General features: G+C 37.9%; 6 protein-coding genes and 1 long non-coding RNA gene across 14 annotated transcripts in view; 4 read left to right on the top strand and 3 right to left on the bottom strand.

Annotated features, from left to right (window-relative positions):
* The window catches only part of LOC129352624 (uncharacterized), a 25,512-nt gene extending 445 nt beyond the window's left edge, over positions 1–25,067 (bottom strand). The window contains exons 1-3 of the long non-coding RNA XR_008604901.1: positions 24,710–25,067; positions 14,830–14,947; positions 2,104–2,230 (exon numbers count right to left, since the gene is read on the bottom strand). This is a non-coding gene — a long non-coding RNA (uncharacterized LOC129352624). The remainder of the gene's footprint in view (positions 1–2,103; positions 2,231–14,829; positions 14,948–24,709) is intronic.
* Positions 1–28,446, top strand: part of blnk (B cell linker) — a 28,952-nt gene extending 506 nt beyond the window's left edge. Inside the window, exons 3-24 of one of the 2 annotated variants that reach the window (XM_055021702.1) lie at positions 11,739–11,785; positions 18,347–18,412; positions 20,698–20,744; positions 21,189–21,226; positions 21,309–21,417; positions 21,983–22,086; positions 22,162–22,231; positions 22,358–22,426; positions 23,776–23,801; positions 23,915–23,940; positions 24,179–24,232; positions 25,131–25,155; positions 25,236–25,287; positions 25,411–25,459; positions 25,534–25,561; positions 26,065–26,095; positions 26,210–26,285; positions 26,410–26,438; positions 26,521–26,576; positions 26,652–26,735; positions 26,816–26,971; positions 27,516–28,446. In XM_055021702.1, coding sequence (XP_054877677.1) covers positions 11,739–11,785; positions 18,347–18,412; positions 20,698–20,744; positions 21,189–21,226; positions 21,309–21,417; positions 21,983–22,086; positions 22,162–22,231; positions 22,358–22,426; positions 23,776–23,801; positions 23,915–23,940; positions 24,179–24,232; positions 25,131–25,155; positions 25,236–25,287; positions 25,411–25,459; positions 25,534–25,561; positions 26,065–26,095; positions 26,210–26,285; positions 26,410–26,438; positions 26,521–26,576; positions 26,652–26,735; positions 26,816–26,971; positions 27,516–27,632 — 1,359 coding nt within the window. In that variant the 3' untranslated portion in view covers positions 27,633–28,446. Of the gene's footprint in view, positions 1–11,738; positions 11,786–18,037; positions 18,171–18,346; positions 18,413–20,697; positions 20,745–21,188; positions 21,227–21,308; positions 21,418–21,982; positions 22,087–22,161; positions 22,232–22,357; positions 22,427–23,775; positions 23,802–23,914; positions 23,941–24,178; positions 24,233–25,130; positions 25,156–25,235; positions 25,288–25,410; positions 25,460–25,533; positions 25,562–26,064; positions 26,096–26,209; positions 26,286–26,409; positions 26,439–26,520; positions 26,577–26,651; positions 26,736–26,815; positions 26,972–27,515 lie in introns of those variants that run through there. The other variant, XM_055021703.1, reaches the window with a different exon arrangement.
* Positions 28,447–30,276: 1,830 nt separating this feature from the next.
* Positions 30,277–36,035, bottom strand: LOC129352622 (zinc finger protein 518A-like). Its single transcript, XM_055021700.1, has 3 exons — positions 35,938–36,035; positions 33,309–35,183; positions 30,277–32,495 (listed from the first exon to the last, which is right to left on the bottom strand). Exons 2-3 carry the CDS (start codon positions 35,167–35,169, stop codon positions 31,831–31,833), a joined length of 2,526 nt encoding a protein of 841 aa, XP_054877675.1. The 5' UTR covers positions 35,170–35,183; positions 35,938–36,035; the 3' UTR covers positions 30,277–31,830.
* Positions 36,036–39,397: 3,362 nt separating this feature from the next.
* Positions 39,398–47,463, top strand: ccnj (cyclin J). Of its 2 annotated transcripts, none has more exons than XM_055021699.1 (7): positions 39,398–39,523; positions 41,092–41,221; positions 41,417–41,508; positions 43,559–43,769; positions 44,390–44,689; positions 45,420–45,579; positions 46,612–47,463. In XM_055021699.1, exons 3-7 carry the CDS (start codon positions 41,440–41,442, stop codon positions 46,952–46,954), a joined length of 1,083 nt encoding a protein of 360 aa, XP_054877674.1. In that variant the 5' UTR covers positions 39,398–39,523; positions 41,092–41,221; positions 41,417–41,439; the 3' UTR covers positions 46,955–47,463. The 2 variants fall into 2 exon arrangements, with proteins under 2 accessions (XP_054877674.1, XP_054877673.1); XM_055021698.1 differs by having other exon boundaries at positions 41,013–41,221.
* A 5,023-nt stretch (positions 47,464–52,486) lies between these two features.
* btaf1 (BTAF1 RNA polymerase II, B-TFIID transcription factor-associated) lies at positions 52,487–79,222 on the top strand. Its single transcript, XM_055021697.1, has 38 exons — positions 52,487–52,881; positions 54,179–54,302; positions 55,570–55,684; positions 56,465–56,608; positions 57,816–58,015; positions 59,212–59,345; positions 59,435–59,564; positions 59,643–59,711; positions 60,105–60,194; positions 60,285–60,380; positions 61,214–61,390; positions 61,496–61,636; positions 63,080–63,204; positions 63,321–63,441; positions 64,067–64,171; positions 64,817–64,966; positions 65,659–65,801; positions 65,884–66,058; positions 66,891–67,094; positions 68,078–68,498; positions 68,909–69,093; positions 69,174–69,330; positions 69,549–69,658; positions 70,540–70,741; positions 71,469–71,617; positions 71,701–71,853; positions 72,406–72,527; positions 72,765–72,932; positions 73,064–73,141; positions 73,943–74,072; positions 74,140–74,281; positions 74,814–74,944; positions 75,208–75,330; positions 76,037–76,189; positions 76,267–76,478; positions 77,007–77,166; positions 77,733–77,903; positions 78,424–79,222. Exons 1-38 carry the CDS (start codon positions 52,862–52,864, stop codon positions 78,571–78,573), a joined length of 5,580 nt encoding a protein of 1,859 aa, XP_054877672.1. The 5' UTR covers positions 52,487–52,861; the 3' UTR covers positions 78,574–79,222.
* Positions 79,223–80,790: 1,568 nt separating this feature from the next.
* On the bottom strand, positions 80,791–125,441 carry cpeb3 (cytoplasmic polyadenylation element binding protein 3). Of its 6 annotated transcripts, none has more exons than XM_055021740.1 (11): positions 125,260–125,441; positions 123,094–123,902; positions 116,794–116,947; positions 110,024–110,080; positions 104,717–104,743; positions 102,831–102,998; positions 101,741–101,830; positions 89,101–89,219; positions 88,267–88,381; positions 87,141–87,322; positions 80,791–86,268 (listed from the first exon to the last, which is right to left on the bottom strand). In XM_055021740.1, the coding sequence occupies exons 2-11, from the start codon at positions 123,889–123,891 to the stop codon at positions 86,041–86,043; spliced, it is 1,938 nt and encodes a 645-aa protein (XP_054877715.1). In that variant the 5' UTR covers positions 123,892–123,902; positions 125,260–125,441; the 3' UTR covers positions 80,791–86,040. The 6 variants fall into 6 exon arrangements, with proteins under 6 accessions (XP_054877715.1, XP_054877718.1, XP_054877717.1 ...); XM_055021743.1 differs by having other exon boundaries at positions 104,717–104,740; XM_055021742.1 differs by lacking the exon at positions 125,260–125,441 and adding an exon at positions 124,944–125,125.
* A 1,902-nt stretch (positions 125,442–127,343) lies between these two features.
* Positions 127,344–141,685, top strand: marchf5 (membrane-associated ring finger (C3HC4) 5). Its single transcript, XM_055021747.1, has 7 exons — positions 127,344–127,509; positions 127,671–127,729; positions 133,100–133,302; positions 139,510–139,640; positions 139,809–139,992; positions 140,075–140,241; positions 141,320–141,685. The coding sequence occupies exons 2-7, from the start codon at positions 127,686–127,688 to the stop codon at positions 141,434–141,436; spliced, it is 846 nt and encodes a 281-aa protein (XP_054877722.1). The 5' UTR covers positions 127,344–127,509; positions 127,671–127,685; the 3' UTR covers positions 141,437–141,685.
* The last annotated feature ends 1,103 nt before the right edge of the window (positions 141,686–142,788 follow it).

Genomic DNA, 142,788 nt, shown 5'->3' with positions numbered 1-142,788 from the left:
TTCTTTTTGTTTTTTTTTGTTTTTGTTTTATTTTAACATTAAAATAGACAAATCCTTAATATGAGGCCCTTTAAACTGTGGAGATAAATCGAACCTTCCAGGCAACAGTAATGTGGTTAAATCATCTTTTATTAATCAAATCAGAGGTTTTTATCTGTTTACCTGTCAAATTACATTAATCAATATGTCTAATTTCAATGTGAAAATGTGAAATTAATGCAAAATCAATCAATTGTATAATTTTTTTTACCTTTGTGTATAAATGAGCATTGAAAATTTTCCAGAAAAATGGTCAGGAACATTAGTTTGAAGTGATGCCAACTCCCACCAGAAGGTGGCAGTATATTTTATTTCTACATTTGTGCCTCGGCTTAATTATTTCAAGTTCTAGCCTGTGATTAATTATTTGTGAGAAATAAAAAGTCACAATTATCATCTTACCTAAGTGCAAATATTTCAACATTTCTTGCAAATATTTCTAAATTGGCGTCAGAAAAGTTTTGATTTTCACTGAAAACAAATTTTTTAAAATCACGAAAGAAAATTTTTATTTTCAGATTTTTAGAGCAAAAACTAAATTAATCACATAAAAATTCTGGAGGGACTGACCGATGTGAAAAGATGCTCAATACTATTTATTTTTTTATTTTATAAATAATTCCAGTTTTGGTTTATTGATACTTTCTGGCCCTTTAAGAACATTCATGATCTCAATGTGGCCCAAACTGAAATTGAAAATGTTTGACTCCCCAACTGCAAATTATTAAAATGAGGATTTCAGTATTAAATCACTAAAAATAAACAGCTAAACTTTTATGTTTATTTTTCTATTTCTGCAAACGTGTGGGACAACAGACGGGGCCGTGCGCGACTTGAACCATGACGGAGCACAGTTGCTTGCATTACTTCCCATAATTTGCCCTTCCTCTTATAGCAGTCAGTAAATCTGTTGCAACTTCTGCTTTGAGAGTCACTTTCATCGCTTTGGCTGCGTTTGTCTTCGCCGTAGGTTTGAGTTGTTTCCCAGAAATGATTTCAGTTGAAACAACTGAAACAAATTAAATTTGACATCAACTAACTGTGATGTTCTAGTTTTCCACGGTTGAAAATGTGTATTTCTGATAACTGTTAGCATTAATCAAAGAGCTATCGATAGACTACCACAATGTTTTTTAAATAGAAAATCTATAAAGTGTGGCATGCTTTCATTTTCAGAACCTTTCTTTACAATTCAGACTGAAAGTCTTTTTGTGGGGTTTCTATTGACTTTACTTAATTGCAAAATAGCTCAAGCTCAGTGAGATGAATACATTTTTAAGTCTTGACACAGATTCTCATTTGGAATTAGGTCTGCACTTGGACTAGGTCATCCTAACCCATGAATATGCTTTCATCTAAACCGCTAGATTGTATCTCTGGTTGTAGGTTTACTGCCATCTGAAGTCTTTTTTGGCTTCCCATCAAATTTGAACAGACTTCCCTTGTTAAAGAGAAACATTTCCAAAGCATAATGCTGCCACTACCATGTTTTATATTGAAAATAGGGTAAGTTAGATTCCAGCTTTCTCCTGCCACATATATCCCAGCATGATATTAATTGTATTATATATATTAATTGTATTATTTATACTTTTCCACTAGGCATTTTTTACTTTTTTTCTTTTTTACCTTTTAGAAAGGTAAAAAAGAAAACTTAGTTTTATTCAAGTCATATTTGACTTGAATAAAACTAAGTTAAACTGAGACCTCCAAGCAGCCTTGCAATGCTACGTGTTATATAATCTATTTTAAAAATGTCCATTGGTTCACATAACTGGCATGATCACTTTCAAGTGGGCTTAATTTACAGATAAAATACTTTTGAAGTTTGTTAGTGTCACTGAATTTGATTTAGGAGTATCAGAATAAAAGGGGAGGATGGTCAAAGGACACCATTTTCTCCCGAAATGATTGTTTATTTCTCCCAGAAAATTTGAAAGAAATACACTGATCTTTATGGTTCTGACCTTATAAAATGAACAAGTTCAGGGTAATGTATACATCCTACCTGTCATGTTCTACATGACAGCAATAATGCATTATTTTTTCATATTATTTACTCACCTTGAGCTCCGTCTTGTGTCTCACAGGCTTATTTCCCCTAAAGGAGACTCCACAGGAAATATGATCAGTCAAAAAATGATGAATTTTTCAGAGCAGAGGCTTTGATGAGCAAGGTGCCAGAGCAGAGCTGAAGAATACATAAACATAGAGATATTGACTGATAGATCCCACAGAGAGAGGGAGATTCAGCCCTATTAGGCTAGCAAACACTGCACTGCGATTCAGTCTACCAAGTACTTCATCAGTGCACCGTTGGCACTCTAATGCTGCTGCATTCACACCGAAAAGCTTTTCTGGCCCTAAAAACAGGTCCAACACTTCCAGTTCAAAGCATTTGCACTTTGAAATAAGATGCTTGACATTTTGCTCTAGATAAGCGTAAATCACATCAAAATCACATCAAAATCTCTGGTCTCTTTGTACAATGGTGAATTAATTTAATTAATTTAAATGTAATTCATTTCTATTGTTTATTTATTTAGGGTACTTAAAATGTCTTCCAGTTCCAGAGCTAAATGTTCATTAGAATTCCATGTTTATTGATCTTTGAGAATGTATTTTTTGCATTAATATCATGCCTTTACCATTTTATTACTTGAAAATGGTCTCAAATGACAATGTCATAGTATATCGCAATAACTTCTGGGACAATTTATTGTTCAGCAAAATTTGTTATTATGACAGGCCTAATGCTTTAAAACATTTGCTTTTAACACCCCTTTTTCTTCACATAACAAATTTACTTTGATTAGAATCTGAATTTATAAATGAAATTATACAAATGAAATGAAAGATTCCTGTATTTTAATACTTTTAACAACAAGAAGGACCAATAAATGTGAAGTGCCACTATATCAGCCTGTCTGAACAACACAGACAGACAATAATAATATAATTTACTAAATTACCTACCCAAATAACTGTAATGATCTCCTGCTTTGATTAAACATCTCCGGAGAAACAATGTCCCCGCTGATATTTAGCAACATGGAGGTGCCGTTTACTCTGTGGTGACACCAACATGTTGATTTTGGCATGAAACCCAAACCACTGCTGTGCTGGAGCGCAGCTTGACAGAATATGCAATGTGACAATGTTGTGTATATTTGCTGATACCTCATGCAATCAGCCTAGAGTAAAGGAGAGATCCACCAAACCATCTCAATTTACCTTTAAATGAAAAGGGATTTGATATAACAAATTATATGCTTATTGCAAATCAGTGTTTATTAAGTTGTCCCTCAGTGTTATGCATTTAAATTTATTTTAATGTAATTCTAAACACTTCCCATTTGCATTTTGTTCATTTATAAATAAAACAATCCAACCTGAAAACAAAAAAGGTGACCAAGTTATTTACAGATTCTGGAAGTGTGGATTTCAAGCTTTCCATTGTTGTCAAACACGTGAAAATTAAAAAAGGTTTGTTCTTTTTTAGTAAGTGTTGTGTATGTTAATAACATTTAGGACTATTTGTCATTTGGAAGCACAATGAAAGAAAAATAGATACTCTTCTGCACCATTAAGTGTTAAATCATCCACTAATTCCTATCAACTGTATTTATTATCTTTTATGACTTGACTTCTTCTGATCAGATAAGTAATGATCCTATCCTTGTTTTCTTCCCGTTGGTATCTTCAGTTTTTCTTTTGCGTGACCTGATGTCAAGACATTTATCCACTCTTATTTATTTAACCGCAGGCCTTTGCTCAACTCGCTGTGGCGTCACACTTTGAGCTGACGTCACTGCAAATAAACGGTCGTTTATATGCAGTACCAGGTGGATCACTCGAGGCGCCGGGGACCTCCGGTGGTCCAGGGACGACAGTTTGGGAAAGACTTTTAAAAAAAAACTGTTAAACTGACCTGCCAAATAATTTATAACTGATTGTTTCACTCTGCTACAAATCACATATTATTTAACAATTTATAAATATTGCAGTAAAATTTAAAAGCTACATTGTTGTAACAGACACTTGGTTTCAAGGCACATAGTTCTTTTTCTAAGTTGGATCAGCGACTTGAATTTTCGTCTGGCAGTCAAATGTCTCTTGCTTTATTTTGCAAAATCATTCTGGCAGGATTCTGTGTTACATTTGTGAAAATCTAACAACGACCCAGAATTTATGTGTGATGTAGAAAAATCCTGAGACATTCCAACTTCATGTTTTGTTTGAGGAAGAGAATATTTCTACATGTTTCCACAGACATGTTTTATTTAATTTCCAGTATCAGAAAGCTCCAATCATGCATAATTAGGAAGGCTTCAGTTTTAACCAATGTAAAGCAGCAGTGTGCTCAGCGAGAGGAGATTTCAGGAGAAAAGCAAAAAGAAACATTTATTAGTTTTGTTGGATTAATTAGGAAATTAGGTGATTTTAAAAATGTAACGTCAAAGATGTAAAAACATGAATTTGATGCCCTGCAGTTTTAAATTTATCATAGTTTTTCACTGATCCAACCACAAGTAAGAATCACTAAGTTTCACTAACTCAACACCTTTAAAAGGCATAAATAAGATGGAGTTCAGTAAATCTAATTGGTTTCCTGATTTTAACCTAGTTTTTCAGCGTAGTCCATACAAATACTATTCCAGTATCAGATTTAATGTCTGTTTTGCATCATTGTCCTATTGCAGCACTCATTTGTTTCCCAGTTTCAACCATCTGACCCAAACAGTCTGCAACATCAGCACCTTCATGCTTAATTGAGGCTGTCCATATGGACAAGACAAACACCTGGAGAAATGTTTTATAATCAGATGAGTAGCATGTTTAGGGAAATTCGATTAAACTGAAGGATTTCATCTTAATTGTAAGGTTTTGTTCTGCACTTTAAGTCTTTTTGTGTTGGCTTAGGTTCTGTTTTAAGCGACGCTTTTGTTTTTTAGTTTAGTAAACAGTGAGTTTTATTTACATTCTGTTTTTCATTTAACATCTGTTCCTGAGCTCTTTTGTCATTATTGATGTTGCATCTCTTGATATTTTGGCTTGATACTCATGTTGTCTTTATTTTTTGCCATTTCAAGCTATGCTTCCATTCAGATATAATATATTCAATTAATCAATCTCACTTCCTCTTCTCAACATTCTTTGCTGAACTCTGCTGTTAAATTTGGCATTACCGTTCATTAAATCATTTCTGGTATAGGCCTGTCTGCTCCCTTGTCCCCTAAAACCAACATTCAAGATACATAGTTAAACCTCAGCCGCAGTTTGGTTGAAGTGAACTCTGGCGCAGTTTCCAAAAGCAGAAAGCGGACTACAGCACAGGGCATAAATACACCCAAAACAAACGTGCTAGCCTAGCACTTGTGCAAGAAATTGGTCATGGTCTTTTAGCAAAGATTTTTTTTTTAAATCAAACGCTTCTTCATTTTTGTTTACATCTTGTGAAGAAGGAACTTGAGCTCAATTACTTCTTCATGGGTTTTTGTGTCATTTCCTTCGGTGGTCATTGATGCAGCGCCACCACAGGCGAAGAGGAGAGCAGGATTTTCAAAATGTTGTGGTTTGTTTGACACAGTGCGGTGTGAAACCAAAACATTTAGCCACTTTGGTCCCCAATCAAACCGTGTCTACCAGACTAACACAGTTAGTATGGTGGTGGTAGCTTCATAATGAGGTTCTGTGTTTTTGGTTCTCTGCAAAATGTGTGAAATATGAAGCATTTCTCCTCCCCTCACATTAAAACATACACAAGGTTTAAGGTTGGCACAGTTGAATGGTTGCTGAGTGGACGAAGTAGGTCAACATTAAGCGTGTGGCCAAGAACTGAACCTTATTTAAAATTTATGGACTATCCTTAATAGTCCTGTCTTTCTAAGGAAACCAGCTAGTTTCACTCTCCTGTTACTTCTGTTCTACTATTTGTGCCAAGAAGAGTGCATAAGGGATGACCGTGGCTCAGTGGGGAGAGTTGTTGTTGTCGATGTGCCCCTGGTAGCTAGCGCCTGCAGCTGTTCGCACTATGCATATCTTCAGATTTTCTTTTAAGTTTAAACAAATTAAAAGAATAATTGTTGGATTTTATTTCATCATCTAACCCTCTTTATTATTAACAAAACTCTGGAGAAAAAATAAATTTTTTGTCAAAACATTTTGTTTGTAGCCTTGTACACCTTGTCCGTCTTGAAACTAAATGTTTTTGCTGAGCTTCCTTTTGTTTACTTGGCAGCTTGGCTCTCTTTTTGTAAGCTAAACATTAAAAAGCGCATTTCCAAGAGGGGTGAGTGGACCCCACCTAAGCTTTTTACCACGTACGCAGTTCTGGGGGGTGGAGGTCGGCTTTCTTTTGTGGCTTTGCAAACTGAAGAGCTAACTTTTCACCCGGTTGGCCGACCATAACATCTGCCACGCTTTTATTGACCATTGCACTAAAACTGTGGGAGAGTTTAACAGGGAGAATGCGAGCAGCAGCGTTCTGATCAGCTACAAACTTAGGTTTCTCTAACATGCACATGATGCGTGATAGAGATGTGGTTGTGCGCTTTGCTTTCAATGCGTTAACTTTTACGGTAACCGTAAAAGTGCCATATAATTTCAGTTCTTTCATCTACATACACCATAATCTTTTTGAGTTCCACCTTGAAAAAATAAATTGTTCCAATAAGTGATAAAATGTCCAAAATTATTTCAAAATTGCTAAGATTATTGTATACAAACACCTGAAAAACACAGCAGCTTATGATGACAGCTGGCTCTGCCAAGGAAAATATTCAGCCTCTTACTTTCCCTGTCAGTTTATCAGATAGAATGAAAGGTGTGAAAAATACAGTCTAATTCAGAGTACTACAGCAGGGCTGAGGACGACAGCCAGTCAGCACAGTGAAGATAAAGGTAATCTCTCTTTTTGAAGTCAGATTTGCTCACACAGGTAGACAAGGTAAGAAGAAAATACATGTAGCAGATCAAAGAAGTGTCACGCTGTATCTCTGGGACGTTGCCTGTTTGGCAGCTTTGTAAGGAAGTTACTTTTAGCTTTTGTGTATCACAGCAACACTACAAACAAAGGCCAGTCATAGAGGACAGCCCATCAATGGCAGAACATTAAATAAACGCATTACAGCACTCAGGTCAAGAGATGGGCTTCACATTAGATGTTTTCAAAATGTAAACCGTAGATCCGTTAAAAGACAGAACAACTTTTATGGATTAGATGTGTCCAAAGTGTGGGTCAGGGGCCATTTGTGGGCCTTGGACTGATTTTTCTGAGGCCTTTGACTGCACTAAAAAAAATGATACAAATTTGGTCCATAGAATCCAATGGAGACTTTTAATTTGGAATCAGGTTGAAAATTGTAACTAATATAATTTTCTTACTAATATGAAGTACAACACAAAGTATTCATCTTTTTAGAACCAAGTTTGTATTCTTTCTGAAACTTGAATAAATATAGTAAGATAAATTTATTCAATCGAACCCAAAGTAAACTGAAAACTAGATGTATTTCTTTTAATACAGAAAACATGCAAAATTGTAGTAGTAGTAGTAAGTAGTACTTTTCTATCACAGAAAACTTTGAGTAATCAGAATTTTTCTTTAAAGATTTTATTTTAGATTTTCATCAGAGAATTTCTACAATAAAGTAGAAAATTTCTGAATTTCAGATGTAACATTTTTTTTTAGAAATTTTATAGAAAAAATTTCTAAAGTTTTGTAGAAAATTGCTGAGATTAATCACAAAGCATCTGAATTTTTGGTGGAAATTTACTCCTTTTATTCTATCTACAACAGATCAAAAAACAAAAACGCTTCCAAATTTTGTATCTACAATAAATGTCAAACTACTTTCTTTGCTACATTTGGAATTTTTTAGCCCTTGTGGCAAAAAGTTTTGACACTCCTGGATTAGATGTTGCTAGAATTTTATTTTAATTTTGGTTCGAAATATGATGGAAAAACGGCAAATATGGACTGAATGTTTTGGGTCATGAAGGAAGGACAAATAAAACACTTCTCCCTGGAATTAACTTGTCACATTGGTGATTCTAGAGTGTTTAAAGCCGCCCTGTGAACATGCTGGGAGTCCGGAGACATCATGCAGTGGTGGTAATATCGTGAGCATGTAGCTGTGAAATCGTTCTGTCTGCTGCAAAATTAAACAAATTTTTACCAAAAACAAACAAACAAAAACAAAACAGTTTGAACAAATCTGTGAACAGCTGGGTTGACGTTTCACTAGCAAATCACATGAACAGAAACAATGGCCACATTCCTCATGCCTGCTTTTGGTTGAAACCGAGACTTTACTCTTACAAAAGTGTTTTCTTTTCCTTAAACTTATGGTCAGTTTTAATCAGAAGAGAAACAGAAATGATTTAAATTCCTCCTTGGAAACTATCACTACTAGCCATCCAGGTTTTCATTGTTTTAATTCGCCATTTAAGCTGCATAATACCAGCTGAGGTGTTTGTATTTGGAAATGTTGGGTTGTTAGCTGATCAATCAAAATTTGCTTTATTGGACAAGAAATTGAATTACAGACATCACCTACAACTATTACACCAATAGAGGAAATAAAAACATAAAAAACATCCATCTGTTGTCTTCTGCTTATCTAAGATTGGGTCAAAAGAGGAAATAATTTATTATAGCAGTTATTGCCACCTTTGAGATGGCAGCCATGTTGGATTGTGAAGCCTCTGAGTTTCCTGAAGGGGAGCTTGCAGCTGAGTTTTCCAAATTGGAAATGTTAAATTTTGAAACTTGACAGCAAATATAAAATATTTCTGTTGGAAATCTTTCCCTTCAAGTTATAAATGCAGTTTGTGTTTAAAGTTAGGATTTGTGATTTGTGTGGTTTTCCCTTATTAACATTCCTAGATGGCTATTAGTCTGACCAGAACCCTGAGGCAAGGTTGTCGTTCCAGAAACCTTGAAGTAAATCAAGAAGGCGTTCTTCAACAATATCCAAGAATTCAAGCTGTGAAGGGCCACATAGACATGTTTTCTGGTCACGTTCTGGACTGGATATAACCTGAAAAAGCACTTGGAGAATAAAAATGAAGCTGAACGTGAAGACTCCAGGTCTGGAGAGCAAAAGAAAAAACAATTGTGGCTGCTGTGTCTCATTTAAAACAAGCACAGACACTCCTATAAATAATTCACGCTAGGAGTAGTACCTGAGTATCCACTGGGATAGACTATTTGATATTTTATTCTGTGTCAAAAGGCTAAGTCTGATTTTATACAGATGCTTTTTGCTCTGCTGTGAGCCAGAATGATGATTAAGTGTTTCTCTGAGGCCAAGGTTCAGTTCTTTGAAGGAGGTAAAGCCTTTCGTATTAAGTGATCTCTCTCTCTGATTTACAAATGATTAAATCACAAGCTTTGCCTAAAGGCCTCCCAGCTATGCTATGGGCGTATTCCTAGAGGTAGTACAGCCCAGGGTTGCCAGATCTGAAGGACTGTTTCCAGCCTAAAAACAATGTAAAAAATAAACATTTTAATGTAACTTTAATGTATATTTAATTATATAAAATCTTGTGTCCCATACATCAGACTTGTGACAATTCACATTTATTGTATTCTGACTGGAACCAGATACAATTGGGACTGCAAAGGACTTGACTTGTTAAACACAACAGGCGCTTTTCCACTGGCAAGTTGCGCCCGAACCGATTAATTTACGATTCAGTTCTACACCAGGTATAGAGCTTTTCCATTATCCGATCTCCTCCTCGCTATTGTGGGCAGGACCTGAGCAGCAGCAGCTGTGGTCAGCACTCCGCTGACGTTTGCAGCAACACTCAGCAATGGAGAGAGTTCTGGTTCTGATGGACTAAAATAAAACCCAGATATTTCATTTTGTCTTATAGAAATTCATAGGTGGCTCAGACATTATGATAAAGGTTCAGATCAGATGATTATTTCACTATAATACATTCTGGCACTTCATTTTTTTTAAAAATGCATCCTTTTGGATTCAGGTAATGCAGAAAAAGGATGTAAATCAATAGCCACAATTAAACTTTATTATTTTTTAATCCAAACAAAAAATAAAATTAACATCACAATTTAATACTATGTAGTTCCAGAGTTTCACACAGTTGGCACAAAAGAGCAGCTCCATCAGAAAGCTGACCACAGCTGCACCATTTCTCTCTTTATTACAGTTTCAGAGCAGCTAGCTGCTAGCATCACTGCTAATTCACGGTCATTCTGCTGCACAAGTTACCGCATGCGTTCATATGTTCCTGCTGCTGTTCTTGATTAAACTGTTAAGTTGCAGTGATATAAATCACGAGCCAATCAACGAATGCTGTCAGCTGTCAAAGAAAATAAAAAGATCGTGTACAATAAAGAAAATAGCGCCCCCTTCATTTCCGGAGTGGCGTTCCCGCCCTTCACTGCTCGTTCATTTAATGCTCACATACTCGGCTCATATTGGCCAGTTTCTACATCATTGATACGTATTTTGTATTTAATTTGTATCTTAGCATAACAATACGAAGACAAACTTTTCTTTCGTTCCTCATCCCTCAGACTTCAATGCGAAGGCTTTCAGAAATCTGCTGTCATGGGTCTTCATCACATTACAGCAATTTTGGAAACTGAAGCGACTTAGAGCGAATAACGACCTGGAGCCATGAATTATGAATGAAGAGGGGAATACATAATTTAGCAGGGTTTGTTGCATATTTTATCCTAATCATTTTTCCTTTCATTTAGGAGTGACAATTATCTTGCTGCAACAACACACATGTTGAAAAATGACAAAATAAAATACAGTGTAACAGAAAGGCACATTAATTCTTCAATGTTTGATCATTTTGGTTAAGTTTTTATTTTAACATTTAATGTCATTAATTGAAATCGAAATCCAAACACATTTTTTGCATGTTTTCATTTATTTGTTTGGAATTTTGGCCTTATTGTGGTGAGTTTTTAGCCATTTCAGCTTCCAGTTTGTGTAAATCTTGTCCACAAAAGAATAATACGATTGTTTAAAATGTAATATATTAACACAATGTTTGCAAGTGTCTCTAATCTGCAGGCTTCACAATTCAAATGAACTTTCAATAAGTGCATTAAATGTCTAACTGAGCACTGTTTGTGAATAGCCTTCAGAGATATGCTGCCATCTGCTGTTATTAAGTAGATATTGCATTCACTGTTCACCTGCTTAAATTAGTTTAAGTTCTAATGTAAAGATCAATAAATAAGAATATCTACAAAATTATAAATATTCCTTTATTTTGATTCAAAAAGTGAGTAAAATCCATAAAGAGTCATCATGAAAGAAGCTGGATCCTCAAAGATTGTTGTATCCAAGAATATCAGTGGAAAGGTGAGTGGAAGGAAAAAGTTTAGTAGCAATTGGGATGAAAGAGTATTGTGGAACAAACCCATTTAGGGGTTTTCTTGTGTTAAACTGTTCCTTAAGCAGGGATGTCAGAAACATTACTTGGGCTAATGAGGAAAGTTTTTGTTTAAATTGAAAATTGAGATCCCAGAGCCTGAAAGAAGAGCAGAGAAGCTTTTTTATCAAGTCCAAAGTCCCTCCAACCATCTACCAGAAAATCTTAGAGCTCTATCAGAGATCATTTACTGAAATGAATTCCCTTTATGATCATTTCTAATTGAGATTCACCTGTAAATTCTATTTTCTTTTCATTTCATGTTTTGACAGAATCTCACAGAGTACGACATCAGAAAGTTCAGCCTCCTTCAGCAGCCGTAAGTAACCCCCAACTTACTTTTTTATTTATGCAGAAAATAAATTTATGAAAATTATTGAGAACTACAGAATCATAAACAAGCTGAGGCTCTGCTGAGACACACTTTTAAAATGACCTTATAATATTTGAATAATATTATTTGGGATTGGCCATCAATTTCTACCTTTTTAAGGTGAAAAAGGTAGAACCCACAACTTAATCGATTCAGAGTAGTCCAGCTCTTATGAGATATTTTTAGTATTTTCATTTGCATACACAAAACAAACTGCTCTATGAGTGAGTCGTTTCATTTTCATGACCACTACGTTCTCTAATTTTTACTGCCAAAATAAAAGATTGCATTTTTTACTGCCAGTAAAACTGAGAGTGTAAAAATGTCTAAGTCAAACTTCTTCAAGTGAAACTTATAAAGAGTCTAAGTGTGTAAACTTTTCTAGCTTTTTGTCGCACTGTAAAACCTTTGAAAGTGGTTAACTTGAAAATGAAAGTCCACCTGCTTGAAAATGCAACTTACCCACATTATCAAGTTAAAATAACAATTTAGTTTCACTTTAAAATAATTTACATTTTTGTTTCAAATTGCATAAATAAAATAACACAATATAACACACTTCCATCTCAGGATACAAAAACATGCAGCTAAGCAATCTGGGAACTAATTCCCACTCCTGTCTTTTTCCTCTTTCCGTTTTTTTTTTTTTTAACTCTTGGAGGTTCGACAAAATTAATAAAACGTTAACACAATTTACTGTTGTCAGTTTCTCTTTCACAAACTCACATTTTGATTCGAAATCTAGAACTTGCTGAACAGAAGATAGTAAACACAGCTCAGTATCACTGAGAAAAAGTGTTGAAATTTCTGATAATTTCTTATGAAATGAACCAAAAATAAATGCTGCTAAAAGACATGAAGTCACATACTTGCTGTGATTCTCAGAGAACTTTAAGTTAAAAACTTGGCCCATCCCACTAAAGCTACAAAATGTCTGAGTTCTCTGGAAATATTGTGGGAAGAGAAAATGCTGTGTTTACAGCTGTGTGCAGCAGCTGGTTTTGATATATAGATAAAAAGAGAGACAGGAGAGATTTGGTTATGTCTGACTGCAAATTCATTTTACTCTGAAATGTCCGTTTCCTCTTTATTTATGGGTTATGTAACCTTTTGTCAACCTGAAACAAATTCCCCTTTTTGCGGTGCCAGCTTTGCTGAATATGAATTTCTGTTCAGATTATTAGGAAAGATTTAAATATGTTGTTTTTGAAGTTCTTGAATTATTAGATTTAAATTTAAATAACAAAAGTAATAGAAATGCACTTCCTTATTTTGTTAATTTATTGTAAAAGTTGCAGTTTTAGAAGAATATGTAATTTCATATGGAAGTTTTTAGTGCTTTAATGGTTAGTTGAACATGTTGGCCTAAATATGTTGTAATTTGTCTATTACCTTAAAAATGCTGTTTGTGATATGTCAAAATAGAATTACTTCAAAACATTTAGACCATTTGTTATATTTTTCACCTGCTGAGTTGATGACAGTAATTTTAAATAAGGCCACAAGGTGTCACTGTTAAAAAAATGTTAGGTGAATCTGCATCAACTTAAGAAGAACCTGTTTGTGCTCTCAACATTTCTCTCCAGAAGCCGTTGAGTCATTTGTTTGAGCAAAACTGATGAAGGCTCCAACAGATGGTTGTTACCTTAACGACAAAAAAATAAATGTAGTTTTTATCCACAGAGCACTGAAAGCCCGCTGCAAAAAACGCTAAGAGAAACATCAGACAGGTAGTACTGGAAGCTGTTTTAGATGCTAATGCAGTTAAATGCTACTACGAATGGAACTAATTACTACTACCCATATAGATTTATGGGTGGCAAAATTAACTGGTGGCGGCAGCTGGGAAAGACAGATGTTTGTGTGGGCGTGGCTTTTTATGACCCCTTTACCGAACCAGGAAGTAAACAATGTGATAAGCTTAAAATCTACAAATGTTTGCAAAAATACAATCTGATTCCATAAGACACCCATTAAGATCTCAGGAATAACTAATTAGAAAGACTTTTATTGGTCTAACATGGTATGTTGCCTTTTTTTTTTTTTACATTACTCTGCAAGATCACCAAAACATGTAAATTAAACAGAACGTGTCCTGATTTATGTGTTGCTTCAGATATTGAAACTCGTCAAAGGAAGATCGAAATAGCTCTCAAGATGTAATGAACAGATCTCAAAGCAAAGATTAATCCCTGAAAGCTGACATAAATGTTGAAGAGCCATGGGATTAAAAACAAAATGTTTAAAAAGATCGACTGGCTATGTTCTTTTTTCACATTTCTCTCATATTGTATAATATTTCAATTAGATATCCACAGAAACAATAGCAAAATCTGTTTCAATACAGTTTTTGTAACATGTCATAGCATATATTGCATCAGCTGTTTCTATAAATAAGGAAGTTTTTTCCTTTATAAAGAGTTCAACTCAACCACATAAGAACCACATTGTGGAAAAATTACTTGCAAAAGAACGTCATCCAGACCACGTCACTGTCTGTTTTTAAATTGCTTCTTTAAACTTTTTCCAGAGACAAAAACAACTTAAGAACCTGTTTGTGCTCTCAGCATTTCTCTCCAGAAGACTTTGAGTCATCAACATCTCACCATGTGAGATGTTTTTAGATGGAGCTTTTTTGTTTTAGTTACCTATTACCTTTTTTTCTTTTTGCATTGCAAGCTACGAGTTATTTTAAAGTACTTTGTATTTTGCAATGTAATGTCATTTATAATTTCTTATGTGTTTTTCTGTATTAGGATGTTCCACAGACAGTAAACTTTATCAATATGCATGCAGGAATGCTTGCAAAGCATTTAGAGATGGGGAACCATGATCAGAACATTAGTGAACGCAAAGCATCATGAAGACCAAACAAAGCAGACAGGCCAGGGTGAAAGTTCAGGAGAGATTTAAAGGGGCAGTATCATGTAAATTTACCCTTTTTTAGGTTTACTTCATGTTATAAAGTTATTCCCTCATAAAAAACATACCTGGAGATTTGCCTTGATTCTTTCGTGCATGGTTGAGGAATCCTTGAACCTCCCATTGTAACCATTCAGCTGTTGAGATGACTTCCTGAAGGTGGAGTTTCAGAGAAAACAGGAGTTTCTTAAAGAAACAGAAGCCCAATTTCAAAGTGTTAAATTATAAAGTCAAATTTCTTTCCATTTCTTTCTATAACAACTAGACATAACATAGTTACTTGATTGTGCTAGAAAATACATAAGACCATCTCTTTAAAGCATTTCGAGGTGATAAATTGTCAAAAATGTGAAGAGTAAGGTAAAAATGCAAGCCGACCAAGAATTGTTACAGTCAAAGAGACAGTTAGCATGCCACAATTTGGGCTTTTGTGGAAAGGTAGCAAGAAGAAAACCATTTTTAAAAGAAGAACTCCCATTTGGAGTTGCACAAGCTTTTTGGGGCACAGAGCAAATATTTTTTGAAGGTTCTCTGGTAAGATGAGCCATAAATTGATATTTTTCGTCCACAAGTAAAATGATTTCTGCAGAGAAAAAGGCAACACTCCACATCAGCCTGCCTTTAACATGCAAGGTTAAGGTTTTCAAGGATACAGTGGATTTATAGAATCTTCCTTGCAACTACAAATTGTTATTCTGACCAACCACTTAACATTTCCATTTTCAGTATTATTGTGGAAATTAAGCTTTAAAGCAACATAACATGTCATGACTTGTCTTTTTATTGTGTTAAACATAACCACTCAAATTATTCCTCTGATCCTGCAGTACCTGCGAATGGAACATGTTCCATTGGCGTAAATATATCAGAATCTTCTTTGTAATTACTATTATCTCATGTAAAATCCAATTCCAATCCAAATAAATAATCTCTTTGCAATTATATTTGCACAATGCAACACAATAACTGCAGCTGAGCATGTGTTGCCTGTTGGTTAAAAAAAGTTTTCTTTAAAGTAAACATCCTGTGTAGACATCTGGTGACACTGGAGAGGAACCACTCCCTTCAAACAGGAAGAAACCTCCAGCAGAACCAGGCTGAGTATGACCATCTGCCGCAATCAACAGGAGGTTTGCAGGACAGGAAGTTGACAAAAAAAAAAAACAAGCCACAAACCATGTGCATGTTTGACAAACAAGGAGAGCACAGGTATTGGCAGAAATAGTGCTAATAATTGCTGTCAGGGAAGAAAGAGTGAGAATAGAGTATGTATTCCTGAACCAGGAATACTTTCCAATACACATGTGCATAAAACCTTGTGAAGACTCTGTTAATTTAGAAAAAAAAATGAATTTTGCAATTAAAAGTTAATTTAAATTCATGCTTATTCATGCAATAATTAATTAAAAAAAAACATGCAACGCCATGATCCACGAACTACTTCCTGTTATCATCTTCTTTGTGGTTTCCGCCAGTGGCAACATCCTGTTACAAACTCCTGTTGTTGTGTGAAAACATTTTTTCATAGCAATTTTGCAAAATAAATTAATTTTGACACAGCAAAAAATAAAAAAAAACTTCATCCCAACACCAAAACTTTTTGTCCAAAACCTTGAGGGTTTTTTTTTTTTTTCAAAATTGCCATGTTTCCATGAAGCCAAATTATTTTCGAAATGTTAAATCATACAGTCAATGGAAACAATATAGGAAAGAGATTCAGCTAAACATGGATTCTAGTTTTTATTTTAACCTGTAAACAAAAATGGTGACATATATGTTTCAGGCGCACACTAAATAAAGTTTATTATCATTATTATTAGACATGAAAAACAAAAAACAGATTTAGCTGCAGCATTAGTGCGCTCACTTTGTTCATGGAGGAATCACGAGAAAACATAGAAAACATAAACATTCTGGCCAAGGTGTATTAATCAGATTAATTAAATGCACTGTCCAGGAAATAACCTCATCCAAACACAAAATACAAGCAAATAAAGCATAAATGGAGAGAGAGAAAAAAACTACACTTACGGCAAGACAATATAATAAAAAAAGTAAAGTTCTAATCTTACATGTAATATGTTATGATTCTTCCAGATAACATTTTTTTTAAAGTTTGTTCCACAGAACCAGATGTCTAAAAACTCCACCACGCTTTCTGTTTTTCTCATTCAGTTAATCTGCAGTCTGAACATTGAGAGCTTCACACATACAAAGTGAGAATTTAAAATTACACTCTGGATTTAAAAATAAAGCTAATTTTACATGTGGACTTCATTACGCTGAGGACATGAAGTCACAGGATGTCAAAATTTACTCACTTCACAGAAAAAAACCACGTGAAGTTTCATGTTCTTTTTTACATCTAAACTCTATTTTTCTCTCATGATTCAAAGTCTTAAACATCCAGAAGCCTTGTCAGTGAATAATGTGGACGTTTCGCAAAAACTGCTTCCTGTTTTTGTGATCATGTGCTGTCCCAGCAATTATTTTGGCAAATTAAAATAAGTGTCAAAAAAAAAAATTATCATGGCAACCGCACATGTGGTAATTTTCTTCCCAGGAAAGGCTGCAGACTCATTTTTTTAAAGGAACTATGAATAGCACAAACTTGGGATTGCGACACGGTGTTTTCCATGACATGATCACACTTTAAATTAGATAAAGTTACAGCTTTATCACTCTACTGAATGCTCTAATATTTTCAAAGAATCAATACATTTGAATGGATTGTTATTTGATACATTGTTTTGTAATTGCTACACTGCAAAAACAAAACCTCACCAAGTTTCTAGTGCAAATATCCTAGTACACTTGTTAAAAGTAACTTTAGCATGATATAGATACATTTCATTTTTAGAAAAATATATTTTCATTTTATAACTTAATTTAAGTTAACAAGGAAGCAAAAAGTATTAAGGAATTATTTATTTAAAACAAGCTCACACAGCATGCGAAAAAGATACTTTTAAGTGAGTTTGTCTTATTTCAAGTGTAGAAACTAGACCAAAAATACTCGGTAAGATTTTGTGTTTTTACAGTGTTCAATACATTTCTATCAAAAATGTCGTTTTATTACATATTGTCCTGCAAAGGTGTTAAAATGGCAACTTCTGGTGCTGGAAAAAGGGCGACATTGAAGAAAATCACAAAGCATCATGTGATGCAAGAAAGTGTGGTCAAAAACAAGAAGTGATTTTTTTCAGACTCAGGCAACTGGAACAAAACCACTCCCCTTTTTCTCAAGACTGACAGTCAGACAGAGCGTTCGTTTGCAAACCTGCTAACAACACGGCAGCATCGTCCATACCTATGATAAGAATAAAATTCGGAAAATGTCAACTCTTGGGTTAAATGTAAATATGGATACGTTGAATAAACTCACGGCGCCTGCAACAGCAAAAATTCGGTAAGAACTTGATTTTAAATTTAATATTTGTTGTTAAATAAGCTCTGAGTACAAATTTATCTGGTTTCTCAAATAGATAATTTAAGGTTTTTCTAACTAAATGAGAGTGGGGGGGAAAAGAAGAAGAATTAATGTGATGAGGTCATTTTTCTGAATGGCAGTGTTGTGTCTTTCAGGCAACTTCAGAAAATGGTTCAAGACATCAAGAAAAATGATGGCAGTTTGCTGAATAAAATCAAAAGGTCAGTGTCTAAAATATCCTGTCGTCTTGGTAATAAAGCTGCTTTATAGCATCTTCCATTTGTGACTTGGTCAAGGCAATTTCATTTGTATAGCACACTGTCAGCAGAAAGGCAATTCAAAGTGCTTTAAAAGATTAGACAGAAAATAAATCAACAAGCAAACAAAAAAAGAAAACAATCAATTACAGGGGCAGAGTGAGCAAAAAAATAATGACTGACTGATCACTTTATGATGTTACAATTGTTATTAATCACAGGCAGCATATCTGAACAAATTCACTTATAATCTAGATTTAAGGGAACTCAGTGTTTCAGCAGTTTTACAGTTTTCTGGAAGTTTGCTCCAGAGCAAAGGAACTTAAAAACCAGAAAACCTGAGTCGCCTGATAAGTTCATACCACAACAGATTCTTATTATGTATGTTGGTGCTAAATCATTCAGTGACACCAAGTTGTCTAAACATTTTCTTTTTGTCCATTAATCTTTGATTGTGAGTTTTTACTTAATGCTGCAATTTAAACCAATAATTATTTCACCAAATGCAAGAAAAAAACTGCCGTCACCTAGTTAAAGAGCATTTCTGTATTATTTCCATGCATTGTCAAGTTAAAATGACTATTTATTTTACTTTAAAATAATTTTAATTTTTGTTTTGAACTGCATGAAAAAAAATTCTTATCTGATCATAAATTTTATTAAACATCACTATGAATTTTGCTCAAGAACATTTAGTGAGAACAGGACATGAAAATTAACATTTGCCTTAATAACACCAGAGTCAGATCAATATAACGCACTTCTATCTCAGGATACAAAATCATGCTGCTAAGCATTCTGGGAAATAGTTTCCATTCCTTTATTTTTCTTCTTTCAGATTTTTAAGTCCTAATCTAAAAACTCTTGGAGGTCTGACAAAATTTTAAAAAAGTTAACACAACTTACTACTGTAAGTTTATCTTTCACAAAGTCACAATTAGACTCGAAATGTAAAACTGGTTGAATTTACTTTAAAAAGTAGAAGATAGTAGGCACAATTAAATGTGACTCAAATGTTTTACAGTGGAGCAACATCTTCACTAAAACTAAATCAGCAACAACTCTTTTGTTCACTTCTTTTGTCAGTTGCATTGTTTTAAAAGTGCCTGTAGCTACAAGAAATGATTGAAACATTTCTGTCTACTTGTCTATTTTATGTAGGAGGATTTTTATTTTGTCTCGAAGTTGGCTGATCTAAAAGTTCTCAGTGCGGTTTGCGTACAGTGCACGCTTCACTGGACAACGCCAATTCCTCTTTCACAAACGTTGGAAAGAGAGCGGCACACGGACCAAAAATACCTAAAACAGATGGCCGTTCTCTCACTTTCCTTTCCTAAAATGAGTCTGTTTGTTCTCACCTTGCTTTGCAAATATTTGATTAATTTTAGTAATTCGGTTTAAAAAGTAAGACTCTAGTTTTATTACACACAGAATGGTTATTTTAAGCTTTTGTTTCTGATAAATGCAATGATTAGCAGTCGATCTCGAAAACAACAAACAGAAAACAATGTCTGATGAGAGTGGACTCCATACAATATTTATAATAATTAATTCAAAAGGAGCTTCAACCAAGTGCAGCTTTCATCCACTCTCAAATAAACGAACACATTGTTTAGTATGCGGACATATTTTTATTGGTCTTCTGCAAGGCTGGGCGGTATGGCTGAAAAACTTTTAATAGTGTAAGCTTTTCATGTCCGTCAATACCAATAATTATTGATTTGTTTTTGTTTTAAATGTCTGAAATACAGCCAAACTGGTGGGTGAGTGAGCGAGTTCCACCAGGCTAACGTCTTTCCTCTGCTTACATTTCCCAGAATGTTGTGCAGAGTTCAATGAATATTCTACATTTATAATATTGGATATTCTAGTTGACATATTATCTATTGATGTTGATTCATGTCTATCACAAGATATTTGTTGTCCATTTATTGTCCATTCACTGTCTTCACTGTTAAGTTATTAACAGTGAAGACGCTGTTATTTAATAAGACTGTTATTGCCCTTGTCTGATGTAATATTCATTGTAGGCCATAATCAACATTAATAGACATAAACATTATGGAAAACAGAAAATGAGCTTTTAGAATTATATTTTTTCTTTCTGAGTGGTTCTTGTCTATGTTTGGTTCTTGTAAAGTCTCACAGCCAAGACTTTATAAAGAAAAACTCTTCACAGATGTGGCAGAGCTCAAAAAATTGATAATCATAAATAATTATTCCTTTTCTTATTGTTTTATTTATTACAGACTGAAAACCAAACCTCGTCCAAAAGTTCCTGCCAGAGACTACAGAGGTAAGAATTCAGCGATAACAGCTCAATATATGTCCAAAATAATATTAATAACAAAAAATAATGATGCTGTATAACTGCATTAATCAAATATAACAAATATTCAACACAGCTTTCAATTAAGACAATCAAGATGTTCTTATCAGGACTTGTATTCACAGACATTTTGAATGACTGCAGTTTCACCTCCTGAGTGAATTTATGAGCTAAATTATTGCAGTTTCTGTTTAAATGCATCATAAATCTGTTTGGATGCAGTTCGGGAAGTGAGGCGACACACTCCGCTAACCCCTACAACAGGAAGGTGCACTCAAAGCCCAGCCATCTTTCTAAAAATAGACAAAGTGCTCCAACACCTGCACATGACTGTTTGGGGGTTTTCTAGATATACTGCGAATTTAAAAAGTTTCAGTTTCCATTTATGATTAAATTAATTTCTGTTTGCAGGTTTCAGAGACAGTGATCAATGCTCTGATCCAGAATACGTAAGTCATTTTACATGAATTCAAAACCAGTAGTTTTGCTTTCAGATATTCCTTTGAAGAGTTACAAATGTGTTGTTTCCAGAATGAGCCATGCGATGACCCGCCTGATGATGACAGCTACGAGCCTCCTCCAGTCCACAGAGAGTTCACCAGAAGTCCCTTCCCTTCCTTACCAAAGGGGGAGTATCTCGGTCAGTACTGCAACCAGAAAATATCTGATACATTGACTAATTTCTTCCAAAATATGAGTCATTTTCAAGTGGTTTTGTTTTCCAGTAAATCATAAAATAATTAGAAAAACATTTTCATAATAGGTTTTCACACAAGCATCTTACACTAGCCCTAATTCCTAGCTAATTGGATTAGCTTCACTTTCAGCAACTTAGCTTTTAGCCACTAGCATTAGTTTTGACAAAAATGCTGCAGGACTAATTGTCCAATTGTCTTAAGTTGGGCCTGTTTGAAATTCATTAGCAAATGTTAGCATGCTAAAATTGAATGCTACACAGATTAACAAATAAATGTCAGCGTTCACACATGGTAACATTTGAGCATGTTAGCATTTACAATTTAGCATTTATAGCTAGCGACCATCACAAATAAGTCTTGCTGCTTATCAGTAAAATAATTTATCCTGAAAAAGAAATGTTTACATTGCACTGAACTAAATACTTGAACAAAGAATTAAACTTTTATTTTAGCTATTTTTTACAAATACTTTGATATTTTGTTTCTTGTCTTTCTTCTTCTTTCCAGACAGCTGTCATGCCCGACCAAGCCGACCTCCCAAGCCCATCCGTCCTGTTAAAGCATCCAAACAACTTCCTCCTGAACCACCACATCCATGGAACGACAAAGAAGTGAAGCAGCTTTCTTTACCTCATTTTAACCTTTATTAAATGCCTTCCTTTATTAAAACTTTATTTATTTTGCAGGAAGACTACATAGACCCAGATGCTAATGGTGAAGATGATTATATAGAACCCACAGAGAATTCATCTCCAAGTAAGTATTTCTTAAAACATACAAAAAGGAACATCTGGTTACAATTGGCAGAAAATGTGAATTTTTATATGAAATGTTAATAATTTGTCAAGTGTTTTTCTTGCCTTTCCTCACGCTCCACATTAGAAGGTGGAAACAGAGGTGACTATCCCATTTTGCCTCCAGCTTTACCAGATCGTCCATCCAGTCCTGAAGGTGAGTTTATTTAATATGCTGATCAAATGAAACCTTACTTTTAACATTGCTAAGTAAATCTTAAATCAATTATTTACACTTTGTCAACTTAGAGTGTTTCCTAGAAGACTTAGATCAATTGAGAACCAAAATTGCACCATTTGGTGCATTTACAGCTTCTGCAGTTTGTTTTCATGCTACACTGAGTCAAATGATCCAAACTAATTGAAAAAGCTGCTCCCCTCTTTCCCTGTGTCGGTGCTGCACCAAGAACCACTGAACAAATGACATGAAAGCCTGTGAAGAAGACATTTAGCCCGATTTCCTTCTTCATAAAATGTATTTTAAAAATGGAGTAGTGTCAGATTTTATTTCTCTATTGTTGTAAAAGACTATGAATCATTTCTCCCGCTACTGTTAGACTCTCTCGTTTGAGTTGGTTGTATTTACTCAGATTGCCCTGTGCTCTAATGAACTTTCTGTTACTCGACATAAGCATTCAAACCTCACCACAGTTCACTTCACCAAACCGAGACTGAAGTTTCGGCGGACCAGAATTCACATCAGAAACAAACCGGGCTTTCGAGGCAAACAAATAAAGTTTTATAAAAGCAGATTAAACAAGACTGGTGTGAATGCATTCTTAAATGCAACTACTTGTATGTAGTGCTTCAAAAAAGACAACAAATATATATAACAATGTAATGGAAAAGTTGCACAAATTGTAGCAGCACTTTTTAAAAACAGTGTGAAGTGCAACAAGAAGAAGAAGAAAAAAAAGATTTCTTCTACTGCAGCATTACTAGCTGACATGACTTACACAAGCAACAAATAACTTAAAGACATGCAGCACAAAGTTCCCAAGAAATTCAAATGTGAATATGGACTGTAGGAGGCAGAGAAAAGTTAGTTTTTAACCAAAAAATAACTAACTCACAACTAATACCGCAACTTTCTGCTGCACTTTCTGCAAATAACAGATTAGATGTACAGTAGCTTGTGAAGAAGAATATTTTTAAAATAGTAATATCACAAGGAATAATTTGCCATGTTGAGCATTTTATTGGCCATGCACAACGTGGTGATATCAGAATATAAGAACATTTTGGTTTTAACTCGCATCATTTCATAGAAAAATATATTCCTTTCTAAATAGTAGTCAACAAGCAGGATGCTAATGCTAAAAGCTAAAAGCAAAGCTGCTAAAGATGAAACTAAGACAATTAGCTGAGGAATAGTGCTAGTGAAACATGTTGTTAGGTGCTATATATGTGTGAAATAGAAATGAAAATGTCAGATAGTTGATTTAGTTGCAAAGGTGACTTTTTTGCTACATGACTGATTTGTCCTTTGTTTTATTTTTTTAACAGATTTATATGAAGAACCTGAGAAAGAGGCAAGTTGCTGTAACTTCACTACTTTTCTATGAACAATAATTACCTAATAGGAACAATAATACTGTATGTGGAACAGGGTGTAGTTCACTTTTAATTTTTGTCATTTTTACAGGGACAGTGTACGGCTCCAGAGAGAAGGTCAGTTTTAGGCTTTATTACAGTACATTTCTACATGAATTGTTACTTTTATACTTTATGTGTAATCCTAAAGTTGACAGAAAATTGTATACAATTGAGTATGTCCATAAAGATCCATTTTCAATGTTACACATTCATAGTTGGATTTAAATAGGAAACCGTTTTATTTAACCAATGTCTGGATGTTATGTCAACATTTAAGGATCTGTACATCCAACATCTTTTTTTCTCTTTATAGATTTGGTCTACCTCCTTTCAAACCGGGTCCTGGTTTACCAAAACCAACACCCAGGTAGGAATGGACCCTCAGCAATAAATCATTTGAGTCGCCATGACGGGACGGGAGTATTATTCAGAGCAACTGGAACAGTTTTTGCCAGTTTATTAATGGCTTCTACTTGTTGGAGTCAAGCTAATTTGTCTATGAAGGTAACACACCTGATTGGAGTTCAGATTTACAAAATAGCTGAAATACCTAGCTTAGAAACCGACCCACACCGCCTCCCTCCTGACATTTTGATCAAATTACCGACTTTGCCTGAATTCAAACCACATGATTTACATCATTATGCCATAAACAGTGTTTGCCTTCACACCTGAGCAGCGTTAAAAAGGTACAACAGACGAGATGCTAACCAGTTTTTTGGGTGTTGGTTTTGGCTACTTGACGGTGCGGCACTGTCTCCATGGTTACCAACGATCACACGCGTACCTTTTACAGAATGCGATATTTGAGATCTTTCTAGTATATAAAAGTTAATCTTCTTACCTTTACAAAGCTTTCTTTTCATCCTTGTCTGATTGTTAAGCCGACCGCGCAGCATACTACGAGCATTTTAAAGTGAATTCAACTAAATAGAAGCGATATTTGGTCTTTTTTTTTCTTCTTCTTCTATTTTATGGTGGTTGACGAGCAAGCTATTGAGGTGCATTACCGCCATCTAGTGGAGAGTAGTGGTGTGTTGACCGGAATGTTACACTGTGTATATTACCCCACATACAAAACAAAACAAATAAACTAAAAAAAAAGAAGAAAAAAAAGGTCACAGATGTTTGACTAGCTTTAAAGGAGAGCATTGGTTGTTTTGACGTCTGTCATGGCGGAGTGGGAGTGACGTCACGTGCAAAGGGACAATAGATCAAACCAAAGCTATTATTTTGCTAACACTTATGCCAATCTGTTTTTACAGGCTGAATAAATGGGGACCCACTCCTGTAAGTGTCATCAGATGTTGAACCGTTGGTTTAAAATGGTTGACTCAGCTGAACTTGGACATAAACTGCATATTTTTCAGATCCAGCAACCCACAGATGGTGATGAATATGAACTTTGTGATCAAGATAATAGTGAGTATTAGTTCAAAAGAGAAGGAAAGAGTCAAAAGTGTGGTTTTTTTGTAAACAATATGCAACTTGAGTAAATTAGAACAGAAAATGATATTTTAAGTTGCACTGTTTGCCCACTCACAGGTTCCAGTCATGAACCTCCAGGCGGTCCTCCTCCTCGTGTGCAGAGAGAGTAAGCACTACTCACTCTGGAAACACATCATTTACTTGATGACAAGGTTAAAACTGTATCTCATCTGTTTACAGGAGGTCACCAAAGCCGCCTCTACTGCCGGTAAGAATATGCTGATAAATTAATAACAATAAAGTCTTGTAGACCAGTGGTGTCCAAACCTTTTGGTATTAGGACCAATATGTCAAGATGAGAGGACTTAAGACATTTATTGTTTTTATCTCTTGAATAATATACTAAATTCACAAGCAAAGTAGTTCAAATTTTGGAGATCATTGTCAAACACAGTCTTGGAGAGTTGCTGTTTCAAATGAGAGGTAAATATTTTTATAACTTTTCTGGGGATTTATTGTCCTCAATATCTACAAAAAAATAAAGACATCCTTTATATTGTTTTAAGATTTTATTTCTCTGTGAAATTCTCAAATTAATCTCAAATTTGCTACGTTCTTAAATTATGGACAGAGAGCCCAAATCAAATCCTCCAGAGGGCCGCAAATGGCCCCGGAGCCACAGTTTGGACATCCTGTTGCAGAAAATGCTTTTTCCTTTTGACTTGATTTTCACCTTATGATGCCAAACACTAATAATGTGTCTTATTGCAGAGACAAGACATGAAACCAAGACAATTTGAAAGTAAGTGAATTCAATTGAAAGATTCTTAGTGCTATGTTTATTTTTTTGAAAGCGTCATTACACTAATAACTAAGTAGAAAAGCAGCTAATTGCAGGATGTCTGCATTTTCAAAGGCGCCTCCCTGCCTGTGATGCACACAGAACAGAAACCGTCTCCTAAAGCTTTCTCGCTGGATCTAAAACGACCAAAGTAAGGCGCTCGACACTCAAATTTTACATTTTATGCTTCACTGATAATGAATTGTCTTTCATCACAGCTTCTGACTGTGTATTTACTGCATTTTGCTGATTTTTCATTTTTTACTTCCCTGCAGAATCCCCCTGCCACAGTTAACACCACCCAGTAAGTTCTGATCCGTACGTTCGCAACCATTCACACTAAGTTTATGTTTTTCCAAATCAACTGATGCAAGTTATTGTCCCAGAACCAGCTGAGCGGGGATACATCGCTGCTGAAAACGGGTCAACCGACCAGGACAAGGTGTGCTTTTACACCTACTTTTACATAAAGAGTGTTGATTTAAATGTTTCAGCTCTGTAACTGCTTTAATTTCAGGATGCAGATGTTTATCACAAACCCTGGTTTGCCAACGGATGTGACCGCAAAACAGCAGATGATGCTTTACTGCGATCAAATAAGGTTTGAGTGGATGAGAGCGCGTATGAAAGTATTTGCCCAAGGAAGCCGTAGGGATTGATGGGGAGTGTTTTCTGTTTCAGGACGGTGCGTTCATGGTGAGAAAGAGCTCGGGTCAGGATGTGCAGCAGCCTTACACGTTAGTGGTGTTTTACAGAGGCAGAGTCTACAACATCCCGATCCGCTTCGTGCCAAGCACCAAGCAGTACGCGCTGGGGAGAGAGAAGAAGGGAGAGGAGGTATAGCGCCTTCATTTGGGCTGGAAAATGAGCCTTTTCAAAAACGTCATAAATTTGCAAGCACTGCCTGTTACCTAGCAACTCCAGTAAAGCTCAGCCCATTACATAGCAACCCAAGCTGAACTCCAGTACATTTGGTCAGCTGGTCTTACTGCTGTATGTGCAGTACAATGGCTGCTGGAGGAAACAAATGTTTAGTTGTTGGCTTTCCATCCACAATACACTTGGTGTATTCTTGTTGGTTGTGCAGGAGGCTCTAATTCTGCTTTTCAAAGGTGTATAGATGGAACAAAGAAAATTCAAATTCAAAATGACTCAAACTTGTCCACTTATTTTCTTGCTTTTACAATTCATTAAAATGTGTTGAACGCTTCAACAATAAATGTGTTGAATAAATTAAACATAACCTTATGCAGATGACAAGTGTGTATTTAATCAGATATATGTATATATATTATTGTCACTAGAGATCACAGCATTCAGGCTTTTGCATTTCTGTGTCAAACTAATAAACCGGTTGTTTTTCTGTGTTTTTACCCTGCAGTTCTTCAGCAGTGTCTCTAGCATCATAGAGAACCACCAGAAGAACCTGCTGGTTCTGATCGACAGCCAGAGCAACACCAAAGACGCCACCAAGTTGTTTTTTCCTGTAAAGCCGTAGATGACCCTGTCAGTTCTTTCACTTTGCATCTTTACGGCCCATTTTCAACGTGTTTCCAAGTACAACACAGAGCTGCAGGTGACGGTAAACCGACTAAAGAACTGCTTAAGAGCTTCCTGCAGGATTCCACTGCAGTCCTGGTTCTTCCACATGGAGACATTTACAGAAACTAAATTAACAGGAAGGTTTTAAAGTAATATCCTGGATGAAACTTTTTCTTCTTCTTGTGGCTTTATGTGGAGTTTTAGTTCTTCAAAATTACATTCTCCTTGCTTCCAGCTGTCCTTTCCCACATTGTGACCATTATCTTGCTGTACAATGCAACTTGCATGCTTCACTGAGGGAGTTTTACATTTGCAGCACATCCTGATCTCTCTGTGATCATGCTTGATGAGTTTTTGCTCATAGTTTTTGTTTCTTTTTAAGCAACAGGTTATTGTTGTTCACTCTTCCAGTAAAAATCATTCTTGTAAAGTGTACAGTTTATTGCATTTCTTACCGCCACCTGTTTTATTATTACCAGTTTCCATAGTTTTCTAAATGAAAAACAGTTACAAAGTATGAGACTGCCGCAATTCTTCCTGCGTATTAGAGCGTTTTGGAGGTAATTATAGTTTTTGCGTTTTTACCATCAAGTTTTCTTTAGACAGAAACTTTACTTAAAAATAATGTTCATTCTTCCATTACAGATCATTTTTGTAAAATGTATTAAGTTCTGTTTAGTAGAAATACTCAGTAAGACATTTTGCCCAAAGGTTTGTTCTGGTGCTGTTTTTTTTTTCTCATATTGTAATAAATGCTCCTGTTCGTTTTCTGGCGCTATAGAGTGAGTTTTTGTTTTATTCCGATAATGATTTATATGTTTTTCTTGTGTTAAGCTCTCAAATGTTTGCATATTTTCTGAAGTTCATATTGTTTTGGACATCCAGGTACAAAATATTTACTCTGAAAATACTTGGGAGGTAGCAGGGTTTATGATTCAGAAATCATTAACCAACACAAACGCTAAAGTTTGATTCTGAATCAGTAACATTTTGAAGGGCTGAGATTGACTTGATTAAGACATACAGAGGATAGAAGAGGACCCAAAAACTTTATATTTCAGCATTTGTTTACTCAAGTAAAAGTAAAAAGTAGCACTTAAAGAAATTGCTTGAGTAAGAGTAAAAAATAATTTAATATTTACAAGTTGCATCATCAGATGAACTAAAATGTAAAGTTGAGTGGAAATTTTGGTATTTTAAGGAGAAAATTACAATAATTCATGTAAGTAACAAACAATAACAAAAGCGGGCAAAAGAAAATGTTTCCTAATTAGTTTATTTCAATAAAAAACTGATGAAACTGACAAAAACTGCAGGTGTCTATTTGTAGCTGGTGAAGTTTTGGTTAAAAGATGTTTTTCATTCAGTGGGAAGAAAATTCAGACATTTTACATTAAATATAAACAAATACTTCATAATAAAATAACTCAAGTGAAAGTAAAAAATACAGCATAGTAAAAATACTCCTAAAAGTATATTTTTTCAATAAAGTTACTCAAGTCAATGTAACTTTTTACTACCCAACTCTGGATATTTAACAGATTTTTAAACCTCCGATCTTCAAAGCACATTGATATCTGTAATATTGCAATTTGTAACAAACGATGAAAAAGAAATGGCAGCATCATGCTGTGGGGATGCGCAGCAGAAACTCTTATTCAATAAATTAGAATATGCATTCAGTACTTTATGAAAATTGACAACCTTTAAGCAGATATTTAATATACTTTTCATTAACGCTACATTTATGTATTTAAAATGTCATGTGAAGTCAAGTTTATTTATCACATCTCAGCAGCAAGTTTCATAAAAATATCAATCACCAATTATGAAACAAGCAATAAACTTGACATTTTGTCAAACATCCTCAAAATCATTGTCAAATATATTGATCAATGTTCCAGTTTCTATTAATCAAAACTCAAAAGCAGATCTGAACAGGTGGGCTTTTCGTCTTAGTTTTGGCTGTTTTTCTGTTTTCTTAAAGTTTGTGGTGCACAGAAGCTGAATTCTGCTGCTTCATGTTTGGTTCTGGTTCTGGGGATGCAGAGCAGACCAGAACCAGAACCAGAAGAAATGAGTAGTTTGATACAATATTATGTAATAATTTTGAATATCTTTTAGCTGTAGGTGGAAAATCATCACAATTAACAAAAAATAAAGGTTTTCAAACATCCATCTCTTTGTAATTAGTCAAAATGAGAACTTTTAATAACATTCTAATTTATTGGATTAGAATATTACACAGGAAATAATATCTATAGCTTTCAACCATGCATTGTTTCCTCTACAATTTTCGTGGTAATGATAAGAATATTCATGGTGTCTAAACACTTTTAGAGGCTCTGCGTGTTTAACTCTGATCTTAATCTGGTTTCTATATGCGACAGTTGTTGCAGTGTTGTCTCTTTAAACAACCCAAATGACTCAACGTGTGAAGCCAGCAACGATATGCAGTTAGAAATGTGTTGCTGCAGGTGCGCTACAACTAGGAGGAAGTAAGAAAAGTTTACAACCCGTACCCAAACGTCAGCTGTCTCGTCATTTCATACTTCCCAAAAGCTAGCGTGTAGAACCAAAGCAGCAGACGGACTCAGAGGGATTTTTAACTTGTGTTTTATTAGGATTTTTCATGCTCAGTCAGGAAACAATCCACTGAAATCAATGAGGAATGAGACAGTGTTGCTGCAGCAAAAGGGAGCTGGACTTCTTACTTCAAGAGTTACTGTAAAAATTTAAATAAAAATGTTTCGACTCATATCATCGCCACTCAAAAACAGCAAATTTCATTCGTAATGCTATCACACCCATGCAGTTTTATTGCATAGTCATAATTTCCAGGCACTTGGTGAATATTCTCAGGTTATTTATTTTTACAGTACCTATTGCGGATTATATACAAAGCTAATATATATAAATTTAAAAAGAAATCATTGAAAACAGGGATTTTTGCACACATTTCCCATTTAAATAAGGGACAGTGGCTACATTAGGGAAACAAAGAGCCACAGCAGGATTGTCAAAGGATAAGGCCTAAAAAAGTGAGGTAAAGGGTGGGAAAATACATTTTATAGTGCAATTCAATAATTAGCATCATTTCAAGTCCTCAAACCTCAAATCTTCAAGAGATAAAACAAAAATCTAATCTGTTAAATCTTTTTTATTCTCTTTTCTAAATCAATTTTGAAGAAAATAATTAAAAATTGTGACCAGGGATATCAACACCCACATGCATACATGCATGAAAAATAGAGCTCTCACAGTAAATAATATACTTTCTGAACATGATTCAAAGTTTATACAAAAGAATTTAGAAATACACAGATTCCTTAGAAATAATGCATAAAAGAAGCATTAAAAGACTAAATCTAAGCAGGATAAATAAATGTTGAATAAGACAGCTTATTGTACTTTTTTTGTTATTTTTATACACACATTTGGTATATTTGAGTAACTTACAGCATTCTGCCTCCAATAACATAAATATGACAGCTACCACACTGCGTAGTCTACCCGTACATAATCTGCTTCCAAAAACAGACGGTATGGCAAATTAACAGATTACAGTGTTTTTATAAAATCCACATGACAGTGTACCTAAATCACTTTAAATAAAACCTTTTTGGAGGCAAAAAGAGACACAAAAATAAACTAAACTCTCTGTATTGAGCTTTACTGGAAGAGAAACAAAAGGTAAATGTTTACCCTGAGAATGTGAACCTTCCAGGAAGCATCATCAATTTATTTATAAAATAAAAATAAAAATAATCACAAGACAGACCTAAAACAATAATTTCACTACAAAAAACAAAATCTTACAGAGTATTTTTGCTCTGGTTTCTTGTACAAATGTCTTAATGGTCTTGAAATAAGACAAAACTAACTTACAACTGACTTTTTAGCAAAATATAGAGGCTTGTTTAAAGTACATAATATCTTAATATAGTGCAAATGAAACTAGCACTTTTTTTTATCAACTTTAAGGAATTACTGACTCAAACTAACTGTTAGTTAGTTCTGTCTTGTTTAAAGTATAGTACAATATTTAAAAAAAGAAACTAAACCAAAAATATTTGGTGAGATTTTGCGTTTTTGCAGTGTTTTTTTCCAGATTTAATTTTTCTTCTCCCCACCCAATCCAGTGTGTGTGACATTTAAGACTTTTCACAGTTTGGCTTCCTCCAGTCCATCAGGTGGCGCTGCCGGTGGAGCATCATCTCTTCCTGGCTTGCAAACACCCGGCCGCAGAACCAGCAGGAGATCCTCGACGAGGCGTCCCGGCCCGGCGACGCCACGCCCACAATTTCGTACTTTTTCCTGCTCACCCTGCGGAACTTCAGCCTCAGGGTGAACCTCTCCTGCACCGAGTTCTTGCCCTGATCGTCCATCAGATTGTTCGTCATCGCTGCAGCCCCGCCACCGCTCAGAACCGATAGAGCCCTGAGAGTGTGCCGGGAGAGCAGGACTCTCCGCACCTGCCTGTACTTGTTGACGACCTCCATGATGCGTGCCACCTGGGGGATGTCGGCGTCTGGGTGGTTCAGTACAACGACGGGCTGGTCTCCCGCCGGACGTTTGACTGGCTGGGACTGATTTACGGCGACTAACCTCAGCGTTCTCGGCTGATGTTTCGGAACCAGGTGCCACTGAGGCCTAGCCGCCACCGCCGCTGACGGCTCCCGCTGACTCGCTTCAGCTCCAGGTGACTGGACGCCGCTCAGGAGATGCTGGCTGAAATCTGTGGACGCCTCTTCGCATTTTGACCCTTGATCACTTTGCTCTGCAGGACGTTCAAGGCTCAAGTCCAAATTTGCCTTCCCTGTAAAAAAATTAAGATTAATAAAGGAAAATTTTACAGTAAAGCAATATTATTCAACATGGTCTGTCACAATTAGCAGTAAATCAATAAATAGCATGACAAATTAAAATAGGCTTGATAATTTCCAATCATTAAAAAGGTTCTCATTTGATATCATTATAAAGCAGTCGCTTTGCTTTTGTTTAAAGAGATGTCATTTCATTTGTTATCTTTGTTGTTTTGTTTATTTTGGATATTTTAAATGTCTTCCAGGTCCAATATAAAATGTTGATTAGATTTTAGATTAGCTGTAAAACAGCTAAAACACTGACTTCCTTTAAATCTCAAATAAAAACGCACCTGTTTAGAATTGTATTTGAAACATAATCAATTAAAAATGTAGTGATGGAAGTTGACTTAATGTATTGTTTATTCTATGTTGCATGACTTTGTGCTTTTGTGTTTATGATGTAAAGCACTTTGAAATATATTGCTGCTGAAATGTGCTATACAAATACATTTTTATTGATTTTTGATTGATTGCTATCAGATTATCTCAAAGAACAAAGTTGTTTATCACAATTTATCTGGGACAAAAAGTTTGTTATTCTGACACTGTGTTGTGATTGTCAGGAAATTAAATATCTTCTATTTCTGAACAAATTTTGTATTGTGCTTTTTCAGCTTAGTGTGTTTTTTTTTTTTTTGCTTTTTGACTCAACTGAAGATAAAGTAACAGAAAATATCGCGATAAAGTCTGAACTCTACGCAGAAAGTGGTTTTCCGGTACTCATTTCATGCCTGCAGAGTTTGAACAACAAATTACCGTCTTACCATGCGGTGAAGAAGCCGCAGGACTTCTCTTCTCCTCCGTCTCCTCGTTGGATTTTTGTAGCGCTGGCTCTTCGTGCGGCGTCCTCACGTTGGTCACTGATGCAGCTACGGAATTCGTCTCGCTTGTTCCCTCAGCAGATCCGCGTCTGTCTGAGAAATCCTGCGACTCCTCTAGATCATCTCGATGTTCATTTTCCATCCTCGTATCTTTAGCCTCTGTTGGCTGTACAGAGTCACAGATTGCAGTTCGTCTAGAAGGATCAGGAAGGCCCGCCGGGGAACCTTTGATGGCGTTTTGCTGAGGAATCGGCGGCTCCACATGACCATCAATCTCAACATGTTTTGGAGATGAAGAGCTTTGAGACACCCACTGCTTCCCCTTCACCAGATTCTTCTTTATGACAATCTTTAAAACCTTTCCTTCTGGTTTTCTTTGCACTTTTTTAAATCTAGCTTTTCTTCTCCACCGTGGTCTTTTCATCTTCCCCTCACTCTCATTCGGCAACTTTAAATCACTCGACTTGCCCACGTCGTCTATGGGCTCTTCCAGTTTTTCACTGTTTTCCTGGATCTCTGAATCAGTCTTTAATTTGCGGTTCTCACGGTTTTCCTGTGTTCCAGCACCAGACGACGAGAAGTCACTGCGCGGTTTGTTTTCAGTCAAACAAAGCGCCTGGTTTTTCAGATTTGGACTAAATCCTTTCTGGTCACTTGCACACAAGGAGTCGCTATCGGCGCTTTGGGGACAGGTAGGCTCCTTATCTGCGGAGGCCATTTTCAACCTTTTCGCGTAAGCAGCACCGTTCTGAGCTAACGTTATTTTGTTCTTGACCGTGAGGACGGCGAGATCTGACGTGTTGGGCACGATGCCATTTTCTGAGTTTTTCTGAGGGACGTTTGACAGAACGGATTTGAGAGCCTTGGTCCACTTCTGGTCATCGGTTTCCCCTGCGACAGATTGCATCAAAAACTGCTGAGTCTCTTCTAACGTTGTCTGTGGGTCAGAAAGATGGCAGTATTTATCCAGAAACTCCTTCCCGGGTAGCGACAGACAGTCCTGCGTCAACCAGCAGGTGTCCCTGACAGTGCTTCTCGTTAACCTCGTCTTCACTCTGGGGATCCGCTCACTTGGTGTCATTGCTATGGAATGAATTCGCCTCCCATCTTTCCTCTGGTTGCCATTCTGGCAAACATGAGCAGTTTTAACGCTCTTATTGATCAACCATTTCTCCGGCGCCTCGCCGCCGCAGAACTGACCACCAACTTCTTTATCTTCAACGGTTAAATTATGCTTATATATGTGGTCGAGAAACACCCGAAAGTCACATGTTGAGAATTTCTTACACGTTTCGCATGAATACTTCCCGTCCGAGCAGTGGTACATGCTCAGGTGTGCACTAAACTCAGGCCAGGTGCGTTGAATGTTGTCGTTGCACATGCTGCAGGTAGAAAAAGTGTCTTTGTGGCTTAGCAGGTGAACCTGAAGGTAGGAAAATTCATGGGCGCTAAAAGTGCACATATGGCAGGAAAAAACGGGCAGACTGCCTCCGTGCATTTCCATGAAGTGCCTCACCAGGTCTTTGGGGGCATAATCCGAGTTGTCCCCGCATTGAGAGCAGGGGAACCTGAGCGTACTGCCGCCGTCGTTTGTGACGCGGGCTTCCCGGGGAGGCTCCTTAGGCCACACGCTGGTCTGCTCCCACTTCTTCGCTATCTTCTTTGGCCCATTCTTATCTTGGCTTTGCATAGCTGGGGGCTGAACGACAGTTTTCCTGAGGTGGAGCCGTCTGTGCCAGCTTCTATTCTTCTTGCTGACGCGCAGTTTTCTGTGGCCCGTTGAGGTGGCTGTGCAAACATCCATGTTTCTTCTAGTTTCTGGTGCACAAAATATGCAGCGGTTAATAAAAACAGCATTGTTTAGAAGTTTTTAAAAAATGACATTTTGAACAGGAGATGTAATTTTACTTGAATATAATTAAATGTAAGCCCCTAAAACAAGATTGTAGTTCTTAAACAGGTCCACCTGTTGCTTGGCCAAGGTCCAAAATACCTCACTGTGGGCATTAGTGTGTCACAAACAACAAACATGTATATTCACCAACATGCAGAAAATTACAATAGCTTCACCTGCAAGATCCATAACCAGATTTTAAAAGAAACACACGAAATAAATTTAGAAGCATCACTTTTTACGACTTGTTAGAAAGAAAACCAAAACAAGAAACGCACTAAAACTTAAAACGACCGAGTACAAACAGCCAGGGGGGGTCGTTGGTCCATTGTTTAGTTAAAGTTAACCACAACAAAGCGATGAAGACTCGCTTTGCAGCGCGCAGAGAAGACATAGAAACACAAGTTATAGGAAAAGAGAGGCGCTGCGCCTCTCTGTTTATGTCTAAACACGCATTTCGTGGCGTTAACTGCGGTTTGAATTGACGCGACGCTTAAGAAGAGGAGCTTACAAAGACGAAATAACTTACAGAGCACAAAGCGCTACGATAAAGTTCCCGCACAGCACCGCGTTTTCACGCCGACTCGACTCATTACCGCAGACCAAGCTGTCGGGTGGGATAAATTCATAGTAAACGTGGAGTTGTCCCGGGTGTTGGGGGTATTTTTTCCTCTTTACCTTTTTCTTTTGTGGAGAGCTTGACAGCTCATCGAGTGGCGGCCATGATGGTTTCATCCGGGGACTCCAGCCCGTGAGCAGCGTTAGCCGTTAGCTTCCTGCTGTCCCAGGCCTGCAGCTCTGCACAAACACCCCGCTGTTCCTCCAATGCTTTCCCTCCGTTTCTGTTGAGCTTCTACAGTTTATAGCCCAAAATATAGAGTATTTAACCAATATTAAATGTGGAATGAACAACCGTGACATTAAAGGGTTTAGCTGTTTTCTGTTGTTTTGTTTTTTTGCAACTACTAAACTGAAAGGCGGGGCATTCATCTGCCTCTTTTACTCTCACAATAAACAGATAAAGTTAATCAGAAGTTACTGAATTGGTAAATAGGGTCCACTTGTTTGTAGTTTAAACTCATACTAGTCATGTTTTTGGGTAAAGTACCCAAACAGTGAACTCCAGAAAAAGTAGCACTATTTTTATTCAAGTAAAAGTAAAAAGTAGCTGTCCAAAAAATTACTCAAGTAAGAGTAAAAGGTCTGCTCAAACACTGAGGAACTGGTCAAATTATCAATCATTTAATATTTTAAAATTACGTGACCTAATATATATAAAGTTAAGTGGAAATGTTTGTATTTTAACTTACATAAGTACAAAAAAACCCTCACAAAATAACATTTCCCAAAGAGTTTCTTTCAATAAAAAACTTTAAAAAACATTAACAGAATCTGCAGGTGTGTCTCTGTGTCTGGTGAATTTTTGGTTAAAACATGTTTATTTTTTATTCAGTGGGTAGAAAATCCAGAAATTTTACTCCAGAGAAGAGATACTTCATAATTAAATTACTCAAGTAAAAGTAAAAGGTACAACATAGTAAAAATACTCCTAAAAATCACTTTTTTCTCAAGTAAATGTAATTAGTTACAACCCAACTGGTTTGTTAGATTTTGTTTGAAAATAACTTTTTTTTAAATACTTTTGATTATAATATCAAATATGATTTCATCAGCAAAAACAATAAAAAATAAAGGAGAGACCTGACAACATCAGGTGATTAATCTATACGATGTGTTTTACTTAGTTACTGGAATAATTAAACTTCTTAACTGAATTGTTTTGTTTTCACACCAAGTATCAGAAATCAATGATCAATGAGCCATTTCTGCTCTGTGGTGATATTTTATTCGCAGAAAAAAGAAGTCCAGCGTGCAAAAGCTATAAGGTTGCATTTTATGGTTTATTTATCCACCAAGGCAAGCAATAAATGCAGATTTATCTTTCTACTGTTTCCTTCTTCTCCCCCTGCTATGGTTAAAAAAAACAGAAACATAAGCCCACCCCGGTGCATGCTGGTCCTGTTTCTGTACTTATGGAAAATGGCTTCACAGTTCTTCCTGTATAACTTACAAAGGCAAAACAAAACAAAAAAAAAAATAACAAATTAACCCCTAGAAATAAAGTAAACCAAGAACAAATTTCAACAAAATGAATAAACATAAAAAATAGATATCTCCAACAGGATAATTCATATTAATGAATGTATAATTTTGTTATAAATACACAGTATTGAGTGAGACGCTAATTTCCAAAGTGTGTCTTTTAAAACGTTTACGGAATTATATTTGTCATAAAATAGTAACTGAAACATAACGTTCCTAATAAAGTAAAAGGGTTGCTGTATGTTGAGTCCTAAAGGTGGAGCTTTATTGAAATTATTGAATGTATTTATCGATCATCTCAGAGGTTTGCTTGAGAATGTTAGAAACACTGCCAAGAGGTCAGGGGTCAATCAGGGGTTCTTTTTAACTATGAAGTCCGATAACCCAAGTTTCTAAAATAAAATAAAAAATAAATATCCTTTATTGATATTGGGGAAATTTAGCAGCAAGTCAAAGGAAAATGTAAGATGCCTGTTCAGCCAAGGTAAACACATAAAAACCTGTATAATCTTCACGAAGGAAGACAACCCTGTACTATCCAGGTGAGTGTATGTTCATCAAAGAAGTGAGACTTGACATCAAGTGAAGCTGAGGCTGAGGCAGCAGTAACTTAAACTCAATGTTTTTGGCCAATTTTGAGAGAAATTTTGCAGTAAAATCAGAATAAAATGTGAAGATCTGTTGATTTTTTTGTGAGTTTTGCAAATTTGTGAAAAACTGGAGGGACTTATTGATGTAATTTGGAGTCTAAAGGGCCAGATTTGGCGCCCGACCTTGAGTTTGACTTATGTGCATTAAACGCTCAGCGGTTGCCATGGTTAACTTGTTCAATCTTGCTCTTTTAACACTAGCTAGCATGTTGTCAGCATACTACAACTGCGTCATAAAATAAATTATGCTACAATATTGAATGAGATGCGTCTTAATGACCCATTACATGCAGACGAGTCAATAAATGATGAGAGAAAACGTCAAATATTATTAATTAGCAAATAGTTTCCTCACAGTAAGATCATCAGCTCTCAATGATTGGAATTTCAGAGACATGATGTCAGTAGTTCACAGAATAAAAGAACAATGTTCATTTTACTCAAATATATACATATAAAGAGTGAAATCACAGAAACTGATAATTTTGCAGTGGTTGCTTAATCTTTTCCAGACCTGTATATGTAATATACACAAGGCACACATGCCATGTTGCTGCAATACAGATAAACTTAACTTGAGTTCTTATAAATATAAAGTTTATTCAAAGAAAAAAACACAAAATATGCAACATTTTCTAGAGATGGATACCAAAGCTCCTCCTCTTCACTCAAATGTATTTACTAACAATCTCCCCACCAGTTAGCAAGTCTGAAATGTTCTCTAGATGGTTACAATGTCATTCACTGCCATATGTTTTTTGTACAAGACACTTTCTATAATACTAACCTGGAAGATTGCAGGCATAGTCACTGCACCTGCAGCCAATCCCTCCTCTGTCCAGTCCCCAGGGTCTGGCGTCTTCTGGGCATCATCCTGGCCAGCAGCACCAAAATGCTTTTTGGTTCGAATGAAAACAGACACAGGAACTTGTGAGCTTCTCCCTAAATGTGGGAAATATGTTGAGACACTTCACAGTTAGGACACATTTTTGTTCATGATATTTTAAAAAATGTTGAACCCTGTGATCTTCCCTTTACCCCAATCCGATATCTTCCACTGGTTGATGTGCCGGGGCAAAGTGCTGGCTGCAGCTCCCATGGATGATTTGAAAACTTGGTCTCTCATCTCTCTTGATTGCTCTCACCTAACAGGCAAGTATTTTTGGGTACACAGGAAAATTATGGAAACTCAAATATGATTTTTGTTTGTTGCTGCTGAGAAAGATGGACACAACAAAACAAAACAAGAAATTATGAATCATATCAGAATAATGCAAAGGTTTTAATATTTACAGCAGTATTCTAAGCAACAGTGTTGGAAGATGTCCGTGATTTTACATTAATATAGGAAGTAAACCTTTGAACTTTGCAGGACTGACATTTTTTTAGCTACATGTGGCTAAAGCTGCTGCTAGCTAGCTGAATTTAAAATTGTAGGTTGTTTCCCTTACACACTTTAAGGAAATTGTAAATTAACAATGACGGATAACATTGACGTGACGAACTAACAGGTAAATATTATTTTTATTAACGTTGATAGAAAAAGTAAGCCTTTTAACATTACAGCACTGACTGTATTTTAGCTACATTTGGCTAAAGCTACTGCTAGCAGGAATACCGTCTATTCAGATGCTGTTTCCTTTATAAACTGCACGAAAATGGTAAATTAACAATAATGGATAACGTTGTCATGGCTAATTAACACGTAGATGTTGTTTTATTAACCTCACCTTTCGCTATTCCTTGAATATGATGAGTTTACGTGAATTTTCCAGACAGGTTTTTTGCGGCAAAAGGCTGGAAGTACAGATAGAATGGAAGTAATTTTACGTAATTGTGAAAATAGCCTGAATGTTTCTGACATTGCGAGTCACAATGCAAGAAATGTATCAAGTTTCTTTGTCTAGCTGATTAAGATTATAGATATGGAATCTCTTTGTATGTATATCTTGATCATAAATTTCTGTTTTTGTGGTGAAAATATACGTGGGACGAAACAGTTGAGTTGTGCAGAAGAAACAGCACCCCCTACAGTCAAAGAATAGAATCAAGTAACACCTATTGAAAAGTTAATGGCAATAACTTTGATTATTTAGCCTATCATAAAAGAACAAAAATATATAAATGTAACAGTTTCTAACTAAATATTTAATTACCAACATAAATCCTTGCTAATAACCCTGAAAGTAAAAGCTGGGCCTTGAGAACCTCCACATCATCTTCTGCTGGTGAGCTCATTGATAAAAATATGAATTTTTAAAATGGCTCACCATTTTAAGCTGAGATGTTGTTCATGTCCAGAGGGGAGGGAACAATAAAGAAGAGGAGACATGAGCAACAGCTGAAGCAAAAAATGTTTACTATGCAAGTTCATTAGAGCCAGCTTTTATTTTGGTAGTCCACTTCTGCTTATTGGTAAGATTGTCTGTAATCATTCAATATATCTATTAAACTATTTAGCTTGAAGTTAATTTTTTAATTCTAAAGTACAGCTTCAAGCTGAATATTAGCTTATTATGTAAATATTTAGTTATGAAAGCTGCTACTTAGATGCTAGCTAAATATTTTTAGGTAACTGCTCATATTTCGTTTGGGGCTGTAGTTTGAAGCTAAATCTTATATATAAATGTTTGGATAAAGCTGATTATTTAGTAAAAAATCTAATTATTTATTCTCAAACTAAATATTTAACTTGCTAATTAAATATTTAGTCATTTATGATTAAATTAATAACACGGTGAAACTATCACTTTGAATAATGAACCCCATTTTGTTTTTCCCTTATGACAGTAAATCCATATTACTGCTGGTAATTTTGGACAATGTAACTTTACATCCCATAAACGCCCAATTACAAAACTACCCATTAATTTATGGGACGTAGTTGGTAGTGATGCTTTCAAGTGCTAAATAAAATGTAAAGATGCCACAATCAAATAACGAGTATAAAGACTTTAAAAGTGTCTCATTCACATTTTGATGCTTATTTCTCTTTCCGAGCCCCATTTCTCTTCCGTCATTGCGTCTCTCTGCTCGGTTCTGATTGACAAGCCATGGAGCGTTGCGCTTTTTCGAGCAGCACTTGAACGCACCTGTGCAGTTTGAAGAACTCGTGTTCCTGCCGCCTGCGAGCCTGAAACAACGAGACCAAGCAAAGCATGATCGGCTAGTCTAAACTGCACTTTTACTCCAGTGAACCTGCGCATTGGGTGAGTCTGCACCGATCATTCATTTCCGTGCCACGGATTGGAAAAGCTGATTGAGTTATGACACCCAAGGGATCGCCAATCGATGCGTGTGGTTGAAATCCTGCGTGCAAAACGTTACGTTTTAAAACGTTGAGAGCGCATCTTCTACACCCAGTATGAGTGTGCTAATCACTTTGACTTTGTTTTGACTTCCAGAGGTTTTCAAAGCACCGTCTTAAATGGAGCTAGAGGACCAATGGTGGAAGGGACAACTTGCTGCAGATATTTACCAGGCGCTCAGATGCAAAGTGAGGGCGATTTGACCATCAAATGGAGCCACAGTGGAGAGAAAATAATTAACATTTTCAGTGCATCTATATTGTTTTTGATAGCTTGTGCTCATCCTGTACATTCCTGATGTTTTACCAGTCAGGCATGCCATTATGACCACAACTACTGCACTCAAGTAACTACTTAAACATACTTCTATTCAAGTACCAGGTATTATTCAAGAGTAAAAAAGTATTTGGTAAAAATACTTTACTCAAGTAGTGAATATCTGATCAAATTGTCAATCATCTTATATTTAAAAATTACATAATCAGATGGATTAAAATGTAAAGTTGAGTGGAAATTTTGGTATTTTAAGGACCAAAATGACAATAACTTATATACGTAACAAAACCAAAGAAAATTTTTCCAATAAAAATCTTATAAAACTTGAACAGAAACTGCAGGTGTGTGTCTGTCAGTTTCTGGTTAAAATATGTTTGTTCTTTATTCAGTGGGAACGAAATACAGGCAGTTTATTCAAGTAAGAGTAGAAATACTTCATAATAAAATTACTCAAGTACAAATAAAAAGTACAAAATAGTAAATATTCTCTTAAAAGTAAACTAAAAAAAAATCAACTAAATGCAATTGAATTACATTTACCCAACTCTGCCTATTAGCTTTGTTTCTGCCCTGACTTGTTGACTCCACTCCTGAAAGTTGTGAGTCTCCATTGATCTGACTTTTTGATTGATTTTTTTAATTAGTTTGTAAACTAAACTAGAATACATTAAGTGTAGTATGCTGCTAAAAAATCTTGCACTCGACTGCCTCCATGAACGGTTGTAGCAAAGATTATGTTGGTGATATTTGTCAAAGTTGACTCCATAAAGCGACCTACTGCCTTAGCTGGATGATGTTTTTCCCATCATGCATCATGGTTCTGTTGGTTCACCAGATAAGCAACCATTCTTGGGAGAGATTCTTCTGTTGCAATTTTGACGCTCGGTTTCCCAATGTTGGTGATCAGCATGGTAACCCTAACTGGTGAACCAATAAGCAACAAACTGGAACGCACTTTTCATTCTGACACCGTTTCATCAGAACCAGCATTAAACCTTCGTCTGCATCAGTGAGTTTTGCACCACTGCTTCCTTTGGTAGATATTGGACAATACATACCAGGATCCCACCAACAGGCTTTTGGAGATGCATCAAATCTGTCATTTACCACCACTGTTTGGTTCTTGCTTTTCTGTTTTTTATGCTTTTAATTATTGGTGGGACTTGATTAATTTTTTTTATTAATCAGGGTTAATTAATCAAACTATATATCAACAAACTAAGCAACATTTGCATTACAATAATCACTTTTTACTGGTCAATTATAGAATAAATAGACATATGAGCTCAACAACAAGATATTTATTGTTTTCGGATTTCGGTAGTAACTAGTCACATTTACTCAATTACATTTATTTTAGTTTTTTTAAAGTTCTTTTAGGAATATTTTTATTATGTTGTACTTTTTACTTTTGTGTGAGTAACTTTATTATGAAGTATTTCTACTTTTACTGGAGTAAAATTTCTGGATTCTCCACCAACTGACTGGAAAAACAAACATGTTTATACCATGTTTTGTGTAGACACAAACACACACTTAAAGTTTTTGCTAAAGTTTTCTAAGTTTTATATTGAAATAAACTGATTTGTTGATATCAAGCTTTAATAATTAAGTATAAAAACACAAAATATTTTAACATAAAAACCTCTTTGGGAGAAAAATTATCTACTCAGAAAGAAAACAAGCATAAATATCATTAGTTTAAGATATTTAAATTTCAGTTTTTTGCAATATAACTGTAAACATCTGTAGTTATGCAATTTAAAGGTCAGTGGTCATAATGTTATGCTAGATCTCTATGGATTATTTGTGTTTTACTTAGTATTTTATTTAATTATTAAATTGTATATCTATTTTGGTAATTGGTTAATGGACTACAGATGCGAACAGCGAATATTTACATTTGAGTTGTACTTTGGGTCTGTGTTGTAAATATAGTTTATTGTTGTGATTCTGGAACAGGAGCTCAAACTGCCGTCCTACAAAGGCCAGTCCCCTCAGCTGAACCTCAGGCGATACTTTGCAGACCTCATTGCCATCATCTGCAACCGCTTCTGCCTTTGCCCCGCGGCCAGACACCTGGCCGTCTACCTGCTGGACCTCTTCATGGACCGCTACGACGTCACCATGCAGCAGCTTCACATTGTCTCTCTGTCCTGTCTCCTTCTGGCTAGTAAGTGTATCTGTGACCTCTCAGTTCAGATGCTCTGTCAGATCACCATAGGCTTTATCTGTCAGACAAGTATGCTCTGTCTTTGCCACCTGCTTTTATTTAATCAGCAGCATGACATCATGACATAGACGTTAGGTCATAAACTTTGTTATTAACAGCTGGATGACAGCCAAACTTAGCAGTTAACTAGTCAGACCATCATCAAGTTTTATACGTCGTGTTTTTGTAACTGCAGCTGCTTTAGACACACTGAAACCATAACAATGCATGTATATCCATCTAGTTATCATTGAAACAATTTGAAATAACTTATTTTTTCTCATATCTTGTCATGTATGCCGAACTGGCAGCTCCTCCAAAATCCATAGGACTCCATGAGAAAAAAATAACAGGTTACAAATCAAATTAATCACTTACGGTATAAGTTTCATAGCTCTGGAGTTGGTGCACAATTTTAAAGAGATCAAAAAACATCTCAAATAAGCTCTAAAAACAGTTAGGTTTGGTTTGTTTTTAGCAAATTTGCAGGCATGTCTGTGGGACTTGGCCAACAGAATAAGAACGTTTATAATATGTTGAGCGGTTTATTGATGTGGCTAACTTTGCCCTGGTTGACTCAGGTAAATTTGAGGAAAGGGAGGACCGCGTGCCAAAGCTGGAGACCCTGAACAGCCTGGGCTGCATGAGCTCCATGAACCTGGTCCTGACCAAGCAGAGTTTGCTCCACATGGAGCTGCTGCTGCTGGAAACGTTCAGCTGGAATCTGTACCTTCCCACCGCAGCTCACTTCATTGATTACTGTTTGTCTGTCGGCGTCCTGGACGGAGATCTGCACGACGGCTGGCCCATGGCGAGCCTGGAGAAGACCAAGCTGTACATGGCCAAGTACACAGAGTACTTCCTGGAAGTCTCCTTGCAAGGTGCGCTGGTGAAGGTTAGGCGAAGGAAATCAGAGAATTTGTTTCTGTGTGTTGTAGTTTTATTTTAGGGAAGAATGGAACAAGTTTATTTCTCTCTCTCTGTTTTTCTGTCTTTCTTTCCTTTCTTCCCTCCTTGTTTCCTTCGATCCTTTCTCTCTTCCCTCCTTCCTTCCTACCTTCTTTTTTTCTGTCCTTGCCTTCTTTGCTTCCTTCTTTCATTCATTCCTTTCTCCTTCCCTTTCTTCCTTCCTACCTTCCTTCTTTTTTCCTTCCTTCCTTTCTTTCTTTCTTTTGGTTTTTCCTCCCTATTTTTGTCCATGTTTCCCTCTTTTCATCCTTCTTCCTCCCCTTCCTTCCTCCCTTCTTTTTTTCTGTCCTTGCCTTCTTTGCTTCCTTCTTTCATTCATTCCTTCCTTTCCCTTTCTTCCTTCCTTCCTTCCTTCTTTTTTTTCTTTCCTTCTTTTCTTCCTTTCTTTCTTTCTTTTGGTTTTTCCTCCCTATTTTTGTCCATGTTTCCCTCTTTTCATCCTTCTTCCTCCCCTTCCTTCCTCCCTTCTGTATCTGCTGTGAAATTCTGTATTTATGTTTTTAAACTCTTCTATAAAATTACAGATAAAACTGGAATTTTGATTTTGGAGAAAATTACTGACATAAAAGGTTTAATAATGGATACCATTGTTTCATCAGCTGCATTTCTTGCTCTGTTTTGTTTTTATGTAATTTTCCATAGATCACATCTTTTTGTGCTTTGCTCCGTCGCTGGTGGCTGCTGCCTGCGTGGCGGCGTCCCGCCTCGTCCTCCATCTTTCTCCCAGCTGGCCGGCCCGCCTGCAGCGCCTCACCGGCTACGCCTGGGAGAACCTCACACCCTGCGTGGAGAAGCTGCTCATGTGAGAGAGACAAAGGAGTGAATAACTGAAAATATACGAGAGTTTCAATGTTTTGACAATTGAAAATTTGAACAGAGAAGGATTTATTTATATTCTGCTGGCTCACCTGAGCAGCAGCTCACATCCTGAGGAAAATTAACTTGGCATATTTTTAACTCCTTATCTAGAGAAACCATTGGGGAAAAGTATATGAGAAAAACGGAAAATTTACCCGTTATCTCAACAAGATGGATTTGTTAGCTCGAGAAAACTATCAAGAGAAAGTATTTAAGGAAAAGGTGGAATTAACATAATATCTAAAGAGAAAATGTTTTTATAAAAAATGGGAAGTCAACTTGTAATCTCAAGAAAACCTTAGGAAAAGAGTATTTGTGGAAAACAGAAAACAATCGAAAAATGAATTAATCTCGCGAAAACTATCGGGAAGAAGGATAAAAAGAAAACAAAAAATTTACTAGTTTTCTTGAGAAAATAATAAAAAAATTAATTTCTTCAAGAAAATCTTTGGTGGGGACTGTATGTGGAAAATAGGACATTAACTCGTCATCGCTACAAAATAATCTGGAAAATGTTTTTACCGAAAATAGGAAGTTAACTTATAACAAGAAAACCAAAAGAAATAAATTCCTTTATTTCAAGAAAACTTTTAGGAAAAGAGTTCATGTTAAAAACGAAAAATTCACACGTTATCTTAAAAACAATCTGGAGAATAACTTACTTAGAGGAACCATTGGGAAAAAGTATAAGCTAACAACAAGAAGATAACTCGTTAAATCTAGAAAACCATAAGAAAATTAATTTCTTCATGAAAACGTATATGAGGAAAACAGGAAATGTACTCCTTCTCTCAAGAAAACCATCAGGAAATGACTTTATCGCCAGAAAATTATCTGTAAGAAAAGTATGCAGAAAATGTCATTTCTGTACTTCTTCTGTATTTTAAATACAATCACGTGTGAAACTACACTACTCACTCAAGGGATTTATTTATGCGAATAAGGATTATTAATATGCCATTGTGTTTTTTTCCAGGGCTCATGACAGTGATGTGAAAGAAGCCAGTAAGCATCAGTGCCTTGAGCAGCAGCAGAGCCAGGCGCTGCTCCACAGTTCAGGCCAGCCAGCCGCTGTGTCGCAGCTCCTGCAGCTGCCCTCCATGCAGTTCGCTCAGAAAGCCCCACAGGCAGGCCACAGGTCTGCAGCGTTCCCGCAGGGCCCTGGCGGCCCCCAGCAGAGCGACACACAAGCCTCCGCTGCCTGTCTGGACCCGAAGCCCACCGTTCCCAGCTGGGCGTACCCGGTCAGCATGCACTACAGCTACCAGGCGCCGTGCTTCGACAGTCGTTTTGGCAGAGAACCAGACGCGATCGTTTGAACGTACAGAATGTTGTTTTTAATTTCCAGAGACTTGATAAGATTTGTGCAGCACTTTGAGCCGTTCAGTGTGCAATACATGAGGATGTTTCTTTTCTTAATGTTTGAAATACAGAGTGAATGTCGATGCACTGTTTTGCACCAATCTCTGCTAGTATCACTGCTGCAGACCAAAAAGCCTTGTGTTTATTTTATGCCAACCTGAAGTATTAATTACCCGGTGTTGAAAGTTAAGACACCAGTAGCCAAAAGGGGGGATTTGTGGTTTAACTTAGGAGTTTTTGTTGTGTTGTTGTTCTTTTTTAAGTTTTCTTTTTTCTAGTTTTGGCAAATGTCAAGAACTGTGATGGTAGATGCTGCAGCACGTGAAAATGATCCCCTGGATTTCAGTCAGCTTCTATAGTCCTTTTAAATAAAACGCAAACCTGTGTTAATGATCCTGTTCAGGAGGGAAAACATTACAATTCGAATTTCTGTCAGGTTCACTGTATAAAAATCCTTACGAATGGATGACTGCAACACTGAGTCTGTTCCTTTATTTCCAAAAATAAAAAACTAAAATCTAGCAAATAAAGTAGATCGATGTTTTTTGTAGATCCAAAACTTGAAAGTGTTTATTTTTACAACGGTGTATTTGGACCATTGTAGGAAATTTCAGACATTTGAAATAAAATGAAAAGATCCAAGTTCTTTTTGTGAAAAAAAATCTGATATTAATCTAAAGATTTGACTTTTTTTTTCTAGCAGATGTCCTTGTTTTTCAAAACAATATATATATTTTTTTTATTATTTGCATGTTACAGTTATATGTAACAAACATGAGAAAAAACAAAAAAAAACAAACATGCTTTATTTTCCCGCCACCTAACATTTCCAGAGGTGAGTAGACTGTGAGATTATCAACCATTTAGCAGTGAGTGAATGAGTTGATTGACAGCGCTAAGACCCTCCTCCTTGTTCTGATTGGTTGTTTTGGCTGGAATGTTGCATTACTTTAGCTAGTAATAGTAATTCAGGGACCAGGTGGAGGAGATTGATTGTTTTCACAGGTTATCTGTCTCACACCAAACTTTCACAGCACGGTGACAGCTTTAATAAATATGGAGGAAACATTTTTTTATTAAAGTTATATACTGCAGCTTGAATAAAATGCAACAACAGCATTTTTTTTTATAAGTCTGGATTGCTTAATGTGTATTTTGCATGTTGTTTTTGACTGTTGTTTGTGGGGAGGGACATTTAAGTAATCTAAAACTAATAAAAAATATATAAGCAACCTAATATAAGCAACTGTTGGATGTAAAATTCACAAGCACTAAATATTGTGCTGGTTATCAGTATTGCACCAAAGGAAGTAAGGCAGTTTCAAGCCTTTAAAAATGTGACTCTTGGTGATCAGATAGACTCAAAAAATTGTAACAGCAGCTGCGTTGGAGGGCCCAATTTAAGTTTTTGAAATTGGGGCCCAAGATTCCTGGCGGCGCCCCTGTAACGTAACAAATGTGCAAATAAATGCGAAAACTTCTGCAGGTTTTGCATGTGAGGTGAAGTGACTCCTGACAGCCAGCAGAGGGCAGCATTTGTCTTGTTTATTGTGTGCTAAGAAATCTTCCTTGCCACCTCAGACCTAAGAATGAGAAATAAAAAAACCCCTCAAACATCAATCTTCTTGCTCATTCTGCAGATTTTGCTGAGAAAAATATATTTCTTTGAAACTCCTCAAAACAAACTTTGACCCAAAAGACGTAAAAACAGACCGATCATTTAAAGTTCAGCTAAAACAAACACTGAATATGTTTTTCTTTGTTGAGGCGTGAAGCACACACTGTCATTTTTTTTAAACTCTTAGTCAGTTTGTTTTTGAATAGACTGATTGTTTCCGAATGAAAATCTCATAGGGGACTGAACTGAAATGAGTTCCTGTCAATAAAACAATGTGGTGAGTAAAAACCTCTAATGGATTCCTGATTCCTGCTTGTAAAAATGAGATGAAGTTTTCTGTACAGAGAAAAGCAGATTTACTATATTAATTAAGTGCAAAGTAAGAAGGTCTAAGAAATCACTCAAATAAAAGTATTTAGTAAAAAGTCTGCTGAAGTACAGAGTAACTGATCAAAATATCAATCATTTCATATTTTAAAAAATGGAAATTTTGGCATTTTAAGAACCAAAATGACAATAATTCATATAAGTAATAAAAAAATAACAAAATCAGGCAAAAGAAAATGGTTCCAAATTAGTTAATTTCAATAAAAAAAAACCTTATGAAACTTTAACCAAAACTGCAGGTGTGTGTCTGTGTCAGGTGAATTTCAGGTTGAAACATGTTTGTTTTTGACTCAGTGGGTAGAAAATTCAGAAATTATTCTCAAGTAAGAGTATAAATACTTCATAATTAAATTACTCAAGTAAAAACAAAAAGTACAGTGCAGGAAAAAACAAAAAAACTCCTAAAAGTTTTTTTTTTTTCTTCAAGAAAAAAGTAACTCAAGTAAATGTAATTGACTAGATGCAGCTAGTTTCTGCCCATCTCTGACTGCTGGTCAGTAGATATGTAAATAATGAAGTGATGGGCTGGGCTTGACTGGCGTTGCTAGCCTCTATATCTTACTAAAAAAGTTACTTGTAAGTTAGTTTTGTTTTATTTAAAGTGTGGTGAGATATTTGCGCTAGAAACTGGACCAAAAATACTTGGTGAGAGTTTTTGTTTTTGCAGTGTCTGAAGTTAGAAGGCCGACTTGCCTCATCTTTATCTTCCTCCATTGATTCTCTGTCGGGTTCAGGTTAGGACTCTGCCTGGCCTGCTCCAAATCGTTGATTTGTTTTCCAGTCAGAACAAAAACAAGTCGGTAAAGTTAAAATGCGATGACATTTTGAATGAAAGTCAGGTGGTATCTATGGAAAAACAGAAAATGGGTCAATTTTTGTTCTATTAGTAGGAAAATTAACCAAGAATATGTCCAGGAACGACAAAACATCCTTTTTTTGAGTTTCCAGATTTAAATCCTACAGAAACCCTGTAAAGATTAAAAACAGAGGAGAAATAGTTCTTATTTTTCAATGTTGTGAAACAATTAGGTTTAGGTCCTGCAAAAATGTATTAAAATGTTAACCTTTGACCTGAAATATAAATATACTGCAATCACTAGATAATTGCCAGAGAAGATTCAGGAGTGAGGAAGTAAAAAAAATGACAGTCAGTGACTTCCTTTAAATTTTTTATTTCTGCCTCGCTGTTCTGTATGGAAAAACCCGGCAGCCCACTCACCCATCTGGTTCTCTGCGTGAACGGAAACAACCAGAGCTTTTTTAACTAAATCTATAATAACACGAGTCCTGCATGGTTGTCTCTTTCATTATCAGCAGAAAATAAAACCCAGAAAATATTTTTCTGGTTTCAACTCTGAACCCACAAAACAGCAGGGCACAGTGGCATGAATGTTGAGGAAAAAAAACTTTTAGGTCAAATATGAACAAAAAAAATTATCAGAACAACAATAACTATATGAAAATTAATGTAATAATTCTCTTTGGTTTTCCTGATTTAATCTCAACACAATAAACAGAAAGGTTTCTGATAAATATCAGACAAAAATGTAAATAACAACAAGTAACTTTCTAGGAATCACTCATTTTATCAAGGGGAATAAAGCAATCAAAACCCAAACTATGGTTTCCTGTCATGTTAAATTACAAAATTACCTCAAATACACGTTGTTTTTCTTTTTCCTTTAATTTCAGTATTTTCAGAAACATTTAAGTAGAATATCTGACAACATAGCAAAAAAGACTCATTATAAATTGGTCTTACATAAAATAAGCTGCAATACATTAAAATAAATAAGACTGAAGAGACAATGCAGAATGAAAAAACACAAATCTGTTTGAGACTCTGGTGTTTAAAGAGTGTCATAAAAAGTTTAATAACAAATCAAAAATACAAAAAAAGAATACATTTAGAGTAGATTAAATTGAATATAATTTTCTGACATTTACATGTGTGGACACATTCTGTTTTAATCCAAACTACCCTGCCCTGAGCTTATTTTAGAGATTGCATAACAACGTTTCATAAGCAAAAATGACAAATAAAGACAGGATGTTCGTAATGTGATAAAATCCTTTCAGATCTGTTCTGTTGGACTGAATATTCCTCAAGTGAATCTTAATACTTTGGAGGATTTGCAGATCCAAAACTGCAGCTAAAAGGACTGAAACCAAGAAAAGCCTGGTTGACATGGAAACAATCTGAAAACACATCATGAAGAGAAAAAACGTTCAAAGTGTTCCCTTTGGGAGAGAAATTGACAGAATTGTAAAAGGCGGCTAAAAATAGTTTTGCTGCAAAAGAAACTGTAAATGCTATCTACATGTTCAGCTGATGAAAAATATCATAATCATATGACAGATTCATGGAAAACAATAGGTATATTTTTAAATAATTATAAATTATTCTAATATTAGACACTAAAACATCAATGTAAGTCATTCAATTGTATAAAACCAAAAAGTGCAGCTTCTGTTCACTGAATATAGATACATGTTTCTTCATCACTCTATTTATTTAATTAGTTTTGCTAAAAAATGCAAAGCAGAAGAAGAAAAACAATAGTTACTTAACATGAAAAACAAATTAATTTGTAAAAACTATTAAAAATATAAATATATAGATGCTCCAAAGACATAAAAAAAGATTGTTCTGTTATGTGAACTACAATGTAATATCTGGAAAATAGCAAAAGTTATTGACATTATCTCTATTTGACTCTTATACATAAAAAATATCTTCAGTCAGAGGATTCCTTAAATGTGCTGTAATACAGACTGCTACAGAATACCCTTCTTACCACAGTCAGCATCTACAACAACTCTTAGAAGAAAATTACATAAGATGAGTTACAGCAACTTTTAAATTCCATCTTTGAATAATAAAGTATATTTGATTTTTAAATAAATGTGAAATACAAAAGGCTTTTTCAAAAGTCCCCTTGTGTGATGTATAAGCAGTCTAATGCTTATTCACCGGTGGTTAGATTTTACCTTGAATTTATGACGACTTATCAAAATAATAATAATAATAATAAAAACATAGAAAAGCACAAAGAAAAACTCACTTGTCCAATAGATGAACTACATATAAAAACATGGCTGATCGTTTTAAATTATTTCAGGACCATGGCCAGCTCAAGTCTTAATAAACTGGGATTTCAGTAAATGTTTTAAAAGAGCCTGTTTTTAAAGAAAATTCTAATTAATATTGTTAATTTAAAGTATTTTTATATCATATAATGATGCCTATTTGTAATTATTCATACACAAAAATTTCTGACGCAGTTTTGTGGTGAATGCATGCGTGGAGAGAGGAAATGTACACGGTGCTCCACAGAAGAAAAAAGTATGAAGCGTTTTCTTTCTCTTTTTGACATATATTCTTTTCTTCTTTTAACACGCATTCTGATTGGCTCTCCCAAACGCTTGTAGCCAATCAGCCCTCGCCTGCCATGGAGGAAGGAATAAATGCAAGATGGCTCCTCATATAAAAACAGTCTTCTTGGTCGCCCTCAGTGTGCAACAAAATAACTCTCTAATCCTTATTAGGTTAAAATATTTATCCGCGACGAGTTCTGAAGGATAAACTGAGCTTTATCTTGGTGACATTAGGTTGTATTTTGTGGAAGAATATAGTATAAGGACTGCAGGGACGGATTTGAAGACATGGTTGTGAGAGCTCGGAGTCTTCGTGAACCGTTGGGCTGCTGAGGATCACAGCCCCGGCAGGGCCTTAGTTAGCAGCTAGCAGCTAACTAGCTAATGACTTCGCCCACGATCCTCTACCGTTTTGGAACCCTCAAAGAAAAGAAGGAATACAACCAATGCTGAATGTGGGAAGTTGAAGCTCCTGTAACAGATGATCATGGCTGTATCAAGGTAAGTTGTCTCTGTACCGCCTCTGTGCTGTTCGACCGAGTTTTCTTAACAATTAGCTAGCTGGTGTGCTAACGCTTGCTAGCTTTAAATTGGCAGCGGAATAGCGTGGCGATGGCCGATCAAACCGGGACTCTTGTTACCTCAATTTGGTTCCAAACGAATTGATCACTTTGTTGAAGTTCACAACTACTGGCAAACGTATATGAACTTGATTTCTATCCTGACTTGGGTTTATGTTGTTTATTATTAGATGAACTGTTATTGTCAAGTTGGGTGATTTAATAGGATTTGCAAATGCAGCACACGCTCATTAATTAATTTATCCCCACGTTTGTAACCGAAGGGTTGTTATACGACCTATTAAAAACTAATCTAAGCCCATTAAATGGTGACCTTTTGCTACAGTTGCCTAACTTGTTCTAGCTTAAGTATTCATCTCTCTGTTTAGTTCTTTTTTTTCAATTGTTTTCTTTTGCATTTGACAGAAGTAAAAGTACCTACCAATAGGAAACTATATGTGCACCGTGGAGCACTAAAGCTGTTATGACCTGTTTAAATCTACTTTGTTGCTGCTGTGCATTTGAAGTAGTTTGTGTGCTAGCATTTCCAAAACCATAGCATGTCAACCTATATCAGAAAAGTGTTATAACTTTTGATACATCTTGTTACTTAAAATTAGATACTTTCTGTAGAGTATTTCATAAATCAGCCTTCCTTAGATTGATCTTGATGTGCTGGTTTAGAGCTACAATAAATGTCTTATTCAGCTAAAAGTTCATGTTTATTACTGTAGAATTTGGGGATTTTCTGCCTTCAAATGTAAAAGTCTTCCTCCATTCAATTTTTAGAGTAAAGACTAAATTAATTTTACAACAGAGTTAAGAAATAAATACAGTTTCAATGGAAACTGTAGCATGGATCACTTGTTTCTCATTTTATTTGTATATCTTAAATTTAACTTTGCGATTTCAAAATATTTCTGGCCTTTGATTTGTTTTATAGTTTTCCTCTAGCATTAATATCTATATACTTTTGGTTGATGTAATGCATTCTAATCATCTTCATTTTAAGTAAACACAATTTACTTGCATCAAAACTGTGCAGCAAATAGAAATGGGATGAGAAAAGGATAACAGCTTAATTTTGCTAACCTGCAACAGAAAAATAAAACTGTTTTAGGAAGTGATAATCGCCAGGGAAGCATCAGTGAGACCACAAACTTGCTGATGGCATCATGCATGTTTGCAGCCTTTAACAGTTTATTGATCTGGATTCTTATCTTGCTAACTTCTCCTAGACTTGACCGTTTGTTTATCTTGCTTGACACTGGAACCACACCAGTAACCAGGAAAGCAGCAGCCCAGCAACTTGGAGAAGTGGTGAAACTTCACCCACATGAACTCAACAACCTCCTGTCAAAGGTGAGGATTTGCTATTTTTGTTGTTGTTGTTCTAACATTGTTTCTAAAAACAAATTTATATGTAGATAAACTGGTAATCTGATGAGTACAGAATGTGTTTTTCTAAATTGTGCAATCCTCCTGAGAAGATTAGAGTTTTTACCATCATCTCTCTTTGGCTGATGTAATTACAGTTCCCTGTGAAAGTATGAGTAGGACTTGGACTCAAGTCCTACTCATACTTCATATTTTTGTCATGCTGCAACCACAAACTGCACTAAGAGTTTTAGGAATAGACCAACACAAAGGAGAGGATAGTCGAATTGGAAGGGGGGCAAAAAAGTATGTTGCTAAAAAATGAAAAGACAAAAATAAAAATGGAGAAAGTGTCAGGTTTGCAGATGTAGACCTTAAAATTGTTGCCCATCAACAGCTAAAGCTCAGGCCACTTGGATTTAGTGCATCTGTAATCATTATTTCAAATTTTGCAATAGTTTCTCAATTTTCTGCATTTTAACCATGTTTGATAATAAGAAAAATACTCAATAGCATTTTCTGTAACATATTTTTAAAGGCTTTCTGGCAAAAAAAAAGAAGGCAGAATTACAAAATGAATATTTTTAGCTTATATGCAATTTAAAAATATCACATTCCTGTTTGTCAAAACAGAAAACACACACTGGATGTGTCTTGGTAGGGTTTTATTTGTCCAGTATGTCCATCTTTAGGTGATAGCGTGAGCTTTTCAATGTTATATTTTGTTTTATAACCTAATTCTGCTTTAAGCTGCTTCACAGCTTTAGCCTTAAGCTGTCTGCTGTGTTAACCGGTCTTGATGATGCTGTTTGTTCACTAATGTTCTCAAACAAACCACTAAAGTCGCTGAAGAACAACCGGATGTATCCAGAGATTAAATTACACTCACTTACTGATTAGGTCATTTCTAGAGGCAATTTGTTGCACAAAATTTTATTTTGTGGTCTCAGGATAAAAGCTGGCAGAAAACAAACGCCACACTTTTTTATTTTTTTTTTAAATGACCAGTTTGTAATTTTGATTCCATTTCATAATTATACACCACTTTAGTAACTGCTTCTTATTGCTATTGTTGTGAATATGTTGGCTAACAAGCTAAAATCTCAACATAATAGATTTGAATCTGTTATTTTTTGAAGAAGAAAAAATTTAAAAAATGAATAAATAAATAAATGTGTGGTAAGAAACCTTAGTAAGACACCATACATGCTCTTTATGTTGGTACTAAATTAATTTAAATTCTCGTCCCAAGGTGCTTACCTATCTACGGAGTCCCAGCTGGGACACTCGAATTGCAGCCGGCCAAGCCGTGGAGGCCATTGTGAAAAATATTCCTGAGTGGAACCCGGCTCCAAAGCCAAAGGAAGGTAAGAATTCAGCCATATGATTCAGAATAACACTATTTGATTTTCATACACAAAGTTAATGCATACATCACAGCAACCAATGGTGTAGTTGGAAAATGGTGGTGCAGCACTTTAGCCAGTTTGTTGAACACAAATTTAATTGGTGGCCGTCTGGACTCCAAATTACATCAATAAGTCCCTCCAGTTTTTTTTACAAATCTGCAAAAATTTTAACTGTTTTGTTTTTTTTCTTTTTTTACTGCAAATTTCTCTCAAAATTGGCTAAAACATTGGGTCCAAGTAACTGCAACCTCAACCTCACTCAAGTCATAGTCCGTGATTGATACGGCAATGAATAAAAAGTTGCATTGAACATCACTCATTAGTGCAAATATTGTAAAAATTCCTTACAAATATTTATAAATCAGCACCACAAAATCTGTGATTTTGATTGCAAAAAACACAAAAATAATCACAAAATCCCAGATGGATTGACCAGTGTGAAAAGATATTCAATTATATTATTTAATAAAAGCGCTTAGCGAATGCTGAAACAAACAGCGATTTATTGATATTTTAACAGTTTAGTGGCTTCATCAATACATTCTGGTACAACCGGCCCTTTAAGAACATTCAGATTTTTGATTTGGCTCAAAATGAAAATGAGTTCCACAACATGAGTTGTAACAAAGATGCCAAACCATTTGTCATTTCCAAAGCGTTGATCTAAACATTTCCAGCTGTTTATGAAGCAGTTGGGGAGAAAATGAAGTGGTTTCTGGACTCTTTGCTTTCCTCCAGAGTCCCGTGAAGACCTGTCTCCGGAGGACTCGTCCTGTGACCGGTTGAATTTTTACCATTTTGACATCTCCCGCCTGCTCAGGCATGGCGCATCGCTGCTCGGATCTGCAGGAGCCGAGTTTGAGCTGCAGGAAGACAAAACTGGTTTGTACAGACATGTTGGTAACTGTTCAGAGTTTCATGTGTGGTGTCACTCTGGAAACCACACATGAAACTTGATTTTCCTTTCCTAAAACCACACCTGTTCAGTTTTTCTTTTTTAATCTTAATTTTAAAGGTTTGTTTTCTGAAATGTGACGCCACTTCTGTAGAGAAAATGATCATATTATCCGTCAGTGGCCAACCAGGCCACTCTGCTGCATTTGAATGTGATTTGAATAGGAAAAGCTGACCTTATCTCATGCAGGACATTTTACTTTAGGTCTTCTTGTCTGCTGGTCATTTCATTTTTTTTTCATTTATTTTTTTAATGCGTCATTTTAATGAGGGCATTTGGTTTCCATCCAACCAGCCAACTATGTTTGACGGTGTCACTCAGTTGTTTGAAACTCAGATTTATCGTCAAGTGGAGCATCACAACTTTGCTATGGTTCAGCAGCGCTGCAATAATACAAAGACTATGATTTATAATAAAACAATTGATCATTTTTATATTTGCCTAAAAAGTTTTGTGTTCCTGTCACAATAACTAATTTTGTAAGATGATGAATTGTTCCAGAAATGATTGCAATAAACAATAAAATTTAAATTTTTTGATAATTTTCAAGCAATATATTGATAATGGCATAAAAATTCAAGTTAACCTTCTTCTGTCTCTAAAACTTTGCACACAACACTGGAAGATATTTCAAGATATTTGAAATAAAACACAACCACCAAAAATAAAAACAGTCAACCGCAACCATAAAAATAATTATGATGTCTCTAAACAAAATTAAAATCAAAGAATATTAATAATCACAATGGGAATGATCAAGCACATTTTTATCTTGTGATTAATTGATTAATTGCATATTGTGACAGGCTTAGTTTAAATGTGTATTTATATATTTATTCTTCAAACTATTGATTTTCCTTCAAAGCTTTTGTCAATATGTTAAATTTAAACTTTAAGTAAATGGAATAATAATAATGATAAAGATGCTCTGAAACCTGATAAAGTTGGGGGGAAAAGTTTAAAGGTAAAAAAGGAGAGAAGAGTTTAATTTTGTTCAGTCATCTGCCATTTCCTTTGGATCATATTTCCCATAGAAAACCTTCAGGTAGACATTAACTGTATCCATGGTGTTTCTTCTGAATGACCTGCTGTTCACACACCAACAGTCGCATTGTTTCTTTTAAAATCTGCCAGGTGAGATGGATCCTAAGGAGCGTCTGGCTCGTCAGAGGAAGTTGCTCCAGAAGAAGCTGGGTCTGGATATGGGAGCTGCTATAGGAATGGACACAGACGAGCTGTTCAACGATGAGGACCTGGACTATTCCTGCCATCCCAGCGGCTTTAAAGCCCAAGGATTCAGAGCTGCAGCTGGCTGCAGCTCCCGCAACCACGTGGTCAGTGTTTGGGTCAAATGTACATCATTTGACCTATTTGGGACTTTCACATAGAATGACGAGAGGAAATGGCGACAATTAGTTTATCCTCCATAGATTATTTTTGTTTATTTGTTTTTCTGAGATCCCGTTGGAAAAGGCACCGCTATGCCACATAGCATATTGTTTCTGATTTGTTGACGCTCGAAACGCTTCAAATCACACAGCGCTAGACCCTCAAAATGTGCCGCGCCTCCACATAGACGTTGAATGTAAACCAGATGCTGATGCTGAAAACCGTCGTGAGACCATCGCTGAAAATTGCAGTAACGGTAATGATTATAATTGACTCAAATTTCTCCAGAAACTTAGCTTCATATTTTTTTTTTACACAATATCTTCTACATGAGCATTGAGGGCATTTGGTTTCCATCCAACCAGCCAACTATGATATGCTGATATGCAAACCAGGAATACCTGACACTGGAAATGGTCTGCAAAATGTTCACTGCAAGCTGCTCCGTAAGGTTGAGATATATTATTTCTTTGTGTGGCAGCTCTAGTTTGTGGGAGACTTTTCCTATTTGAAGTACACTCACTCTTAAATATTTTTTGAGTGCATATAATCTTTTTGCCATCACAAGGCATTTTTTCTAATGTTATGTGGTGCTAATTTGCATATTTTCAAAGCTAATCTTTACCAGCTGTTTCTATATTTACTCATTATTTATTTTGTCACACATGATGAAAATATAAAAGACCTCCTGTGTCCACAGAAGTTGGGGACCACAACTCTCGCTTAAATGTGTCCAATTTAGTAATTCAAACATCAGATAGACCATAATATGCATTAATGTGCACAGTGGAAATCATCTTAGCTCCTCATTTGAAGATGAATCCACAGTTTTCCTCATCTCTGCCAGCCAATAGTATGGCAAGTAGCTTCTCCAGCTGCATTTTCTTTCAAATACTTTTTGATTTTCTTTACAAAAAACCCATAAAAAGTTTTCAGTGAACAATTTGGAGTTACATTTAAGAGAAAAAAGCAGGTGTCTTCTGTAACTCTTTTAAACTTGATAATTTCCAGCATTTTTTTGTTTTTTAGTAGAGCAACATAAACATTAAATCACCCATAAAATCATTGGCAAAGAATTCATTTGTTCGTTTCCTCCTTATACTCTAACATCCCAAACTTTTTTGTTTTGTTTTTTCTTCAGACTATTCAAGCTGCTGAATTGATCGACTCGGAGTTCCGGCCCGGCATGAGCAGCCGTCAGAAGAACAAAGCCAAAAGATTGGCTAAACTCGTGGCAAAACAAAAATCCAGAGACGTGGATCCTAATGAGAAGAGGTGGAGTTAGTCGCCCATTCATGCTTCTGTTCTGTTGATCCTTGTGTTGAGCTTGTGTTAAGTGTCTGTACTATTTTATTCAATGTTAGCAATGACAGCTTAGAAGGTGAACCTGAGGAGAAACGGAGGAAAACAACCAACGTCGTAATCGACCAGCCTGCAACAGAGCATAAGGTTTTAATTGGCAACGTTCCAGACAACTCTGGTCTTTTAGAGGAGGTATGAAATTATAAATAAACATGTTTATGAATCCTAATTCTTTACTTTAAATGTGATGTTTAAATACTGTCTTTTCAGTCACACGAGTGGCCGTTGGAGAGCTTCTGTGAAGAGCTTTGTAACGACCTCTTCAACCCATCCTGGGAGGTGAGATGCTTTCCGATTCCCCTGAAAAAGTTTTAACATCTAGAAAGTTACAGTTTCTGAACTTCAATATGTTATGTTGGTAAAAATGGTCAAATGGAAGGAAAGTGATGCGGTTTTCTCATTTGTTTGTGCATTTACATTTAGTTTCCTTTACTCCAATTGAAATAGAACCAATTATCTGTAACCTTTTGGAGAGTATAAGCAATATGAAAACATCAGATGAGAGCAAAATCAAAGTTTTTCACCTTCATGCAAAACCTGCATTGTAAAGTTTTTCGTCAGAGTAGTTTAGTTCAGTGGTGCCCAACCTTTTTATCACCGCGGACATTTTTAAATCTTCAATCTTTTTTAAATGCGACTTTAAAATAAGAAGTCGTTTTATGTGGTTGTCAGGTTCGTCATGGTGCGGGCACCGGCCTCAGAGAAATCCTGAAGTCTCATGGTACTGGTGGTGGGAAACTGGTTGGAAGCACTGCAGAACAGGTGAGTTTTAATCAAACACAAAGCTTTTTTTTATTTTCTCCCTCCCAAACAGAAAATAGTTACAATATTAGTGATTTTTGTTTTTATCAGATGTTGCGACAGCATCAGGAGTGGATCGAGGATCTGGTCATTCGTCTCCTCTGTGTGTTTGCTTTGGACCGCTTTGGGGACTTTGTATCTGATGAGGTAATATTTTCAAGTTTTGTACAGCATTTATGCTCTGCAAAAACAATAAGCATTAGTTTTGATCTAGTTTATAGTGCAAATGAGACGCATTGTTATGATCATGAGCAACTAAAACGAGCTCAATAATTACCATTTGCATGATTTATTGTTTTTCTCTTTTCTTTTTCTTTCTTCCAAAAACCGGATGATAAAGTCTTCAGTCTGGTTCATTACATTTAATCGATGCCTTTTTGGAAGGACAGTTTTGTGTACAGAGACTTTATAATTCAATTTATGTTATTTTGTTTATTTGGGATATTTAAAATGTCTTTCTGTTCCAGTGTTAAATGTTCATTGGATAAATGAAAACGTGTTCTTGCATTTTCATTTTGCCGTTACCGTTACAGTTCTTAAAATCAAATATTGTTGTTTGTCACAATAACGTCTGGGACAATTTGTTGTCCAGCAAAAGTTATTATTATGACGGGCATAGCGTAAATATTTTAGTCCGTTTGAAACAGTAATTTTTCAGCAAAATATAGGATTGCATTTTAAGTTTATAATTCCTTAATATTGACAAAAAAACAAACTACTTGTTCCTTCAGTAGATTTTTCTACTTATAACAGAAAAATCTAATGTCTTGTTATAAATTCTGTCAGTAGAAATGAATTTTTTAAAATAAATATTAGGGAATTATTTACTTAAATGGAGCTTTTATGTCTTGTTTCAGGTTTATTAATTCATTTTCTCTAGAAAATAAATTGACATGTCTTGGTAAGATGTTGTGTTTTTGCAGTGCACACCTGCTGACATGCAGCGCGTCATGTTGGTTTGTTTTGGTGTGTTTGGGCAGGTGGTGGCTCCTGTCAGAGAGACGTGTGCCCAGACGCTCGGCGTCGCTCTTCTTCACATGAGTGAAAACAGCGTTGCCATGACGGTGGACGTCCTGCTGAAGCTGCTGAAGGAGGACCAATGGGAGGTCCGGCATGGAGGCCTGTTGGGGATCAAATATGCCTTGGCAGTCCGACAGGTACCAAAGTTGTTTTTATTTTCTGTAAATCCTTTGCATGTGCATAACATGTGAATCTACTAGAACATTCTGTTTTCATACATTTTTAAAATCTCGTGTTTACAGGACCTGATTTCCGTCCTGCTTCCCCGGGTCCTGCCTGCAATAACCGAAGGTCTGCAGGACCTGGATGATGATGTCAGGGCGGTGGCTGCTGCTGCTCTCATCCCAGTGGTGGAAGGGTTGGTCCAGCTTCTGCCCAACAAGGTAGTCCTCTTGTCTGCTGTTGTGCAAGCAGAGAAAAAAACAAATCACCTCATCCTCTGCAGACTGCATCCTCTTGTTCTTTACAAGTGTGTAAAAATTTGATTGATTTCTAAATTTCGGAATCATCTGAGCATTGAAAAGATATTCACACCATATTCCTGGGTGCAAACTACAGATGTGATGAAATCTTAAGCCCTTCAATTTTACATATTCAGTCTCTAACTTCTGTATTTAGCTCGGTATGCTTATAAATTTGAGCAGACATCCTTTTAGCTGTAAAGCAGTTAATTTAGAGCTGTTGGGTTATAATTGCAAATGCAGAATTGCACCATTTCTGTTGCACTGCGCACAATCTTTTCCAGTAGTGATGCCTGAAAGCGATTAACAGCTCTTGCACAACTGTTGCGTCTGTGGTTTATTCTCTAAAATCAGGTTTTTACGCTTTCTGTCCAAAAGTGAGGAATGTTTGAGGTTTTACCAAAACAGATAGATGTATTAAACATCTGCACTAAAAATAGACCCAACCAAAAAAACTAAACCAAGATTTAACATTTAGCCGGGAAGTCCAAAGATCTCTTTTTGACCAAAAATAGGGATGTTGTCGCAGGAAGTTTGACACGAATGTAAAAGTACATGAAGAAATAAATTGTCAAAGTGACGCAGGTACAAGTTCCTGTTTAAGAATAGGAGTGTTAAAAAAACTCAGCTTTAATGTAAACATAATGCCTCGTTCACATTGCAAGATTTTAAGGTTGTTGATTTTCAAAGCAAATCGTATATATAACAAGTTTGACCGTACAGTTTGCATTGATGAGCCACACGGCAAAGACAAAACACCGGGCCAATATTCAAATGTCAGACTGGAAATCTCATAAAACCTCTCAGGATCAAACATGGGTTCAGAGTAAACAAACATGTCTGACAAGGAAGAAGCAATGGCTTTTGGACTATTTTTAACTGAGAGGAAAACAAAACAAAAAGAAGTCTCTGACATCTGATGGACTTTCTGGTTTGCCTTGGCAGGCGTCTGAGATTTATATTCCCCTTTATGTTTTGCTTTCCACCAAAACAATCCAACGTGCTGAATCAATATCTCCAATTTGAGATCAGATCAGTCCTGATGTCCCTCCAAGCAAACTAGATCCCTCTTATCCAGATTAGGAAAAAATAAAGATAAACTTTTTTTCTCATTTAAGACATTTTCATCCCAGACAATTTATCAATAAGACCTACTTCATGGTAGAAAGGCTAACAGTGATGGAGAAGCACGTCTGAGCCATAAAGTGACATCATCATCCTAGCTCAGAATGAGCGTCGTCTGAATAAAGCTGCACTTCACCTGCAGCCATTTGTCCCAATGGGGTCTTGAGCTGAAGGCATTGGTAGCATTAATCTTTGTGATGTTTGTTCTGCTGGTTTTGATGCAACGCTGCTGTCGCGCAGGTTCCTTTTATTGTAAACACACTATGGGACGCACTCCTGGACCTGGACGACCTCACCGCTTCCACCAACAGCATCATGACGCTGCTGTCTTTGCTGCTGACCTTTCCTCACGTTCGGCAATGCAGGTCAGGTTCTCATATTGGCATCGCAAATACAGCTGAATATTGGCTTGTGATGGCAGTTCATCCCTTCCTGCATAGTTTATTTAAAATGGTCTTATTTTTTTCTGTTTTTGCTGCAGCATGGAGCAGTCACTGACTGTCCTGGTTCCTCGAGTTTGGCCTTTTTTAAGACACACCATATCATCCGTAAGAAGGGCTGCGCTGGAAACGCTTTTCACACTGCTGTCTAAAGCTGATGAGGTAACTTTATCCACTAATTATCAGAACCAGAACTGAAATGATTAATTGGATTAATCGTAATGAATTGATTAATCATTAACTGGAACATGAAGACTAAAGAAAGCCATTTGCTAAAGTGAAAACATACCAGAGCAGTAATTAGGCCAAAACTATAAGAAAATATTTAACGTTTGCATTTAAGATTTTTAAAAAAATCATCTGTAAATATTTTCTACCCAGACCTACTGAAATATTATTTTTTTGTTTAGCTGCAGGTGATTTCTTTGCTACAAATGACTTAAGCACACATTGAATTAATGATATGTTGCTGCATTTTAGGCAATAAAATTTTTTATTTCTTTAAAGAAATATGTTAATAAATTGCTTGTGTATGTCAATGTATAAGAACAGCTTACATGGTTAAATAAAAAAATTCCCAAACTTTAAAAAAATATTTTTTATCGAATTAACCTACTATTTTACCAATTAATCAGTTAATTGGTAGAATAATTTCTTAATTATTCTGAATATTGTCCTAATCAGAACCAGAGATGTAAATGTAAGACAGCACACTGGAGTTAAAGTACAGTGATTTGATAAGTTATTGCTAATTTTTGCATTCTGTTCTCTTTTTCTTTCCCTTCAGAGTTGTGCGGTTTGGATAAATCCCATTTTACAAGATATGTTGCGGCACATCTTCCAGTCTTGTATCCTGGAGAGCAACGACGAAATACTGGAGCTCATTCAGAAGGTCAGTTGTAAAATCTAAAGATGTTCTTTTTAGAAAAGAAACGTATTTGTTTAGCATGTGCAATGATGTGCAATCCAAAACTGATCAAACTGATCAAAATTGAATCGGCGATACTCATCCAATACTTTGTGCAAAAACTCTTAATTTACCTGTAAACCTCACAACATCTCTGAATTATCTGGTAAATTCAAACAATCGCCCAACAACATTCTATTGATTTCAGTTAATAAAACCTAGATGATCTCAATATTTCATCTGCTGTTGTTCAAATTAACCAGGAGAGGAGAAAAGGGTAAGAAGCTCCAACGCGTGTCGTGCTGTTATTGCCGTCATTGTTTGTTAGTAGAAACTGAACACAAAATGTTCAGCAAAGACATCTGACCACTCTGTTTTGATCACTACTTAATATTTTGGTGCTACTCTCAGTTTCATCTGCCATTGTACAAGACAGGAAACAGAAAACAACGGCTCGCCCCAAAGCGCATCTAGATTGATTTCAAACTGCACAAGCTTCCTACTTGAAGCGAAACGCGTTCGGTGTGAACGCGGCACTAAATAATGAAAGTACTGATACTTGAATTTGAGAATTGATCTTGGAGCATAAAGGTTTGGTTCTGGAAGTATCCATATTTCCCCTCTGTGCAGGTGTGGATGGAGCTGCTGTCTCAGGTCCCCCAGCAGTTCGTGGTCGCAGCCAGCTGTCCTTGGATGGGCGCCTGGCTCTGCCTGATGATGCAAGCCTCTCACATTCCCATAGACCTGAACATGCTGCTGGAGGTGAAGGCCCGCTCCAAGGTAACGCGCTTTTCTGTTTTTCTTTTATCTGCACAGCTCTCCTTCCATCCATCTCCTACACATAGCTGTGGGCAGACATGATTAATTTCTTGTATTGGATATTTGGGAGAGACACAGTTTGATTTATTTATTGGTGCTAAAGTTAATATGTTTGACCTGAAGGTGCAGCAATAAACGTCAGTGGTTGCTAGGTGACAAACAAATTACTTGAATTCAATAGGAAATGTGGTCTGTGTATTCAAACCAAGGAGCTACCGGTTTAAAGAAGCGTTAAAATTATTCCAGCTGGTCTGAAAACATCAATTTTTGTAATGTTCATTGAAGTGTGTGTGTATACATCTATTTTTTCATTTATAATTAGTTTTTGTGTGTATATGGAGTAATTCAACATAACTTCAATCTTTCTACTATTCTCACCTATAAAAGAATATGTTGCATTAATCAAGAATCTGAAAGTAGACTGAAGATTTACTGATGAATTATAAAGGGTATCATAACTGTACCCCCTCCTTCAAAAGTTTATTTATTTCATTACTGCATAATATTGTAAATTTGAACATTCAGTAAACTTTGAAAATACTGATCTTTTTTTAAATCATAAGTGTATGCTTCTGAAAGTTCAGACTCAACATTTGTGTCCACTTCCTGATGTATTTTTTATTTAAAGTTGTGTATATATATTCATACTTCAGGATAAGACTGGAGCAAAGGCTCGGCTAGGAAACAATCAAGTGAAGGAAACGGTCCAGCAGTACATAGCCGGGGCTGAGACTGTAGCAGACGATCCGTTGACGAGGGATTACGTGGTGGTCCGTGCCAGGCTTATGGCCGCCAGGTACGTTTTAAAAGCTTTATTTGAATCGTCAGATTGACTTTTGACTATTTCTTCTGAGAGTTATTTATTTGTTCTATGTCAGGTTGCTGGGAGCTCTGTGTAGGTGCATCTGTGACCCTCAGCTCAACTCCGCATCCCAGGAGATCCGGCCAGCCGAGTCTTTGGGCCAGCTGTTGCTCTTCCATCTCAACTCCAAATCAGCCTTGCAACGGATAGCCGTGGCTCTGGTTCTCTGTGAGTGGGCTGCACAGCAGAAGGTAAATGTCCAGCATTTCAGAGCCGATTCAGAACGCTGCTACTGGCATTCTGACTAAAACCAGTAACATAGAGCACATCATGCCAGTTCTTAAGTCCTTCCTCCGAACACACTTTAAAATACTGTTAGTTTATAAATCACTGGTCAGGTTAAAGGTCTGCTGCTGTTGTAACAACCTTAGCATTTAGTTTCTATGCACCACAAATCTGGATCACTGCTAAAAACACCAAGTCTTACCAAGTATTTTTAGTCTGGTTTTTAGTTCAAATGTCTTGATACACTTTAAATAAGACAAATGAAGTAACTTTTCAGCAATAAACAGAGGCTTGTTTTAAGTAAATAGTTCCTTAAAAGTTCCTGTTTCATTGGAAGATAAATTTACGTCTAACGTGAAAAATGTCTTGTTATAAATTAAATGATCTGCCATTGGAATAAATACTTTTTCTATCAATATTAAGAAATTACTATTATTTTTATTATTAATATTATTATTATTATTAAAATACTCTGTCAGATTGTTTTTGCAGTGAACAAACTTCCAGAAAGCTGAAAACAGCCAAAACACCAAGTTCCTTTAAATCTAGATTAAAAACCCACCTGTTCAGAGTTGCTTTTGAACCATAATAAATAAAACATTAATCAACATTTTGATGACGGCAATTGACAAAATGTAATCCTTCAGTTGAGTGCATGTTCTTAAACTTTATATTTTTATGATGTAAAGCACCTTGTGGCTGAAATGTGCTATACAAATAAACTTTATTGGTTGGACTCGATTGACTGGAACCAGTTAGATTTGACCGCAGCCTCAAACTGTGTCTGAATCTTCTCAGGATTGCCAGATGGTGTCGTCCATGGTGCAGCCGCGGCTTCTGGCTGTCCTGACCGAGCAGCTGTACTACGACGAGATCGCGATTCCTTTCACGCGCATGCAGAATGAATGCAAGCAGCTCATTTCGTTGCTTGCTGAAGTTCAGATAGACCTTCAAGATCGCCTCAACAGCAGCGTTTTCACCATAGACCAAGCCAACGAACTGGTAAACCTACATTTAACATCTCCATTATCCAGAAAAGAACAACCTGAGAGATATTCCTTAACCAAATTACACAGTTCATCAGGAGTTGGAAAACATTCAGTTAATCATTGTAAAATCATTAAGCTTTTTCTGTTTTGTGTCTGAAATATTCCAGATGTGTAATTCTTCTCTTCACTCTGGTAATTTTCCACAAGCCCTGAAAACAGAAGTAGCAAAAGTTTGTCTGGTTTTGTTCAAATTAGTTCAGATTTCTCCAGATTGGAGTTATTTTTGTGATTACATGTTGGGGCAAAATAAAGATCATGTGTGGGGTTCCTCAAGGCTCCATTTTTTATTTAACATATTCCTCTTTTCAAATGTACTGATTAAACAACTTCAGATTAAAGTCAGTGTTTAAACATATCATTATGTGTGTATGAATTTTCTTTTGCTCAATGTAGAAAAAAACCACAAGGTTTAGAAGGGTTGTCAAAGTGACAGTATAATCGCAGCAGCTCGTTCTCCAATGAGCTGCTGCTGTAAAGTCGAAGCTCTAACACGGCGAGACGAGACAGAAAAAAGCTTTATTTTTATCATCAGCTTAAAATAAATGTTTTTAACCTCTTGTCTCTTTAGCTGACAAGTTGAAAACAAAAGCCTTACTCCCAGTAAGTTTGTCTGAGGCATGGAAATGGCAAAAGATGCCACATGCTAGTTATGCTAAAGCTACAAGTTAACGCTGTGACACTGCTGTAGCTATTTCTGTTAAGTTTTTATGCAAATTATTCTTTTTCTTTTTGATGTTTGGGGTTTTTAAACCAATTTTCCTGCGAAACTCTTAAATTTACCATGTATGAAGGTGCTAGCCAAATAAATTAGCCAAGCAGCTAAGTTAGCTGTGATAATGGTGTAACCCATGCACTGCATGTGTTTTTGTGGGCAGAAAATGCAATATTAATCCAGTTTGTCTGTTAAAATAAAACTTCTTCTTTCTCGTTGCCTAGGTTACCACCATCTTCACAGAGACGACGGCAGGTCTGAACGTGAAGTCCAAGCAGTGGCTGGCGCTGGAGAGCAAACGACAGCAAGCCCAGTCTACGGTGATGGAGACCAACACGGAATGGCAGCAGCTGCACCTGCGCGTCCACATGTTCACCGCCTGCGCCGCCATCAACCTGGAAGTGCTTCCCGACAAGCTCAACCCTCTGGTGCGGCCGCTCATGGAGACGGTCAAGAAGGAGGAGAACACCCTGATCCAGAGTTACGCCGCTTCGTTCATAGCCAACCTGCTGCGGCAGTGCGCCGTCCGCTCACCGTGCCCCAACCCAAAGATCATCAAAAACCTCTGCGCTTCGGCGTGCATGGACCCCTCGGCCACGCCCTCGTCCGTTTGTCCCGTTCCCACAGCGCAAGAACAGGCTAAAGGTTTGGACATTAAAGCTCAAGTAAAGAACTTTTATAAACAACATGTTTTTTACATATTTGTTAAAACAGTTTAGCCCTTTGAGTCATAATTTAAAATCTCCAATTGGGTATTTTTGCTTATTTCAATTGTACAAAGTTCTTCAAACGTTCTGTGAGTAATTGTATTTGTCCATTTTGTCATAACTGGAACTTTCAATATCTTGCCAGTTATTTTCGCAATTTGCCGTCTATTCAAAGCATTCCCCTCAGATTAATTTTACTCCCTGCTACACTCTATCTGCTCTTTTCCAAAACAGCCAAAAGATTTTTTCCGTCATGTGAAAGATGCGTTGATTGGTTATTTTGAGTTAACTGGGAGATTATCAGAGATTAACTGTCTCATGTGCAGCATTTCTGTCTCACTATCTAAGGAGGTGGGCTGGAAAGAGATGGCATGCATCACATAGTCAACAAAACCCAGGGGATCATCACTCTGTACCGCCACCAACGGGCCGCGTTCGCAATTACAAGCAAAAGGGGTCCGACACCGAAGGCGCCGAAAGCCCCGGTGACAGAGCTTCCTCCTGGCAGCATGATAAGCTCCGATAACGATGAGGTAAAGACGGACGCAGCTTTTCTCACACGCATCAGCAGCAGATTCTCTGTGAACTGGGGTTTTTTTTCTTCTTTTTAAAGAGCAAGAAGCAGTTTCTTGTTCAAAGACGGGGAGCGGAGTTTGCCCTAACGACCATTGCTAGGCACTTTGGTGCAGACCTCAACCGGAGTCTGCCGTACCTCTGGGAAAACACGGTGGGACCCCTGAAGGCGGTCGCCAAGGAGAACCTCTGCATCGGTACGCAGGCAGTTTGACTGTCAGTGTAGTTATTGCATTAAACTTATACACAAGTAATATGTTGGTAATTTCATAATTATGCAAGTTCCAGATTTTAGGCCTTCAGGACTCAAAGTCATAACAGGAATTTGAGTCAGTTTTGTTTTGTCCAGTTTTAAACTCTCCGGAGTGTTTCAGTATTTGTTCTCCTGAACCTGAATGTCCTGTTTGTGATTTAGACAGGCAGGCCCAGCTGGACAGAGGCGATGCGGCAGCTCAGGAATTGGTCAACTCTCTGCAAGTTTTGGAAGTCATGGCTGGAGCCATGGCGGCTGAACTTCGACCTTTGGTAAGACTGATGGTTCATGATCTCTCCTGTAGTGTCCTTTGTGATGCTACCAAGCCCCTTCTGCGCTTTAACCGATTTTCTTTCGGTAAATGATTTCTTAATATTGGTGAAGAAGTTCCAGTTCCATTGACAGATAAATTAACTTATAACAAGACAATTTCCTTATGTTTTTAGTGAAATAATCTGCTAATAGATTAATTCTTTTTTTTTCCAATATTAAGGAATCATTTACTTAAAACAAGCTCCTATATTTTGCTGATAAGTTGCATTTAAATAGTTTTAATTCAAGTTTACTAAGATATTTGCACTAGAAACCAGACAAAAATGCTTTTTCTACTAAGAGTGTGAGGAGAGGAATTGAAGCTGCTGCATAAAGTTTTTTCCCCATTCAAAATAAGAGCACGAATATAAACCATAACCACATCAAGAATTCACAATTCATGTCCGAAACTTTAACTCGGATGTCAGATTTCACTCAACGGAAAATTAGCAAAAAAGTCACAAAAACTTTATTTAGTGGAAGCTTAGTGCACTGAATGTTTTGAAAGTTAGAAAAAGCACCAAATAAGAAATTAGCTCTGCTATTAGCAGGTTAGCAGAAGCGTGCCGACCACGGGGAAACAGACTGAATTCGTTGATTCGGCCTGTGGATTTACATTACAACAGGGCAGCCTGCAGCGCACAAATACGCCGAGAGATTTTACATATCCCCCAGGAAGGGGAACACCCTACTAATGGAGACGACAAGACCAGAACCAGACATTAACCGGTTAGAGTGAGAACAGGCTTTAGTCAGAACTTTCCTGCAGTTCCAGTTACATGCTTCTGTTTTTGACCCAAATATCTCCAACCTTTCACCTCTCCTCTCTTATTCCTCCTAGTTACTGGAACACCTACCTCATTTGTTTACATGCCTGCAGCACCCGTACACAGCGGTGCGGCACATGGCCGCGCGCTGTGTGGGCGTGCTCAGTAAGATAGCCACACTGGAGACCATGAACAGTTTCCTGGAGTCTGTGCTCCACTGGTTAGCTGCTATCGACGACTGCACAAAACAGGAGGGCGCCATCGAGGCGCTGGCTTGTATCCTTCACTGAAATGAAGTCAAAGTTTATTCAATAACCACATTTACAACAACCTCACAGCAAATATAACCTTTCTTATACCAGATTTGATTTTTTGGGGGGGATATTTAAAATGTCTTCCTGTGTTAAATGTTTATTTATATTCATTTATATTACTTGAAAATTACCTCTTTATCATATTCCAAATTATTATGCAAGTGATATTTTCTCAGATTTTCTTAAATGATCAATGCAAATGATGATCAGTATAATTTTCAAGTCATGAACTATTAAAGTACAAATCAAATTTTACTTCTCATAGCTCCCCATGAGAACTGTATTTTTCTTTCCAAAAGTAAGAGACTCAAAATGCCTTGTTCCAAATTATTATGCTCAGCACATTTTCTAAACATTTTATGGATTATAAAGAACTGCAAACGGTCATTCTTTGAACGTGCAGCATTAAGGGATCACATGTACTAAAAAGCTATTTCAATCAAAAACATCTTAACACAGCGATTTACATGTTAACCTCTTCTTTGATATCATCTGCACAATTCTTGCATCTATTGAACTTGTGAGTTTGTGGAAAGTTTCTGCTTGAATTTCTCTGCAGGATGTCAGAAAACCTTCCCAGAGCTGCTGTTTTCATATGAACTGTGTCCCACCCTCAGATCTCCAACATTTAATCACAGCGTTGACGTTTGTTTTTCTGCGTGTTTGTTCCCTTAACCAACGCTCTCCAGGTGTGATGGAGCAGCTGGATGTCGACATCGTTCCCTACATCGTGCTGCTGGTTGTTCCTGTTCTGGGCCGCATGAGCGACCCCAGCGACAGTATTCGTTTTATGGCCACTCAGTGCTTCGCTACGTTAATCCGCCTGCTGCCTTTAGAGGTACGTTCTCCCGTTTTATCAATTTAAATCTTTATTGTTGGTAAAAGGACTGAAAACTATCAAATTAATTCATCCAATCGCAGGCAGGAATACCAGACCCGCCGGCCATGTCGGCCGACTTAATCCAGCAGAAAGCGAGAGAGCGCCAGTTTCTGGAGCAGCTGCTGGACGGCAGGAAGTTGGAGAACTATAAGATCCCTGTGCCGATTAAAGCCGAGCTCAGGAAGTATCAGCAGGTGAGCCGTTTGTCAGCCGTCTGGGCAGCAGATGAAAAATTAATTAATTTGAAATGAATAAAGTTATAAAATAAAAACTAGAAACGGGAAGAAAGTGATTTCTTGCTCACCTGGATAAGAAAGAACCCAGACCGAGAGTTGAGGAGCTTAAACTACAAATGTAATTTTTCAGAATCAGCTTTGTTGTTCGCCTCCAGCACTGTTGGCATGTCCAGCTGGATGAGTGTGGACACAGAAAAAAATCACTTCAGTTATCCTGTTGTTGATGAAATGTATGGAGCATCATAAAAGTAGAAAAAAGCATAATTTTCTTACTCTACTACAGTTTTACCTTCCACTAAACTTTCCCTGAGTATTTGTGGATATTATATATTGAATCTTGTGTGTTTTTTTTTTTTTTTTTTTTTTTTTACTGAATTCATGTTTTATTTAAAAATAGAAGTTGAATAGCAACTGAATGAGTTCTATGTTACTTTGTGACCTGATTTTTACAGTTTGTTTGGAGATTCCGTCTCTATGATGTTAACACAAACATGCTGCTGTGTCCTGCAGGACGGCGTGAATTGGCTGGCATTCTTGAATAAATACAAGCTGCACGGGATCCTCTGTGACGATATGGGCCTGGGGAAGACGCTGCAGTCCATCTGCATCCTGGCAGGAGATCAGTACCTCAGGTGCTCAGTTCAGGTTTATTTAATCAAGAACAGCAAAGTTTAACGACGTTGCATGATAAAAACAAAGTAACTTGCTTTGAACAAAGGTTTTGTTGCAAAGAAAACAAAAATAGTATTAATAAAGTCCCGAATTTCTATAAAAATCTGAAATGTAACTTCATTCAGTGAGATCTCATTTATGAAAAATGCTTCTTCTGTCTGTTCTTGAAGCTTTGATGCTAACTTTGAGCTTTTCAGGGCTCAAGAATATGCAAAGACCAAGGCAGCAGACTGCAGCCCCCTGCCCTCGCTGGTGGTGTGTCCGCCCACATTAACGGGCCACTGGGTGGACGAAGTGGCCAAGTTCTGCTCCAGAGAGTTCCTCAACCCGCTGCACTACACCGGGCCTCCCACGGAGCGAATGCGGTGAGCATCAGTCATCTCGCCGCGCGAGCATGACTCAGACTTACCCTGCAGGACTGAACAAGCAAGGAAAGCGTTTCCTTTTTTTCCATAAAGCCAATACTTGGATGACTAACTGAGGCTTTGCGTTTCAGGTTGCAGCATCAAGTGAAAAAACACAACCTGGTAGTCGCTTCTTATGATGTTGTGCGGAACGACATCGACTTTTTTAGGTGAGGATCCTCTGAATCTGTTCTTTACGTAGAGCAGGGGTGTCCAAACTTTTTGCCAAAATTGTAGATTCAAAGGTAATCGCAGGCTAAAAAAACCCCAACTAAAATCAAGCAAAAAAGTAGTCTGATATTTATTGTAGAGCAAAAACCTTAAAGGGATAAAAGGAGTATATTTCCTCCAAAAACTCAGATATTTTCTAGAAAAACATTTGTATTTCAGAAAGATGTTTTGGATACATGGTCAAAATTTCATCATTTTGTTTTTGGAGCTCAGAAATGTTCTTTTTTCTAGAAAATGTCTGAGATTACTCTTCATTTGTTTTTTGGTTTTTTGCATAAATTTACTGCTTCTACTTTAACTTAGCATGTTTGGTGTATTAAAAAGAAATGCTTGTAGTTTTCTATTTCTGTTGGGTTTGATTGAATAAATTTCAGTGATAAGATTTGGGTAACTTTCTATCAAAATGTTAGATTTAGTCAAGTTTAAGAAAAAATAAAAGATGATTTCTACCAAAGTTGGCTTTTCAGGAAAAGTTAAGTTTGGTTTAAACTTGGTTATAAAAGGATAAATACTTTGTGTTGTACTTTACGTTTCTGGTGTAAGAAAATGATGTAAATTTTTACCCTGATTAAAAACTAATAGTCTCCAGCTGCGTCTAACTTTTTTATCATTTTTTTAACTGCAGCTTTGGCTGCAGAAAACAGTCTAAGGGACACAAATGGCCCTGAGCTGCATTTTGGAAACCTCTGGCTTAGAATCATCCCATTATAGCAAAATGTCTGTTTTTTATTTTTTAACAGAAATATAAAATTTAATTACTGCATCCTGGATGAGGGTCATGTGATCAAGAATGGGAAAACCAAACTGTCCAAAGCCATCAAGCAGCTAGCGGCTAACTTCAGGGTCATCCTGTCGGGAACGCCCATCCAGGTGAGTCCTCAGAGGAAGCATCGGCTCCCCCTGGTGGATCCACTGAAACACTCCGCTTCCTCTGCAGAACAACGTCCTGGAGCTCTGGTCGCTCTTCGACTTCCTGATGCCTGGCTTCCTGGGAACGGAACGCCAGTTCGCCGCTCGCTACGGGAAACCCATCCTGGCCAGCCGCGACGCCAAGAGCTCATCCAGAGAACAGGAAGCTGGTAAGTCGTGTTCCCAGAATGCAACGGTCCAACTCAGCCTGGAATAATAATTGACTGAAGGATTGGAGAGGAGAACGGGAAACGTTGTCTGAACCTACCAGGATGCCGGCCTTCCTTCTTTCCTTTTTTCCTTCCCTTCGGATTCCTGTCCTTTCTTCTTGATTTCCTTCCTTCCCTCCTTCCTTCTTTCCTTATGCCCTTCTTTCCTCGCTCCCTCCCTTACTGCTTGCTTTCTTTCCTTCATTCTTTCTTTCATTTTTTTCCTTCCCTTGTTTCTTTGCTTTCCTTCCTTCCTTGATTTCTTTCTTCCATTTCTTCCTTGTTTGCTTCCTTCCCTCCCTCATTTTCTTGCCTTCCTTCCTTCTGTTTTATTCTTTAGAAACTGAATTTGTTTATAAATGATTGTTTAATTTAGAAATGGTGAAACGTCATCATGAACGTTGATGAGAAACTCTTAAATTTGTCTCTTCAGATTAAAAGTGAACTTTATTTTCTCCGTTTTAAACTGCTGATGCACGTCTCCTCCCGCCAGGCGTCCTCGCCATGGAGGCTCTTCATCGGCAGGTTCTGCCGTTCCTTCTGAGGAGGATGAAGGAGGACGTGCTCCAAGACCTTCCTCCTAAAATAATCCAGGACTATTACTGCACTCTGAGCCCTCTCCAGGTACGAGGGCTCTTGCCTTCCTTGCGTCTTTCCTTCTGTCCTTCTTTCCTTCCTTTGTTCCTTCCTTTTTTGCAGGAGTCAGTATTGAAGTTTGCATTCAGACGTCTGGCTGTCAACAGACTAACATTTCTTCACCTGGATTTGTTTTCAGTCGTTTTCTCTGATGTTCTTCATCCTGTTGCCTTCAAAATTCTTAACATGCAAAATGTCAGTTTTTATTTTTTGTTCTCTCTGATCTGTTAAAACCCCGAATGTTCTCTCAGGTTCAGCTTTACGAAGACTTTGCAAAGTCTCGCGCCAAAGCCAGCGTGGAGGACAGCATCTCTGCAGCCTCCAGTGAGGAAGAGGAGAAGCCCAAGCTGAAGGCTACGGGTCACGTCTTCCAGGTACCGAGACTTTTTTACGCAAACTTCAGTTTGTTTATCGTTATAGAATTTGATCATTTCACTGGAGTCTGATCCAGAGCCGCACGGCATTCTGGGGGATGTAGGCAAAGGAAACATTGGAGTAGCAGTTCACCAAACCGAACATAGACTTGACCTTTGAAGCGTTTTTGTATGTGATAATGGTCTAGTTGAAGTGCAGATTTAAATTTAATTAACACTTTGAACTTTAACTTTCAAGTCTTGCAACGTCAGACGCTCTTTGACTGATCCTGTCCATTCTTATTCTTGCAAAGTTTTTCATGCTTTTCAGAACATTACTTGACAAAAATTGTAATTTTTCTTTAAATTTGGGAATTAATCGTATTTATAATTTATCTTAATTTATTGTCAAAAGAATTTTGATTTATTGTCATTACAATAAATTCCAGTTAATGTTCAAAATGTCAAAACTGTCCGTATTGTCGGGATTGTTAAATTTACTACTTCATTCAATCTGTGACAAATGCAATGTTTTTGTTTGTGTGACTACAGTTACCTAAAAACTAAGCAATAATCGTCACGTTTATCGTACCACAAAATATTGCAGTAAAACTCTTAAGTCCAAATCGACCTCCATTATTTTCCTTCTGCTGCAGATTTGAGTTGGCTGCTGCATTGTGTTGCTTTCTGTTGTGACCGCGATGTAACCAGACTTTCTGTCCTTCAGGCGCTGCAGTACCTGCGGAAGCTCTGCAACCACCCAAACCTGGTTCTGACGCCGCAGCATCCGGAGTACAAACGCATCACGGATCAGCTGGCGTGTCAGAACTCCAACCTGCGCGACATTCAGCACGCGCCGAAGCTCTCTGCTCTCAAGCAGGTAGAGTGCTGAGGCACCGTTACGTGTTTTTCTATTTTTTTACGTTGGTGCGGTTCTGACGTGCTCTCGCTCTCCAGCTGCTGCTGGATTGCGGTCTTGGCGGCAGCGGAGGAGCGGAAGGCGGGACGGAGGCGGTGGTGGCGCAGCATCGTGTTCTCATCTTCTGTCAGCTGAAGAGCATGCTGGACATCGTGGAGCACGACCTGCTGAAGCCCAAACTGCCCTCTGTCACCTACCTGCGGCTGGACGGCAGCGTGCCGGCCGGCCTGCGCCACTCTATCGTCTCCAGGTACGCCACCTGCGTCAAACATGAGGCTCTTTTATCAGTCAGTTTTTCAAAATTCTGCAAAAATCCAAACAAAATCAACACATTTTCTTGTATTGTAAATTTTCCATAACAATTGTCAAACATCATGTTTAATTGATTCTAACTCACACCTGCAGGTGGCAGTATTTCTTACTTTTAAGTTGCAGTCTGTGATCGATGTGGCTAGTAACAAAAAAATAAAGCTTAACAAAATACAGAAATGTAAATATTTCTAAATGTGTATTTGATCACAAAAACAATCGCAAACTCCTGGAGGGATTGATCAGTGTGAAAAGGTGTTCAATACTTATTTATCGAATGCAAAAGCATTGTTAATGAGCTTTATCAATATATTCTGGTGCAACCGGCCCTTTAAGAAGATGCAAGATCTCAATGTAACCCAAAATATGAAATGAGTTTGACCCGCCTGAGGTAGAAGAACAAATCCTCAGTTTGTTGATTGGTTTATAACTGAGGCTGATCATCGTCATCATCTTTTCTGTTCCTCAGGTTTAACAACGATCCCTCCATCGATGTGCTGCTGCTCACCACCCATGTCGGTGGTCTGGGTTTGAACCTCACCGGCGCAGACACTGTGGTGTTTGTGGAGCATGACTGGAACCCCATGAGGGACCTGCAGGCCATGGACCGCGCCCATAGAATAGGACAGGTACTGCTGCGGGACGCTTTATGACCTCTCGTGGAAAATCAGGAAGGGGAGAGACGTGACGTTTGTACTTCCATTTCGGTTTCTGCTGCTTCTAAAAACCTCCTAGGCTTTTTAAAAAAGCACCTAACTGTTTTTTAACAATAAGTTAATGTTGCTGAGCAACAAAGCTAAGCTCCAGTATTTTTGGTCAGCTGGTTTTACCAGCTGACCAAAAATACTGGAACATACTTGTCCAGCTGCACAATGGCTGCTGGACAAGACAAGTGCTCCTGCTGAAGTCTTGTTGGTTGTGCAGGAGGCTCCACTTCTGCTTTTTACGGTTGTATAGTTTCATATGTTTGCAAACATTTTTACATGCGAGTGTCAGGAGGCATGGCCAGCAGCAGCTTATTTGGATTTAAAGTGACAAGATGCCCTTAAACAGCTAAAATCTTATCTAAAATTGATTTTTGTGCAAAAAATGTAAAGAACAAGTTTTGTTTTGCCCATTGACCTGTCCTGGGCATGAAACATGAAGGGTCACCTCTAAGGCTCACCTTCTGCATCCTGTCGTCTGTGTTGTGCAGAAACGGGTGGTGAACGTTTACCGGCTGATTACGCGAGGCACGCTGGAGGAGAAGATCATGGGTCTGCAGAAATTCAAGATGAGCATCGCCAACACCGTCATCAACCAGGAGAACACCAGCCTGCACAGTATGGGCACAGACCAGCTGCTCAACCTCTTCACTCTGGACAAGGTGACTGGAGATAGAAACACATTTGCTGAATTAATTCTGACCTGACGTAGCACATCACGGTCCAAACCTCCGGCGCAGAGGGGAGGGCTGTCAGCCTGGAGCAGCCGGCCGCTCCAGACTGGGATGGGAATACTAGAACACTGCCATCCACTGGTGGTGGTCTGTGCCTTACCAGAGGCACAAAGATCAAAATTGTTTAGCCTGACCCTCTAGTTTGGAAAAGATGACTCAATTTTTCTGAGATGTATAGTCCTCTACTTTGTTTATTACAGCCATGCGTAACATCAACAGCTGAAAAAATCGAGTTGATTTGTTCCACAAGACTATTAAGTAAGACTTTTGACACGTTTCTGCAGATCCCGCATATTCTGGACATTAACTGTTCAGACTTTCACCTTCAGATTAACGCTACAGAAACTGTTTGCAAATCCAAGACGGTTTCTTTCCCCAGTTTGTGTCTCTCATTGTCTCGATATTTGGACTAATTCATCCTTTTGGTTTTGTTTCTTGATGATTTCAGGACGACAAAAGTGACAAAGGAGAGCAGTCGTCATCGACCTCAGGGAAGGCGTCCATAAAGTCCGTGTTGGACGGCCTCGGGGAGCTGTGGGACCAGCAGCAGTACGACTCGGAGTACAACCTGGACAGCTTCATGAACTCGTTGCACTAGCACTGTTAGGACTCCGTTCAGTCGTTGGAGGCCAAGCCGGACCTGGCCAGGAGGGAAAATAATAAAAATGGATCAGGGTTACAGTAGAAGTCAAACACAACCAGATCAGGAACTGTTCGTACATTTTAATGCTCTTAATTTGAAAGGTCTGGACTTAGAGCTGCTCCAAGCCTCAGTCCTCTCCAGAACTTTTTTTTTTAAACGTTGACAGTAAGTGAACCCGACCGCCACAGACCAGTAAACCAGAGCAAGCGACAAACATCTCCAGTGTTGAATTACGTCGTCGTCAGATGGTGCTGCTCTCACCTTTCAAGCACATGTATAATAATTATAGCTCTAATTTATATCTGCGGCAGCAGGAGCTCGCTCTTTTCGCACTTCACCTTCCAGAGGATATTCAGTGTTAACTGCTTCTGCAACATGTCAGAGTCTTAAACCAAGTCCTGCCTGTCAGCGCGTCTCTAATGGATGGAAACCCACACGGTTTGGATCACAAAGGGAACCCAGGTGGCTGTGACGAGCCGCGGCGCAGAGCCCAGACTGGTACCTGAAAACTTGACCCAAAGTGTTTTAAATAGGAACTGTAGACTTGTACATATTGCTTTTTCTTTATTCTAGTGGAATCGTAATAAATTCTGCAAACCTTGAATGTTGCCCTTTTTTTCTGTTTGTGAATGCCAGGACAAACTCGAGGCCCGCGGGCCAAATCCGGCCCACCAGTAGTTTTCATGTGGTCTTTCACAGTGACTACAGTTGTGCTAAAATACTATTTTACTAATCAAATCAGGTTTATCGGTACTTCAAGGTGAAAAGATGTTTAATTTCAAGAGGTTTTCATCAAATGCAGAGAACCTCCTGCTGCAACTGAGCATCTCCTGAGCTCATCATACGAGTTACTTCTTATTGAAACGCTCATAAAATTACTCAAAGGGTTAATAGAGGAGCCATGTTGTAATGACTTCCTGAAGGCGGAGCTTCAAAAAGGGCAAACCTTCTTAAAGAGACAGAGGCCCCATTTTAAATCGGGCAGCAACAGCCATGTTGGATAAATATACAGATAGCATTTTTTAAACTAATAAATGATCTAAAAGAGCACTAAGGATCTGGAACATAACACTGCCCCTTTAAAAGAATTTTGTCAATATCGTCTGCCACAACTGTCCCTTTAAAGACGTTCTTTATTTTAAGCTGGCCTAAATTGAAAAGCATTCACTCTTGTTCACATTTATCTTTATTATATATTAGTATCTATCTTCTGATGCATATTTTATGCTACTTCAACTTTTTAAATGTTCTGTTTTTGCTCCTTTGAAAATCTCAAGAATCTTGCTAAATTAAGCCAAAACTCTCTTCTCTCTTCTCAAAGCTACAACTTTCAGCTAGAAGCTCAATTCAAAGTTTAGACTCCTCGTGAGGCTCTAGGCTATCTTGCAGATGATTAAACTTTTTGATGTCTGCTAAGTTTTATGGATTTTTTTGTTCAGGTTTTCAATCATCTTCTGCTGCTGGAGTGTGCAGCCTCTTAACTGAGGCTTTTATTCAATTTTATTGAGCAAAACTCTGCTATTCGTAAAATTTTAAATCTACAGAATTACTTAATGCCCCCCAAAAAGCCCTGCTTTGAGGAAATGTAAGCGTCATCGTAGCAGGTTTTATGGTTTTCTTTGAAACACTCGTTGAGCGCAGTGGCCGCTAGAGGGCAGTGTCGCACATTTGTGAACATGATCGTAACATGAAATTTGTACTGGAAGTGAACATAACAAGCAAATTTATAGAAAATGGATTAATTTATTAAGCTTTAAGCAATGGAAAAGAAGCTCCAGGTGTAATTTCTGTGGCCAAATTCTGTCAGAAAGATATTTATAATGATTAGTTATAGTATTAGGTTTTTTTAAATTTGGAAAACTGGGGTGGAAATTTTTTTTTCTAGGTTTAATTGTTTTTTTATTTGTTTTGGGGGTTTTTTTGCTTTTATCCCCTCCGGTTTTGGATGCTATCCAGCTGGAAATAATATATATAATTTTTGTTAAGCTATGATGCAAAAGCAAATGAGGTGGATAGCAGAGCTAGCCAACAACTGATGACATCATCCAGGACAAAGATTTTCTGGGTCCCCCTAAGGATAACAATGAAATCTCTGCAAAAAAGAGAAAAAATCAACAGCATACACACATTATTCAGCCAGACATAAACCTTTACACATATTTTGTTTTCATCTCCACTGAAGTTTATTTCACACTTCAGGTTGCAACAAAACACACTACAAACCATCTTTACAGTGAAACACTGTTCTGTACCTGTTTTTTTGTTTTTCATCCATACCACTCCCCCCCTGCAATGGCACTGCGCCCCCCCTAGAGGGCGCGCCCCACACTTTGGGAACCACTGATCCAGGACATGACACCATAGAAATATAATCTGCCCAGATATCTAGCTGTTAGCATATCATGACGATCATGAATCAGATTGCAACACTCTTCAATCAGAGGCCTCTTCAGATAAATTGCAGGACTGACTGCTGCTGGACTTCCTTCCTTCTAGCATCACAATTGACTTTTTGAAAACATTTGGATTTTAATAACAGCATTTAATTTCCTTTAGCGTAAAATATTTGTTAAATTATGCTGTGTTAAATAATAAACATTGACAAATATATTTTGTAGGATTTGCAGTTAAATGCAGCAAAATACAAACTGATGCACTTTAAAACAAGATGGGTTTAAAGATGTGAAATTATCCTCTGAATTTATATTTTTTTCTTTAACATTTAAGGAATTTGATTAAATAATTCAATATTTTAGTTTTTGTAACATTAGCAACATTTGTACTTCAGTGTTGTTTTATTCAATTACAGCACAAATATTTTTGTTTCTGCCAGTTTTCCTTTATTGCCTGTTCATTTGTTTACATTATAAACCACTTATACATCACCAACCACCAAACTCTTCCTCTGAGTAGTTTTTTTTTACTTTTGAAGATCATTTTCACACTGATTTAATCAACATCAGCAAGTTAACACATGAAGCTCAGCATTTCAAGAAACAAGACAGTTTAGTAACAATACAAAGGGATTTTTCAGCTTCAAAAAAATTTAAAATTAAGAATTAGCATCATAAAATTAATTTTTTCAAAGTAAAAATACAAAATAATACTAATGACATGACCAGATATGAAGTCTGTAAATAAACAAAATATATGAAATAATAATAAAAAAAAATGTAAATATGTTTGAATTCCTTTTTTGTTTTTTCTGCAAAACTCTTAAAAGAAAGGAAAAGAAAATTTCTCAGTACAAAGGCTACATTACTACTGGAAGGTACTAGCAGGTAGAGGAGGCAAAAAAACAGTAGAAAATGATTTTAGTGGATCACAACGCTTGCAATGAAAATAATTTCGCAATAAGATTTTATGCCTCTTTTTCTCGTTTTCTTCTTTTCTACAAATGGTACAAACAGAGTATTGCACATTACGACAAAGAATCAAGGTTGTTAGCCTTAAAAATGAAGAAGGGCCCGGGCTAATTCAAGTCTCGCGTGAACAGAAAGGCCACCAGTCAAATTGATGCACCTTGGGGGGTTTCAATCAAGCTACAGGTGAAAACATTTGTGTCTGTTTAGTGTTAAAAATAACATTCTTCTCTTTTTCTGTGTCCAGTGACTTTCAGAAGTCTTTCCCAACCACGTCAGGACAGCAAATCAATTATTTTTATATTGTTTTTTTTTTATTTATTATTATTTATTCTCTTTTCATTAATTTTTTTTTACAAAACAAAAAGAAACAAACGGGAGCACATACTTTTAGGAAACATAAAAAACGTATTTTAAAAAAAATAAACAGAAGATCTCTTTCATAACTCTGGTCAGCATAGATAATTGGTTATAAATATAAAAAAGGTGGGAAATCTGCTTTAATGTCTTCTCAGAGCACCTGATATTTGAGCTTTCTGCTCTCAACCAATTATACCAGTTGGACTCCTACTTCTACACCAGTAAAGTAGACCCTATTCTCACTACGAACATTATTATATTAGTTATAAAGCTTTAGCTCCTTCATTAACTCTCTTTAAAAAAAATAAATTCTTAAAATAAAAATATTTTTTTAAAAATCATCTCTCTCGAAGAATTAAATTAATATATATTTGTCCATCTGAATAAACTTAGAAAAATGTTTCTCTCCTAATATATGTCAAAACTGAGGTATTGCAAAGGATATACCCCCCAAAAAACACAAAAAAAACTGCTGACTGTTGCAAACTGTTTTCAGATAGAGTGTAGTGCACAACAAATACAGAAAAAAACAAAAATAAAAGAAAACTGGGCAAAAAGGGGGCAAAGAAATGTTGGAAAAAATAAAAACTCTCCCCAGAATTCACTCGTTATTATTCATCAGGAATAATATCTCTTCTGCTCAGGTCCAATTAGTTTTTCTTAAACAGAAATTAAAAAAAAGTTTAAAAAAAAGCAGGAAAAACAACAGTTTACGACTGAAAACAGTTACACACACACACACACAGTTACGTTTCCGTCACCATCATTTCCTTTTCAGCTTTTAATAGAACCCAAAAATATATAATGTCCACCTTTATTTTTATGTCATTAGTTAGCAGGTCCGATACTTCAAGCTTTGCAGGAGACAAAAAAAGAAATATTAAAAAAAGAAATTAAAAATCTGGTGATTGCGTCACACATTTTCATCTCCGCCATATTCCCCATTTAAAGAAAATATATAAATATATATATATCAGCAAGTGAAAGGGCTCAGTTTATCAATCTCAAATCTCCAGTAGCTTTATGGGTTTTTTCTGCTTATTCACTCCAAAATAAAAATAAAAAAGACAAACAAGTGAGCTCTTTGGTTGCGTCGTGACGTAAAACGTTTCTGTCAAGAGTTGGAACGAACAATAAAGTTTTGCGTGCGTGAACAATATAGTTTTACGTGTTCGTTTTGTTTTTTTAACCCCCCTCACATTAACGTCTTCTCTTCCGCTCAGATTCGTGGTTTTCGGCCCGAAAACCTCCCGTCCCAGGTGTGTGTTCCGTGTGTATCCAGACGTGAACCAGTGAGAACGTCTTACATGTATATAGCCGACGGATATACGTGTGGATATGCTAGCTAGCGAGTTCATGAAGTTTCACAGGACTTCCATGTCGGACACTGAACGACAGTTACAGAGAATCACAGTTCTAGGCAGATCTAACTACGTACAGTATAAAAAAAAGAAAGAAAATTGCACAATTATAAAACACAATCACCGCAAATAAAGTACTTCGCCTATTACAGGTTTTAGTTGTAGTCCTACACTTCATTTGTGAGTAATATTAGTTTAGAAACCGCCGTCGTCCCGATCCGCTCGCGCGGCGTTGTGGTCGTAAACATGGCGGCTTGAACGTCCGGAAAATGTTTTCCTCGCATCAAAATCGCGAACTAAAAACTTTACTGTGTTTTAGTGGGATTTTCACGTGACTGATGAACAGAAAGGAAGGCTGAGAACAAATGGAGCCATCTTTGATAAAAATCCAGTGTTTACCTAAATGTTAGCATTCAGCTGTTTGTGATGTGTTTTTTAAAAAAAGAAAGAAAAACTTAAAAGAAAGCAACAAAAAGTCCTGTTTGTAGTTTTCCAGATTATTCGGGGCTAAGATCACAGATCAACATTTTTTTTTTGCCGACAAGCGAAACTTTATCAGAAGGAGAACCGATGTTGCAGTTTCCAGCGTGAAGCAAGGTGGTGGCAGCATCACGCTTTGATCAGAGTGCAAGTAAAACTTTCAAGATGCTGCAAAAGCTTGAAACTTGAGCAGAAATACACTTTCCATTATGACAACAATTCTATAGATCAAAGCATATTTGTTTGTCAGGATGGCCTAGTCAAAGTTCAGACCTAAATCCAACAGAAAACTGTGGAAAGCCTTTTTAAAATTTTATATCGATATTTATTTTCTTCTTATTGACTTTTGGTTTCGGCAATTCTTTTAAAGGTAGAGAAATACTTATGACATACTATGTATAATATTGATAAATATCGGTTATTGGACGTAAATGCAAGATTAATATCGATATCGCTATCAATCCAAAGTTTTATATTGGTGCAGTGCAAGTGTTCGATCTAAATGTGAAAATCTGAGAGACGCACTTTGGTGGTGTTGGAACACCCCCAAATCTTACCAAGTATTTTTGCTCCAGTTTCACTTTTTACATGGGAAAAATGTCTTGATGTGAAAAGAAATAATCCAGCATTCCTCATCAATATTAATGTATATTTACTTAAATATCCTATTTCTATTTAAGATCCTATTTCTTATTGAAGTTACTTGTAAGTTATTTTTTCTTATTTTAACTAAGACCAAAAATACTTGGTAAGATTTTCTGGTTTTGCTGTAACAGTGGAGGAGAAATATTCAGATATCTGAGGGCCAGAAAATATTCCACTGTTTCCCTATTGAGATTTTTAATTTGCAAATTTCCTTCACTACAAAAATTACTTTGCGTCGCTCTAATTTTATAAAATCCCAGTAAAACACCATCAAGTTTTCAGTGATCTGATGCGTGAATCCTTCAGCAGGGTGTAACACGACTTGCAGTGCGTTGTGCAAAACATGGCCAGAATCAAAATAAACACAAAAACCTGCAGACATGATACTGAAAAAGTGTTTTGCATGCAGCAGCCTGACGAGAACATGCAGTTAGGGGCGACCCCTGACCTCAACACGTCGGCCATCGTTGCCTGAGACAACTTGTCGTCCTGAAACGCCGGCTGCTTCTGAATTCCTCGCTGGGAAAATAAAATAAAGTACTTATGGTATCTGTTCATACCATGGGATTTAGCAGCAAAGCTCCCGCAGCAGTTACATTTACATTACACAAAAAAAAATTTGTTATTATAAAAATAAAGACCTAGATATTGAACGCAAACTAATCTGATTGTGAGGTATTAACATTTACAGAGAATATATCAGTTGTTTTCAGAGCTGGTAATTGTTGCTACATCTGATGCTGCCTAACTTCTGCATTTATTCAATTAGCCTTTGGTAGTTTTTTAATTTATTTATTCTTTATGTTTTTAACTAGGGGCGACGTAACTACAGCTGTTTCAAAGTAAGTGCATGCTCCTTTTGCATAAAATTTAAACCATCTATTTAATGTCTAGATAAGTACAAAACAAAAAAAAATAGAGCTATGTGTATTTTTAAATATGTGAGCGGTCCCGAGGGGGGACATACCGAACCATTCTGTGTGTGTACGTGTGTATGCGAGTTTTTTATAGTGAGACTTTGTGCCAAAGTGCAAATTGTAAGCCAGTGGAGTTTTTTCCCCCACAAAGCTTTGACAACGAGTTCAGAACCGAGAATCTGATCCGTTTCGCTTTTTTTTCCTTTTGGGATGGAGACGGCGGGAGCTGTTTTCATTTCTCCTTCATGTGGGTTGAGGATAGTGCAGATCCATGATCCCCCGCTGACCCCGCCGGCCTCAGCTCCAGCGGAAGGAGACGTGTCGAGGGCGGTCGCCACCCTCCTTCACCAGCGGCTTGTGGAACTCGCGGCCGGCCCGGGAGTGGATGCTGGCCCAGCAGAACTCGCAGTAGTACTGCAGGCAGGTGACGTTGGCACAGAAAAACGGGGCGAACTTGCCGCCGCAGCGCGCGCCCTGGCACTCGTCGCACATCTGGTCGTCCAGGACATACGGCTTCACCTCCACCTGTAGGGGGAGACGCAGAGAGGTCGTCAAGAGTTCAACAAAAAAATGCAAATTATGATCACAATTACTGCAAAAATACAAAATCCTATCAGGTAATTTTAGTTTCTATCTTACTATGATTGAAATCAGAGAAAAATTACTTTGAAGTAACTTTTCAGCAAGATATAAGAGCTTGTTTTGATAGCAGAATAAAATTACTCACATAAACAAGGAAAAGACACATTTTCAATCAATTATTGATTTAAAACAAGCTCCTATCTCTTGCTGAGAAGCTACTTTTCAGGTACTTTTGTCTTATTTGAAGTTATTTATCTACATTAGAATCCAGACCAAAAACACATCATCAGATGTTGCAGTTTTCTCCCTTAATTGTTGTTATTGTGCATGACTTGTGTTCATAATGAAGCCCTTGCCGCCCCCGACTGAAGATAAACGACATTAGCTGAGGTGGGCTGGGCCCGGCTGGACCGGGCCGGCCCGCCCTCCTGGCTGGCGCCCAGTCTGTCTCGGTCTCAATCGGCCGGTGCGCCTAAAATAAGCGAGCTGCGGCGCAGCTGGATATTCACACATGAGGAACTACTATAATTAAACCGGCTCTATGTGTCTGCAACCTGAAACATCTGTCGGGACGCAGAGTGATTACACAGCCGGGTCGGGTCGGGCCGGGCCTTCCGGTTCTGTAGGTTGCAGAGAAACTTCTGGCAGAGCAGGAAATACGTAAACTCAAGTAACAAAGTATTTAGTAAGTAGTCTACTCCACTACTGAGTAACCGATCAAATTATCAATCATTCAATATTTAAGGATTACATCATCAGACGGACAAAATATAAAGTGGAAATTTTATCTCTCTCTCTCTGGTGAACTCGCTCACCCTTTTGTCGATGTCGTTGTGCTGCAGCTGGACAAAGCGGGCGCTGATGGCGGCGATGTAGCTCTGCTGGTTGGAGAACGCCACGCGCCCAGCACCCTTCGGATATTTCAGCTCCGGGTCCGTGTCGATGCCGGCGTAGCAGACGCCTCCGTACAGCCGGTCCATGATCATCGCTAGCTCCACTGGAAGACAAGAGGAAAACACAGAGCAAAAACTAAGACTGGGTTTCCTCTAGAATGCACTGCAAAAACACAAAGTACTAAAACTCTGTATCATCAGAGAAAAATGTAAAAGTATCCAAATACTTTTAGAGCTTCAGTCAAAACATGCAAACAAAAAACCTGACCAAATGGTCTAGTTTCTAGTGCAAATATGGCCGAAATCAAACTTAAAAGTTACTCTTTCGTAAAATACAAGAAATTTTTTAAGCCGCTCCCGACCAAAAACCACCAATCAGAGCCAGAAGGCGGGGCTTATTGCTGCCAATCAACCCGAGATCATCAGTGTTAAATGTGGTAAATGTGGTAAGAAACCACTTAATGTTTCAGGAAAACAGTTTATCTGCTGTCATCATTAGGCTAACTAGCCTTAGCATTTATGACAGGGGCGTGGGTGATGATCGACAGCGCTAAGACCGACCCGCCTTCTGGCTCCGATTGGTTGTTTCTAGTTAGCAGTCTCATATTAAACTGTCACAATATGTAAAAAAAACAACTATTTTGTAAAAGTTGGGCAATGCAGCTTTAATGAAGAAAAAAACATCCAGTTTTATTTTTAGTAGTTGACTGATTTCAGCACCTACAGTTTGTTTCTAAAATTGAACAGAATTTTCCATCCTGCCCCCCACAAACAGCAGCAGCAGCTTCAACCTGCTGGGGTGATTATATGGGGGTCAGATTGCAGACAAGCTAGCAATGCTAATCCCGCTGAGAGAAAGGCTCAACCTTCCATTAGCTCATGAATTCCTAACGCGTTGACCTCTGGGTCGCCCTCCTGGGAACCCAAGACGAAGATTGCTTTCTCACCGGGAGACGTTTCATTACCGCCTCCGGCTGCGGTTCACCTTATGAGGCGCATTTGGAGGCTTTACGGGGCAGAAGCTGCAGGATTCGTAACAGAGGGCTACCTGCACGCAGGGGCCGGGGAACTCCTCCAACGAAGATGGTTTTGCGCGGATCCAGAGGCTGGGAGCCGTCCATGACGAAGTCGCTGTCGCTCAGGTTCCAGGGACGGATCTGGACCTACAGAAAAACAAGAAATAAATCAACAAAATTAAAAATATTTGAGCTAAAACTGAAATATGGGAGAGCAAAGGGCTACAGAGTTAGCATGAAGCTGTGTGATGTGGAGAAAATAGGCAGAAAGTAAAAACTTGATCCGTTAATGAATCAGCCTCAGATTATCATCAGTACACTGCAAAAACACAAAATCTTATCAAGTATTTATGGTTTTCTTTCTAGTACAAATTTTTCAGCATGTTTGAAATGAGAAATTAGACCAGGGGTGTCCAAAGTGTGGACTGGGGGCCAATTGTGGCCCTTCAAATCATCTTGTCCGGCCCCTGATCACAAGAATGTTGGAAAACAACTGACGCCCGAAAAATTTGAAAATTGTCTTTTATTTTTTAAATAAGGCAACAGTTTGAAACCTTGTTTACTTCTTAAATAATTTATAGAGTTGATAAAAAAAATGTCATGAATAGACAAAAAAAAAAAATTACAGTAAATTCATTTTTGCACTTTTAATTTAATAAATTTTGTGAACCACCAGTAGTTTAAATTTGCAGGTTTTGATCCCCAGTTCAAACACATAACTCCAGTAAATTAGACAAAACTATTAAGACAACAATTCCTTAATGTTCCAAAGGCAGATTATTTCACTAATATCTTGGAAAAAATGTCTTGTTGCAAGTAAAATAATCTGCCAGAGGAACCAGTAACAGGTGACCAGTAACACTTACTGGTTTGTCCTTGATGGTGGGACTGGACACACACAGGTAGAGCTTCCCGTCCTCCTCAATGCAGGCGTCAATCAACGCCTGGACCGAAGCCTCTTCCTGGAAAAGCAGGAAGGCGTAACCTGGAAGGGACCAGGAATGATTTTAAGGAAATATGACCTGAAAATATATTCAAATAATTTAACAGTTTCAGCAAATACATAAAGTCTAGTTTCTAGAGAAAATATCTTAGTACACTTAAAATAAGACAAAACTAATTTAGAATTTGTTTTAAGTAAATAATCTCTTAATATTGATAAAAAAAAAGTTTAGTTCCACTGGGAGATTATTCCACTTTTAATATTGACAAAATAATATTACTACTTATTTCTGCTAATATTCCAGATTTATTCTGACATTATTTTGACCGTCATGCAACTTTTCTCCTATTATTACTAGTTTATTCTCATACTATTGTGACTTGTTGTTGTACAACTTTATTCTCATATTATTACAATTTATTTTGATAATGACTTTTACGATTTTATTCTTGGTAGAACTATGACTTTATTCTTGTGCTATTACAACTTTATTAGGGATTTTTTTTCTTGTATTACGACTTTATTCTCTTATTACAACAAATTTATACTTATGTTATTACAACTTAACTTTCATAATATTGCGAATATTTTCTCGTATTACAATTTTACACTCATTACTTTTTGTCATGCAAATTTATTTTTGTATTATTACGACTTTATTCTGGTAATATTGTGACTTTATTCTCATAATATTATGACTTGTATGACTATTCTTGTGTTATTAGGACTTTATTCTCGTTTTACTACGACTTAATTCATGTAAAAACAACTTTCTTCTGGTATTGTTACAACAGTCTGATATTTTGACTGTATAGTGGTACTAGTACATTTTTCATCCATATTAAGGGATCATTGACTGTAAATAAACTCCAATATTGTGCCAAAAAGTTACTTTTAAGTTAGTTTTGTCTTATTTCATGTGTCATAAGATATAAATCACTAGAATCTAGACCAAAAGCACTCTGTCATATTTTGTGTTTTGCTTTTCTTTCCTCGTTTGCCTGCCAGCGCTTTGCTCCTCAGGGAAACCATTCAATATTTAGCAGTGTGACACCGTCTCTGAGCGCTGCGGCATCACTTAATGTTGAGAGCAGATTAAATGACCTTCCTTCAAGGTCAGAGCGACAGAAAACCGATTCAGCATCCATCCAACGCTATTAGAGAAAATCCATCCGAGACGTGAACATCAGTGGAAAAGGATGCAATCAAAACATTTATATATTCCACTTTTTTTATTCGCAATGTGATTTTGCTCCTCGTTATTAAAATTGGTGAATTACCATCTAATCTCCTCCTGACCCACGTCTAGTTCAGAGTCTATTTTCTCAATTTCATCCTAATCCAGAACAAGAAAAACTGTATTTGTAAATTGTCTGCAAATTACAGGCTTTGTATTTTATCCACAGTAAAATTCAAGAATTTTTAAAGCATTTATAAAGTAAGTTCCCAGCAAAAACAACACAAATGAACTAAACTCACAATTACATGATACTATTTATTAATTATTTAATGTTTTGTGTTTATTCAACATTCAACCGTAAGAATGAAGTAAAAACAACATTTTATGTTTTCAAAAATTCTGATTTGAGAACAAAACACTAATTTAACACAAGACATATATATGATATATGTTGTTTAATGTAAACAAATATAAACCAACATTTATCTCAATAACAGATCAATAAGTCATTGAGAAATTAGGAATAAATATTACATTACATGTATTACATGTTTCAATTTAATGCTTATTACATTGAAACAACCCAAATGAATTGTTTCTACTCCTCAAATTAAATGCTAAAATACAAAGAAATAAAATCTAAAAAATGTTCATGCTGTTTTCTGGCATTTAGTAAAAATAAATTATTTTGTGAATTTAACAAACCTAAAGCAAGAAAAGTTTAATCTGATGTAACTTCTAGACAGCAAGAAAAAAACCCCAACAGATTAACAATAACAATTATGATTAATCAATTAATTAAATAATCATCAACTAATTAAGTAATCGATTAATAGTTAACTGGAGTATAGAGAGTCAAAAAAACTGCAGTTTGCTGAAAGAAAACAATCACAACAGGAATTAAACCAAAACTGCAAAAAATAAATTTTGCATTTAAGATAAGATAACAAAAAAAACAAAACTTTTGTCTATAAATATGTTTTTGCCAAAACTCCTCAAATGGTTCAAATCTACTTTTAGGAACCTTTTACTAAACCACTATTAATTAGTTTAGTCAAAAATAGTCAGCAGGTGTATTTCTAACATGGCATAAAAAAGGCAAAAATAAAAAATACTGATGATTAACCGATTAATTATCAAGATAAATGGTAACAAAAATAATCGTAGTTGTGGAAATAATCTGGTTTCTACTGAAAAAGTTTTCCAACTTTAGGCTTTTAATCAAATGTTGCACTGAATTTTATTCAGTTAGAATATCAAGCACTTTCCAAACCTTGAAAAAATTTAATTTTCAAGAATTTTAAGCATTTAAATGAAACGTCAAACTAATCTAGTTGGAGAGCAGCAGCTGTTGATGCGACAGCTGTTCACTCCCAGTGGCGTTCACAGGGGAATGAGAAGCGATCCGATTGGCTGATTAGGATCAGAAACAACACGGCATATCGCGCCGGGACGTCGGTGTGTGTGTGTGTGTGTGTGTGTGTGTGTGTGTGTGTGTGTGTGTGTGTGTGTGTGTGTGTGTGTGTGTGTTGTCCTGAAATGTGCAAAGATGGAGTTTAAAAAAAAACAAAAAAAAAACGATGTCTCTCTTTTTTTAGCATTTATTTTTGATTTCATCCCTTCCTGAGTGGAGCTGCCGACGTTGAGATGAACAGAGAAAAGAAAGCGACATTATTGGACTGACGGACAACTTTCCATTTTAAAATGTATTTTCCAACTCTGGAATGAAATTCACAACTGAATCTGTTGGTTGGTTGGGAGGAAGCAAGGAAAGGAGGAGGGAAGGAAGAAGGAATGAAAAAAGAAGAAATGAACACATGGGACAGGAAAGAGCAAAGGATGAAAGGATACAGGAAGGAAGAGAGGAAAGAAAGCCAAAAGAAAACAGGAAGAACAGAAGCACAGATTAGAAGGTAAGGAAAGGAAGTAAGGAAGTGAAGAAGAAAGAGGAAATCTACATCTGATACAGAATCTGAAAATCCGATAATTAACTGAAATATTTCTGTACATATCCAGAACTTTAAGGACAATCCTGAGTTCTATTAAATGTTTACAATAATCCAAAAATGAATTAAAACCATTATTTACGCAGCTCAGCTATAACACAAACCGCTACCAGCTGCTTCAAACGACTTTATTCTCTTATTACAACAAATTTATACTTATGTTATTACAACTTAACTTTCATAATATTGCGAATATTTTCTCGTATTACAATTTTACACTCATTACTTTTTGTCATGCAAATTTATTTTTGTATTATTACAACTTTATTCTGGTAATATAAAACGTCCAAATAATCTCTCTGCTAATTGGGTTCGCACACGGAAAGCTGCCTCGTCATCGGCCGGCTGACGCTTACGTAAGGACGGGATGTCATTGGGATGAATCTGAGGTTCAGGACAACAGAGAGAGAGAGGAGGGGAAAAACTTAAACGGGGTAAAAATAAGGCATGAAAAGGCAGAGCGAGCCAGCAGCTCTTCAGTCTGAGAGAGAACAACATGTTCTGTGACCCGGAGGGGGAGGGAAGAGAGGCAGATGGAAAAGAGAGTAAAACAGGAAAGGAAAGGTGGGAAGAGAATGAATGAGGGCTTTACAAGCTGAGCCTTCAGAAAAAGGCTCTGCAGACGCTGAAAGTGAAACAAACTGAACTGACCCGCCGACTGAAACATTTGCACTTTTCCTGGCTTAGACACGGGACTTGGTCCTCAAAAATTCCCACTTTGAGTGGCTTTGTGCTTCCAGTTGGGTCTCAATGCTTCCACCAAAAGACCAAGAGCTTTAAGAAAAACAACCAAAAACAAGCAACTAAACCTTTTTGGGAATAAATGAATGTTTTTAAATGTTGGGAAAATTAAAAAAACATTCAGAATGTAACGTAGCAAATCAGCACGCTCTGCCCCTCACCTAGCAACCCGAGTTGCTAGTCAATCCCAGCCAAGCCCAGCCCGTCACCTAGCAACCCAAGTGCAGCTCCAGCACATTTGGTCAGCTGGATTTAAAGCTGCTAGAAAATATGGTTGACTTACATCCAAAAGTCACCAGCTACATTCTTCTGCAGAATTCTCCACCTTTGCCTTTCACAGATGTACGGTGGCATTATTGCGCATCGATCTGCAGCCATTGTCACGATGCTGAGTTGGGCATCGCGGCAGCTACAACTTATTTGGATTTAAAGTGGCGAGACACCGAAAAATACAGCTCATTCTGAAAGGAGCTCAAAGCTGAGGATACTGAAATTGTAATGAAATGCGGTAATTGGTGGTGAGGATGGCTGCAGAGGACCCAGGTTGAAAAAGGATGATTCAACTAAAGCTCTTACAGACCAACAGAGAATCCAAGCAGCACAGGTGAACTAGAAAGCAAGGAACTGAAAACTGGTGGCTCTAGTAGTGAAGATAAACTTGACGCTTGTCGGATCCAACGACGAAATACAGACACAGGTGGGATTAAATACACAAGGGAGTAATCAAGGAAACAGGACACAGCTGGGATTAACTAAGGGGTTGACAAGACGACACAGGAACCAAACTGACTGGAAAACAAACACAGTTGCCTAAATCGAAACAGAAATCTCGTTATCTTAGAATTATTTTGTGCAAAATAATGTAATGCACAAATAGACAACCATTCATCTCTGAGAAGCAGAAGAGATGCGTCCTGCAGCAGGAGGTTTCTAGCTTCTCCAGCAATCATTGTACAGCAGTAAAACCAGCTGACCAAACATGCTGGAGCTAGGCTTGTGTCGCTAGTTAACGGTGCTGTGCCCCCAGAGTGCGACTTAATCAGGAGGTTTTTGAACCAGCTCCTTTTCCAGTCACCACAAGATATGAACTTATTGGCTGAATGTTTTTTTTTTTTTTTAAAGCACTTAAAAATCATAATTTGAAAGTATTTTCCATTTTTTGGGGGGTTTTTCTCCAAGGTAAAATGGCTTCGTTTGATTATTAATGAGAAACTTCAGAAGGAATAGACCTGTAATGGTCTATTACAGTGAATATTAACGTTTCTGCAGATCGATGCGACCCACTTCATCTATAATGTGAGCGAATGGAGTGATATCCAGTCCGGACGGTGCTGAGGACGTGTCTGCCTCCGTCAGCCTGGCGCAGTGCGGAGGCTTATGCCACGGGAGGAGAGCGCAGGTCTGCAGTGGCTCGTGCCTGCGATTTAGAAAGCTTTCCTCCTGAGCTCTCAGCATCGTCTGCTAAGTAAGGCAATGTGTTCACCATGAAAGAGCAATGAGCAACGAACAGGACGGACGCTTTCCTGACTCCTGGGGAGGCGACATATTGTCAGATTACCGGAAGATGTCACTCTCAGCAGACACTTCATTGGTCTTGATGAGTTCAGAGGTAACAATGTTCATTATTTAACTGTTTCTATCCATGTTGCAGCAATAATAGAGCAACAGTAATGAGTTTTACCAACAAGTACTTTGCGTGCAATTACACCAAAGTGGGTGGAGTCAAGAGAGACTGAGGGAACAAGTGAAGAATTAAAAAAATAATCACTAAAGTCTCTAAACTAATTAAGATTCAGACTCTAAATGGTTGCATTCAAACTTCAGATCAAGGTCACAGACCCCTGTTGGCGTTAAATGAAATCTTTTGTTCATGTTTTTGATTGAAGTCTTTATGTTTAGGTAGGTTATTATTCTGCTGCTCCCCTCCTACTGCACATGGCTCGGTCGGTGCAAACGACACCCAAGTCACCGAGGGGTCAGTCGCTTTGAGCGCAAACATCTTTCCACTGGCACATCAAAGCCCGAGATCGAAATCCAAGTCTTCCCGCTACCTCATCAAGTGAAAGTTATGTTGACTTTGCAGAAATCTAATCCAATGATGACCAGATACGGCGACTGACCGAGTCATGCTGCTGGCTCCTGCGGCTTAAATGGTGACATTTAAGTCCAGGGTTATCTCAGCAGTTGAGACGTGTCTGCGGATTGGTTCCCAAAGGCCCACAGAAAGCGCCAACCATCAGAAGTAATGCCACCTGAACAACACGCGTCTACATGCTATGATTTTTTTAAAAGGAGACCCGTTATGCAAAATTCACATTTTCTATGTTTTTGTAATTCATTTGCGTCTCTCATGATTCTTAAAAAGAAAAAGAAAAAACAACACCCCCAGCCATTTCTTTCTTTTTTTTTTGGTGTCTGGAAAATGAGTTGTTTCAAAAACCTTACAAATGTAACGTCATAAATCAGCCTAGCCAGTTACCTAGCAACCCAAGCTAGGTTCCAGCATGTTTGGTCAGCTGGTTTTGCCACTGTATAATGGCTGCTGGAGAAGAAAAGGGTTTTGTTATTGATTTAACAAACATCCAGGAACAGCTTGTTGCACTCGTGTTAGTTGTGCAGGAGGCTCTACTTCTGCTTTTCAAAGATGGATGGCTGTATATTTCTGCATCTGTTTTCAGTCATTTTCACGTGGCGTGTAAATGGCTCATGCTCAGCCAGGGGAAAGCAGCAGGATATTTGGATTTAAAGTGACAAGAGGTCCTAAAACGGCTAATTTTGAAAGTAACTGGACATCAATATCATTATCTAAGAAGGATTTTGTGCAAAAAATGTGATGAACATGTCTTGTACAGCCCACAGTCTTATTCTAATCTTTAAGTTTTACTTTACTGGAGACAGAATAACCTTGAAGAAAGAGACGCGGAGAGAGGATGAGAAAAACCTCAAAGGCTTAGAAAAACTTGAGAGTACTTGAGGATAAAGCAGAGAAATCAAGCATTGCTAATCATCTCAATTTGAAGCAGTCACTCAGAGTGTAATCCCAACACAACTGGGGAGAAGATAAATCAAGGCCCGGGTAATGGAGGAAGACTTAGCACTGAAACTGGGGCACTTCTCTGTATTCAAAGAGCCATAACAGTACACAGAACAGACCTCTGCGCCAAATGACTCATGGTGTGATAAAAACAAAATTATAAAACGCTGATCATGACCATCTGCAGGCAAAGGACACTGCAGTTGTAACCTTTTCAAGGTACGGTTATTGCTGCGTGACGCAAGCGCTTCTCAGGAGTTTACAGCAGTTCAAACGACGCAGCACACACAACGAAACCCTCAAGCCTCCTGCTCCTTTTGCCCCGAGTCACACACCAAAATAGCTCCTCCATCTGAAGCTCGTCGCCAACAATAGCAACGAGTGTTTGGATGACGGGAGGCAGTTTGAGCGACAGCAGCATGACGACCACAGAGTCTCACTTGTCGCTTACAGGAATCGGTTTTGAGCATCGGTAGCTTCAGTGGGTTTCCAATGTCTGTCCTTTTGATGGATTTTTAACTTTATCAACTCACTGCTTTATATATTTCCAATCTGGTTATTCTGTGTTTCTCCGTCTCTTTTTCAGATTGAGTCATTACTTCTGTTTCCATTTCTAATTTTTGTTTATATTCTGCCAACATCAGAGAGGAACCCACAATTTCACAATTGCAAACTTTACATTAAATTTAGAATTAAATTAAAATCATGTGAATAAGCTTGTTCACAGTAGCGATGGATGTCAGTCGCATGAGATGTTTTTGTAATTCAGCTATCAGAGGTAATTCAGCCGTCGTCTTATTCAGGCGTCGGAGCGAAAGACGTTACGCTTCGGATCGACAACATGTACAGAAGAGCTTTAGATTCATCGCGTTGGAATGAACAACAAATAAAACAAAGACAAACCATTGTCCTCCGACTACTTCTCGTTTGTCATTTCTGCCAGTAGTAACAGTGAGCTGTTGATTGTGACTCATGTGATACGAAGTGTTTTTTGTTTTATTTGTTTTTTTGCAGTTTTGCCAAAATAAATCTAATCCAAAACTACTTCAAACTAAGATAAAAATGGGAACAACCCATTGCTCCCATTTGCCTGGTGGTCTAATGCCACTTTATCTTTCTGTCTCTATTCTAGATTGAGGCACTGATGAAGTTTATCTGGACGTTTATTTTTCCAGATAAACTTCTAAAACTAATTTACGTGACAGTTTAGTAATCTTTCAGCTGAATAAACCGCTAATTCTTTTGGTAGCTAAATGTTCATGCTCTTATTTTGAAGCGGTTTAAAATTGTTTACGCAGCAGTTCTGTTTCCTGTTCTGTCATGTTTTCTACTGTTTTTGATGCATTGTGGGTATCAACATGGTTAAAATGAGGGTGTTAGCAATTTATTTAGCGTTAGCTTTTGCTAAACACTATTTTGGCTTAGCACATTAGCATTAGTGGAGCAAATATGATTACTGCTTTTGGGTTAGCACAACTAATCATGTAATTAGCAGCCATGAATTCTACGGTACATATAAAGTAGGATGAATCAACATTAATAAACTAAACGGCTCATTATTAGTTTGGTTTGGAGTCACGGTCTTGACCTGCAAATGAAACTCGATGTTTCCTCTCATTTTCAGTTTCATCCGGCTGTATTTTTAAGAGCTACTTGTTGCTCCAAACAGCAGCTAAATTTGTTGTTGCTTCCAGCAAACAGTCGTCCTCTAAAGTTGCTTTTTGTAATCCCCCAGGGCAGCTTGTTGTGTCTGTAAACAGAAGTGATGGATGTCAGGGAACGGGAGGCGGAGCCAACAACACGAGCCTGCAGACATTTTGAGCTCCATTTAAACTTCCTGCATTTTATCTGAACAAAACGACAGAACATTCATCTCCTGTTCAACCATCAAAACAATCTTTTCTTACATATAATTAGCTCCATATTAAATGGATTTACATCAGAGCAACACTTTTTACATCTTTTGATCCATTACTGAAGGGTGTGACAATATTAGCAGAAAGAAGAAGCTGAGGGGGAAACAATCCTGCCTTGGCATCAACTTTCCGTCTCTGCCTGACCTTCATCCCGAGCACCAAAGCTGTCCAGGCCCGGCCCCCGAATCCAGACTGAGCCACAGTATGAGTCACTGCTGAACAAAAAACACTTTCATAACGGCACAGGCGCACGCTGCTGGCAGTTTAACGAGGAGCAGGGTGGAAAGTGACAGTTATCTTCCATTCGGTGAAGCCTGGACGGACGCTCTGCAGGCTCTGGACGCATGTCCCACATTCTGCAGATCACTGGCAGAGCAAAACCGTTCCTCTGTTTTCTCTTCGTGTCACACTTAAATGTTGCAGTCATTTTATTTGCCTAAATCATCTTTGGGCAAAGAGTAGAAATTTTTTATTTTAGGTATTGTTTTTGCAGAAATAATTTAAAAGGAAAAAGACAAATAATCCTCTTCCTATGTGGAAAAGTAATTTCCATCTTAATATGGAAATTTACGGGAGAACATTACGGCCACACACACACACACAAAAAGTCAGAATTCAGAGTTGTTGTTTTTTTCAGAAAATTCTGACTTTTTCTCATAATTTACTTTTACTCAGAATTCTCATGTTTCCAAAAATTTAGATTTTTTTTCCTCGTAATGAATTTTTCTTCTTAAAATTTTTTTGCCCCCCCTCAGAACCAAAATTGATTAGCATGTTTTTGCGCCACGAGGCAAATCTAGTCTTAACATTGGATAAAGTTTACATTTATAAATCCTATAAAGTTTATGGAGATACATTAACAACATAATTGTTGCATGTTTGACCATTTATGTGATTTTGACAAATTCACACAAAATTAGAAAGTTTGATGTCAAAATTATAATTTTTTTTATTGGCTCTAATCCTCTTCTGTAGTGATTATCCAGTTTTTTTTTGTCATGAACCACACTTGCCTGATTACTGCCAGACCCTCAAATCTTAATCAAACAATATTTCTCCATCATAAGGTGGACAGAAATGCATTAAAAATCCATAGGTGGCGCTATTATTACATCCATAAACACATCTTCTTCTTCTGCGCATCGCACAGCGAAGTTCGATTGCAGTCAAATTTAACTAGTAGTATAAACAACCGAGCAAAAAAAATAAAATGTTGGTCGAATCAAACCTGAGCTCCTTTCTTTGCTTTGACATGTCAAATTGTGTTTGTTATGTTGACCCAACCCAGACTGCAGAGGTAATGCACTGACCCATCTGGAAAGGGTTACCAAGCCATTTCTAAGAGCTTCAGCGAACCACAGCAGGCGCCATTATCCAGAAATGGACAAAACGTGAAACAGTGATGAACCGTTTAAGGAACGGCAGACAAAAAGAAATCAGTAACCCATCACAACAGCTAAAGAACTCCAGTTAGGACCAGCATTCACGATGCAACAATAATAGGAAAAGAAATCATCAGTCTGAGAGACAAAACCACCTCTAACCAAAAGAACATGAAGTCCCATCTCACAGTTTCCACAACACATCTTAGTGAAATATTCCAAGACGTACATATGGAGTAAAACTATCAGCAGCCTCACGCATTCAACAAAACAAGCTCCAAATGTATGAACAATACAAAAAAACAAATGCAACAGACAAACTAAAGTCCTCCAGGCCACTAGGGGGTGTCCACCACCAAATCAAATGGGACTCTGTCAAGATTTAACGGAACATACAGGAAGAAAAAGAACGTTACACTTCACGTTTTATTTTTTCAAGCATTCAGTGTTTTACATGATGGAACACCAACATGTTCAGATAGGCAGTATTGCTCCCCCTAGTGGTCGGGGGTTTGCAGTTGTTTTTTGCTTTTTGTGGAATTCCCACTTATTGTATCTATTTTTTGTTCACAGAATTTTCAGCTGCATTTGATTTTTTGTTAAAGCCTTAAGATAAAGATTAAACAAAAGAGTGGCCTAATCAAAGTCGGATCCAACTCTGACTAGAGAGCCAAGATTCCTCTATTGCGACGTAAACGACTCTGTTGGATCCAATGCTGGACGGCAGTTTAAACAAATCGATTTGGATGGACTATAATGACTGCTTTGGAAAAGCAATCATTATTCAAAAACTGCTTCGTTTGTCACAACATGGGGAAACCAGATGAAACCAGTTAAAGGGTCAGACATGTTTTCACAGCTACGTTTTTCTCAGTCCCACAGGCGTTGGACGCACTTTGCTCTAAATCCCAAAGCCTTGAGCTGCGAGGCTTCTGTCACCTTTCCAAGATGGCTGTCCGGATAAAACGGAGAGCGAGACGCTAAACGGGAAGTTTCAGAAGAGAGAGATGAACACTGCACAGACGAGCGCAGCCATGCATCCGCCTCCTCCCTTACATGGCGGCGTCCTCCAGCTGCCATAAGCTCATTCATTCCCCTAAAAGGATGCCACATTCCCCCCCTTGGATTACAAGAGGCGATTCAAAATAATCCCTCTGAAAATAAAAAAGAAAGGAGGTAAAAATTGTGGGGAGAGAAAAAACTGGCAGAGATATTCACAGGTCCTCACAGCGTTATTACCATCTGCCGATGGAATGCCAATTGTTTCCAGAGTAGATTCATAATATGAGACCAACTGCAGCCAACAGCAAAACGGAGAAACACAGAAGCTTAAAGAGCTCTAATAATGACGCCCCAAATAGAACAAAATGGGCAAATTTCAACCAAAACGCTCAGAAACGTTTAGATGCATCTCTGGACTTTTCTAGAAAACAGAAATTTCTGACATCCAAAAGTTGAACATTTATGACGAAACAAACAAAATAAAAAAATCAGAAATTCTGAGGCTAGTCTCAGAAACTTTCCACAAAAAAATCTTTGAAATTATGAGCTCCAAAAGTCAAAACATTGCTAGAAAAAAAATTGAAATTATAATCTGAGAAATTTTCTGGAAAAAAGATGGAAGTTTCCAAATTTGAAAGGTTGAAAATTTCCTAGAAGAAAGTCCAGAAGTTTTGAGATTAATTTAACAAATTTTCAAAAAAAAAGAAAAATGTGGAAATGTCTGAGTTTACAAAATTTCCCCAAAAATTCAGAAATTTTGAGATTTTACAAATTTTATAGAAAATCACAGAAATTTCTGAGTTCAACAGGTCAAACATTTTCCACTTTTGAAACTGAGAAAATTTCCAAATGTCAAAAATCTTAAACTGGAAGCTATTTATTTTTCTAGAGAATCTGACAATCACAAAAAAGGAGGAATAAGTTCCCTCCTTTTAAGCACATTTTTGACTTTTTAAATGTTTTCATGGAAAATTTATCAGATCTAAACTTTTTTGCGTCTTTTTGGCGGATATTTGCTCCTTTTTTTCCCCCAATCTACAACGAGCACAGATCTCCTTCATAGCAACAAACAAACAATTTGAACGTAAAAGACAAAAAATATTTCTCAGCTTCTCAGGAAACGGATCCTGAATCCAGACTCCAGCTGGATAGTTAAATCCTGCAGGAGTGAGACCTGCATCGCTGTCCAGCTTGAGCGGCAAACAGCCGAGCAAAACGAGCCTCTGCAAACGATTCACCCACAGCGATATTTATTGATACACATCTCCATGGTGAGCGAACGGCGGGACCACCTGCTGTTACCTTTAGGTGGGAAGTAGGATTTGCTTTCAGCTTTGTGGGGCCAATCCACCACCAGGTGCCCGTAGCGGCGGAAACTGTTGGTGATTTCATCTGCGGGGAAAAAACAAAGACGGAAATGTGAAACGGCTTGAAAACAAGAACTCGATGTGGAGCGAAACGGCACATTGAGAGGGTTGTTTTTCGTTTTTCCTCGGTTCTGGAGGCAAGCAGCCACTGCACTAAACATGAAATGGGCCGAATTGGGCTGTGCGAAAAGCCATAGAGCACGTAATGTGCCTTTACTCCGCAGAGCACGCTCTTAAACATACGAAAGCAAACGGGCCTCTTAAGCCAAACAGCTCAGGATGGAAGGCGACAAACTGCAAAAACTGACAAAGTATTTTAAAATCGTTTCTATTGCAAATATCTAAATACACTTGAAATAAAACAAAACTAACTTTTCAGCCGGTTTGAAGCAAATAATTCCTAAATATTGAAGAAAAAGTTCTAGTTCCACTGGCAGATTGTTTCACTTGTAGCAAAACTTTTTTCTCACATGAGATGTAAATTCATCTGCTGACAGATGAAGTTATTTTTCATCAATTATAAGGAATTATTTACTTAAACTCCTATATTTTGTTGAAAAGTTATTTAGTGCCGATTGTACACATTCAGGTACCATCATCCATATCGATTATAAAAACAGAACCAATTTGAGATGTGGCTCTTATGTAGAAAACTAATGCTACTGGTGTGTGTACACTGCAAAAACACAACATCCTAGTTTTTAGTGCATTTATCTTAGCACACTTGAAAAAAGATAAAATAAACTATTTTTAGGTCATAATTCTTGAATATTTATCAAATGTGCTGGTTACATGTAAAAATGTTTTGTTTTTGTTGTATTTTTAACTTGTTTTCGGAGGGTATTTTTTGCAGTGTAGTGTCAATGTGTCCCTAAATGGAGTTGATAAATGTCAGCGTGACTGTAACAGGCAAAAAGTCAAACTACAGCGTGTTCTGGGAAGTTTCCAACTGGGAAAAATGAGCAGAATATGCAACAGGGTGAAACTTGATGCAAAAAATGAAAATAAAAAATAATCTCGTTTACCTTCGTCTATGTCGGGAGGAAGACCTCCGACGAACACTTTCCTGGAGTAGCGCTCCATCCTCTCGCCGTTCTGACAGCGGGTCGGTGAGTTCAGGCCCGGGGTCAGGGAGGGGTCGCCGTGGCCGTCATCAAGGAAACCATCCTCGAAGGGGAAAAGACAGGAACGACCTGGACGGAGGCGGAAAAGTGACAAGAGCAGCAGAAAAGATGGACAGAGGAGGAGTGGGGAGGCAAAGAGAGCGTGAAGTTTTTACTGCCTGAACGACAACTTCATTTCTTCATCAGATCATTAAGCTGCGTTTCTTTCCATAAAAATTACCACAAAAAATAAAGAAACGCTATGAATGAATAAAAAAGTTAAGAATATATAAAAATAAATCAACATCCAGGTAAAATGTTATATTTTTATTGCGGTCACTGTGGCTTTGTAGTATTGACACTTGTTGTTACATTTTATAATCTTAGCACCAGTGAAACACAGATTTGAAGGGGAAATGGAGTAAATTTATAATATTAAGAGAATAAAGCAGTAATTTTATCAGAACTTCAAACCTAAAAATAAAAAATTTATTATTGAAGATTTTTTTTCCTCAATGAAAAAAATACCTACTAATTTTTTAAATGGCATCTTTAATCTGTTAATATTTTGACTTTATTCTCCAAATTAAATAAAAGGTTTTGTAGTCCAATACTCTGCCATAAACCTCATAGAAGGGATGACTGAAATAAAAACCTGCAGCAAGACGAAAACAGATTAAACAAATTTTATTTTTAAAATCCTATCGCCCAGCCCTAAAATGGTTTTAGACTTTATTGTCATCAATTGTACGTTTAAAATGTTTCATTGTGCTTCACATAAGGGCTTTTTGTGGAGAGCAACTGAAGCCAGACATTATTTGGTGCAAAGCTCAAATCCCTGCAGGATGGAAATGTTGCGTCATGCAGCAGAAGCAGCAGCAGCAGCAGCAGCAGCAGAAGCAGCAGCAGCAGCAGCAGCAGCAGAAGCAGCAGCAGCAGCAGCAGAAGCAGCAGCAGCAGAAGCAGCAGCAGAAGCAGCAGCAGCAGCAGCAGAAGCAGCAGCAGCAGCAGAAGCAGCAGCAGCAGCAGAAGCAGCAGCAGCAGAAGCAGCAGCAGCAGCAGCAGCAGCAGCAGCAGCAGCAGCAGCAGAAGCAGCAGCAGCAGAAGCAGCAGCAGCAGCAGCAGAAGCAGCAGCAGCAGCAGAAGCAGCAGAAGCAGCAGCAGCAGAAGCAGCAGCAGCAGCAGAAGCAGCAGAAGCAGCAGCAGCAGAAGCAGCAGCAGAAGCAGCAGCAGCAGCAGAAGCAGCAGCAGCAGCAGCAGCAGAAGCAGCAGCAGAAGCAGCAGCAGCAGCAGAAGCAGCAGCAGCAGCAGAAGCAGCAGCAGCAGCAGCAGCAGCAGCAGAAGCAGCAGCAGCAGCAGCAGCAGCAGAAGCAGCAGCAGCAGCTTTCCTTCTTAATGAAGAAACACAAAAAGCACAGCAAACAACCGACGAGCCGAACTGGACCATCCCTGCAGATCATTTCTTATTCTGACATTTTTGGAATCAGTCCAAACAAAAAGATTACAAGAGTTTAGTTTGGCATTGTTTTTATTTAAGGCTGACTCAAAGAGAGCAGATTCGTTCCCCCCACTCTGCGCCCAACACAAGATTCATTCAAGCAGAACCGATGACCTTTCACCCCCTCCCTGATTAAAGATGGAAACAAAGTGTCGAAATTTGCATGAATCCATTCAACCACAGCACAGATGAAAGCCACAAAGTGACACCACAATTAGAAACCCCAAAACAAATCAGCCTCTTTGCAAAAAAAAAAAAAAAAAAACCCCAAAAAACAAACATGGCCGGCTCGGGAAGCAGAACAAGTTACCTCGTCGGCGGCCATAACTCCGGCCTGCTTGACGGCGCCATGGAGGGGAGAGAAGGAGGAAGGGAAGGGAGAAAATACAGAGACATGGGTTTTGTTGAACTAAACCAAACCAGCAACATCGCTAAGCTAACAGTGGCGGGCCGCGCCTAAACCTCGGCAACAGGACGGAGCATCATTACAGCCACAGGGAATAGGATACGGAGGAGGGTTAGTGCCACTGAACAAAATAATTATAAAAAATTCTGACTTTTCTCTGAATTCTGAGAAATTTCTCAGAAATCCTGTGAGATGAAAAGTCAAATTCTGAGAAAAACATTAGACATGAATGACTAACAAAATGTCAAAATTCAGCAAAAACCAGTCAATTTAGAGAAAAAGAATCTCAATTTTTAGAAAATATCCGGAAATTTGAGTTTGAAGTTAGTTTGAAGTTAGGAATTTGAGAAAAACTACAGATTATGGGAATAAAGTCAGCTCTGTAAAAGAAAATTCAATATTGAGAAAACAAGTCAAAATTTTGAATTGTTTTTAAAATTTCAATTTTGAAAACAAGTTTAAATTTTTAATTTAAACTCAGAATTCTGTGTTTAAATTTAGAAATTTGAGTAAAAGTCAAAATTTGGAGAAAAAAGTTAATTTCAAAATTCTTTTTAAAACAAGATACATTCTGAGAAAAACATCAAAATTCTCAGAAAAGAATCTGAAATCTGAGATCAAAAGTCAGAATTCTGAGAAAAAATAAAATAAATAAGTTTTCTTCAGTGGCTCTATTCCTCTGCCATGTATGGAGGACCAATCCTGCCATATTCAGGAATAATACAGAAAGAGAAATTATTCATTAATATAATTTCAAATAAATTAGTGTGCCATTGAATACAACAAAATACTAAGAGATTTATCAATTCATAAAATAATTAGGTGTAAATGCCTATTTGTCTCAATTTTTACACTTTTATAATTTTTTATAAATTTCTGTGCTTTAATGCATATTTTTAATCAAAATTGATAGTTTTCACTGCTATATTTTTCTTTTGTTTACTTCTTTCAAGCGATCATACTTATTATCACCAAATTTACTTAAAACATCTTTTCAAATTATTTAACTGGTTTTGTTTTTTTATTTCTTAAACACTGATATATTTTTGGTTATATACTTCTTTGTATTTCTAAAATGTTTTTATAGAAAATTATGGGTTTTTTTTTGTCAAAAGCTTCAAGCTAATGTGACCCAAAGACTGAGTATCAATGTCCATCTGCATAACTGGTAGAAATGCACCAATCAGATATTAATATCTGTATTGGTACCTATATCGAAAAAAAATCCTAAATCGGGTCGAAAAAAAATCCTAAATCGGGTCTCAGAGACAATGTGCCCAATCCATAACGGCACATCTATTCAGTCTAGTTCTTTGGTTTAATGTTTATTTTGCATAATATTTAGAATTCCTAATTGCACTTTTTGAACTATTTGAAAGGTTTGTTGCAGTTTATTTTTTACATGGTTGACCAAGGTATTGTTTTTTCCAGTTTCAGTTTCTTTATTATTTATTTTGCATTAGCTGTTACACTCTTAATTGCACTTATTGGACAAATTAAAGTTCCTTTTACATGTTTGACCAATAGCTTGTCAGGCTATTGGTGTATTTAGGTGTAGCAAATAAAATGGAAATTCAGTACATGTATTTCTGCAGGGTTTTTTTTAAAGAAACATTTTAGCTGAGCACTGTTTTCCTGTATACATTCTGTTAGTCTGTTTACACTAACCTCATATATAGATATCGGTAGTGACAAAAGTGACTCGGTCATTCAATAGTTACAACAGTTTCAAACAAATTCTATAGAATCTAAACTTTTAAATGAATTAAAGATGGCAGGATTGGTCCTCCGTAAACCTGCTGCACCTGCCTTGGCAACAGAGGCGCAGCAGCATGATGCACGGCTGCACAGCCCCGGTGATTGTGATCTGAGTTTAATGAACCTGCAATAGCTGCACTTCCTGCTAATCTCCTGTGAATATTCACAAATGAGGCCGTAAAGAGGCGTTCTGCTGGCCGGTTTAGTCATTACCGTCGCTCTGGTGAAATATTAAGAGCAGGTTGACAGGTCAGATGGAGCAGGCCAGGTGAGAGTGGAAACTTCCCGACGGTGTATGAATGTGGCCGGCTGATAGCAAGGTACAAGCAGAGAGTTTGAACTGGACAGAGACCAAATGTGACCCCATCATGACCTTAAGCGAGATGATTTCATTGCTTTGACTTAAATAAAAAAATAACTTAAAATTTGCGTTTTCTAGCTCACTCTGGGGATTCAAATGACCAATTATACTAAAAACACAAAATCTTACCAAGTATTTTAAATCTAGTTTCTACTGCAAATATCTAATGAGACAAAACTCAGAAGAATCTGTTTTAAGTAAATAATTCATTAACATTAATAAAAATTTACTAGCTCAATTGGTAGATAAATGTAGTGATAAGATGCCAAATTCTCCATGTTTTAAGTGAAATAATCTGACACTGGGCTTCGCTGGCTTTGCTAGGCAACATTTGTGAAATCAATGGAAATTTTTCATCAGTATCAAAGAATTATTTACTGAAAACAAGCTTCTACATCTTGCTGATAAGTCACTTTAAAGTTGGTACACTGAGACATTTCCAGTAGAAGTGAGACTAAGTGGTAAGGTTTTGTGTTTTTGTAGTGTAATGAGTTAATCTAATTATCTTATCGATCAAATGAGGATTAATTAACTTGCACCAGCCATTACATAATATAAGCATAACAAGAATGGTTAAATTCTTTTAAAATATTTTTAATTATGCACATTTTTATACTTTTATTTGGGTTCCTACCGCTTCTAAAAACAGCTAAAGCACTTTAAAAAACACACACACAACATGGTTAATAAGTTAATATTTTTGAGTGTGTCTGGAAAATTAGCCATTTCAAAAACCTACAGTCACAAATCAGCAGGCACTGTTACCTAGCAACCCCAGCAGAGTTCCGCTCATCACCTAGCAACACAAATGGAACTCCAGCACATTTGGTCATCTGGTTTTACCGCTGCATGTGCTACATTTTTGCTTTCATATTTATTTAGCTTTTTTATGTGAGTGAATGGAAACTGGCTGATTTCATGGAAAGAGTGTTTGCTTGTCTTCCTAAGGCACTATACAAGTCTGATGTCATTTAATTTTATTTCATTAGTATAACAAACTCTCATTTTCAAGAAGAACCTAATCAGAAAAAGTTAAAATGTTCTGTTATTGACCTTTCAAAGACGTACGGTTGTATAACTGCACATCTCTTTGCATTTTCACACAGAGTTGAAAATGCAAAGCAGCAGCTTATTTGGATGCAACTTGACAAACGTCCCTAAAACATCTGATAGGCGGAACTGGCCAAACTAAAATCTCATCACCCAAGAGTGATTCTGTCCACAAACATGTTGTGTATCACCCATAGAGCAATCCTAACCTGTTCAAGAAGACATAATAGATCACCTTTACAAATAATACCTGAAATCCTGCTGTTGGAACGTTAAAGCACAGAAGAAGTTAAATGCCAGTAAACAGTAGGGGGAACAGATCCTCTTGTACCCCTAACTCATCGGCCACAATAGCAGACTTGTCTCCTCAGAACTCAATAAGCGCCTTGGCTTTGACCACCGACTGCATTGTCTCTTCTGCCTGGCTAAGCTTTCATTAGAGAAACCTGGGAAGTCTGTCTGCAGCATCGCCCTTTCACCGCCTGGCCTCAGCAAAAACAAAAAGTCGCCTAGCAACAAGGGAGAAACGGAGAGCGCTCCGGGCTGGGAAAGCATTAGATGCCTCAGCGGCGGAGACAATGCAAGCCACCAGGGAGAGGGGTTAGCAATAAGCACCAACTTCAAACTGTGTGCTGCCTGGGAGGGAGAGGAAATCTGGGTGATCCCTCCTGGGTGCCGCGGGTTTGAAGTCAGAGTCGAACCGCAACAACAAGAAACCTCAGAGAGGAGGACCTTCGCATGCTTTCTTCTTCTCTATGGAAGAAATGAACGCACCGTCCCCAGAGATCCCCTCACAGTGTGACGCCTCGGCGCTAACGGGAGGAAATGAAGCAGGAATTTCTAAAAGCTGAAGTTTGTCCCTGACACGTTTAGAAGGTCTCGAGTGGATAAAAGAGAAAATGGGGCCCAGAAAACCAAAACCCCGACAGGACAAACCCAAAGTAGAAACCAGAGCAAAGTTACCCAAATGTTTTCCCCCAGGGGCCACGGTGGGAAAATTTACACTTCCAAGAGCATCACTAAAATAGGTGCACCTCAAGTAGAAAGTCTTCAACCCAAATAAACATGTGGCAATAAGCGATTAATCAAATTAAAATGAGAAAACTAGCCGCTAAGCCCCGCCTCCTGGCTCTGATAGGCTGTTTTTGCTCAGGGAGGAGGTGGAGGAAATCGATCTTTTCACAGATTATTTGTCTCATATACTGTCACAAAATGGTGACAATTTTAACAAATAAGTAAAAAAAAAAACAAACAAAATTTTTGTTTTCTAAAAGTTGCATACTGCAGCTTCAAGGCCTGGACGGGTACAGCTGCGGTTTGGATCCAGCCGGGTTTCCTTCCTGGCTCTGGTTGGGTCACAGCGGGGCAAACTCGTTTTACATGTGGGGTATTTTTGGAGGAGCTACTCCCATAGTCAAGCGTGGTTCCCACCGCGATCCGTGTCCAAACCTTTGGTCACATGGGCCAAAAAATCTATAATTTACCTGCTGACCAATAAACTAAGTTTACAATAATTAAAATAAAGAAAACTTCTGTTAAAATTGTTGTGTAACTCAATCAACGTATCCCCCAAAATTAAAAGAAAGGCATCCAAAATATACTAAAAATAAAAACTTCTCAGCTGTAAAATCTGGATTCTTGTCACTGTTTTGTATGATATTTTGATATATTTAACTGGGTTTAATAAAATAAAAGCGGATTTTCATGCACCAAAGTGTTTTTGAGTATAAGTCCCTAAATAGATGTGAAAAAACAGAAGGCAATTTATTTGTAACAAAAACAAAAAATCTCCATCTGCATTAATAATCTGTGCTGCAGGCCAAACTTGTGTAATTGTTGAATTGTGGCAGCAGGGCCACACATAATGTTTCCAGGGGCCACATTTGGCCCCCTGGCCGTACTTTGGACACCCCTGATTTAAGGTGCTCGAGAATCCAAAATGCATTACACATTACTCAGTTTAACTTTAGCTCAGAATAACCAGTAAAACGAATCAACTAAAACTTAAGAAAATGTTATTTACTCACACAAACAGGACTTACTGTTCAGGGGCAATATGTGTTCTGCTCCAGGATGGTGAAAGTTGAGTCCAATCCGTCCTGTTAAAGAATCACAAGAAACTGTTACAATCTTTATTTGATCCTCGATTATGAAAAACGTGCAAAAACGAACCGACATGGAGCAAATTAACCAATCGAGAAACAGGAAACCCTGGTGTCCCGTATCCGATACGCTCATCCAGACAAAAGCAGGTGAAGGGATCGGATCTCACCAGGGACAATGTCCCAGTCTCACATGGACATATCCGTCAGTGCTTTCATGGAAAGCAGGTGTAAGATGTCTAAACGGGAGACCTTCCTGATTATCTGTCTCTGATGTAACATTTGGAAAACGGCAAGAAAAATACACCTGGCAGCCTGGTTTGAGAGAATCAGCCTGTTTACACAGCAAAAACACAAAATATCACCACGTATTTCTGATCCAGTTTCCAACTCAACGTTTACACTCACACATGACATTAGTTGCAACCAGATGAGCATTTAAACAACCATACATCTCTGCACAACAAACAATAATGCAGCAAATGGTTTCTGTTGCATTTTGTCAGTAACAAAACGCCTGTCTTTTCCAGCAGCCATTGTACAGCAGTAAAACCAGAAGCCAAATGTGCAGGAGTTGCTAGGTAATGGCGGAGAGTTGTGACTCAACGTTCAGGAAGCTCATTTTCCAGCCATCACTTATCACCACAAACTAAAAGGCGTCTGGGTGGTTTTTTAAAGGCTGTTTTTAGAATCAGTTGAGACGGCACAGCTGCTTTAAGTTTTTACCTTTTATAGTAACAGATTTTAATATACTTTGATTTAAAACTATATTACACTCTGGCTTCGTCAGCCATTGTTACAAGAACAAAAATCCCCCCTCCAACCGGCTGCGAAGGACACCAAGCTAGTCTGGAGGGATCTTCATCACATTGTTTCCAAATCAGTTTCTTTCAATAAAAAACTTATAAAACTTTAACAAAAACTGCAGCTGTGTGTGTCTGAATGTGGTGAATTTTTAAAAAACATGCTTGTTTTTCATTTACTGGGTAGAAAATCCAGAAATTTTACTCGAGTAAGAGTAGAAATACTTCATAATACAATTACTCAAGTAAAAGTAAAAGGTACACCATAGTGAAACACTAATTAAAGTTACTTAGGTAAATGTAATGCAATGATGAAACCTGCTGTCTGAAACCAGATGAGCTCCCTGCAGCTCCACCTGTTCCAGCCCCATAATCCAGGCTGGTGAAGGCAGGCAAGCCTCCACCTGCAGCCTCCACCTGCAGCCTCCACCTCCAGCCTCCACCTGCAGCCTCCACCTCCAGCCTCCACCTGCAGCCTCCACCTGCAGCCTCCACCTCCAGCCTCCACCTGCAGCCTCCACCTCCAGCCTCCACCTGCAGCCTCCACCTGCGGCGTCCGGCTCTGATGAATGCATGGATGTGTTCCACACAGAAACAGATTGTGTCACACTTTTTCTGAGTCAGAAAGACGTAAACACCACATGATGCGTGTTATTTAACTCTCCAAGCAGCCGATGATTCGCATTTCAGTGGCCCGACGTCTGCGGGTCGCACCAGGCTGCGGGTCGCACCAGGCTGCGGGTCGCACCAGGCTGCGGGTCGCACCAGGCTGCGGGTCGCACCAGGCTGCGGGTCGCACCAGGCTGCGGGTCGCACCAGGCTGCGGGCCAAGTTCAACAGCCCCGGGAAGCAGCAGTGCAGAACCACGTATTGGTAAACGTGTGGGTGGTCTGTTTGTTTCGGCTCCAAACATCTGAGCGGCTGGAGAGAATCAGATCAAGGTTGTAAACTTTAACCCAACACCACTGCTTTCAAAACAGAAGACTGCTTTGATCAGTGAAGTGGCGATTGTCCCAACATCATCAGGCTTTCCTTTCTGTCTGCATTAGTCATGTTGGGTGACACAGGGAGACAGATGCTTTCCTGGAGGCTTTAAATAACTCTGGGCTCGTGCCATCTGCTTCCCCTGAGGAGCTGATTGGCAGGTTGGGGGGGATGATGCTGCTGCTGCCGCTGCTGCTGCTGCCACTGCTGCCGCTGCTGCTGCTGCCGCTGCTGCCACTGCTGCTGCAGTGACATTTCCTCTGTGAGCTATTCTCAACATCTCCAGCAGCGGCGGCTCAAGGGTTGCCATCCACGTCCTCGTGGACTCAACAGTTTCTCAGTCAGGCACCCGGTTGGATCTGAGTTTGGCTGTCCTGCTTCTTTCTTTTTACTTTTAAAAAGGGGACACATAATGCTGAATTTACATCTTTGTATGACCATTTGGATCTCTACTGATCCACCCTCTTGTTTTTTTGGCATTAAGTTCATGTTTTTTGGTGTCTGGAAAATTTGTCGTTTCAAAAACCTCTGGATTGTAACATCACAAATCAGCAAGAGCCGCCCGTTACCTAGCAACCCCAGAAGAGTTCCGCCCGTCACCTAGCAACCCCAGAAGAGTTCCGCCCGTCACCTAGCAACCCCAGAAGAGTTCCGCCCGTCACCTAGCAACCCCAGAAGAGTTCCTCCCATCACCTAGCAACCTAACTTGAGTTCCAGCACGCTTGGTCAGTACGCAGTATGCTTATCTAAAGAAGACAAGCATTTTGTTGTTGACTTCGCATTCAGAAACCACTTGCTGCATTCTTGTTGGTTGAGCAGGAGGTTTTACTGATGCTTTTCAAAGACGTAGGGTTGGATTATTGCACATCTGTCTGCAGCCATTTATGAGCTACTTCATAGTTTCATAGTTGTGAAGTACTTTATAACAATGAAGTACTACTCAGTTATGAAACTATGAAATGTCGCAAACTCGCTCCGTCAACCAGAAGTTCTCCTGGCCTGTAGGGGGAGCCGACCAACAAATCTTATGACACAGTGGTTTCAGTAAAGATCAGACAAATAGAGCTGTTCAATATACATTCATATTCATGTTTGTTTCGAGTCCGAATGCCTATAACAGGCAGACAAATGTTACTGTAATCAGCAAGTGTCGCTAATAATAGTTAGCCTGGATGAAGGTTAAGCTGGGTGTGAAGGCTTTCTGAAATCCAACTTCATTCTGCACCATTAAACCGCCCTATTAACATCTATGGAGGAAAATCCCAGTTGCAGTTACGGGTGTGTCGAGAGCAAGGTATGGAAATAAATAATAGCTGTGATTAGCAGGAGACAAAAATAAAAACCTCCTGTCAACGCTCTTATGTCAACGCAGAAATGTGCAGCCAAGTCGTCTGAAAACAAGACTAGAGACCACAAAGAGGCGGAGAAGTACAGCCAATGGGTAAAAAGCATCACTAAAGCTCAAAATCAACTCAACAAGTCGCCGCAACATAATTACAAGCACTTAAAGGTCTTTTAAAGATTACAGTAAAGCAAAGAAAATTAGATAAATTCCCTAATTGAGTCAACTGTATATCCAGTTCTCGTATTAAAAGCATTCTTACGTATTTTCTAAATAAAAATAAAGACTTTCATGAATCCAGATTAACCTGAGATAAGCTTTTAAATGCATCTATGTTGTGTGAAATCCAGATAAACATCATTTCAAAAATGCATAAGAAACAAGGCCAGACTTGTTTTTAAACTGGAGAAGCTAAGTCACGCTAACAGCAGCTACGGCCAACTAGCTGCTGCTTTCAACCTTTAACACAACCAATAAATGCATCATCTTATCTCTGTGGAGTCATTACAGGCAGTTTAAAGTACATGAAATCGTTTCATACTGTGTTAATTATGTCAGCTGAAAGGTTTAAGGGGTCAAATTCACCCTGTCGATTGAACTTTGACCCTTTCCTGAATGGAGACGCTCATTTCCCTGCAGTGAATTTATTTCAAAATGACATCCAGCTGCTTCCAAGTGCTACTTAAATAGATCCTCTCTCATGCAGCCAAAATAAAAGTTTTCCAAAGGGTCCAACTCTTATGACACTTTAACAAACACTGCAAGTCTGTGTCTGGTGGATTTCTGATTAAAAATGTTTTATTATATTTTATTCAAGTGAGAGCAGAAATACTTCATCATGAAATTACTCAAGTAAAAGTAAAAAGTACAGCATCATCATAAAAGTATTTCTTGCAATTGAGTAAATGCAACAAGTTAAGTGTCATTTGGTGAATAATGACACTTTTAATTCAAAGTTGCATTAATTCTTGCATTAAAAGTGGTATTATTTAACGTTTACACAGACAGGTGTGATTATGACAGAGTGCGGTCAGTTTTATGCACACCCTTCAAATAAAGTGTTACCATCAATTCTTCTCCATATGGAGACGGAAAAACTGAGGCTGACAAAGATTTTTACCCACATCACAGCTCAGGTGTGTTTTCATCTTTTAAAAACCACCTCCGTCCATCCCTCCCTCTCTCGCTCTCTGACTCATAAAACACGAAAGGAAGAGCAGCTATTCCAGGCACAATGAGAAGTATGTGAGAAATGTCAGCGATGGGATGGAGGTGGGTGGTAACCGTTCAGTTAGGAATGCAAAACCGGGTCTATTGCATTAATTGCTTTTGACTGGCGGTTGTCGGCCTGTGAGGCTTTTCTCTGCAGACTCAACCCTGAAGGTTTGAGGAGCGTCTCTGGAAAACTACCAGGATTTTATTACTGGCATCATTACCTGCAACTCAGATCATGATGAGCATGTATGTCATTCATTTTAAAGTCAATTTTGAGAAGATTACAACTGTTTAATCCATATATTAGCTATGCATAATCTACACAGATCATTCTTTCCATTAATAAATCAATCACTGATTTTTCTATCAACATTTCATGACTGATCCTGTTCCCAGATCAACTGAAGCTAAAATTGAATTTCTTTTTATCCTTTCTTTTTTGTTAACCTTATCAGGTAGAGCTGCACTCTGTTACCATGGTTACCTCAACGAGAAACATACCAAAATAAAAGCGTGGTTAATGGTAGTTACAATAAACAAACGCAGCTTTACAAAAGGATTTGTGTAATTGCAGAGTCAAGTGATCACACAAACACCGGGGGTAAAAGTTTGATATTATTTTTTTTCTATGATTTATGGTCAAAATTATACATACAGGCCTAAAGATTCACAGAGGCTTTTGTCATGATATGAGTGTTTCCTAACAGCCAATATCGATGATTATCAGTTTCTCTCAATAAAAAAAAAACCTATGAAACTATAACAAGAACTGCAGGTCTGCATCTGGTGAATTTCTGTTTGTTTTTCATTCAGTGGGGAGAAAATACAGAAGCTTTACGCAAGTAAAAATATAAATACTTTATAATAACTCAAGTAGTAATAAGTCTAGTCAAGTATGGAGTAACTGATCAAATTAATCGTTTAATATTTAAAAATTATATCATCAGATGGACCAAATTATGAAGTTACGAAATTTTTTTTGGTATTTTAAGGACAAAAGTGACAATAATTCATATAACAAAAAATAACAAAATCAGGCAAAACAAACAAAAAAAAATGTTTCCAAATCAGTTTCTGTCAACAAAAATTGACCAAATTCTCCGGGCCCAACTCAAGAGGCGAGGGGTTCTGCCAGCCGGGCGAAGGTGCTTTCTGCTGCACCTTGCATTCTGCATTATGACAACACAGCGACGCATGCAGGGAACGCGCAGCTCATGGTAAAACGCCAAGCCTGCCTGGCTTTCCTCATATCTCCCTCTGTGTTTGTCGTGCTTCGACAAACACGGCGGACGCCCTGTGGGACGTTACGACACAGCAAAGCAGATAGCGGGGCCCCCAAGATCACTCTGTCCTAACAATGTTCACTCAGTGCAGGACTGGAAATAAACACGTGCGCACCCCTCCCACCTTCACGATTCCATTGTTGGGGCGAGAGCAGAAAGCTAAACCTCACCAGGCCTCATCCTGGTTCGTACAATGGAGCTGGAAAAACAATTAATTCGCCCCGAAACCGAAGACAGATTCTTGTTTTTATGGTGAATCAGTTCAAATATTATGTTTGAAGCTGTAAATAAGCAACATATTTATAAGAACAATCAAAAAGAGTGTAGAAGATTACTGTACAAACTGTTCAAGTGTGGAAACAATCCTAAAAATCAGCCTGTTTTTCCCTTTAGCCACCTAAATTTCAAGATGGCCGCCGTGTTGAGTTGTTTAAAACACTTATTGAAACAAATGTGAACCGTTTCCATGACTTGCATGATATTTATGTCACCTTGCTAATTGTGTTCATGCAACTTCAAATCAACGATATCAAGCAAAATCAGAAGTTGAGGATTTTGCTGTTTCTAAGCTTCACACCAGATGTTTTGTGTTTAGCAGTTTAGCATTAGCTTCTGCTCATTTTCATTCATATGTGAGCCAAGATTGTTGCTTAGCGAATTAGTGATTAGTGAACCTAACCTCTGGTTAGCTGTGCTCACCAATAATAACTACTGTCAATTTTTGTGCAAATGCTTATTTTCAATGATAGCCATGGCTGCCATCTTGGAAAATATCCACCAGAAACAGGAAACACAAGAGCAAGAAAAATATATCTGATTCTTGTAGTTATAAATATGAAGTCTATGACGGCGGCCAGCTTCAATTTTTTAAAGCAAGTCTTTGGGGATCTTTGAAATTTTGTATCCACATTTGAAATATTTTGCTGAAATATTAAATTATCTCCTGCAGTAGAAAAACAGAAAAGGTTTAAATTTTGCAGGGATTTAACTGATCAGCTGATTAAAAAGTAGTTTTAGCTCATGAAGCAAACAAACAAACAGATGCAAACATGTGGCAGCAAAAGATGAGTAAATATTCCTAACCTGCAAAATGATTCCTCCATATAATGTCAGCGATAGTCACTGGTGGCCCACCGGCCGGGTGTGGTTTACCTTTGTCATGGTCAGTCTTTATCATATCCATTAATGGATTCTCCAAAGAGTTCAAGTTAAAAGGATCAAAGGGCCGGTTCCGGTCCTGGAAAACAGCAAAAACATGCGGACGTCTGGAATTAGTTATCAAAGTTAGTCATGGAAATGAACAAAGACACGAGGAAATAAATCAATATCATAATAGATCGGACGTGATATTTGATTCATGTCAGTTCAGGACCCTGTATTCACTGCGTTTTCAAAATGTTCACTGAAAGGAGGATTCGGTTCCACCAGTCGTGTTAACGCCGAGTCTGTCGCTGGGGCTGAAATGACTGAACTTCCCTCGGTTGTTGACGTTTTCATCTGAGAAACATGAGAGAAAAAACGTCCAACCAGAGCTGGACGGCTGCGGTCTCGGCAGCTGTGTCCTGTGTTCGCTACGCGAGCTGGGAAGCCGCATTGTTTGGACACCGCGGCTATTGTTGTTCGGCTGAGCATTCAAAAGTGTCGCCCCCCCATCGCCACTCAGGACCCGACAGATAAAAATCTGCCCACTTGGTGCAAACGGTAAACACTTAAACCGCTGAGCTGGTCAGTTTTTCTTTTCCCTGATGGGACGCAGCTGGAGGCGGCGTTTACGAGCTCAGACTCTGCATTTGAACACATCGCAGGATTGGAGGAACGCAGGTTGACCTAATTTATCAGCTCACCTTCCCTCACGATAACAAGCAAAGGAGAATTTAATTCAGACAAAAATAAATCAATTAAGACGAGGAAAAAATAAAAATGGTTCTGGAATGGGTGAAGGTGAGATATTTCTGTTCAGATTGGAGTAACTAACTCTAAATACACAAAATTTTAACTATTTGTAAAAATTAAATTAATGGACTGTTGTGCTCATTTCTAACGCACCTATTTAACAACTTTCCCCAGATTAGCAGGTAAATTACTTAAACATTAGTTCATTAAATGCTTCACAGCAGATGGAAATGGCTTACATATGGACCAGAAACAAAAACACAGTAATTTAATATAAAATAATGAAAGTCTTGCAAATTTATTGCACTCTGAGTGATATAATTTAACATTCTTTCTGTTAATTATGAGGATGAAACAAAACCCTTTTTCAGAAAAAAAGTGAAAAAGTTTCAGAGTTTTTAGCAGAAATTAATTCCTTCCCCCCCCTCCCCATCTATAACACTACCATAAAAACCCTTTCATATTATGTTTCTACAATAAATATCGAGCTACTTTCAATGTCAAATTGTCTACTTTTAAAAACAGGTTGAAAGTGCACCAAAGTGCTGTACCAACATTATAACTCTATGGAATATATTGATGAAAGAAAAAAGAAATAAAGTGCAAAAATAAATAAAATAAAACATCAGAAGAATGAAGTTACAGTATCAGGCCTTAATTAAATGTCAACAAATAAAAATAAGTTTTAAGAAGCGATTTTAGCTTCTTTTTTTTTCCTGGCTGCTCTTAAATATCCAAAGTCAAGCAAAACACCATTTTCTGTCGCGCTCCGGATTTGGAATAATATAAGAAAAGTTCTTAAAATCAAAACACTCAGATTTTAAGAGTTTCATTTAAAAAAGCAGTAAAAAAGGAATGCTACTGCCTGAGGTCAAATCGCTGCATTTGCTATTTATTGTGTTTTATCGACTTGTTTCCGCTGTGCGAGTGTCGTCTTGCTCAGGTCTCTCTTCTAAAACAGATTTCTGATTTCGAGCTTCCGCTGCACCGATTTAAGCAGGAGGCTATTCCTGTTCGCCCGCCATCTCGCCTGCAATCAGAAGACGCGCGCGATAATTTCCATCAGCATCATCAGATGTCCTGAGACGCCGCCACGTTGGGTTGAATTCCTGGCATTCCTCTGGCTCCGAGGAGGCAGCAGGCAGGTACAAGCACATAACAAGTTGATATTCGAACCCGGGCGGATTCAAAGAATGAGCCGCCAGCGTTTTTTAGGCCAGCCAGTGATGCACCTGAGCTTCGTTTACATAAACAACAGCTGACATCCAGAACCCTGACTTTGCATATCTGTGCTACTTATCTCTTCAAGGTAAAAATTTAAATCAACTGTCTGTGAATCGTGCAGCCTATGTGGGTTTATAAGTACAATTTGAGTAAATAATAACAAAACATGAGCTTAAAAGTTGGTTATTTGAAAAAAATGCTCCAATTTTTTCCATTTCAGAAGTGGGAAATTCATGCACTGCAAAAGCACAAAATCTCACCAATTTATAGAGAAAATAACTTAGTTCACTTGAAATGAAGCAAAACTAACTTACAAGTAACTTTTCAGTACAATATATAGGATCTTGTTTTAAGTAAATGATTCCTTAATTTTGATGAAAAAGTGCTTTTTTCACTGGCAGACTATTTAACTTTTAGCAAGAAATCTTGACATGATTAAAGTGAAATAATCTGACAATAGTCTGACTAGGACTTTTTCACCAATATAAAGTATTTATTGACTCTAAACAAGCTAATATGTCTGGCTGAATAAGTTAGTTATGTCTTTCTATATTTGCACAATAAACTAGACAAAAATACCAGGTGAGATTTTATTTTTCCATGTGTATTTTAATGTGTACATTGCAAAAAAACAAGTATTTTCTTCTAGTTTGAAGTGGAAATAACTTTCTACACTTGAAATAAGACAAAACTAGCTTACAAGTTAATTGTTTTAATTAGTAACTCTTGAATATTGATTAAAAAGTAGCAGTTCCATTTATATTTTCATCTTCAGAATGAAAAAAACATCTCGTTTCCTGTGTGTTTTAGCAAATTAACTGCTGCTGGGCACACCGGCCGACTCAACGTTTACGCTCGCGCGTGAAGACGGCTGCAAACAGATCCACGATTATACAACAGCACATCTTTGAAAAGCAGAAGTGAAGCCTCCTGCACAGCCAACAAGAACGCATTAACTGGTTTCTGGATTGTAAGTCAACAAGAGACAAAACACTTCAGCGGTAAAACCAGCCGACTGTAACTCGGGTTGCTAGGAAACAGACTGGGCTCCACTCGGGTTGCTAGGTAACGGTGACCCCCGCCAAGATGTTTTTGAAACGACTCATTTTCCACACACCAAAAAACGACAGAGTGACATTTTTAAGCACTTCAGGTTGCTTTTAGAAGCAATTGGGAAGCAAACTGAAGTATAACAATGTGACAAAATATGAAATTTTGCATTATAAATCCCATTGAAATAAACAGGAGGGGTCAAGTTACAACCCTACATTGCATGAACACCTGTTAGTTCTCAGAAGGCATTTTAAATTTAATAATTGATTTGTTTTATCTGCTTTGATACCGCATGTCCCTCTTAATCTTAGAGTTTCATCTAGCAAAGCTGGACTGGATGAGATTGGGAGACCGTTGCAGTTCTTCTCCGCTTCATAAAGCGTGACATGTGACCCCCTGACCTCGTCTCCAGGAGATAACTGGAGCCGTAATCCGGCTGAGGCTGCACCGACTGACCGACCGACCAACAGAGGAAAATGTGTCACTGACATGGACTCACACCAGCAGCCGGGTACGTTTCACTCCGGCTGTAATCCCAACCAGAGCAAAGCTGCGTTTTTGCAAGATTTCAGCTCAACCTTCGTTCTCTCCTGTCGACTTTGTTTTTATAGCAGTCGGTGACATTGTAAGGGGTGGGAGGGCATCCTGTTGGCTTACTTTACGCCTGTTTGTCAGTCAGCTAAACATAGATCACACACGTGACTGACCACACGCTATGAGGGCTCATGTTTGTTCGCTCAGTCGAGCTGGAAAGGCTTCCTACAGTGAATCCCAGCAGCTATAAGGCATTTCTCCGAGTCCCTGCTGTGAATAAACAGCGTAGCTCTAAAGAACTATTTGCATATCAGTGTGGGAAATTGAGGAAATTGCATTATAAATGCAGTTGCAGTTCACAATGTTTGTACTGTCTCAATTCAAATTCAAATGCCAATTTCCTTGTTAGCCAGCAGTTTATTTCCTAAAACAATTTATAAGCTAGCAACCCGTTTTACCTGGGAATAAAGACGGCTTGTATACGCTCACAAAAAACCTTCTTACAGCAGGAAAATAAGCAAAGGCTTCTGTGTTCCTCCCAATATAATACTGAACATTTAAAATGTTCAGTATCTGTGAAATGAAAGAAAAATGTAAATCATGTAAATCTGTACTCTGACCCTTAGTGACTGTAGATACACTTCAAATAGCTGATGGCAAAACAAAGATCAATAAACTTTAAATTGTAAAGAAAGTTTAACACTGGAAATGGAAGACATTTCAAATGTCCAAAATAAGCAAAGAAAACAACAAATAAATCAAATTATACTTCAAAAAAGGGCTAGCTGAGACCGAAGCACCAGACTGAAGACTTTTATTATGCAGTTTTTCAGGAAAAGAGAAAAACTATTTTAAAAATTGCAAATGGAAACATTTGAGCTCATTTTAATTTACTATGTGTTTAATTGATTTATTGTGAGCTACATCACAGTTATAATGCACACAATCATTAGCAACAAGCCCTGTCACAATAAGCTACAGATCAATTAATTGCGTGACAAATTAAAACAAGCTCAGTAATTCTCATTTTTCTTCTTTTTTCACTTTTTACCAAAAACTGGATGATAAAAGTGTTCGGTCTGCTGCTTTGGTACAAACTATCACTTTTAATGAAGGACAATTTTGTTTACAGAGTTCATAGTTCATTTTATTTGTAGTTTTGTTTTTTGATTATTTAAAATGTCTTCCAGTTCCAGTGTTAAAGTTGATTAAAATGTAAAGTTTATTGAGAATCTTAAGAATGTGCTCTTACATTATTATTATTATTATTATTATTATTATTATGCTATTATTATTTTATTACTTGAAAATGGTTCCAAAACAATTTTATCGTTTATCACCATAACTTTAAAATGTATCATTATGACAGGCCAAGTAGTAAAAAAGTACATTATGATGATTTCTATAATGACAATAAGGATTATTATTTTTATGAGTGAAACATTTTAGTTTTTTTTTTTGGGATGGGGACCAAAACTGCCTCCAGCTCAGAGGCCCTCATTTTTTTAAACCCGGCCCTGGTTCACACTATTAATTCATGTTAAGACTTTATAGTGGGTGTTAACAATCATGACGTTTGTTCAAAGTGGTCTCGAAATGACAATATTATCATTTATCTTACAGCAAAATGTCCGATCTACTTAGGACAGATTTCCCACCAAAGAAATTTGGAAAATGCTTTTTGTATTTGCTCAGATTTTCTTTAACTACATTAATTGAATTGAAACCAGTCGTGTTTAGTCCACTTTGATCAAACGAGTTTGTTTGTCTAGAAAGTCCGGATCGTTTGGGGAGGTGTGGACGCCTAACTGAACTCTGGTCCGCCTGCAAACCTCAGTTTTGATTTGGTTGAGGTGAACGCTGGCGCAGTTCGAATACATATGTGAGTGGCAGGGGATCAGAGACGTGTCCAAAAGCAGGAAGTGGACTACAGCGCAGGGCATTCTGGGTAAATACAAGCCAAACAAACTTGGAACAAACAAAGGAGAAATTCTACAACCACTAAAATCTGCCACTACTCCATTTTTGTATATTTCGTGAAGAAATATAGAAAAATGAGCGTCTTGTTCAGAGGTTGTTGTCATTTCCTTGTGTATTTTCTGGTGCGGCGCCCCCACAGGTGAGGAGGGGAACAGGTTTGTCAACTGGTTTGACAAAATGAAGGCAGGAGCTGGAAACATAACAAATGCTGCAACTTTGATTCCCAAGCAAACCGAGTCTATAAGACGGAATGAAAAGGTGTGAAAACACCAAAGGTCGGCATTGCACTGAAAAATGTAACTTATGTAGGAGTAGAGAAACTTTAATATATTTGTACTAGAGTAAAAATCAGAAACAAAAACTAAAGATTTTTTTTTCTACACCAGTTTCTTTGTAGAAAAAAAAAAGAAACGTTAACCCAGAACTGCAGATGTATGTCTGGTTAATTTTTAGTTAAACATGTTAGAGAATCCAGATATTTTACTCAAGTAAAAGCAGCGATTCTTCATAATAAAGTTACTCAAGTAAAAGCAAGAGCAGCAAAAATAGCAAAAACACTCCTACAAGTAAAATATTTCAAAACAAAGTCAGTAGCTCCTACCCAACTCTAATAGATTGAGAACTGGGAACAGAAACATGACCACCTTTTGGGGTCACTGTAGAGAATAAACAGCCTAATTCAGGGCTTGATGTTGTTACCTGGAAAGGCAGCATGTTGTTGCTGTCCTCCATCCAGGGCTTCTGAGCCAGAGGACCCCCGGGTCTCGGGAATTTGGGGGGCGCTATGACGTTGCTGGTGTAAGGCTTCTTCATCGGGGAGATGGGGTTGAGCGGAGACGGCACCCCGACCCCGACGCCCACGGCGCGGCGCGGATCTCTGCCCGGCTGCAGCGCGCTCCACGGGCTGGACGCGGAGCTCCACCCGGTGTTCTGGTGGTTGTTCCAGGCGGAAGCCGGGGAAGACGACGATGTCCCCTTGCTGTTGTTGATGATGGTCTGGTAAGCGTTTCTCTGGGGAAAGGGAACTTGGCTGGGACTGACCGGGGACCTCCGCTGCTGCTGCTGCCCGATTTGCGGGGAGAAATTTCCCCCCAGCACCGGATTGACGTGCGGGAAGTTCTGGAACAGCATCGTCCCATTCACCGACGGTATTCCCTGGAAAAAGCTGTCCTCCACGGCGTTCGTGGTCCCCGTGGACCAAGTGGTCCCGAACGACGCCGGAGGGGACCCGAGGGGCCCGCCGGTGTCCTGGAGCGGGTGCTGGTGGAAGCCCAGCCCGGGCAGGACCGGCGACTCCATCGGGACTCGGTCCTTTCCGCCGCCACCGCCGCCGCTGCTCAGCGCGGAAGCCGCTAGGCTGCTGCCGGTCGACGGGCTCTCCGACTCGGATGAAGATGAAGTGGGTTCCGATGACGGGGTCGGCGTGGAAGGAGGAGGGTCTACTTGCTGCTGCTGAGGCTGGGCTTTGTTTTTGTCCATCAGTAAATCATCCTGCATGGTTTGCTGAGCTGCGACAGGAGGAAACAAACACTTTGAGTCAAAATGAAGATTTCTATTTCTAGGGAGATCATAGAGAGAACTCCTACGGCAGCCGAAAGGGAGTAAAACATCAAACCGGGTCGCCCTCCAAAAATAAAACCCTAAAAATGACTCTTAAATCTCCACGAAGAAGAATATGGCAGCAGATAATCACTGGATTTCGCCACGTCTCGTTTTTCCTTCCACGCAGGAACTCCAGAGCTGCAATGTGAAACTGATTCTGTGCTTTTTCTGGCATAAGGACCTCCCCTGACACTCATTTGCATACGTCAGTAAATACAGCTGTCCTTCAGCAAGGTGAAAAGACACCTTGACACTTCCGCCTTATTGTTAACGACTTCCTAAAAAAAAAAGAAAAGAAAAACAAAAACATTTGTCAGTTCTTCCTTCCTTTCATTTTTTTTAAAGATTCACTTGCAGCATATTTTAGACTAATAAATTAAGTCACACAAGCAAAAAAGAATTGCATTTTTAATCAAGTATTTAATAAAAAAGACAAACATTTCAGATACAACATTTAATCCATATGTTTAAATTAAATATCTAAATATTAAATTGTGTCCCACAACTTAGAAGAGGGATATTTAAAAAAAAAAAAAAAAAGCAGAAGTCCGCATTGACACGAATTGGCTTTTGCGTAATATTTCTACGTCGCATTTTAAAGCGAACAATGCGCAAATCCTAGAAATTGTTCGGTTGTCTTGGCAACACATTGCAGAAAAACTATGTTCTTTAGAAATTAACTGAAAAATGAACAGAAAGCGTTTGGTTATTGCTAAACATAAAAATACCAAGTTTCATCAGAGGTTAAACATGAACAGATAAACATACTGATAGAGACGCTGAAGAGCGAAGCTGTGGCCTCTGAATAATAATAATAATAATAATAATAATAATAATAATAACACTATAAAGCTGGCGTGACACAGACCCGCCATTCAGCATAATAACCACTGATATGAGTCGGACTTTAAATATAATCGCAGTGGTGTGAGATCCAAACTCCCCACCGGTTATAATCCGTGTTTTTCCTCCAACAGAACCGCTTCCAAGGTCATGAAAGAACCACAATCTGCAGCCCACTGTGGCTCAGTCCACGCAGCCCCATAAAACACTCTGACCACCAACCCGACTCCTGATTTCTGTCGCGTTGGCCGAGATATCCCGGCGTGCATATCTATCTTTCTATATCTATATATAGATATATGTGCATGTCATGAAGCTCACTTCCCCACGAACATCGGCTCCATCTGTGTCCCGCTGCACACGGCAGAACGACATGCACACCCGCTGCGCCTCTGCTCGAAGTGAAGCGGAAATCATTACCTTTTATCCTTCACCTTTTTCAGACTGTGAATAGATATTTCTGTTTGCCTCGCCTGGGTTGGGATATGACAAACGAGCTACGCTTGAGCCGAGGTGGTCAGCAGTTGCCTCAACAGCTGATTGACTGCGGCGCATGGGTGATGGCCGAAAGGGCTTGTGGGAGTTGGAGTTTTATCTCGGTGCGGTCGCTCCAAAGCTGCTGGAAACTTAAAGTAAGACGAAGCCGTCCAAGTACTCAAATAAGGAAACGTCTACTCAAGTATTTAACTGATCAAATGATCAATTAAAAATTACATCATCAGATGAATCAAACTTAAATTTTAACAATAATTTCTATAAGAAACAAAAAATTTAATTAGGCAAAAGATTTTTCTTTCAAAACAAAAATCTTATGAAACTTTAACTTGTTTTTTCATGCAATGGGTGAAAAATAGAGACACTTTGCTAAAGTAAGAGTAGAGATACTTCATAATGAAATTACTTACTAGGGTAAACGTAGAAATAAGTACATTTAAATAAAAAAAAAGTTACTCCAGTAAATGTAACTCGTTACGACCCAATTCTGCGAAGCAGCCTTAATTTCTGTTGTCCAAGATAAAGTTTTATTGCATGAATAAAAACATATGCTTTATTTTATTTTATTTGTATATGGCACAGATTAAGAATAATTTATATTATGTACTTTGGCAATTATAAGTATGCTGTGTGCTCGGTTGTTAAATATGATTGCCATTATTACTATTTTTGTTTTAAAAAATCTGTTATCAATCAAAACATAAATGAAAATGAAGTGAAATAATTCACAGGTAAACTTACTAAAAGTTTTAGATTCACTATTTATTTAGTGTTTTGTTTATCACATGATACATTTCGTATCACAACGAGAATTTTGATTTACTGTTGCCATGATAATTTCTAATTAACAATGTTTAAAACTGCCCTTACAGTTGGGATTGATAATTTTATTATCTTATCCACTGTTTGCTTAACAAAAAAATCAGTAAATACCAATAAATGTTTCAAATGAGAATCTTTTTCAAGACCATTAATTGTGTTTGTGAGACTATGGTTGGTGTGACACAGTGATAGCTGTACAGTTACCTAAAAATAACAAATAACAAGCCATTAGTTATACCAATAAAATAAATTGTACATCACTTATAAGCATATGTACATGATTTGCCTCTATATTTTCTGAAAACTCTTCACTGTAACAGAAATTAAATGAATACTTTAAAAAGCTTTAAAGAGGAGCAGCGAAAACAAATGAGGAAGGTTAGCATTGTTTACCAACAACTGATGATGTCAACCAGGACAATCTTCAGTCAGAAGCCTCTTTAGATTCATCAAAACACTGACTGCTGGGTATCTTTGCTGCCTCGATGATATTTGAAAATATTTGGGTAATGTTGGAGCTATTTATTCTTTATTTCTTTATCCATTTTAATCTTAAACTTCTATTTTTTTGCCTTATTTGCAGGTTAATAATTTATTTTATTTTTTGTTTCATTTTCTTATTTTTTCCTATTTTTTATTATTTGTAAGCCAGACAGGAAGTAAGGTGGGTCAGTCTACGTTCTATAAATGTAGGACCAGCAGGCATTTGGGTTTGGGGCCTATGGTTTTTACCAATGCAAGAGAGGTCAGGAGAACAAAGAAAAGTTGGATAATTGTAATTGCTTGCATAAAAGGAAAATAAAAGCAACCAAGACAATCAACAAATTTGGACCTTAAACTTCTTTCGCCTATGTCAGGAATCTTGACCTCTGCGCCTCATAGTGGCTGATGAAACTTTTTATTGGATATTTGGTTTAACAAACAATCGCCACTAAAGGTAAAATGAGTTCCATTAGATTTCCCTTTGGTGATAAAACAAAACAAAAAAAAGAAAGTATTTTTAAATTGAACTGAATTTAAATGGCTGAAAAATGTTCTTATTTTATCAATATAATATAATATAATATAATATAATATAATATAATATAATGTAATATAATATAGTAAGTGTAGAGGTTTTAAAACTACATTTCCCATGTTTACCGGAAGTTGCGCTGACGGCGTGGTTCTTGTTTTGATGACGTAGCCACGGCCAGTCAATGGAGTCAAACGGTCAGAGGAAACGAGGCCATAGCAGATTTAAAGTGTATTTTCTCTTTAAATAACCACCGGGAGGAGATAAATGCTATTTTGATAATCATGGCCGTCGGGGCGTAGTTTTACTCCAAATACGTGGCACGTCTGCAGCCGACGGTCCGTGTCAACAAAACGGCCTCTGTGGGGCTAGTTAGCTAATTTGTTAGCTAGTAATTTTTTTTTGTTTTAAATCCTCCTTCAGCAGATTATCAGGTGTGGGACTTTTTTAAAATTATTCTTCTTCTTTCGCCTCTTATTCTTCGCTTTCAATAAGACAGTGTCGCCCCACAACAATGGCGGAACCTGGTCCGGTGGTCGCACAGCAGAATTTGGACAGGTGAGCTGAAGTTTTAGCAAATAAGCTAATGGCAGCTACGTAGTTCACTTACATGAAAGCGTTTTTGTCAACAATACAGGGTGTATTCATTAGATATTCGAGGATTTGTTCACTTAAGTCAGAAATGTAGATTTTGCGTTGCCTTTTGGTGTATTTTAACATGTTTTTGGAGCCTCTGGTGAGCCTGACCTATCTGCTTCTGACAATGATCTGATTGATGCCACCTGGCCGATGACCCCGTAACACCTGACGTTATGCAGAGGCGTCCAATATGGATGGCTAATTCTGAACCGCTTTAATTCATTGTTACGTGAGCATGTTGGTTTAAAACGGGACACAAACTAAAACCTCTTCAAAATAGTAGCTTACACTCCAGGTTCTTTATCCTAGGATGCATCATGATTATTGTTGTCACAATAAATTCCAATTGGTGATTCTTAAAAACCTCTAATTATTTTCTTTACTAGTTGTTAAATTGTTTCAATTAATTTGAAAATGTCATTAAATATTGTTACTATGTGCATTCTGGTCATACAAATCACACTTCTTTGTGTAACTGGCATCCTAAAGAGGTATATTACAAATGTGTATGTTTTTCAAGAGTAGTTTGTTTTTGTAGGGCTATAACTGCTGCCCCAGTTATAGTCAGTTACCTAAAAATAGTAATAAAAAGTTTGTATAGCTGGTATTTTGTGGTACTATTGTACTAGAAAATATATCATCCCTACTCTAGACATGTTAGTAAACAGTTTAAAGGTTGTGTATTAATGTCTTTCATCTAAAAAATATTGAATTAACTTTTAAATGTTGCAAATAAAATGTGTTTGGGTTAAAAATGAAAACCGCTGTAGCATTATTAGACGCTAGGCTTGCAATGTGTTAAAAGCTCTTATCCAATTATCAGAAAAATGTTGCTGGACTTCCAACACTTTAACAGCCATTAAACAAACATTGTTTAATGACTGTACTGGAAGAATAAATGTTTATTAACTCTTGTTGGGTTCCTTACTCACCTGAAAGGTCACACTCATTACAAAATCTGATATTTTCATCATGGAGATTTTCCTTTTCTGCCTTATAAACATGAATATTTATATCTTGAAATCAACTTTATTTTTCATAGAATCTTGGGTAATTAAGGATGTACTCATGTACAAAATGTGATTTTTCAAACACATTGGCTTGGAAACTTTAACCTGAAGATAGTTTGATTAATTTATCCAATCTTCAGGTAAATCAAACGTGTTTCTGTTGGTCCAGCACTTAAACAAAAAGCTCTTATTATGCTGCCACAGTAGAATTTATTTGAAGTATGGACTTCCTTAAAGCATTTTCTTTTAAACAGGAAGAAACGTTGAGGTTAAGTCCGTACATATCTCACATCAAAAAAACAACAAACATGGAGGTGGCGCAGAAGAGAAACTGCATTTAGAAAGTAAAACTGTCTCATAACTGCATCCAATTTCTCACATTCAGCGGTTACACCTGTCCAATGTTATGACCTTAAATTTATTTTTAAATTTTAGAAGAGATTGGTAATATCCTTTACTGCCCAACAGAGAGAAAATTTAGCCTAAGAAAGTTTTATATTTTGAGAACCATAATGCTTTTTTGCATTTATAGTATTGCCAAACTATCTTAAAAGAAATGTACTTTCTTGTAAATTGTTCATATTTGGTTCCTGGCAGTGGAATTGAAACATTGTCTTGGAAAAACGTAGCTTTTATGTACGCATGAAAAGTATGTAGCATTTTTAGCACTGGTGCATTGAATTGGAGAAGGTTAATGTAATGTCCTCTCTATTTATAAACCTCCAGTAGACAAATCACATTTTTCACACCCCAAAGCTTTCCAAATCACACTGTGACTACTTGCACTATCTATTAAGTGTTTTTTTTTCCTCTGATTTAAATTCTTCACACAGGCTCCAGATTATGGGTTAAGGTTTTCTTATCACATAAACACAAGAAAGTCTGGCTTTTTGGGAAAAAATGTAATACAATGTATTACAAATGTCACAATAACAAATTTTCCTAGAAATTATTGCGATAAACGATAATGTTATAATTTTGAGACCATTTTGAAGAAAGTAGTTCAGTTATGCTAGCTTGACTTTGAAAATCTTAACATGTAGATGTGCTGTGGATTTTGGTGTGTTCAGTTTAGTTCCAAAATAGAAAAGGCAACCAAAACAGCAACTCTGACAGATCATCAGTACGGCAGATATTTACGTTGGCTGAACTACCGCCGTTGTTAGCTTAGCTAATAGCAGCGGCAGCTAATCCACCACAACACAATCACTTATTAATCATCTTAAAATAAAGTCTTAAAAACATAAAACTGTAACGGACTGACTGTTCTTTTCTTCGTGTGGAAAATGTTTGAGTGTTTTTTGGGAGCATCAGCCAGTTGCCATGGCAACGGTTCTGTGTGTAGCGTAGCCGACACAGTCAGCGAGGAAAAAAAGAATACGAGTGGTTGGCCAGCAGTTTTTCTGCATTATTTTTTTTACTTTGCTGTGGTGCACTGCACCAAATGAATAAAACCTACATCTCCAGGTTTCATTTTGTTAATATGTTTATATGTTACAGTTAGCTTGTTTTGGATTCGGGTCAAGATCTGCAACACATGCAATCTGTGTCAGTGAGATGAAATAGTTTATCATATCCTATTGCCTGATAAACATTTTAATTTATCAGGCTAAATATGAACATTTAGGACAGCTAATCGGGTGAAGAGAGTTTACATGGCGGTGAGGAGATGCTGCAACATTTCAGTCCTGCTTCCTCCTAGACAAAGACCAACAGCTGATAACATTTGCAGTGAGTGTGTGTGTGCTTGTGTGTGTACAGGGAAGCGTTTGACACTGCATTTTTTGTCAATATTGATCTTTGAACTTTGAAGCCATTTCCCAAATAAAGGACAGACATGCGGGTTTTGTGAAATGTGCCCCAGCTACGTGCTGCTGTGTGTAACCCTGACGCTGTTTGTGGAGCAGATAGCTGTGAGATGTATGCCAGGTCCGGTTGCTGCTACGGTTATGTACCAAGCCTCTATCGCTGTCAAACATAAGGCCCAAAGGTTCTTATCAGAACCAGCCACAGGCAGCCAGCTTCCTTCGCAGTGCAGCGTTTCACACATAGGTGTGAGGAAAATGTTTCAATCCACCATATTTTTTTTTCTCATATCAGATTTAAAGCAAACTTGTTACTTTTTGTCCTCCACATTTAGTTTCTTTGTTTTTAGGACTGTCAAGGTAATGACATTTATTTATTTGTTCATTTTGTTTAATGGTTCAAACACAAATTAAGGAAAACAATCGCATATAATCTACTCACTTAGCTTATAATTTTCACCAAATAGCTTATGTAACTATAGCCAAGTATTTTGTATGGAAAACAGAGCCTGCCAAAATTGTGAATAAATGTAGAAATAATTGCATGACTTGATAAAGCAATTAATGTGCCAAATGTTGCATCCCATAATTAAATATTTCCAGTTTATTTGATTATACAGTGTAACATTAATGAATATTTATCATTTTGACAGTATTGATTTAACATTATTTCATTTTCCATTTTATTTCAAAACTTGTTTCCTTTTTTATATCATAATTTTTCTTATTGATGTTACACTGTAGGTAATATAAAGAAATCAAAAAGGTAAGGTCAATTTTAAATGTCTGAATCCCATATTTGATACATTAGTTACTTTATCAAGTCATTCATTTATTGCCAATTAATCTTAATTATCAAAAATTGCATCAAGTTCAGTTTATTATTCCAATTAGGACAAAAAAACATTATTATAAAAAAGGAAAGAGTTTTTCTTTCCATTAAAATAAGTGTTTTATAATATGCTGAATTAAAAAAAAAACAAAAAATTGGTGAAACTTTTATGAGCTTGTTGCGTGTTTATATTTCAAAACAAAACTGCATAAAAAGCGTTTATGAGGGAGAGATCAAACAGAGGGAGAGATCCCTCTGGTTCTGGGATCTCTCCGCCATCTTTATTTCTGAATCAACTGGCTCCACTTCAGAACCAGCAGTGGCGCCCTCTGTTGGATGGCAGCCTAATGACAACACCAAAGAAAGATCTAGCTAGCGGATGTTGTCGACTGGAACTCATTTTAATCTAATAAACCATTAATCGACAATTATTATTTTGAACATTTAATAAAAGTCAATAAATTAGTTCTGGTTGACTGGATTGGTGTTGTAAAAATGAGTCGTTTGATTGTCTTGTTTGAAGAGCAAACCCGTTTTAGTTTTTAGATTTTATAAGCTACATATCGACCACTTGTTTTAGAGGATTGCATTTCAAGGCTGTTTCTAATGTCGTTCTCTGCAACTGGGTTACAGGAAGAATGCTTTTTGAATCAATAGCAGTTGGTTTGGTTTGGTTGTCAGGACATTCGTCTAAAACCGTTTTCAGCTTCCCTTCTTCAACCTTCATCAGTATTCGTCTCTGCGCAGTAATCTGAGCTCATCCCATCGACATATTGGACAATCATCATCTAATTAATGCCTCTCATTTTGGCCATTAAAGGAAAACCAATCGTCTGATTTTCTTGGACGGTTTTTAACAAATCTATCTTTTTTTACTTGTCTTGCTTGGAGTTGGGTTTTAATCTAAATCAGACTGTTTGATTAGATGTAACTGGATGTGAATGAACTCATTTTGTTCTGTAAAATTCATATATGTGGAGCAATAAATACATTTAGCAAGAGTTTCTGAAACAGAATATAACAGGTTTTATTTAAAATACAAAAAAATTATTAAATCAACTTTTCTCTTTATAATAATTTTACATTTAAAAATGCATAATCAGTTATGAAACACAGTGTAGCAAAAACTACCTGAGTCAGATTAAATCAACATGGTGTGTTTATATTTATTTATTGGTAATACTGCCTGTTCTGTATTGTTCATATCACTGTGTGTATTAAATACTCATCAGTACAGAATGTCTTTACAAAATGTTAGCTTACATCGTATAAATGGATATGGATGTAGTTTTGTACAATTCTGGTTTAGTTTCTTTAAACAAAATGCCTTTTTTGAGTCTTTACACTGCAGTTGATAATTAGTTTATTACAAAATGAGTTGTTGAAATTCAAACAAATCGATTAATTGTGTACTTTTGTAGCATAATTTGAAGTAATTAAGCTATAGCTGCCACTTGAGGAGTTCTGCTTAGAACAGTTTACAGACAAATGTTTTTTTCTCATTTTAACTTAAAAATGTACATATTTTATGTGAAATTTTGACTTAATTTCTGGTTGATTAGTTGACGATTATCCAAATAAATGGATTATTTGCGATTAATCGATTCAGCTGTACTGTGAACATGTGTGCTTGTCGCCTCAGGAGCTGCTGGGTGTGCTTCGCCACAGATGAGGACGACCGCACGGCGGAGTGGGTGCGGCCGTGCCGGTGCCGGGGCTCAACAAAGTGGGTCCACCAGGCCTGCCTGCAGCGCTGGGTGGACGAGAAGCAGCGAGGCAACAGCACGGCGAGGGTCGCCTGTCCGCAGTGCAACGCAGAATACCTCATCGTCTTCCCAAAACTAGGTGAGCAGACGAGGAAAAAACATTGGAGTGTTTAGGTTTGACACACCTGATTCATGATTCATCAACAGACATGTGCAGGACGAGACGACATGTTGAAGACGTTATCCAACTGTTTGAGTCAGAAATGTTGAAACAGGAATGAAACTTGCTGCAGACAGACCGATAAGGACAGGAGTTGGACACTCCTGGTGTAAAGCTTTGTCTACTTTAATGGGCGGGAATGTGGCGGCTGCATGATTCAACACAAAAATACACACCCATTCTACTTCCTGAGGATTTTACAGAAATGTTATAATGTTATTCCCTCAAAAGCAAACATGGAGTGAGGCTTTGCTGTTTTCTTTTCAAAGAGATCCTTAAATCTAATCATTGGGTTTTTAAAACATCTGGGTGAACGTAGGCCAAATTTTACTGGGCGATAAATTATCTAATCTGGGAAATTTAGGCAAATCTCTGATGTTTAGAAGGATTTCTTTATCTGCAGATGCATCTTCTGCTACAAATCGTTAAGCATTCACTAAGGCAGTGCTATGTTGCAATAAAATGTTTATTTTCTTGCTTAGAAAATCAATAATTTAGAAGTATTTCTAATATATAAAATATATTTAAATGGTTAAATAAATTTTTAGAAATATCAATAGGACTAAAATAAAAATAGATGCAACCCTAATTCACAAAATTAGAAAGATTAATATGATAAATTGTCCAATTGGTCCAATTAATAAGCCGAAGTTTGTATAGATGGAAAAATATGTGAAAATAAATTGAACACTTTCAGAATCGACGGATGTAATTCCTCCAGTAAAAGATGCTTAAACCATCTTTAAGTCATATTTTACATATACAGCATTTTTAGAACTACTGATTGTCCATTTTATTTGTTGTTTGATCTTCTATACATTGTAGAAGCATTATTTAATATGCATTATTATGCATAATGTTTTCTGAACATAGAAAATTGTTCTAAGTTTAAGTAAATAAACCGCTGCTGCACTTTGAGGCTCTGGGGAAAATAAAAGCTTCGCTTGCAGCTGGAAGGACTTTGTGTGCACCATTAGAAATGGGATTAGTTGTTTTTTCCATGAACTGCATCTTTTGGTTTCAATCAGTCATTGTTATTACCGTAATTAAGAGAGTAATTCATAAAAAGAAAACCAGCGATCTATTAAATTCGTCCAGTCGCTCAACCTCTCTGCCTACTTGTCAAATGTTCTGACCAACTTAACCAGTTAATCCCGGCTTGTTAAACTTGTGTAATTCCCTAAAGAGCCGAACAGCAAACAGGTCCAAAACTCACCGGGTTTTTGGGTGGTTTTTGTTGGCTTAAGAACCCGTTGCAGCTGGTTGTAGGTTTGGCAACGCCTTTGGAGCAGCACGTTGGTAGCGGAGGCTGCAATCTGAAACTGAAGCCAGACTAAAACAATGTTAAGCCCGGGGAGTGTTGGGCCCAGCTGGTAAACAGGTTCGTCCATATTTATAGCGACCAGGGCGTTGCTGCCACTCAGTGCAGAGATAAATGTTTCAGTTAAAGTGTTTAACTGAAATAAACAATTTACCTTAAGTCCTTTTTAGATTACGGACTTAAGGTAAACTGAGAAATGGCAAGAATTTGCATTTTTACTTTGAGAAGGTTCTAAATCGAGCTTCAAAATGCAAAAAGAGGAAATGTGGGGTGAAACAATCTGATCGATATCAATCGATCAAACATCTCGTAGAATATTCCCTGAACTCCGAGCCAGAACCGCACAGCATTCTGGGAGATGTAGGCAAAGCAGCGACTTTAGTCGCGCAACCGTTTTTTCAGGCCAACTGAGGTTGATGGAATCAATTAACTCATTCTTTGGTTACCTAGCAACTCAATCATTCTTTGGTTACCTAGCAACTCAATCATTCTTTGGTTACCTAGCAACTCAATCATTCTTTGGTTACCTAGCAACAACCTGCTGAGTCGCTGGCGCAGCAGCACTTTAAGGTTTTGCCTCATAAATGCTTCAAAATAAAAACTGTGAATAAGAGTAAAACTGCCAATAGTGTGGCAATACTTCAGATGTGAAAAACCAACAAAAAAAACCCTAATCAATAATTATTGATATTGACTGATGACTCTCATAATGTGAAGAGTTTTTCAGCCTTAGCACTCAGCCATTAAACTGAAAGAGGCTGTTCATATCATTACAAATCCATCACAGCAAACAGTGATTCAGAAAAATATGTTGGTTCCCATTAAACACCAACTTTGGTTTTGCTGGTTTGGTCCCAGTTTAGTGCGATTACCTCCAAGATAAACAAACCGGAGTTTATTGTAAACACATTAAAACCGTCAGCAGTGAAAACATTTAACAAGTCAAACGAAGGTTTGTTTTGAATTGACATAAATTACTTAGTTACAAATATATTTGCTAACTCTGTACCAGTCAAGCTCTCTGAAATACACCAATAACTTCACAAGGTTGATCAAAACTTTAGAAACGTAAAACAGCCAACTGTCAAAACATAAAACTAAAATGGTCAGAAAGTGAAATCTGAATATGAGGCACAAAGCCTAGAACTAGACTGAATAGATCTGTTCTTATGGATTGGTCACATCATCAGTGATGCGTCCTCTAGAATCTTTTTCAATATGGGAAAAAGTGAATCGTTCATCCCTAATTTATCGCCATATTCAGAATAATGTGTCGTTGGTATTTTAATTCTGTGCACAAACATCCAACCCAGAACCATTTTGATCTGGAAACAATAAATGAATAAATTGCAAAGATAAATAAATTCTCTCCATTGCAGCATCAAATAATCAGAATCAAAAGGAGAAGCGATTGGCCAAAAGTTCTGGATGAGTTCACCACTGCGAAACTTTTCCGAATCCGTTCAGTGTGAAGCAGAGGTGGCGAGGGAGGCGTTGGGTCTGTCTGGGAGTGAAACTGGGTCGGAACACCTCATCAGAACCGGGCCCCGCTCTGACCGGATGAGTGGATCGACTCTTCTGATGAGTTTGTGAAACCACTGCCAACCTTTTCAAGTGACTCGAACATCAGAGAGGATATTTTACTACCAAGCTGCCTGATTAGGTTACTGGAAAATGTTCAGACGATTGCATCATTTTTACTCTTCCTGGTAAATAAAACATTGAAAACTGTAACTAAATGGAGGCTTACAGCCAGAGGATCGATTTTAGTTTAAACTCAACTGGGTTGTTTTCTATTGATTCTCAATCATAATACATAACAATCAAAAAATTGTTGTTTTTTGTTTTGTTTTTGCTAAGTAGCACCTACTAATCTACTCTTGGGAAATAACCTGCAGGAGATTAGTGTAGGATTTCTCTTTTGTTTTGGTAACAGACTTAAATCCATTTCTGCTTCTAGCATTAGACTTGTGTTTGTTTAGCTTGTATTTACCCAGAATGCCCTGCTTTGTAGTCCAGTAGACTCAGTTTGCTAGGGGCTCAAAGTTGTAATATTTATTACATTTCCAACTGGCTTTGTTATCTTTCACGTTGAACTGTGTCCAATGAACCAAACTTATTGAAAACCTGTTCCCCTCCTCGCCTGTGGAGGCGCTGCACAAAGAATCACTGGAGGAAATGGCAAACTTCTGAAGGAGACATTGAACACAACTTCCTTCTTCAAACAAATGGAGTAGCGTCAGATTTTAGCGGCTGTACGATTTTTCTTTCGTCTCTGGTAAAAGACTAAAAGTCATTTCTCCTGCTAGCGCTAGGCTAGCCCGTTTCTTTTGATTGTATTTACCCATAATGCCCTGCGCTGTTGGTCACTTCCTGCATTTTTAGCAGTTTGCGTTCACACATTAATTCAAACTGCGCCAGCGTTCACTTCTACCAAACCGTTTTTAGGTGAACCAGAGTTGGGGTCAGAGTTCGATTACATGTTCACTGCAGGTAGAAAAACCTCCAAGCGGGTCGCTGAGTCCTGCTGGGTTTCTCCTCTCACCACTTCCAGCCTTTCACACGCTCTGAGGACGGTGTGTCCTTGCTGCGCCGTCTTTGCTCACACTCGGAGTAAACAAACCTCCAGGAAGAGAGGCTGCCAACGCTTCGGTCCACCTTTAAACTGTAGCTGCACTCCTTCTTCCCTCCCTCATGCTTAATTATCTTAATTATAGAATCTGCTCCCAGTGGCTAAAATGAATTGCTCCTTTCTCCGTCCTGTCAGCGGTCATTAGCGGTGACCCAGTTCCCTCTGGCCGTAACGGTGCAGCGCTTTGGCAGGAGCAAAGTGAAAGAGTCAGGCTCTGGGAGGTGAGTCCGGTCAGCAAACACAGGTGCAGTCTGCCGGGGATCAAAAGCCTGGCGCCGGTCCAGGCGGCGGTTTCATCAATAACTGCTATAAAGTTGTGAGTTTAAGAAGCCACAAAGTGATGAAGTTTAATGAGGTCTGCGTAAAAAGCCGCAGATTCACAAAGTGAAAGCTGCTGTCACTAAATTGTGCAAACAACTGATGGAAAGTGGCTTTATTGGGACAACACCTGTACAAATATCCTGCATGTCCTGAAGCAAGCTGGCAGGTGATTTAAGACGGAAACGTCTTCAGAAATGACGATGCAAACTATAACTTTGACGTCGGTGTAAACCCTTTTTGTTTCAGTTCTTTGTGGCCAGTTTTCACCTGACTGCACATGTTGTTTGTGTTCAGTTTTGTCCCAGTTAAAGCCTGCGCTTCAGGGACGAATTGGTGTCAAAAGTTTCTTTTACTGAAGCGTCTCATGGTACGTTAGGGGAGCTGGGGGTTTAGATACGCAGTACAGTAGCACAGGTGAGCTGCTGAAAGAACCACACATCCACCAACAATAGTCTCTAAAAAGACAACAAACAATAATGGCTTAAACAATTAATCGATCAGTAAATGATTAATCATTAACTGAGGTCAACATTAACTGGAGGATACAGTCATATAAGGTCAATTTCTGGAAGAGCAACATATTCAGAGCAGCAATCAAGCTAAAAAATAAAGATACATTTTGCATTTAAGATTAAAGTAAAACCTTCTTTATCTGTAATTATTGTCATTTTTGTCCAAAGTTCCCACTTTATATTTCGGTCTGTCAATTAACGTAACTTTAAAATATTAAACCATTAATTCAATTTCAGTGTCGGCCAAAATCTGCATTTTTAAAGATCAGCAATCAGCCAGAAAACTGCAATATTTTTTACTCTTGAGTGATTCCCTGGACGGCTGCTGTTCACTTTTACTTGAGTGAAAATATCTTGAGTTGGTCTTGAGCTGTAAAGTATCTGCAGACCTTAGAAAGTGCGCAGTCGCCCCCTGCGGCGCGTTGCCTCTGCAGCCGGCCGGTTATTAATAGCTTGTGGATGAGTGAGGAAATCAGGTTGGCTTCCTGTAAATATTGCATGATTTCCCCGGAGTCGCTTGAAATGCCAGATGGGAGGAAGATGCAGCAGCAGAGAAACTTTTTTTTTTTTTTTTTAATTGTCACGCAATTAAAAAAAGGATCGACTTTCAGTTGATCGTTGCATCAAGTTTGTTATTTTTAATCATAGAAGCAATAAAACGTCCACAAAGTGTCCAAACGTTTTGTTGTGTCAACAGTAGTCAAAGGTCAAATAAAATAAAAAGATCCTAAAATCAGGCAAATAAAGTAGCCTAATTTCACTAAAAAAAAATAAATATTAATTGTAATTTCAGGGCTATTACGGTCATTGTAAAAGTTGATAAATTTCCACCAAAAAAAAAAAACTCAGAAATTGAGTCTCGGAAATTTTCTAGAAAACATTTCAAATTTTCAACTTCTGGAATTTTCTGAGTTTGAAAAGTCAAAACATTTTCAACATTTGAAACAGAAAGTTCCAAGTTTATTAAAATTTGAAGTTTTATTGTGAAAATGTACTATTTTATCTACCAAAATACTCCTTTGTAAGATTTGCATGTTTTCTGTGGTTTTCAGTTTTCATAGGTGAAATTTAGCTTCGGTAATAAGAACAGGATTTATATCACTTTCTTTCGTTTGCTACATTTAATTAAGTTTAATAAATAAAAGCCGATTTGTGTGAACCGAGGTGGAGAAGATCCATCTGATCACAGATTTCCTGCAGCTGTCTGTGTCAGTTTGTTTGGAGAATCCTCTGACTGAAGATTCTTTGATAAAAATGGGAGGTTCTCGTTTCCGATGATTCTGGGCGGAAGTAAAAAGCTAATTTCCTGTAACCAGGCAACTGTTTCCTGTCTCCATCAGGTCCGATCGTTTATGTTCTGGATCTGGCCGACCGGCTCATCTCCAAAGCCGGCCCCTTCGCTGCAGCCGGTATCATGGTGGGCTCCATCTACTGGACCGCCGTCACGTACGGCGCCGTCACCGTCATGCAGGTACGTCGTCTGATGTTTGCCATCATATCGTAAACAGCAACAAAAAAGAAAAGCTTTGTTTGTTTGTTTTGGGCTCCCTGTGCTACTGCCAAGCCTCGGCTTTAAAAACAAGGTATTTCTCAGTAAAGCTGTATTGTTTTGATGATTCCAATGTTTTTTGATGTGCAGGTGGTGGGCCACAAGGAGGGCCTGGACGTGATGGAGCGGGCCGACCCGCTCTTCCTGCTCATCGGCCTGCCCACCATCCCCGTCATGCTGATCCTGGGGAAGATGATCCGCTGGGAGGACTACGTCCTGCGGCTGTGGAGGAAGTACTCCAACAAGCTGCAGATCTTCAACAGCATCTTCCCAGGTCGGTCGTTCGGTTTCTGACGTCAGACATCCTCCATGTTGTTGTTTTTTATCCGCTGACGGCTCAAATGTCGGAACCGCAGGCATCGGCTGTCCGGTGCCGCGGATCCCGGCCGAGGCCAGCCCTCTGGCCGACCACGTCTCCGCCACGCGGATCCTGTGCGGCGCTCTGGTTTTCCCCACCATCGCCACCATCGTGGGGAAACTCATGTTCAGCAGCGTCAACTCCAACCTGCAGAGGACCATCCTGGTGGGTGCTAACGGGGCCGCTGATGCTAACGGGGCCGCTGATGCTAACGGGGCCGCTGATGCTAACGGGGCCGCTGGTGCTAACGGGGCCGCTGATGCTAACGGGGCCGCTGATGCTAACAGCACACATGATGCTAACGGCACACATGATGCTAACGGGGCCGCCGATGCTAACAGCACACATGATGCTAACGGGGCCGCCGATGCTAACAGCACACATGATGCTAACGGGGCCGCTGGTGCTAACAGCACACATGATGCTAACGGGGCCGCTGATGCTAACAGCACACATGATGCCAACGGCACACATGATGCTAACGGGGCCGTTGATGCTGACAGCACACATGATGCTAACGGGGCCGCCGATGCTAACAGCACACATGATGCTAACGGGGCCGCTGATACTAATGAGGCCGCTGGTGCTAACAGCACACATGATTCTAACAGGGCCACTGGTGCTAACAGCACACATGATTCTAACGGGGCCGCCGATGCTAACAGCACACATGATGCTAACGGGGCCGCTGATACTAATGGGGCCGCTGGTGCTAACAGCACACATGACTCTAACAGGGCCACTGGTGCTAACAGCACACATGATGCTAACGGGGCCGCTGATGCTAACAGCACAAATGATGCTAACGGGGCCGCTGATGCTAACAGCAGACATGGTGCTAACAGTGCCGCTGTTAGCATCATGTCTGATGGCCCCATTAGCACCAGCGGCTAACGGGGCCGCTGATGCTAACAGCAGACATGGTGCTAATGGGGCTACTGATGCTAACTCTGAAGCCTCGTTCATTCCTTCCTTGTCTCCTTTACATTCTCTAACATTAGTTGCAATCGTAACGTTAAATTTTAAGTTTTCCAAATTCAAAAATATGTTTGATATCCTTCTGGGAAGTCAAATCTCTTTTTGTTAGTCAAATTATTCAGGATTCTCCAGAGTTGTTGTTGATGCTGTGGGCAGGAAGGTCCTCCTGTAGCAGTCCGTGACACAGCAGCTTTGAAGAAGCCTCTGACTGAAGACATGTCGAGTGCCGTCTTTAAAGCCTGCCTGCTTTCTGGCTCTCCCCCAGGGCGGCATCGCCTTCGTGGCCATCAAAGGGGTGTTCAAGGTCTACTTCAAGCAGCAGCAATACCTGCGCCAAGCCCACCGCAAGATCCTCAACTTCCCAGAGCCGGAAGAGGCTTGAGGTGGCGCTCTGCTGTCGGTGAGGATGAACCCCGCCCAACACTCAGCTTCACCCTTACTGCAACAAGCCCCGCCCCCTCCCAGCAGTTGCTACGGAGACCGACTGTGTCGCCGCTTCCCGCCCCGGGAGCGACGGCACGGGAAGCGAACTGGAGCCTGCTTGCAGTCAGTGTGTGGCTACGCTAACACCACACGGCTAACACACCCACTGCTATCTGAAATAAAGACGCAGGGCATGCGTGAAGAAGAACTTTTTTTTTTTTAATGAAACATTTGTTTTGGTTAAACGTCCCTCCCGCCCTCGCCGGGGTCCAATCAGATGATCAATTAATCAATAATTTATCATGTTTGGAAGCAAGCAGGAAGAAAAACACAAACATAGAAATCTATATTCTAGCTTCAGATGTTCCAGTGTTTATTTATTCAGCCTGCAGCTTTGATTACGTCTGAAGTCTGTAAAAGTGTTGGCACCCGTCACGGCGCTCCGGTCCGGTTCGGTTCGGTCCGGTCCACAGGGGCTGAATCCAGTGGGACATGGAGCGGTTCTGTTCTAGTTCAGGGATGGGTTGGTCGACGTCTTCACAAACGCTTAGCTTTTCCCACAAACTTCAATATGTTTTATTGGACAAGCTGAAAATGATGCATTAAAAAAACTAAATCGGGTTTAGTTCTGGACTTTAACTAGGCCATGCTTTGATATAAACTTTGCCAAATTGTGTGCCACAAATTTCAGTTTTTCTAGTTTTACCTACTTAACAAAAAAATGCTTTTAATAAAATCTCTGCAACATTAAAGATCCTGAACATAAAAAATAACCTTCAGATTGCCATCATTAAAATCAAAATTAAATGTTTTATATTTTATTGGCCAAATTTTTTACCATTCTTAAATTGTGGCCAATTAATCATTTCAAGGGCCACAAATGGCCCACGCCCCACACTTTGGCCACCCCTGATGTAAATCTACTGTAGCTCTGGCTTCTTCCATTTCCCCTGTTCAACTCTTCCATCCCACAGTATTTCTGCCACCACCGTGTTTCAATCTGAGAATTATGGTGTTCAGAATAAAAAAGTAAAAGATTACAAAAGTTTAATTTTGGGTCTCGTTTTTTTATTCGCTTCCCCAAAAACTTCGCATCATTTTCCTTCCACAATCTGTCGCAATAAAATACATTAAAGTTTTTGGTTGAAATGTGATAAAATGTGAAAAACTTCAAGAGTTATAAATGCAAATTAACTGAGGGTGAAAGCTGGACTCTGGCCTTTAATGTCTTTAGTAGGAAAAATAACCATTAAGCAAGATTATTTTTATTTAAATAAAAAATTATCTTAAATCTGTTTTTAATGTGTCTTC

This window comes from Poeciliopsis prolifica, unplaced genomic scaffold, assembly GCF_027474105.1.
Source record: "Poeciliopsis prolifica strain line A6 unplaced genomic scaffold, Auburn_PproV2 SCAFFOLD078, whole genome shotgun sequence".
Lineage (NCBI taxonomy): Eukaryota > Metazoa > Chordata > Actinopteri > Cyprinodontiformes > Poeciliidae > Poeciliopsis > Poeciliopsis prolifica.
Note: the sequence above shows the minus strand (reverse complement) of the source record. Positions and strands in the feature narration are given on the sequence as shown.

What these genes read in the sequence shown, in the direction of transcription:
- LOC129352622 (XM_055021700.1), bottom strand. Translation starts at nt 35,169, where the DNA reads ATGGATGTTTGCACAGCCACCTCAACGGGCCACAGAAAACTGCGCGTC. An exon ending in TGCGGCTTCTTCACCGCATG is followed by an intron (nt 32,496 to 33,308) that starts GTAAGACGGTAA and finishes ATTTTTTTACAG; the next exon opens with GGAAGGCAAATTTGGACTTG.
- ccnj (XM_055021699.1), top strand. Translation starts at nt 41,440, where the DNA reads ATGGAGCTAGAGGACCAATGGTGGAAGGGACAACTTGCTGCAGATATT. An exon ending in GTCCTGTCTCCTTCTGGCTA is followed by an intron (nt 43,770 to 44,389) that starts GTAAGTGTATCT and finishes TGGTTGACTCAG; the next exon opens with GTAAATTTGAGGAAAGGGAG. An exon ending in TGCGTGGAGAAGCTGCTCAT is followed by an intron (nt 45,580 to 46,611) that starts GTGAGAGAGACA and finishes GTTTTTTTCCAG; the next exon opens with GGCTCATGACAGTGATGTGA.
- btaf1 (XM_055021697.1), top strand. Translation starts at nt 52,862, where the DNA reads ATGATCATGGCTGTATCAAG. An exon ending in ATGCCTTGGCAGTCCGACAG is followed by an intron (nt 61,391 to 61,495) that starts GTACCAAAGTTG and finishes TCGTGTTTACAG; the next exon opens with GACCTGATTTCCGTCCTGCT. An exon ending in GCGCCCATAGAATAGGACAG is followed by an intron (nt 77,167 to 77,732) that starts GTACTGCTGCGG and finishes TGTGTTGTGCAG; the next exon opens with AAACGGGTGGTGAACGTTTA.
- cpeb3 (XM_055021740.1), bottom strand. Translation starts at nt 123,891, where the DNA reads ATGCAGGATGATTTACTGATGGACAAAAACAAAGCCCAGCCTCAGCAG. An exon ending in ACACATATTGCCCCTGAACA is followed by an intron (nt 104,744 to 110,023) that starts GTAAGTCCTGTT and finishes GGCGCCGTCAAG; the next exon opens with CAGGCCGGAGTTATGGCCGC. An exon ending in ATCCTACTTCCCACCTAAAG is followed by an intron (nt 89,220 to 101,740) that starts GTAACAGCAGGT and finishes GGTCCCTTCCAG; the next exon opens with GTTACGCCTTCCTGCTTTTC.
- marchf5 (XM_055021747.1), top strand. Translation starts at nt 127,686, where the DNA reads ATGGCGGAACCTGGTCCGGTGGTCGCACAGCAGAATTTGGACAG. An exon ending in CATCGTCTTCCCAAAACTAG is followed by an intron (nt 133,303 to 139,509) that starts GTGAGCAGACGA and finishes TGTCTCCATCAG; the next exon opens with GTCCGATCGTTTATGTTCTG. An exon ending in CTTCAACAGCATCTTCCCAG is followed by an intron (nt 139,993 to 140,074) that starts GTCGGTCGTTCG and finishes TCGGAACCGCAG; the next exon opens with GCATCGGCTGTCCGGTGCCG.